General features: G+C 26.3%; 20 protein-coding genes across 21 annotated transcripts; 7 read left to right on the forward strand and 13 right to left on the reverse strand.

The window, feature by feature from the left end:
• The first annotated feature begins 4,375 nt into the window (after positions 1–4,375).
• LOC128952082 (ATP-dependent (S)-NAD(P)H-hydrate dehydratase-like) lies at positions 4,376–5,485 on the forward strand. Its single transcript, XM_054297416.1, has one exon. The coding sequence runs from the start codon at positions 4,505–4,507 to the stop codon at positions 5,483–5,485; it is 981 nt and encodes a 326-aa protein (XP_054153391.1). The 5' UTR covers positions 4,376–4,504.
• A 702-nt stretch (positions 5,486–6,187) lies between these two features.
• On the reverse strand, positions 6,188–8,819 carry LOC128952720 (uncharacterized). The gene is made up of 5 exons (XM_054298155.1): positions 8,780–8,819; positions 8,614–8,658; positions 7,213–7,421; positions 6,860–7,118; positions 6,188–6,790 (listed from the first exon to the last, which is right to left on the reverse strand). Exons 2-5 carry the CDS (start codon positions 8,641–8,643, stop codon positions 6,218–6,220), a joined length of 1,071 nt encoding a protein of 356 aa, XP_054154130.1. The 5' UTR covers positions 8,644–8,658; positions 8,780–8,819; the 3' UTR covers positions 6,188–6,217.
• Positions 8,820–11,853: 3,034 nt separating this feature from the next.
• LOC128966299 (sodium/potassium/calcium exchanger 4-like) lies at positions 11,854–20,181 on the forward strand. The gene is made up of 18 exons (XM_054313145.1): positions 11,854–12,651; positions 12,886–13,070; positions 14,678–14,751; positions 16,397–16,601; positions 16,700–16,928; positions 17,007–17,034; positions 17,104–17,259; positions 17,573–17,649; positions 17,740–17,950; positions 18,574–18,694; positions 18,754–18,797; positions 18,869–19,036; positions 19,095–19,336; positions 19,458–19,496; positions 19,582–19,687; positions 19,756–19,875; positions 19,955–20,023; positions 20,106–20,181. Exons 1-18 carry the CDS (start codon positions 11,854–11,856, stop codon positions 20,135–20,137), a joined length of 2,904 nt encoding a protein of 967 aa, XP_054169120.1. The 3' UTR covers positions 20,138–20,181.
• Positions 20,182–22,353: 2,172 nt separating this feature from the next.
• LOC128952981 (heat shock cognate 71 kDa protein-like) lies at positions 22,354–24,472 on the reverse strand. Its single transcript, XM_054298463.1, has one exon. The coding sequence runs from the start codon at positions 24,299–24,301 to the stop codon at positions 22,388–22,390; it is 1,914 nt and encodes a 637-aa protein (XP_054154438.1). The 5' UTR covers positions 24,302–24,472; the 3' UTR covers positions 22,354–22,387.
• A 141-nt stretch (positions 24,473–24,613) lies between these two features.
• LOC128966300 (exonuclease 1-like) lies at positions 24,614–27,303 on the reverse strand. Its single transcript, XM_054313146.1, has 5 exons — positions 26,155–27,303; positions 25,671–26,103; positions 25,438–25,607; positions 25,036–25,341; positions 24,614–24,639 (listed from the first exon to the last, which is right to left on the reverse strand). The coding sequence occupies exons 1-5, from the start codon at positions 26,813–26,815 to the stop codon at positions 24,614–24,616; spliced, it is 1,596 nt and encodes a 531-aa protein (XP_054169121.1). The 5' UTR covers positions 26,816–27,303.
• Positions 27,304–28,673: 1,370 nt separating this feature from the next.
• Positions 28,674–30,261, forward strand: LOC128952982 (probable imidazolonepropionase; the record flags this gene model as incomplete). The annotated part of the gene is made up of 6 exons (XM_054298464.1): positions 28,674–28,846; positions 28,910–29,019; positions 29,080–29,396; positions 29,458–29,561; positions 29,621–29,938; positions 30,020–30,261. Coding segments are annotated over exons 1-6 (1,263 nt in total), but the record flags the coding sequence as incomplete, so codon positions are not given.
• A 243-nt stretch (positions 30,262–30,504) lies between these two features.
• Positions 30,505–35,386, reverse strand: LOC128952980 (uncharacterized). 2 transcript variants are annotated; one of them, XM_054298462.1, is made up of 10 exons: positions 35,242–35,386; positions 34,763–34,879; positions 34,249–34,439; positions 33,387–34,075; positions 33,004–33,125; positions 32,820–32,937; positions 32,628–32,744; positions 30,957–32,555; positions 30,775–30,884; positions 30,505–30,686 (listed from the first exon to the last, which is right to left on the reverse strand). In XM_054298462.1, exons 2-10 carry the CDS (start codon positions 34,865–34,867, stop codon positions 30,528–30,530), a joined length of 3,210 nt encoding a protein of 1,069 aa, XP_054154437.1. In that variant the 5' UTR covers positions 34,868–34,879; positions 35,242–35,386; the 3' UTR covers positions 30,505–30,527. The 2 variants fall into 2 exon arrangements, with proteins under 2 accessions (XP_054154437.1, XP_054154436.1); XM_054298461.1 differs by lacking the exon at positions 35,242–35,386 and having other exon boundaries at positions 34,763–35,231.
• Positions 35,387–42,319: 6,933 nt separating this feature from the next.
• Positions 42,320–50,116, forward strand: LOC128952786 (protein sprint-like). Its single transcript, XM_054298230.1, has 5 exons — positions 42,320–42,466; positions 44,052–44,334; positions 44,967–45,215; positions 46,807–48,878; positions 48,952–50,116. The coding sequence occupies exons 2-5, from the start codon at positions 44,137–44,139 to the stop codon at positions 50,108–50,110; spliced, it is 3,678 nt and encodes a 1,225-aa protein (XP_054154205.1). The 5' UTR covers positions 42,320–42,466; positions 44,052–44,136; the 3' UTR covers positions 50,111–50,116.
• Positions 50,117–51,224: 1,108 nt separating this feature from the next.
• LOC128951980 (kinesin-related protein 4-like) lies at positions 51,225–53,739 on the reverse strand. Its single transcript, XM_054297294.1, has 3 exons — positions 53,464–53,739; positions 51,516–52,789; positions 51,225–51,454 (listed from the first exon to the last, which is right to left on the reverse strand). The coding sequence occupies exons 1-3, from the start codon at positions 53,653–53,655 to the stop codon at positions 51,283–51,285; spliced, it is 1,638 nt and encodes a 545-aa protein (XP_054153269.1). The 5' UTR covers positions 53,656–53,739; the 3' UTR covers positions 51,225–51,282.
• A 1,409-nt stretch (positions 53,740–55,148) lies between these two features.
• Positions 55,149–56,360, reverse strand: LOC128966301 (pre-mRNA-processing factor 39-like). Its single transcript, XM_054313147.1, has 4 exons — positions 56,139–56,360; positions 55,893–56,064; positions 55,367–55,820; positions 55,149–55,251 (listed from the first exon to the last, which is right to left on the reverse strand). The coding sequence occupies exons 1-4, from the start codon at positions 56,322–56,324 to the stop codon at positions 55,149–55,151; spliced, it is 915 nt and encodes a 304-aa protein (XP_054169122.1). The 5' UTR covers positions 56,325–56,360.
• A 174-nt stretch (positions 56,361–56,534) lies between these two features.
• Positions 56,535–57,328, reverse strand: LOC128966302 (pre-mRNA-processing factor 39-like). Its single transcript, XM_054313148.1, has 2 exons — positions 57,245–57,328; positions 56,535–57,131 (listed from the first exon to the last, which is right to left on the reverse strand). The coding sequence occupies exons 1-2, from the start codon at positions 57,326–57,328 to the stop codon at positions 56,535–56,537; spliced, it is 681 nt and encodes a 226-aa protein (XP_054169123.1).
• A 2,741-nt stretch (positions 57,329–60,069) lies between these two features.
• LOC128952685 (rap1 GTPase-activating protein 2-like) lies at positions 60,070–64,376 on the forward strand. Its single transcript, XM_054298116.1, has 9 exons — positions 60,070–60,283; positions 60,604–60,799; positions 60,867–61,877; positions 61,963–62,148; positions 62,226–62,386; positions 62,441–62,527; positions 62,603–63,475; positions 63,539–64,087; positions 64,217–64,376. The coding sequence occupies exons 1-9, from the start codon at positions 60,125–60,127 to the stop codon at positions 64,316–64,318; spliced, it is 3,324 nt and encodes a 1,107-aa protein (XP_054154091.1). The 5' UTR covers positions 60,070–60,124; the 3' UTR covers positions 64,319–64,376.
• Positions 64,325–66,336, reverse strand: LOC128952686 (nonsense-mediated mRNA decay factor SMG9-like). The gene is made up of 3 exons (XM_054298117.1): positions 65,481–66,336; positions 64,898–65,414; positions 64,325–64,374 (listed from the first exon to the last, which is right to left on the reverse strand). The coding sequence occupies exons 1-2, from the start codon at positions 66,186–66,188 to the stop codon at positions 64,908–64,910; spliced, it is 1,215 nt and encodes a 404-aa protein (XP_054154092.1). The 5' UTR covers positions 66,189–66,336; the 3' UTR covers positions 64,325–64,374; positions 64,898–64,907.
• A 97-nt stretch (positions 66,337–66,433) lies between these two features.
• LOC128952687 (protein YIPF5 homolog) lies at positions 66,434–67,456 on the forward strand. The gene has a single exon (XM_054298118.1). It carries the CDS (start codon positions 66,592–66,594, stop codon positions 67,369–67,371), a length of 780 nt encoding a protein of 259 aa, XP_054154093.1. The 5' UTR covers positions 66,434–66,591; the 3' UTR covers positions 67,372–67,456.
• A 282-nt stretch (positions 67,457–67,738) lies between these two features.
• LOC128952688 (uncharacterized) lies at positions 67,739–68,782 on the reverse strand. The gene is made up of 2 exons (XM_054298119.1): positions 68,708–68,782; positions 67,739–68,414 (listed from the first exon to the last, which is right to left on the reverse strand). Exons 1-2 carry the CDS (start codon positions 68,747–68,749, stop codon positions 67,788–67,790), a joined length of 669 nt encoding a protein of 222 aa, XP_054154094.1. The 5' UTR covers positions 68,750–68,782; the 3' UTR covers positions 67,739–67,787.
• A 223-nt stretch (positions 68,783–69,005) lies between these two features.
• Positions 69,006–73,981, reverse strand: LOC128966303 (probable serine/threonine-protein kinase DDB_G0276461). Its single transcript, XM_054313149.1, has 6 exons — positions 73,704–73,981; positions 71,533–71,738; positions 70,832–71,128; positions 70,426–70,789; positions 69,115–70,355; positions 69,006–69,025 (listed from the first exon to the last, which is right to left on the reverse strand). The coding sequence occupies exons 1-6, from the start codon at positions 73,979–73,981 to the stop codon at positions 69,006–69,008; spliced, it is 2,406 nt and encodes an 801-aa protein (XP_054169124.1).
• Positions 73,982–77,510: 3,529 nt separating this feature from the next.
• Positions 77,511–90,903, reverse strand: LOC128966304 (protein unc-79 homolog). Its single transcript, XM_054313150.1, has 21 exons — positions 90,867–90,903; positions 90,660–90,780; positions 90,434–90,594; positions 90,199–90,369; positions 88,752–89,852; positions 88,378–88,688; positions 86,175–88,316; positions 85,806–86,117; positions 85,585–85,723; positions 85,299–85,503; positions 83,445–85,001; positions 82,601–82,716; positions 82,349–82,434; positions 81,027–81,671; positions 80,580–80,752; positions 79,452–79,833; positions 79,158–79,172; positions 78,681–78,758; positions 78,189–78,228; positions 77,809–77,933; positions 77,511–77,570 (listed from the first exon to the last, which is right to left on the reverse strand). Exons 1-21 carry the CDS (start codon positions 90,886–90,888, stop codon positions 77,511–77,513), a joined length of 7,962 nt encoding a protein of 2,653 aa, XP_054169125.1. The 5' UTR covers positions 90,889–90,903.
• A 628-nt stretch (positions 90,904–91,531) lies between these two features.
• On the reverse strand, positions 91,532–92,739 carry LOC128952854 (transmembrane protein 179-like). Its single transcript, XM_054298308.1, has 4 exons — positions 92,273–92,739; positions 92,072–92,200; positions 91,902–91,989; positions 91,532–91,829 (listed from the first exon to the last, which is right to left on the reverse strand). Exons 1-4 carry the CDS (start codon positions 92,560–92,562, stop codon positions 91,674–91,676), a joined length of 663 nt encoding a protein of 220 aa, XP_054154283.1. The 5' UTR covers positions 92,563–92,739; the 3' UTR covers positions 91,532–91,673.
• Positions 92,740–92,795: 56 nt separating this feature from the next.
• LOC128952855 (protein dpy-30 homolog) lies at positions 92,796–93,628 on the forward strand. The gene has a single exon (XM_054298309.1). The coding sequence runs from the start codon at positions 92,986–92,988 to the stop codon at positions 93,544–93,546; it is 561 nt and encodes a 186-aa protein (XP_054154284.1). The 5' UTR covers positions 92,796–92,985; the 3' UTR covers positions 93,547–93,628.
• Positions 93,629–128,815: 35,187 nt separating this feature from the next.
• Positions 128,816–130,238, reverse strand: LOC128952021 (mitochondrial dimethyladenosine transferase 1-like). Its single transcript, XM_054297344.1, has 3 exons — positions 129,863–130,238; positions 129,677–129,807; positions 128,816–129,622 (listed from the first exon to the last, which is right to left on the reverse strand). The coding sequence occupies exons 1-3, from the start codon at positions 130,071–130,073 to the stop codon at positions 128,888–128,890; spliced, it is 1,077 nt and encodes a 358-aa protein (XP_054153319.1). The 5' UTR covers positions 130,074–130,238; the 3' UTR covers positions 128,816–128,887.
• Positions 130,239–134,992: the final 4,754 nt, after the last annotated feature.

Below are 134,992 nucleotides of genomic sequence, written 5' to 3' on the forward strand. Positions count from 1 at the left end.
TGTGTGTGTGTGTGTAGGTATGTGCCATTGAATGTGTTGGCTCACAGGTCTGCACAGGTGTGCAATTGATATATTGACTGGTTATATATGTTATGCTGTTATATACGTGTTAAACGTCTATTCAAATTAATGAATATAACGAGAGATTTGTATAGAAACCACACGAGAGACAAGTCTAATGAATAATGACTTTTCTCTTTTAAAATATTAATTTTTCTCATTCCTATAGCACTGATATATTAAAACCATTGCAATGTTACATATAATGTATATATATTTTCTCACCTAAAGTATAATCAATAATACGGTTGCACTTCAATTACACTAATATTTTCAGTTAAATAACTTTCGAGAAAATTTAATTTTTATTTTCTTATAGAGATTTCTCTGAGAAAAAAGTGAGATATCATCCTTTGGCGGTCCTTTAGCTGCCCTGTCATACAAAATATTGATGGAGACACCCAACTGAGTCCCAACACCATCAAGATTTAACGTATTAAGTATTTAAGTATTTTATATCTCAAAGTTGTGCCGCAATAAAAATTGTTACATCAATTGTTTCCCTTTATTATTCAATAAATAATAAAAATAATGATAAATAAATGAATCAATGAATTGAATGAATGGATGAATGAATCAATGAATGAGTGAATGAATGAATAACCGAACAAAACTATAATATAATATTAAACTAATTCCAAAAACTTTAGTTTAATGTCAATTGACATACAATATTAAAACCGTTTACAACAAACATTAATAAACAACTGATAACAAAATTTTTGTTTAAAAAGATTTTGTTTTACACATAGATTGATAAGGAAAACAACGTAATGTTTAAGTGATTGTATGTTTTAAACATATTTTTGTGCTTTGATTTGTTTTTTGACGAAATTCCTTTAGCAGTCAATCAAACAAATTATTTGGCATTTCGTAAAACACACGAAGAATTGTGTAATATTTATGGCAAACATGCAATACATTAGACAAACAACAATCTAATAATCAATTGCTTTGGGCTTTTGGCTGATAAATTGCTGCCAAAAGAAAGGGAAAGACAGACAGAGAGAGAGAGAGAGAGAGAGAGAGAGAGAGAGAGAGAGAGAGAGAGAGAGAGAGAGAGAGAGAGAGAGATTGTTTGTATATTTGTTCAGTTTTTCCCTAACATAAACTCTTTAATGATTGTAACTTTAAGTTAAAATTATTTAAACACATATATCGGAGAAAAACCATATAATATACTGTATATGACAACATAGTTTACAATATATGCACAATATATTATATGAGCTTTATATTTATGTCGAGCCCCTCAATAATCCTGTAATATTTCAAGTATTTTCTTATTTTTGTAATACATATGCAATTATATCTTTTATATTATATATATATAGTATAGTCTTAATCTTTTAAAATTACCTAAAGTTTTATTACATTAATTACTTTTTAATAAATAAAAAAGAAATAAATGTAAAATTTTGAAGGTTAGGGTATTTTAATAGAGTGAGAAAATAATAAAATATATATAAGTTTTAAAAGTTTTTATCACTAAAAATAGATATCCATATAAACAAAATATAAATATTGTTATATAATAAAACAAAGTCAAGTAATCAGTTAAATGCATTGAAAAAATATACAAATAAATAATTGTAAAATAATACGGTGTCAGGCGTTTAAATAAGTTAATCGATATTTTTTTTATTTAACTAAAAAAACATAAATTGTATGCACAAGAAAAACAAAAGTTTAAATCAAAGAATATATTATTTGAAAAATAGTAAAACCCATTGAATACGAAAAATAGTAATTCAGTATTTATTATAAGGGAAGGGCTGGTGTGTTGTTGTAGTTTGGGATGGGATGCTGTGATGCTTGCTTTCCTGCTGACTGTTTGACATTGTAAGACAATTATGTTGTGATAACACTTGATAGTTGGTGTGTTTGAATCATTAACCTCTACCGGAGCGGCAGAATACCAGTTCTCATTGCGTATACATTATTTTGAGTGCAATTTCTTGTGATATAATAGTCACACACAATATATTTATGTAATTTCTCTCTATCTTTCTCTGCACGACATGAGTCTCTTGAAGAATGTGATCTCCTCTTAGACATCAAATAAGCCGTTCAATGGTATCAAACAGTTTTTCAGTTGCGGCATATTTTTGCTAATATCTAATGCCATATTATTAATAATAATAATACAATTGAAAATTAGACAATTGAAATAATGAAAATAACATAACAATTATTGTATACATTTGTGTGTTGTTGAACACTATAAGTATTATCTATAAGATGGCAAAAATAGCTGACAAAATAGTTTGCTTTTAAAAGGTTTCAAAAAGCCTTGTTTTTAAAAAAAAGCCGTTTTGTCTCAAAACATACCGCAAAATATTACTAATATTATGAACGAAATCGCTATAACCGCTTAATATTGAATGTAAATATCTTTTTTTAAATCTACTTAAAGACTAAACAACTGTCACTATTATTACAGTTCACTTTCATTTTAATCAATATCAACACTTAATATACATAACAGGTATTTATTGACTGTTGCAATAATTTATGGTTTGTCTAAAAAGGGGTAATAAAGTCGATAATTTGACCACTGGTATAGCCTAAAGGCATCCGAGTGTATATGTGTTGTGTCGTTACAAATGCTTTTGTCAATTAACTAAATATTTCTGTCAAAAAATTGTTTTTTGTAAAATACAAGAAGTCTTTTCAATAAAATTAAATCTTACCGTTACTGACATGTGATCATCCAATTGAATCTCTCATAAGATAATAATACATACAAATAACAACATTTGTTATTTGGTGAACATCTCACTGGAAACCCCTCTTAAAACAACTTTGTGTCAAATGTCTGATCTGAGACTTGATCTCTTAACTGACAAATTTGCTCACATCTGACATATCAATGAAAGGTAAGCCCAGATGAACGTGAGGTCACAAGCGGTGCTTAGATCACAGCACAAGTATTTGTGTTTTTCAATTTTTTTTTAAATACCAGCACCACTTAACTCAATAAATCTGTTTTAATATAATATATCTATACCTGTATATTGCAAACTATTGCAAACTAAACCCAACATTTGGCTAATAGTTTTTTCTTAGAGAAAATAAATAAAGTATTATTTAAAGTATACAAAAATTATTTAAAAAAGAGATTTAAATTGAGAGAGAAATCTTAGGGATTCATTGCGTTAAAGTTTTAGTTATATACAGTATTTATATATATATTTTTTGCAAACAAATCTGCACTAAACTCGAGAAAACAGATAAATATTATTTAACAAATAACTTAATATTTTGAAATATGAGATCTCAACTATTAGTTTGATATCTCAACAATATATTATATTTAAAGCAATAAAAAATGCAAACCAATTATAGACTATTTAGGATATAATATATATGTGTTGTTAATCGTATATATATATAATTTTTAACAATTTGGTTTACAAAAAAAAATCATTTTGTTTAAAATAGCAAAACTTATGACTTATTTTTAGATAAAAAAAATTCGTTCATAATTTTGTGATTCATTGCTCTCATCGTTATATGAAAATATAAAATAACTTTTTTTTAAAGAAAAAAACTGATATATAAATTATTTTAAAAGAATTTTTGGCATAAAAATAATGTTTGGATTAAATATAAAAAAATAAATTGTGCACAAAATACATGTTTTTTAAATTAAAGAAAAAAATATTTTTGCAAATCTTTAAGCGTTATATGAATTCTGATCTTTGAATGAAAAATTACGGGCAATTTATCAATCAATTTAATTGAAAAATTCTGGTATTACTTTTTTTTAAAATTGATTCATTCAAATTAGTAATAATAATAATAATAATAATAATAATATAGGGTATTCATTAACTAATCTTTTAGTCTAATATATATAAATACAGTTTATTTTATTGATTGTATTATCAAATTAATCAAACACTATGTGATATCATTTGCAAAAAATGAACTAATTTTGTACTAACCTTAAAATAATCAATGAATTACAAGTTTATAACAAATGTTACAAAATTTTATTCACACAAAAATCAAATTTATACTAACTGTATATACAATATAAATTGTGATAAATAAGCAAGGTCAATTATACTAAACCATTGATTAATTAATTTAATTATTATTAAAGAGAAACGCATTAAAAGAAATTTCAATTAAATTCAGTTTTTCTTTGATATCAATTTATACAAAATTTTTTAAATGTTTTCAATTATTTTGTATTTAATTTAAACTGAATGTTAAAGTAAACAATTGAAAGACATTTATAGCCATCTGTTAAGTGAATAACAAAATACTTTGTAATATGTATTACAATATTATATTAGTTATCATATGATTGGAGACAATCATTAAATTATTATAAAGTTATTTAATTGATAGCAATCATAGTAATCACACATTGATGTGATCAACGAAGAGACCACCGATTGTCTCAATAATTGCAACATTTTTTTTTGACAAAATGTCGGATAAAGACGACTCTTTACCCGAGACACGGGTCACAAGTGCTGACCAGTCATTTAGTAGCGAACAACAGATCATATGTTCTATAATTCCCGGACTCAGTAATACCGCCCATAAGGGACAGTGCGGTCGCATCGGTGTTATCGGCGGATCCATTGAATACACAGGCGCTCCATATTTTGCGGCCATTTCTGCACTTAAAGTGGGTGCCGACCTGTCGTATGTGTTTTGTAGCCGAGAGTCTGCACCGGTAATAAAGTCCTACTCACCCGAACTTATAGTTTACCCAACGTTGGACTCGGACACCGCTGTCGATGAAATTGTTGTGCAACTGCCTAAACTACACGCAGTTGTAATAGGACCGGGACTCGGACGCAATGACCAGACACTGGCCAATGTCGGTGCTATTATTGATAAAGTGAAAGAATTGAATCTTCCGATGATATTAGACGCCGACGCTCTGTATTTTGTGTCCAAATGTCCAGAAATAGTGAGGGGATATACGAAAGCTATTTTGACGCCAAATGTGGCCGAATTTGACCGCTTGTATGCTTCGGTATATCGGTGTGAGTCAAACAAGAATGACAATCCAAATGAAGCACTTATACATTTGGCAAAGACTTTGGGTAACATTACAATTGTCCGAAAAGGATATGAAGATGTCATCAGTGATGGCAATTCACTCGTCACATGCAATGATATGGGAAGTCCTCGTCGATGTGGAGGACAGGGAGACTTATTGGCCGGTTCTATGGGTGTATTCGCTTATTGGAGTCACAAAGCATTTGAAAATAATAGCTCTTCCAGTGATTTAAATCGTCAACAATTGAGTCCAACAATAATAGCCGCTTTGGCCGCCTCTATGCTGACCCGACGGTGCGCTCGCTTAGCTTTCGCTAAATGGGGCAGAAGTACGACAACTACTGATCTAATCAAAGAAATTAAATCTTCTTTCACTTCATTATATCCGATCGACTAATAATTAATTTATTATAGAGTTATCGGCTTTTGTTTACTAATTATTGGTAACATTATTGATGTAAAAATTAATTTCTTATATTTTATTTTATAATTTTTTATCTAATCTATAAATAATTTTTATAATATTTTTCAAGTTATATCGAAATAAATAGCTATATTTTAATTAAAACTAATTTTATTTACAAATAATTACATTTTTATGAACTTAAAAATCACTCTTTATTAAGTCAACAAATGGTTAACTTGTAGTTAATAATTATAATCAAATATAATTTGTATGTTATATAAGATCATTCGTTAAATTAATTGATTAAATTCACTTAAAATCAATTCTTGCAAATCATGTATTCTTAAATTTTTAAGTTATTTTGACTCAATTACAGAAATGATGATTTGATTTCAAAATTATAATTAAATCATCAATACTTTGAATTGTATTTCATTTTTGGTGTCATCAAAATAATTAAATGAATTATATAAAAATTATTGCTCACTATTTAATGAATGGCAACTTATAATAAAATTTAAAAAATAAAATTAACATATATTACAAAAATATGTAAATTATAATTAATATTTCTAATGAGTATTTCATTTCTATCAATTGAAATAATTCTATGTACGATAATATTAAATAAAATATATTCAAAAACTTAACAAAAAATATATAAATAAATAAACGGAATGATTGAATGACTGTCTAAAAAATCTTATCATTAAAAATCTTTAATTATATAATAATAGTTTCGTTGCAATTCTTGAATACCGTTGTTGTTGTTGTGGTTGAAGAAGTGGTACTATAATTATTAATAGATTCCATACTTGAGGAAGACTCAGATCTTTGTCTATTAAAAATAGTATTCGAGTAATGATAGTCTTCATCCCTAAGAACACCATTGTTTGTTTGTGTTTCTTCGTCAATGTATTGAATAAACGCTCGTCGATTGCGACATTGATGGCACTTCTGTGTCTTTTTAAACCTCCTTTCTTTATCTCTTTCCTCTAATACTTTTGCCATTATAGCTGCCGACACATAATCGGGACAACCATTTGATTCGTTTTGATGATTGTTTAGTTTATTATTGCTTAATGGAAGCGATTCTTCATTTGTTTTATTAACTGAATAAAACATAGCCGTCGGAGGGAATGTCGGTATTGGCACTCGTATGACTCGCGCGCCGTTATTCGTCTCAGAATTGTTGGTCACTCCAGTCATATCAATTACCGTTGAATTGCATGGATTACTTCTTGATCGTCGGTGATTCAATTGAAGCTTTACTTTTTCTTGAATATCTGGCGGCAACTATACATAAAAAAGTGTAAAAATTAAGATATAGTTAAAAACCAAATAAAAATAAAATATAAGACATACGGCATTAAACTTATGAGACACAAAATTTGATGGTTTGCATTGTAATAATTGAATGGCAATATTGCAATCATTCTTGTATTGATCGCTCTCCTCTTCCATCTCAGCCATCGATACGCGAGCGTCGACGAGTCGATTGGTCAGTTCAGTGACATCTCTGGTCAGCACAACCTTATCGTTTTCAAACTTATCGGCGATTCTCAACAGTTTGTCTTCTAACCCTTGGTTTACTTTTTGCAATTTTCGGTGACCTTCTAATAATCTAAAAGTTATTATAATAGACATTATGTTAACTCATCCGAAACAACAAATATCAAAAAAAACATTAATGTATTGCATTTCCAGGACATACATACCGTTCATACTTTTCCTGCCAAAAGAGCAGACTTTCTTGCATAGCATTCATCTCTCCATTTGGGAACCGTCTGGCGTGAAGCATAATCTGACTTTCCATAGACATTATATGGAACTCCCTTTCGGTCAGTTGTTTTTTTAGATGTTCAATCTCCCGGTGCAAATGAATTGAGTTATTATTGACGCAACTCTCGCATCGACAGCCGCATTCCTATCCAACAAATATTTATTAAAAAATTAATTTAAATTTAATCAATTTTATTAATTAAAAAATCAAATAAAAGTTTAATAACAGAATATGTATGATAGGAAAGTACCGATTCTTGTGATCTGGGTTTTGGTGGACGAGAAAAAACTGTTATAAGACTTAAATTATTAGAGGCTGAGGCTCTGTCGGTAAATAACATTTTTGTTGTTTTGCAAAAATAAAACGACAATCAATAGGTTATGATAATAATAATAATAATAATAATAATAATAATAAAAGGTTACAATTGTTAAGTTTTTAACATTTATAATGTATCTGTGGTTTTGGTAATTGAAACAATAGGTCAAAACTAAATAAAGATCAGCAAAGGTTACTATATTTCAATTCATATTTTAAATAATAAAATCATTACATTATATCAATTGTATAACTAAATTATTTAAAATAATTCTAATGTTTAATATAAACGTAAAATGAATGCCGAAATCAATTATACGAGCAGAGAGAGAGAGAGAGAGAGAGAGAGAGAGAGAGAGAGAGAGAGGTAGGGCGCACTGGCATTGGTTTGCACTGGTAAGGCATATGTTCACGCAGTGGCCATACATTTCAGATAGGGCTTCAATGTATAAAATAATAGCCAAATTTGGAGCATCGGATCAATTTAATGGGATGTGACTTATGCTCACAATTGTGGGCAAACACTACTAGAGTGAGGACAGTCGTGTCTGCGCTGATCATTACTATCGCAATACAAATCTAACTATATATTAAATAACTTAACAATAGTATATAACATAGCTTTTATGACATTTAATGTTTTATTTTTATAACATAATTCAAGTACAATCAAAGGTTTATTAAAAATTTATTATCATTAAACAAATTGTTGAGAAAATGTGGTTAATTATAAATAATATAATCATTTATTTTTTTAAATCACTGAATTAATGTCAATAATATTATATTACATTTTATCAGTTATTGTTACAAAACAGTTGTCTATTTTATGTCTAATTTATTCATTATATGCTCTCATTTAGTAATATTGTCACACAAAACACTTGTTTCAAATCATTCAAAAAAATTAATAATATAACTATTACTGTATATACCGGTTATAAAATCATTAAATAAAAACAAAAATAGGATTTAAAAATACTGTATAACTTATATAATTAATATTAATAACAAATACCTGACAAACATTTGCTTCCGTTTCAGACATCACTTTAAGGATTCACTAAATTATTAAAGTATAATAAAAATTAATATAATTTATTTTATAAAACAAGTATTTATTATAATAAAATATAAAACAAAATATTGCTGATAAAAGCAAATATTTTTATTATATAACTTACGGTTTATAAAATTGGCAAACTGTGCTTTTTAAAAATAAATATAATTATTATTTATTTTTATAATCAATATTTTTTTAAAATTGTAGATTACTATTAAATATTTAAATTAATATCACAATACAGTATATTATGCTTTAGCATTGTTTAAAAAATATAATGTATAATACACTGTACTATACAGTACAGTATCAATATATAAATGAAAATATTAAGTTCAAACAATCATATGATGTGTTTTACAGTTAGTTAGCAATTATCATAAGTATTGAAAAATATAAATAATTACTGGTTTTCACTATTTTTCAAAAAAAATTAATTTCAAGTTTTTTGTTGTGTTTGTTAAACCAGATTATACTTTATTTTTAAGTATAAGTGAAATACAGTATACAGAGTCTACAGACACTTAATAATACATTATTTAGTGGTTCACTAAAAATTTGGGTCACTTTTTTCAAGTGTCATAATGTTTACAATATATTATACAGTTTGTTGACCACAATATCTAATATAACTTTCATATTATTTTAATAATATTAATAGCAATATTTGCTAAACTTTCAGTTTTAAACAAAAAACAATTGATTTTTAAAAAAAAATTGGCATCAATTTTGAGGTTTAATTTTGGCACTAATTTGAACCACAACTTGACATTTATATATACATACTATTACTTGTCTATCAAATCCAAAGCTGACAATCAAAACATTGATTTAATAGCAAATTAAATAACAAATTAATAACTGATTTTTGCCATCACTTCCAACTCATTCATTGCTATTAATAATTATTATTACAAAATAATGTTATGATTTAAAGCACTGTTTGAGTCATTCATTCATAAATCAGTGAAAATCGCAACACATTTGCTGTTTGTGTTGTGTTTTCGTCACTCAATGTGTGAATACATTTGCCATCTATTGGTAGCAAATAATATGTGTTTATACAGTATTTATAAATAATTTATTAATATTATTAAAATTAAATAAAATTTTTAGTAACAACTTATTGGTTAATAACTAAATAGTTAATTTCAAAATTTTTTTTGTTTATTTAATTTATAGATTTTGATATTTTGTTAATTTATAATAAATATTTAATTAAGGAATGTTTATAAAGTCTAGAAAGTTTGATAATTGCTAAAATGAGCAGTGTCAAATTATTATTTTTATTATATAATTATAACTAATAACTTTAGATATATGTGACTAAAATTCGGGTTTTATTCAATGAAATATTTATATGAAAACATTTTTCTTATTTAAACTTAAAAACGCATAAATAAAAAATATTTAGCTTTTAAAATGTTGCTATAAATTTAAATTAATTCAAATAATGTATTGTTTTTTAGTAGACACTAGAAAATAGTAGAAAATATATCATAAATTTTATGTTATTTGTCTACAAAAATTAACAAATAAAGTTGCATTCATATAAAATACTATTTTTTAAAAATTGAACAAATAATACATAAGAAAAATGTAATTCAACTATTATTTTACAGTTATATGCGAAATATGTGATAATAAATTTATTTGATAATATGTGACTACCTTTCAAAATATGTTGTTATATGTGTTTATGTGACTAAAACTTTTGCTATAATTATTAGTTTTCAATCAATTGTTTATATATCTAATTTTTTTGTTAATATCTTTAATCACTAAAAATATAAGTTATATGTGAAATAAATGCTCTAATAATAACATAGTAAACCAGTTAAATACTTAACAACTAATTCAGATGCAACTCATTTTAGGAATCTATAAAAAATGATACAATATTTGGTATTTAATTTGAAAATTACATATTTTAATATATTGTTATTTTATGAACAATTATTATAAATAATAATAAATTATTCTATATTTTATTTTATTGTATAAATATATAATAATTTAGTTTTAATATTAAATTAACTTTAAGCTCTACGATATTTATCATATTTCTCTATACTTGTTAATATGTTTCTACAATACATACAGTACTAATTTAGTATATATATAAGTATTTATTGAAAAATTATATATTTAAATATAAATTATATATAAATAAAGCTAATTAAAAAATATAATCATTAGAATTATTATAATACTGTATATATAAAACTCTTACAGTAAGAAACAAAAATATTTCTTTTAATGAACGGACTATTAAAATAATTTTTAATTAATATGACACATGTATTATAAAGTACAGTATAATAAAAATTAAAATTATATAAATTACTATTAATATCATATCATATAACTGGTTCAACAATTTTAATACAATTACTTAAAATTGGATTAAATTATTTTGTTGTAAACTTGAAATTTTAGTCATACCTAATGAATAACCATTTAGTATTGAATAATGTACAGTATTTGATAACATCAAATTTTATATATCATTGACTTTCATATATTATATATATATAAATTTTTAGTTTTTAAATTAATTAAATATTTAATTAATATAGTATTTGAAAATATTGTTTTATTATTAATGTTAGGTAACAGTTATTATTAGAGTTATGTTTCTTCGGGAATTCCCGAAAATTTAATATTCATTAAATCGTCGGGAATTTAATATTTATAGAAATATGGCAACATTTTAAATGAAATTAACGTCTATTGTTTTTCCCGATTTTCCCGATTTTTGTTGTTTTTTGAGAAAATCCCGAAAAACCCCGAAAAACAGTATTTAAGTGTGTTTTTTCCCGAAATTCGCTAAATATTGATTAACAAAAACTAAATATATAGTCAATACAACATTAGCAACAAATTCAAAACTATATTAACTTAAAAAGCAATGAAAGTGACGCAAGCGTACATAAAAATCACAAAAAATATTGTAATTATTATTTGATATAAAAAACTGTAATTTTGTAAAATATTATATTTAAGTATAATATGAAATATTTGTATTTTTAGTAAACAATGGGTAAAACAAAGAGTAGTTTAAAATCTAAATTAAATTTATTTTTAAAATCAAATAATGAATTAAAAGTTGAAAATGAATGTGTATTTTGTATGGTTTGTGTGAAACAAATAATTATTTCCGAAAGTAAATACAAATGCCGTATCAATGAACACATGTCGAGTGCATCACATCTTAAACACCGAGAGATTAAAGCAAAAGGTGATCAAAAAAGACAACAATTGCTATCAGAATCAATTAAAACGTTAAATCAGAAAAAAGATACTGAAGACTATTTTACAATGCGATTGACTGAAACACTCATTAAATCAAACATACCTTTTCATAAAGTAATGTCTCCGGCATTAAAAGGATTCATTGAAGAATTTGTTTTAAAAGTGGTACCAAATCAGACAACACTTAAACGATATGAAAAGCCATTATATCTAAAAGCTATTGATAATATCAGAAAAATTGTTGCCGAAAATTATGTATATTTTATAATAGATGAAACAAAAGATAGTTGCGATCGAAAAGTGTTTAATATAATGGTTGGTATATTAAATGGCGAGTATAGTAAACCAATGATAATTGATGTCGAGTTCATTGAAGACACTAAACATAACACAATTCAAACTGCATTTTTAAATGCTTGTCAAATACTTTGGCCTCAAGGTATACAATATAATAAAGTGTTACTTTTAGTCACAGACGCCGCATCATATATGAGGACAGTTGGTACCAATTTAAAGTTTTTTTTCCCGAAGATGTCTCATATAACATGTGTTGTTCACGCATTAGATAGAGTGTGTCGTAAAATACAAGAAGAATATTCTGAATTAAATATATTTGTTTCTTCAATGAAAAAATGTTTATTAACTTCGAAATCAAAAGAACTACTTTATAGAGAGACGACTGCTCTCCCGTTACCTCCTATTCCTGTCATTACCCGATGGAAAACTTGGTTAGAAACTGTTATGTTTTATCGCACAAATTTTGTTAAAATTGAAATGTTTGTCAATAGTTTGAAACAGGAAACTAACAATCAGTCAATAAAAAAACTTAAATTATTAATAAATGATATAAAATTTAAGAATCAATTATTTGATTCTGAAAATTACAAAATATTAATTGAATCCACAAAACAACTGATGTCTTCAAATATACCAATAAATGATCAAAAAAGTATTATTGATAATACTGTACAGCAATTGTCTGGTTTTGCTAAAGAAAAACTATTGATGTGTTTGGCAAAGAATAAAGATTTGGAAGACTTTTGTGATTCACAAGACTTTGAGACAAAATGTTTGACAAGATATGCACCGTTAAAATCAGTGGACATCGAGCGCTCTTTTTCTGAATATAAGAATATTCTCACTGATAGAAGACATAAGTTTACTAAAGATAATCTTAAATATCATTTTATTATTAAATATAACCAATTTTGTGACAACTAAACTATATATGCTAATTATAATGCAAAAAAAATAAAATTTATTTCCCGATTAATCTCCCGATTTTGTGATTTTTTACTCCCGATTTCCCGACCGATTTTGGCCATTTAAGCTCCCGAAAATGCATAAGTATAGTTATTATTAATTATCGTTTATTGCATACATAATTATTTTAACTAATAAACTAATTTTGCAAAATAACAGTATAGAGCATTTTATCTATTTTTTATATAAATTAACTGTCATAATTAGATAATTATATAATATAAAATTACTAATTTATATTTTTTGTTGTATGTACATTATGTATATTTAATTAAATTAAAAAGTAATTTGTTTTATTTTTTAAAAAACAAGTAATATATTCAAATGAATATTTCAACGATTTCAACTTCAATTATTGTTTTGAAATAAAAAATCAATAATATTTGAATTATTAATAGCTTTATAAACTTTATACTGTCGACATATAAATATAAATGTATATATTATATGTTATTTATTAGTTTTTATAGATAATCTAACTATAAAATATCTATATATGATCTATACTACTAATGTTTATACTTATTATACTTATAATATTTAAGCACAATTATCATAGGAATTGTTATGATCTTAAAATATAAAAATATATTATACAATATTCATCAAAAATACACTTATACTGTAGTTAATGTTAGAATAAACTACAGTTTCAAAAAATATTTATATCATTAATGAGAAAATAAAACAAAAGAGAAATAATATTAATCTAATTTATAAAGAATTAAAAATTATGTCAGTCTGTGATTAAAACGATAACTCATTAAATAACATTTATTGTTAGTATAAAAGCTATTAAATCTTATTATTATTTATTGTTATTATAATAAAAAATTTAATTTATTATATATCATTCAAAATAAACTTTTATTTTTCATTAAAAGCAGATTTTAAATAAAGGATATAATACAAACTTAAATTTATAGTATAATATCATATATTACTGTATAAAGTAAGCAAATATTTTAAAATGATTTTCTCTGACTTAATGTGTATTTTTATGGATTAATTTGGCGATCAATAAGATGCTTAAGAGTCTGCGTTTGAAGGTCTGGTTGATTACCGGAGAAATGGTAAGCAAATAAAGTCATATATAATATTGCAATATATTGTATATAACACATAGTTACGGATGCTATCATTTCGTATAATACACTCGTAGTTTTGGGTGGAGGACTGTTGTAGAGGACTGTTGTTTAGGACATCCACAGAATATTCTTGACTCTCTCTCTCTCTCTCTCTCTCTCTCTCTCTCCTCTTTCATTCACTGACTCACTAACTCATATGTGTAACATTCATAGTGTAACCGTTAATACAGTTTCCAGTTATGTTAGAAACTGTATTCCAAGTGTTTGTGTCAATGATATAATTCATGCGCTAAACAATCGGCTGATAAGGCATATGAGCACAAATGGATAGACAGTTTAGATAACAATTTTTTAATAATAAAACATGAAATATAAAAAGTGTGGTCAATATTATTAATAATTATGATTAATAGACCTTTTTTGATTCGCAAATGTCTTGTCTTAAGTGTTGCTTTTATAGTAACCTGTGTTACTCTACATTTCAAAGGTAAGTCATAATTTTTATATTATAATTTACAAAATATGAAAATAAATTAAGTATTATGTAAGATAAAGTAATTTATTTTAAATAAGTAATAAATTAATATTGAAATTATTTGAATAACAGTATATATTATATCTAAGTTTGTTATCTAATTTCATTTTACTTAATAAATATATGATTATTTAGATTTATAATATACTCTATTATATATTATATAAATAATTTTGACCAAACATTACAATAAGTTGTAATGAATTTAATAGTTTTTGTGCTAATTATTTGCTCATAAGATAATATGCCATAAAAATAAATATTACATGAGTTTAAATAGCTTATTAAGGTTTACATTGTTTTGGTATTTTGAGAGCTTAGCCATAAAAAAAATTGGATAAACTTATATATTGAAGAATATAACCAGAAAAATGTCAAATATTTATATTTTATTTCAATAAATTCTTTAGTAAAGATAAATAATATGAAATAGAAAATACTATATAAATAAATAAGATTGTAAAAAATGTCTAAATAAAACTATATAATATTTATTATATTTTATAGTATGTTTATTCAACAAACAGTCCACAGCGTAACCAAAGTAAATAAAATTGGGATTAATTTTTTTATAGTGATGTTATAAGTATTAATATATTACTGATGTATTAATATTTAGCAAAAAAGTATCTCCTAAAAATATATTAATCTATCGATCATAATATAGTGTAGTATATATTATATATATAGTATATATTATACAAATTGTATTATACAATGCAATGCTTTGAATTAGTAAATCAATTATTTAAATGTTAAAATATATGAACCCATATTTTATTTAATATTTATCTGAATAATGTGAAACATTAATAACTTATATTGCATTAATTTATAACCTTTTACTATACCCATTAGTGATTTTGATATACTTAAATAACATGATAGTATTATTGGTATATAATCTAAGAGCATATCTTTATACTAAATTTTGATCAAACATTACATAAAAATTTTATCACATTATATGATGAAAACTGATATTTTCACTATTATTTATTCAATTGTGTTAAATATGTTGTAATATAATTATAAACCTTTGGATCAACAACAATAGTCTTCAATATTTGTCACATTTTCATTGAAATTTTATACTACTGTATACTACACTACTGTATAATGTAATTTAATTTTTATTCTGACAAATGATAAACAACATGTAAATAATATTTATTTTATAAATAAACTTTTATAATTTAACATTTTTAATATGTAATCACATTTATAGTTTAAAAAAATGCCACTTAATAATAAAAGTAATTCATAAATACTAGAAAATATAATATAAACTAATATCTAAACAAATATAAAATAATAGAAAAAAATATTGTTAGTAACTATAAATAGAAATATTTTTTTCATATAAATGTCCAAAACATTGATCCATTCATTGATTTATACATTAGTGAATCAAAACACGAGTTCTCACTTTTCTCGTTATTAAATATACGGTTTAGTATTATAAACCTTAAAAGCTTTTATGGTTATTGCAGTTAAGAGTTAATATAATAATCGTAGTAAAAGATTATAAAATCAATGTCATTATTATGTAAATACTATAATAACAAAATTTTTATTTAAAAAAACGATTTTACAGGACAATCACGATTAGAGCAATCATTACCATCACATGTATACCAATCAACAAACGCTGATAATCACTATAAGAGTAGAAAATTAAGTGAAACTCAAAACAATGAAAACACTGGATTTAATTTGACGACAAATCAGACAAACAATAATAAAGACAATCATCAAAATGCATCACAAGTGCGCAAAATAAGGGAACCAAAGCATAACATGTAATTAAATTAAAATCAAACTCTCATTGAATTATTTAGTATTATATATAATGTATTAAACAGTATTCATCTTTTAATCTATTGTTATATGACAACAGTGTACACCCAACAGCAACAACGAAAAAACCACTAATTAATTTAGTTGGATCTAACCTAACCACTTGTACTAACCCAGCAATCAATGAATTTCCACCCGATTTGTTTAGTCAGAGATCCCGTTCCCGGGGAGCCATCATTATACACGTGGCTGTCGTCCTCTATATGTTCTATTGTTTGGCAATTGTTTGTGATCTTTATTTCTTGCCATCACTTGAAGAGTGCTGTCAAGTATAGAAATATTTTTTAAAACTATAATTATATTATTGTTAAATATTTTCATGAATTATTTTTTAAACACATATATAGCGACTTAACCTATCGGATGATGTGGCCGGTCTGTTATTTATTTATTAATTATTATAAATTTTCTAAATATATTAAATTAATTTAATCAACATAATAGGCGCTACATTCATGGCTGCCGGTTCCAGTGCTCCCGAATTGTTTACCGCAACTCTGGGAGTATTTATTGCTAAAGGTGATGTCGGCACCGGTACAATTGTGGGATCAGCCGTTTTCAATATATTATTTGTAATAGGATTGTGCTCTTTATACACAGGTATATATATATTGACACATTTCTTTATATAGTATTACAATGTTATGAGCTCTATATTTAAGTTTAAGTTAACTAATTATATATTTAGCAATATTTTACAATTATTTATTTTTTATAATAATCATAAATAAGAAATATGATATATAACTTTTTAAAGTATATTTTTTGATAAATTAATACTGGTTATTTTAATAAAATACAGTCTATATGTAATATAAAGTATTACATATATTTTGATATAGTTATCGTTCATTTTATGTTAGTTTACTTCAAAATGCGGAATAAGTTTATTTAAAATATAACATTAACATAGCATCAACTCAGTTGAATTGGTGGCCAGTGGCCAGAGATTCATCTTATTATACATTAACAGTACTCGTCCTAATTGTGGTTAGTTTTATAATTAAATATTTTTAATTTTAAATTAATTATTTAAATATTGATATTCAATATACAAATTTTGTGATAACATTTATTTAGTTCATATACGATGGAGAAGTTACAACAATTGAATCATTTATACTATTGATGTTATACGGTGTCTACATATTGATCATGAATTACAACACTGAGCTCCGGGATTATGTTCAGCAACAGTGGACACAATATGGTATTAAACATTTCGATGGCGACGAGTTTGAAAACTTGAAAACCAATTCCGCGGGTATCGTACAGTATCACTCCTTTAAAGGTAACTATTTCTCATATAATACAAAAATTATTAATATTTTATTATTCTTATATAATTTTTATAATAATATTTTTCAAAATTATTTAATATGCTTAAAATATACTAAATAATATAAACAACATTCTATAATTTAGTACTTACAAATATTTACAAAAATGATTATAGTATTAAATTTTATAAAATATTTTACTTATAAATTTACACATAAATATTTTATAATTTTTTATATAAAAAATTAAGAATATTTTACAGAATTAAAATAACAATCTTTAAGATAAGACTTATCTAAGTTTGAGTGCTTTGACAATAATTTTCATAAAAAAATAAGATTTTTATGTAAATTACTGTACTTTATATGAATAATATATAACAGACCGTATTTTATACATATATTAGATTTAGTTTTAGTTACTATTTTGTAGCTTTGAATTTAGGTTTTAGAGAAGAAATTAAAAAAATATTATTTATGATATAATTATATTATTAAAATTATATTCAGTTGATTTATCAAAGATTACAGATTTTATTATTCAAATAAATATTAATTAATTTTAATTATTGGATTGATTAATAAAATTGATTAATAAAATTGATTATTATTTATTTTAACAAAAAACCTAAAGTTGGTAATAATGAGTCAGCATTTGGGCACCGGATTGAACTGAATAGACCGCAAACGACTATCTTTGAAGCGGCAAATATAGTGATCATTAAACATAAACGACTTTTCCGACCCATTACTCGGTTTGCAATTGTGTTTACTATTATTTTTTTTATATTAAATAATTCCCTGTTTTTTAAAGATTTCGATCGGCAGCTCAACTAATTATAATTCAGCGACAAAAAGGTATTATTATTAATAATAATAATAATTAATACATTAATATTTACTAAAACGAATTAAAATCACTATTACAGCCAAATATCAAAATCAATTACAACAACAGCAACAACAACACCATAATCAACAACAACAGCAACAGTTTCAACATCAGTCTGAATTGAATTTTGCCAAATCATTTGATTCGGTCCGTAAATCATCACTAGTACCCGATCAGGACTTCTGGAGACGAGTTCCCGATCCAAGTGAGAGACAAAAAATTATAAAATTGATATCTATTTTAAATGCTATAATGAAATTTAGAAGTGGAAGGTTGGTATGAATGTATAAAATGGGGAACAATAGCTCCCTTACATTCCATACTTTTTTATACCATTCCCGACTGCAAAGTCAAACAACATCTATTTTTATTGACATTCTTCATGAGTATTACGTGGACCGCTATTTTCTCGTACGTCATGGTATGGATGGTTAGCTTAATTGGATTTACACTTCGTATACCCGATAGTATTATGGGAATCACATTTCTTGCGGCCGGAACTTCGGTATTGAAGAATATATTTATCTTTAAAAAAATTATTTTAAATTTTATAAAAATAATAAATATTTATATAATTAAACAAACAATGTATATAATATAATAAATTATTTTATTGATGACATTAGGTTCCGGATGCTTATGCTAGTATACATGTGGCCAGACAAGTAAATTTATCAATTAATTATTATTAATAATCAGTTATAAAGTAATATTTACTAATAGTAATATTGTAATTTGACATACATTTAGGGTCAGGCGGATATGGCTGTTAGTAATTCAATCGGAAGTAATGTATTTGATATACTAATTGGTTTAGCACTTCCATGGTTTGTCGAGACTGCAATTGTTAATCCAGGTTTGTACTCATTTGAAAATTTAAATAATATTTGTTTTAGTAATCTAATAATGATTATCAATTGATAGGTTCAATAGCAAATATCAACAGTCGGGGTCTCATCTATGCTATAATTTTGCTATTTTTGTCACTATTAGTCACTATTTATCTCTTTCATCGCAATCAATGGACATTAAATCCTCAATTAGGTTTGAAAACATTGAAATTATTTTGAAATATAGAGATCATAGAAATAATTAATTGATTATTGATATCAATTTGCATTAGGATATGCCTTATTGATAACATACGCCATATTTCTGGTTATAAGTGGATTACTTGAATTCAATTTACTCGGTATTAACAGACAAATATATATATATATATAATTAGATAAACATATTTAAAACAATTATATCTATATTTAAATGATTATTAGGTTATGTCAACCCTCCCATGTGTGGCGAGTGAGGGCATACTTTATACTAAAAGCGATTACATTTTGGTGTTTGACATGAGTGCAGATGTCTTCGTTAAACTGATATTTTGTTGATATTTCTCAGTTTGAGCTAAATGTTTGTGTAATACTAAGTGTAGATCTATTTATTGAATGATACCTAAACTATAAAATATGTCATTAATTATTATATTTACGAATATTATAATTAACAAAAATGAGACAATCAATGATCTCAACGAAAATATATAAGAATACAGTAATAATATGCTTTAATTTCTTGTAAGAATTATTTAAATTATTATTAAATAAACATTTCAGTGATATTTGACTAATTTTAATCTATAATTTTAATATATAAATTTTTGTAACAATTTATATATGGTATTGTTATAATTAGATATTAATAATAGATATTAATTTGAGCAATAATTATTGTCTAAATTTTACTATTATTTAATAAAATTGTATTGATTTGTTGATTTAATTTGTGTGAAAAAGCATATAGAAAGCAATAATATAAGGAGATTAAATATGTAACCGTAAATTTTGAAAGTCCTAACTTTAGACTTGTTTATTTCCATTATTTTCAAAATAAAAATTTTTTTGTCATGTAAATTTAATAATAAATTTATTTGTCTTTATTTATTAAATATTTATTTTATTGTCTTATTGAAGATAAAAATGGTAGAAAGCTTAAAGTCAAGTGACTTATAATTACTAAATTCTACTTTTTTAGATTAGTCACCTAGAAATAATAAAATAAAAATGACAACAAATATTTTTCAAGTTAATTCAAATTTTCATTATATTAGCTTTAAATATAAGTAGTTTTTAAATTTTTAATATTAAAAGTATTAAGATGATAATGAATCAAAGTCTGAAACTCCAATATAGGTTTAAAATGTTATTCTATAAATATTAATAGACAAAAATCCAATATTTTTTATAATTTAAATATTTAATTTATTAGAGGTCATTTAAGTAAAAAATATCAAAATATATTTTGTTTCAATAAAAAGATATTGTTAAAAAATAAAAATAATATGAATTTACACTCAAAATATAGCCAATATTTGACCAAATTTTTAGAAAATATGCTGTAAAAAAATTAATACATATGTTTGATTATTGATAGCATAAGCAACATATAGATTAGGTATCACTCAATCAAAATTGAGTTTGTTTAATTTTCTTCAATTTTTTCTTTATGGAAAAATGTATTACAAAAGTCAACTAGTCAAAAATAAATTTTAATTGTTTAAGGGCTTCGTTGTGGAAATTTACTTAATTAATTGAAAAATAACTTTAATATAGATGAAGACAATTTTATGTTTCTTCAAATTGTACCTTAATAAATTTTTTAAAATAAAAGCAACTATTAAATATAAAGGAAAATGTGTAGTCTCTCCGATATTACGGATACATATTTAATTTCCTTATAGTATATAAATATTAATAACTATTAATAATAATTGATACTTTATACATAATTTTTATTTATTTTATTGGGCTATACTCTAGTATATATTACCTAACATACATAAGTAATGTCGTTTCAAAAGTACAAAAACTAGTATTATTTTTAAACGGTAAATAGAATGACATTTATTTTAGTGTATTAAAATAACATAAAATTATCAATATTAGGTTGACTAAGTAGTTTTGGATTTTAAAAACTAAATATGTCTGAATTTTGTTTTAAGACCTTTGAATATAACTTGTATTCTAAGTAATAATTAGCACTTTTGAAAATTTTAATCAATTTTTAAAAATTTTACTATACAATAGCTTCATGATAAGCATCATTGCAATTTTTATCGGGTGATATCAATGATTTTATTGAATAAAAAAGTTTCATTTTCAAATATTGATCTGATATCTCGTAAACAATTGTTTATAATTTATTATTGATAAAGAAAAATAATAATTTAAAAGAACATAATTAAAATTTAACTATCTATTTTTAAACTTTTAAATGAAAATAATTTTTTTCAATGCTTTGTGCCATCCAAAAATAACGTTACTTTATGTATAATAATAACGACATTACTTATGTATGTTAGGTAATATATAGTGTTATCTTCAACATAATGATAAATAATTTATAAATTTGCAAATATTTAACTAACAACAAAAATTTATTTAATTAATAATTTTATTACATATGTTTAATAGTAAAAATAAATATTTAATAACTTATGATATTATAAAAAGAAAATAAATAAAATATTTAAGTAAGTAATAAATGACTTGAAATATATTTAATCCATTTCTTCAATTGTCGGTCCGTTTGGAGATCCCGAAGCCATTCCAGAAGCAGTACTATTACCACTTGTGCTATCATATAGTTTAGTGATAATTGGATTACAAAGAGATTCCAGTTCTTTCTGTTTGTGTTCGAACTCTTCTTTATCTGCCAATTGGTTTGTGTCCAACCATTTGATAGTTTCATTTACTTTGTCCAACACTTTACTTCTGTTTGATTCTCCAATTTTGTCTTTAAGTTTCTCGTCTTCAATCGTTTGCTTTATATTATAAGCATACGCTTCGAGACTATTCTTTGCCTGAATTTTGTCTTTTTGTTTGTTGTCTTCATCCTTATAGGTTTCGGCCTCTTTAACCATTTTTTCGATATCTTCTTTAGAAAGTCTTCCCTTGTCGTTAGTAATTGTTATCTTATTTTCCTTTCCGGTACTCTTGTCAACAGCCGAAACATTGAGAATACCATTGGCATCGATATCAAAAGTGACATCAATTTGTGGTACACCTCTTGGCGCGGGAGGAATGCCTGTCAATTCAAATTTACCCAAAAGATTGTTGTCTTTAGTCATCGCGCGTTCGCCTTCATGGACTTGAATAGAAACTCCCGGCTGATTGTCGGCGTAAGTCGTGAATGTCTGTGTCTGTCGCGTTGGGATTGTTGTGTTTCGTTTAATTAGTGTTGTCATAACACCACCGGCCGTTTCGATACCTAAAGACAGTGGCGTTACATCCAGTAATAGCAAGTCCTGAACGGCTTCACTCTTATCGCCACTAAGTATGGCCGCCTGAACAGCTGCTCCGTAGGCCACAGCTTCGTCGGGATTTATGCTTTTGTTTAATTCTTTACCATTAAAGTAATCCTGAAGTAGTTTCTGAATCTTTGGTATTCTTGTTGATCCACCGACTAAAACAATCTCATGAATCTGCGATTTATCCATTTTTGCGTCGCGAAGAGCTTTTTCCACGGGATCTAATGTTCCTCTAAACAGTTCTGCGTTTAACTCTTCAAATCGCGCTCTCGTTATCGTCGAGTAAAAGTCGATGCCTTCGAAAAGTGAATCGATTTCAATGGACGCCTGAGTTGAGGACGAAAGAGTTCTCTTCGCTCTTTCACAGGTTGTCCTCAATCTTCTTAGAGCTCTCTTATTAAGAGACAAATCCTTATTATGTTTTCTCTTGAATTCCTGTACGAAGTGATTAACCATTCGGTTATCAAAGTCTTCTCCTCCCAAATGAGTGTCACCAGCGGTGGACTTGACTTCGAAGATCCCGTCATCAATGGTAAGAATAGACACGTCAAAAGTGCCGCCACCCAAGTCAAAGATGAGGACATTCCTCTCTCCCTTTCCTTTTTTATCCAAACCGTAAGCAATAGCGGCAGCCGTCGGCTCATTGATAATTCGCAATACATTCAGACCAGATATAGTTCCCGCATCTTTAGTGGCCTGACGTTGACTATCATTGAAATACGCGGGAACTGTAATCACAGCGTTGGTGACTTGAGATCCCAGATATGCTTCAGCGATCTCTTTCATCTTCACCAATACCATCGATGAGATCTCTTCGGGAGAGAATGCCTTCATCTCTCCCTTGTATTCTACTTTAATCTTAGGTTTGCCACACTCTTGGATCACTTCAAAGGACCAATGCTTCATATCTGACTGAACTGTCGAGTCATCAAATCGGCGACCAATGAGTCGTTTGGCGTCAAACACGGTATTCGTGGGATTCATCGCCACCTGATTCTTGGCCGCGTCGCCGATCAATCTCTCGGTGTCCGTAAAGGCCACATATGACGGTGTCGTACGGTTTCCCTGATCGTTGGCTATGATCTCGACCTTTCCGTGTTGAAACACACCGACACACGAGTAGGTCGTTCCTAAGTCTATACCAATTGCTGGAACTTTTGGCATTTTATCACTTTTGTAATAAAACTTTTTTTTAACACAATATTTAGTGAAAAACAATTTCAAAGTTATAATTGTTTAGACTCTTTATAGCAGTCAATGTAATCACAAGTTATAACAGTTTTAAACTTGAAGTGCATTTCCAGTCACTCTCTGAGCCTTTTATATGCTTTGACTCTCTCTTCCAATACTTTCCACTAATTTCTACGCTATTCTCGATTTTTCAGTTATTGTTCCATAAATTACGTCAACAAAGGGGACATTAATTGCAATTGTAATAAATTAGTGAATCAGTTGAGGGAAACAAATGCATTGACATTATTGATAGAGAAATGAAGAAAATGCTGGAATATTCACAATTAATCGACTTATTTGTGGAAATCATATAAAACTTAAAGTAAATTAAATTATATTTATTTATAAATTATTCAAAATTTATTAATAATTTACTCAAAATAATATTTTAAATATAAATTTTAATACAAAAATAGTATCAAATGAATTAATGAAAATAAACATGCTTATTTTGAATTATAAAAAATAAATGAAGTTTAAAATAAACAATAAATTTAAATCAATTATTAATAAAAAATATTGCGTTAAAATAAGTATTATTATTATTACCGCAATTGTATACTAATATAATAATAATAATTAAAATGATTTATTAAAATAATTTCTAATATCTCTCTGTTTGGATGTCTTATTAAAAGAGGAATTATATAGAGATAAGTCTATACTTTTGTTTGCCGATTGACTGACAATTGATTTAGTATTAGTAAAACAGTCATCAAATATACCGATGTCTTCATCACTGGTTTCACTAATTTCTGATCTTTCGGTGTCACTCATAGTCAAAGTATCATCTAATGTATCAATAGTTGTGTTTCCGCTTGAATTTAGCGAATGTTGACTTACATTATTATAACAGTTATCTTCATCAGTGGTTAATCGCATTCTTTTGTTTGCAATCGATGTAAACATATTTTGTTTTTTCTCGCGTTTGAAATAYTTGCTCTGAAACTCTTCGGAACTTTCTTTGGAAACTTTAAAAATATTTCGCGAATAAATACTTTTAGTCGATATATAATTATTTTGTTGTACAGTTGTTGTCATTTTATTTGATTCTTGATTTTCATCACAAATTTCTACTGAGTATTCATCAACTAATTGACGACAACTGACAAAAGTATTTTCATCGATTTTCTGTCGTTTGAATGAATTCGGTGACAAATTATTTGATTGAACAGTGGTTTGTGGTATAACTGTTGATTGATGTGAAATGTGATGACTTTCATTAAGAGATGGCTGTCTATTGATTAAAATTTTGTTATTTGGATTTAATTTTTGTAAAATTAATTTATTTGTTGTAAACTTCGACTTATAATTTAACCAATCCTTTGACCAAATGCTATCTTCATTTGGTTCAAAATTATATGAGTCAATGATATCTAAAGTCTTTGTGTCAACGTTTCCAATGGCATATTGAAAAGCAAAGTCATTGCCGAGATCTTCATTGAAGTGAATGCCGGCATAACTGAGTTCATTAGCAGTGATGTTATTCTCATAGGGAGTCAATGGCACTAATTGTCGCAATTTTGGACAAAACACCAGTTGATATCGGAAAGTATTGTCAGCTCTAATGAAATCATTGACATATTGTTGACTGACTTTAACTTTTTTAGTCATTTTGAGATAATTGGGAATTTTAAACAAAACTGTCTTCAAGTCTGAATTTGTCGTTAATTTGAAAAACTTTTTGGCTCTTTGGAGACCAATTCCTGGAAGATTTGCCAAATAATCACAACCTAAACAACAAATAATTAAATTACCGGTAATTGTAAAGCAAATCATCAGACCTGACATTATAGACATATGTCTTAATTTGTTGACATCAAAACCGTCTCCCAAACACTCCTTAAGCAAAGACATGTCCATCAACTGTCCGTTTCCTTTAGCGTCCAATTTAAACAAACAGAGTCTACAGTTAAAAACTAATAAATCCGAGTCTTCAGTAATGACAAAATCTGCAAATCCATTGTTAACCAAATAAGCTATTTGTGGATCCGCTTCAAAGGGCGCCACAATAATGTCGACCTGTTTTTCTCGCAAAGCATTAATCAATTTTCTGGTCATTTGTGGTGTGATTTCAATACATTGTTTCATTAATTCGTTAGCCTTCGAGTCCTGTCCTTCGGCTAATAATAACTCAATCTTATTCCGTACGTTACGTTTGGTCGCTTGTCTTTGTCTGTGTGTCACCTCTTTAGCCGGTAATCTTTGTCCATCAAACACAACAATCGGTTTAATACCGACGCTAACCAAATGTTGGCACCGTTTAAGAAAATAGTTGACATATAAATCGGTTTGTAGTCCTTTATATAGGTCTTGAGCGCAACCATATGAGGCCCGATGTAACCATCCGTTACCGTCAATCACACAAACACTTCCCGATAAGTCCAACACATTCACAGGTTTGGTCGCTCTCTCCAGTAATGGTAATAATCCCTGGATTCCCATTATATCTATACCTTTTGTCGTCAAACCATTAATAGTAAGACAATTAACCAAAAGATCAATTAAGAAGAAATGAGATCAACTTTTTGGTGATAAAAACAAAACAATGCTTTCATTTAATTAACTAAAAAAGTTACACAACTTTTGATTTCCCGCTTTAATCACAACATTAATAACGACTTTTAAGTATTACTGGAAAAAAGTTGCAAATCTTAGTTAATATAAGCCAATAGTTACGACCTTTTTGTCGCACATTTGACTAAATGTATTAAATATTCATAATTTGTGATATGTTTTGAAAGTCAGACAACAATCATATATTGCATGCATTTTGTGACCACTATTTGACCACTACTTTACCGACCGTCACATTACGGGAGATTTAAATGGTGGCCACATATATCAAAGTTATATTCTTCGGATCGATTGCCAGTATCATTGGTGTTGGTATTGTTTCTAGTTTTGGTGGTAAAGAGGAAATAGATTATACCATTAAAGTTAGTATCAATGATATTATAGTCGATGTAATCACTGATTATGACAACTGTTTTGACAATAATTGTCTGATTTGTTGCAGAAATCAAACAAGACTTATGTTAATAGTTTACCGAAAGGCAAGTATATGCAGGCCATCAACGATGCGGTCAATTCAGACAAACCATGGATTACTGAAAAACGAAAATAACATTAGCTTTGGACTCAATTATAGTGACTTTTGCAGTTAATGGCAAATAATTAAAACATGATTTGAATTTATTGTTTGATAATATAATTCAATGTTATTTTTAATTAGAAATTGTAAATATAGTAAATAAAAATTATTATTACCTAATCATATGTTATTTTTAAAAAATTGTTTTTAAAATTGTTTGATAATTGAAATTTAAAAAAAATTATACTATATTTGAAATATGACACTCCGATAATGAAACGGTGAAAATATGATATTTTGGTACAAATCTATACCTAATATAACCGGATATATACTTTCATTTGATTTATAAGAAAACCAATGAATAAAAATGCAGAATAAAAACGCCAAACAAGAGTTATCACAAATTAGAAATCAACTGATAATCACTGAAGAAGAACTTGAATCCACAAAACAACAAATATGTGATAAATCTCAACAACTCTTTTCAGTGAAACAATAATTTTTATCAGTAACTGAACAATTGGTTTCAACAATACAAGAGCTAATGTCAACCAAAGAAGATCTTTCATCGACTGAATTAGAGATGAGTTTATTGGAAGAAATGATGAATGAATTTAAGGAAAATAATATATTATATTATTGTTTGACTCAATCTAAACAATATAATACTCTTCTTTTGAAAGAAGTTTCACAATAATTATATTAATGAATTGCAGTCAAAGAAAAGTGAATTGAATTGTTGGATCAAAAGTCGACTGAAAACAAACAATTGTCTGAAATGGTTGACGAACTCATTGCCAAAGTCGGTCATTAATTGTTGATTTTATTACAATTTATTTTTATAAACAAATTTTATTATGTATCAAATTTTTATTAATTCAAATGTTTTAATTATAAATATTTTATAACTATCGGTAATGTATTTTTTTTTTAAATATAAATAAATAATATAACATTTTTATAACATTTAAAATAGTTTGTCATAATTATTGATAAAAATCACAACTTTAGCTTAAATAAAGTTAAGCCAATCAAGTGTTGAAAATCAAGGATACACTGGATAACAATTTTTTTTATTAAACTTAAAAACTCAATAAAAAACAAGTTTTAAAAATATTTTCTAAATTTCTACTTTTAAATTCAATATATTAACAATTTCTTTATATTTGATGTAAAATTTTTAATAATATTAAAGTCAAAAAATAAAATGAGTGGTTCGGCAAAAATTATTATTAAAAATTGTGAACAAATAGTTCAGGTCTGCGATTGTCATGAATCATATAAAAGAGGTCCACAAATGGATAGTCTGGCTATTATTGTTAGACGGGATGATAGCATTGGATGCAGTCTTGTCATTGGATTTGATGGACTCATCAAAGGTTTGATTATATTGATAACAGAATTACTATTTAGTATTAAATATCATAATTATAATACAATAGATATTGGTTATGATGACCAAATTGGATCTAAATATAGTGATGTTAAAGAAATCATTGATGGAACCAATTGTTGTGTTATTCCCGGACTCATTGATAGTCACAGTCATCCGGTTTGTTATTAATTAATAATAGATAATAATATTAAAAATGTCTAAAATATTAATGATTAGGTGTTTGCCGGCGACCGTGTCTTCGAGTTTGACGCTAAAACAAGAGGGGCTTCATATTTGTCGATACATGAGAAGGGAGGAGGCATTTACCACACTGTCTCTCAAACACAGTCAGCAACTGAACAACAATTGCTGAAACTATTGCTTTCAAGAATTGATAACATGATGTCGTGTGGAACCACTGTATTGGAGTGTAAATCTGGTTATGGCTTAGATTTAGAAACCGAAACAAAAATGCTTAGTGTTATCAATAAAGCAAATGATTTGACATCAATGGATTTGGTGACCACTTTTTTGGGCGCACACGCCGTTCCCAAGTAATTATTGACTGTATTGTTATTAAAATTATTTTTTAAATATTTAAATATAATATAATAGAGGACTATCGCCACAACAAGGAGTCAAATCTGTGATTGAAATGATGACAGTTTTAAAAGATAATAAGTTTAATATTGAATTTATTGATGTGTTTTGCGAAAAAGGTATAACTTTTTCAATTGTTTGCTACAAATATATTATTATAATTTAATGTTATTTATAGGTGTATATGATGTCCAGCAAAGTGAAGAGATCTTAAATGCTGGCAAACAATTATTGAATGCTTTTCCTGGTTTTCACGGCGAAGAACTTAACTATTTAGGATCAGCCGAAATGGCCGCAAGAGTTAATGCCAGATCTGTTAGCCATTTGGAGTTTATTGGCGATGAGGGCATTAAAGCTCTGTCTGATAACAATATTGTTGGCATAGTATTGCCGACCACTTTATATCTGCTGAAACTACAGTCCCCTCCCGTACGCAAAATGATTGATAATAACGTTATCGTAGCCATTGGTTCAGATTTTAATCCTAACGCCATGTGTATGCTATTAATTTTAACATTTTTTTGTTTGTTATTTGACTAATCGCTAAATTTTTAATTGTTAAATAATTTTTTAAAAGGTTTTTCCCTTCCAATGGCTATGAACTTAGGTGTCGTTAAGTGTGGCTTTACTATCAACGAGTCGTTGGCCGCGACTACAATCAACGCGGCCTATGCTCTCAACCGAAGTCAAACACACGGCTCTCTTGAAATCGGGAAATACGGAGATTGTGTGGTCATTGATGCACCCGATTGGAGACATATTGTGTATGAATTTGGAAATTCAACTCATCTTATTAAACATGTTATTAAAAATGGTAATATTATTATATAAAAATAACATTACATTATTGTTTAATTATGATATTATTTGTATGGTTTAAACAATTTATCAATTTTATTTCAATATATTAAAACAATACAGTGTACCGTATATTCATCACAATACTATCATATATACTGTATAAATATATTAAATATTAATAGTAATATTTTTTTTAATAAATAAAATCCATAAGTTATATATAAATAATAAATACATTTATTTTAAAAAAAAAAAACGATTGAATGATATATTGATATATAAAATTAGGGTTCAATTCGTTTTTTCATTGGAGTCATATTATCACTGATGAGACACTCGTTTTCAATCCAAGTGCTTCTGTGTTTGTCATTGATTTGCCAGTTAAATGTCAATGGAGTCCATAATATTTTGTCAGTCCATTCAGTACATACCGGCGACCAAAACTAAATATTACACAAACATATTATTACAAGTTTTAATTTTAAAAAATATTATTTTAAAAGGTTTTAATTTAATGGTTTTAATGATTACCTGATACCATGAATTAAGACTAACATTCATAGGATTATAACCATTAGAGACAGTCAAACATAACTGATGCGATGGTTCAAAGTCAAGATTTGAATGATAATTAAAATCTCCTAAAAATGATTTTAGTTTTAAATTTAACATTTTTAAAAAAATAGTTTTAGTTTAATAGTTGAAATGTTAACCTCCGATATTCATTCCTCCCTTCATAACCAGCACTTTACTGATCACTTCTCCGGCAGCTTTAACCTGTGCTTCCGGTTTAAAGTTAATTGTTTTCAATTGATTAGCAGTTTTGGATTGACAGTTGAATTGTGGTAAATCAAAATCCATTTGAACGTTCAAACGTATACCTAAACTCATTTGAACGATCCATAAATTAAAGTCATAGACTGGTATAAAATTTGATGATATATATGGTTGCACTTTGGAAGCATTGCAATCACTAGTGGCCGCATCGACTAATGTATTGCCAAAAATGTTGACATAAGCTCTGGAAGAATCTTTTTTATGGTAAACATACATTTTACCAATATCTATATCTGATCCCAGAAAGTGAGTGCCGGCAACAAATTGTGCCATTAGTTTGTAATCAGGATTATTCAAAGATCCAGTCGCGTCATTGACAATATTGGCCTTAAAGACAGCCTGTGCTTGATTTGGTCCAAATCTTTTAGTGGCCGAACATTTTCGGCGCTTAATATAAGACACATTCTGTTCTGTGTCTTCAGATTCTCTCATTCGATCCGATATTATAACCGATTCGTCGGTATTAACTGTCGACTGTTTATTGTTGTCATCTTTAGGTGGAACCCATTCTTTACAAGAACTCTCTGTCCAAAAGCTGTCATAAACTTCACGTTTTGAACGAATTCTCTTAATTTTCTTTAAAAAATTCTTTGATATTTCTGAATGTTTTCGTTCAAAATATCTGATAATATTATTTTCAAGGCATTCATTGTGTTTCTCGTTAATTAAATTATCACTTAAAACATTATCAATTTCATTGAAACCAATTTTTGGCCACCGATTAGCCGATTTTACATCCATTTCTATTGCATTGATATCTTCAATGATCGCATTCACAACTTCTTGTTTTATAACACAACTATTTTTTGGTTCTTTCAATAGTCTGAGATACCATTTCTGGACTCCTGGATGTGTTAACAATCGCCGACATGAATGAATTGCAGCTATTCTTATAGACTCCGACTGATGACACGTTTCTCCAAACATTTCACTGTATAATACGGTTGTATTTGATCCCAGATTTCCAATTGCCTCCAACACATCCTCAAGCAATGGATTATTACTATCTTTATCGCAATTCATTTGATTTAATTTATATTTCAAAATATCAGAAATTTTGTTTTTCATTTCTAATGATTTTGAATGATATCCTAAATTACTGACCGCTAATAGTATTATACCCTCAAAATTGCTATTAGTTTGACCTTTCATTATGTCTAATAATTGATTAATTAATAAATTTTGTGGGTTTGGTGTTTGAACTATCAATTTTATATAATCAATTTTATCTTCAATGCTATTGTCTGATTTGATTTGTTTTAATAGTAATGATTGTGCAACACTTGATTGTGATTTAACTAAAATTAACAATAAATCAAAACATTGTTTATTTTTTAGTGACAATTTTGTGCCACAAATATCTAATATTGTTTTTTCTTTAATCATATTATTAACCAAACGAGTCATTGATGAAACTGTCTTATCTTCATTAAGAATTACTTCCAAATTAAGTGACTTTATTAAAGTATTATATACTAAAAAATAATTAATAAATTAATTTTTAAAAAATCATAATTATTATAATTAAATTACGTTAATATAATTACATGGATTCTGGTAATCACTTGAAATTCTAATAAATAATTCATTATTTTTTGTATTTTGATTGAGTTTTTCATTAATATAATTTCTGGATGAAATCAACTGATCCTTTAGTGAATTTTCTATATATTGTTTTGAAAATTAAATTATGATAATTATTATTAAAAAATAATTGTTATTTTTATTTCAAACAATACCTGCTGTTGACTCTGAAATGATTTGTTCGCCTTTAAGATTAAGTTTAGACTCCATTTGTTTTAATGTTTCTAAACTCTCTTTTTCATCGGTAGATCTTTTTGTTATCCTTTTAGTCATCTATTGATATTTTTTCAAAATATTTAAAAAAGTATTTTTATTGTATGAAAACATATACACAACTACCGAAAGTGAATATTTTGTGCGGACTTTGAGATAGTCTTCAATTTCTGGTTTTGTATTTGTGTCACGTCTTGTACGCGAAGAACTTTTCATTGGACTAACCAATGATAGTGACAAATGGCCGGCTATTGAAAAAATTACACAAAATTTAATTATATATAATACAATTAATTATAATTTTAATGTGTTAATGTGTAAGTTATGTTTAACATCATTAAATTACAGTGTATTATATGTTTTGGTAGTATATGAGGAAATTCAAGTTTGTAGTTAATTATAAGTATTTTGTATTGTTATTTGTTTTTTTTGTTTAACGAGAAATTCAATGCCATTTCTATATATTTAACGCCAGATTATAATTAAAAACAAATTTTAAAATCACGTACCGGTTGTTGTGAGACGACCTTCAGTTATCTTTTGAATTTGTTTAGCATTTACTCCAATTTGAGAGTTGTCTGGTATCATACCTTTACCATCGCCTATAGACATGACATCATCTGGTGATACATCTCTCATAACAGCCAATTGTTTAATTTCTTTAGTTTGAGATAATGCTAGAAAAGATGAACTAAGTTTCAGATTTGTTCCGTCCGATGATTGCTGAAGAGATTCTTCGATTTTTCCGCTGTCATCGTATGAATATTCGGAAAAATGAGATCCAATCGGACTTTTTTCTAATATCCTATTCTTTGATGCGTCTAATTGTGTTGCAAATGTGTCTGCTATATGTCTTTTAAAGTTTTTGATAGACGGATCGGTTTCTTTATCGCTGAACCTAATCTCTGGAACTGAACCATCCAATAGTTGTATAAAAACATACGGAATGGCAAACATTTTATCGTAATTAATATTATAATTAGGTGTCGATCTTCGAAACCGATTTCTATTTTTATTGTTTTTGCACTGATATTGCAAATTTGACGGTTGTTTTTCAAAGTCAAAGTCAGAATCAGATTCTTTGTCTGACTTTCGGTTTTTTCTTGTGAATAGATTAACGAAAAAATCTTTGACGTCAACCCACGCCTGTTTGAACCATCCGCCGACACTTCTCTTATTTCTTTTGATTTCATTTTGTCTGAATTTTTAAAATTTTATTAATTTTCAATTAAATTTAAATTTAAAGCTTATTTGATGTACTTTAAACAAATGTTTATTTATTTAATTAATTAAAAAAATATATACTTAGATTTAAAACTATTTAATATTACTGTATTAATAATAATAATAAAATATGTAATGTAGACTAACTTTATTTTAATTACTGATGGCTTCAAGTTTTCAATTTGGACCATATATTTCAGTCCATTTGTGCCGTATTTGCCATTTTCATCGCTTCCCAGACAGTGAACAATGACATCGGCTTTCACTAAGAAGTCCTCATTCAATGGACCCCATAATTGTGTAGTACTTTCGTAGTCAAACACTCGCTTTTCACCCGCCTTTCAATTTATATATGTTTTAATTTTATTAAACAAATTCTTAAAGATTTAAATTATAGTTAAATGCAAATAAATTATAATTTTTTTAACTTAAATGTCTTTTTTCTTATTTCTAATTATAAACATAAATCCTAATTAATAACTCTTTTTTTATAGCTTTCATTATTTTCTAAATATAAAACAATTTATTTAAATCTTATTTAGTGTCCGTATAAATAAATCATTTTTAAAATAATATTTACATAATTTAGTTGTCTTTAATCTCTAAAACATACTCTATATAAAAATATTAGTTTAAATTAAATAGAAAATACTATTATTACCTGACAGTTTAATTTTGTCAATAGATTAGTCTCCTCATCAGCGCTCAGGTATGTTAGCAATGAGCTGACAATTAATATAATAATTGATTGTGACGTTTGTGACATACTTTTAACAAACTGTGAATATTGTATATTAAAAAAAAGTTATTATAAATAGTTTTTTCTAATTCACTGACGAAACTAATGTATATTAATAATAGTCAATAAATATATTTTTAGGTCTCTATAGCCACTCATATAACAAACACACGCCCGCAGCACAACCTGTGCTTCAAATATAATCACGTTTAGGTACACAACAATAGTAAGCCAACAATAGACAAACCACAAGCCGTGAGTATATTAAAAATAAGTTATTTATTAGTTTTGTCGTCAATGAAAATACATTTAATAATAGAAATGATAGAAATTGTTTTTTTAAACATATGGTGTATATATAGTAAAAATTATAGTTATTATTATTGTAAAAGTGTCAATACTTATCAAGTTTTCACTGTATTTATATTTGATCAGTTTGATACACTTCTACTCAAAAAAAAGTTTCTTTTCTAGTCATTACATCAAATATTTGATCACAAAATTAAGTTATGATATTTTGTTTAATCAATTTATTATCAATAACTCTTTTATAACATTACTATATATGTATATTTAATATAATCGTAAAAAACTTTTACAAACTACTACCGGATGGAAAAATAATATCACTATTCATATGTTATATAAGTTTTTGTTTTGTCAACTTTGAAACAGTCAATCTCCCCGTCCTTTTCAATACAAGTCATTAAATGACATTTACTATAAAAAATAAGTTTTTTTACTGTCTATCTCCTGTTCACTGGAAATATAGCTAACATTTTGGTTGGCTAGCGGTTATGAAATCGCATGTTATTCGCATATATTTTACGGGGGACTGGTTTTTATCATTTAATGCAAAACACAAAATGCAATATTTAATTATTTTAAAAGCAATGGTACAGTATATCTATTATATACCGTATTTTCATATAATTTTTTTCCATGCATAATGGTAACCATTCAAACTAAATTCAAATAATGAATTTTTATTTTATTTTTTTTTATTTTATTGAATTCATTAAATGCATTTCCAAGAAATCATCAATTAAAGTGAAAAAAATAAAATAATAAATTTAATGTTTTAATAACATTAATAACATTGATTACAATAAAACAAATTAAATGAAAAAGAGTTTATGAAGAATGAAATCATTACTTCTTTATACTTAAACTACTGTACATTGAAAGGAAAGATAAGAGAAAAAACTTTTTTTATGTATTTGTTTTGCAAAAATAAACATTTATATAATTAATATGTTTAATAATGTGTAGAAAACGGGAAGGAATAATCATTATTATGTAATTTCTATATAATTTTCCAAATAATGATTTTCAATGATTGCATTAAATATTTATATAATAATAAAATCTCTAATAATATTCAATTGTTTGATAACAAAAATGAAGTCAATTAGACTAATACTGTTAGTAAAGTCAGAAATTTGATAAAAAAAATTATTTAAAGAATTTGTGTGAATTTACAAAATTACAAAATTGTTGTTATAATGGCATTGAACTTGATTTTTTGGGTTATAAGTTGTAACACACTTATAATTATGACAAATATAACTTTATTTGTTTTAAAAGCCATCAATCAATCATTTAAATAGAAACATGCTTTCAATGAATTAATATTATAATATTATAATATTCTATTAAAATAAATAATATTTTTCAAAAATAAAATACTTTTTCTTATTACTAAACAATAAGTATAAAAAGCCAATAATAAATGTTATAAAAGTTTATAAAATGCATAGAATAATCAATTATAAGTTAAAATCAATATACAATTAGATGATTATTCTATGGTATACTGAAATAAAAAAAAGTAAAGAACATTCAACTATAATATCAACCGGTTTTTTCAATGTATTTCAAAATGATATACCAAAAGAATATAAAATTATTTTTGGATACCATTTCTAACCCATTAAATACTTAAATTAAAAGAGAGTGAATGAGAGAGAGAGAGAGAGAGAGAGAGAGAGAGAGAGAGAGAGAGAGAGAGAGAGAGAGAGAGAGAGAGAGAGAGAGAGAGAGAGAGAGAGATAAATTGACTTGAATATGTATTATAATAAAAATAAATACATTACTAAATATAAGCTATTAATACTGTACACATGAATTTAGTTACTTTGAAAATATAAAAAAATAGAAATATTTGATAACATAGCAAAATATATTAAATAATTTAGTGTTGTTGTTATTTTGTAAATTTACGATCGTTTTCTTATTACGATTACACCCAAAAAAATATTTAAATTTCATATAAGAGACATTGAATGTAAACTTTATAGAAATTACAATATTAATGGATTTTTTTACAAAAACTAATACAAATACTAGATTATATATATTWAAAAAAATAAATATATTTACAACAAAATAATATTTAAACTTTATTATTTGTTTATTAGTAAAATATATTTTTAAAAAGCAAAAACTTTTAAAATTCAAAACCTGTTTTAATTTAAAAAACTATTCTAAAAAAAGTTATGATAATCTGATGTTATATTTGGTTGTCCAACAATTGTCATTTAATTTGGGAGTGTTTTGGCAACACATTTGGCAAAATAGTAATAAATAATATCCATATTATTATTATTATTATTACATATATTATTCACTTTTGACTACAAAACAGAGTTTTGTTAATTTTAAACGCTGTCATTGCAATTGCTTTTTGTGTGTTATTTATTTCATTTGACTTTTTAAATGACAGATCAGTTTAAAAGGAGAGCTAAAGATAAATGAAATGAGCATTAATTTTAAGGCCAATGATTTTCATATACTGTTTATAATATACTATTGTATATACAGTATATAGTATATACTGGGTCTAGTTCATAAGATCTAAACTCATTTGACCCAAACTTATTTGACCCAAATCATTAGAACCAAACTTACTTGACCCAACTCATTTGACCCAAACTCATATGACCCAAATCACTTGACCCAAACTCATTTGACCCAAATCACTTGACCCAAATCACTTGACCCAAATCATTTGATCTAAATCATTTGACCCAAATTACTTGACCCAAATCATTTGACCCAAACTTATTTGACCCAAATATTATTTTATTTTTTCAAACTATATAATATATATAAATGATACAAAACTTAATAGTTAGAAAATTTAGAACATTAATATTTATTCCATATTCATTTTTTAACCAATTGGTAATATCTCTGGCTTTTTATATAATATTTTTAAAAATTAATATGTAATACTATTTACAGTAAATAAATATTAATAAGTTCTAAATTTTATAACTATTTAGATTATTATTTTATTAATTTTTGTATCATTTATATATATTATATAGTTTGAAAAAATAAAATAATATTTGGGTCAAATAAGTTTGGGTCAAATGATTTGGGTCAAGTAATTTGGGTCAAATGATTTAGATCAAATGATTTGGGTCAAGTGATTTGGGTCAAGTGATTTGGGTCAAATGAGTTTGGGTCAAGTGATTTGGGTCATATGAGTTTGGGTCAAATGAGTTGGGTCAAGTAAGTTTGGTTCTAATGATTTGGGTCAAATAAGTTTGGGTCAAATGAGTTTAGATCTTATGAGTGCGACCGGTATATACTATATACCGAAGCGTTAAGACATTTAGCGAAATAGTCGATCAAAACCTGTGGTGTCTTACCATTTGTTTTTTGAAAAGACGTTTAACGCAATCATCACAAATAATATCACAAAAATGTTTATAAATTGCATACCATTTTGAGTGCATTTTCTGTTTTGTGTAAAATTCTCTAATTTTTTTCACTTTGATGTTGTTGTGAAAAATCCATTAAAATAGTTCACACACTTTTCAAGGTGTTTAACATAGTTATTATTATTATTATATGGTATTTTAAACGGCTTTTATATTAAAATATTGTCTGCAATATTTTTACAATAAATAATACAATACTAAGAATTTTTAGTGAAAAAAATAAATTTAATATAAAATAGGATTTGTTTAAAATAGATATTATTAATAAAAAATGTTTTTAAGGCTTAAATATTCTCAAACATCTTTAAATAGGTTTGTAGCATAAAAAAAGTTTTATTAAATTTCTAAAATAAAATATTTATATTTCTTAAAATATATTATTTTATAACATTCTTATGACTTTATACTACTAAAAGATTTTGAATAAAAAACATTAATTAATATTTAAATATTATTCAAAACTAGTTGTCTAAATGTTTAATCAAAATAACTCGTTTACTAAGTCAAGAGTTAAATTAGAAAGCAATCTATAAATAAAAAATATTAATATTAATATATAAATGCTGTCAATTAATCAAATGATGAATTTTTAGCAATTTTATGGTATAATAAATTATGTGACTTATATAAAAAATATAAGTTATATTAAGGTATATAATAAATGTATTTTATATTATATATTTACATTTAAAAACGAGACTACAATTAATGGTGTAATAAATAATAATTTATTTGATAAATTATTTTGCTATAAATCAGTGATACTATTAATTTTTGAATAAAAATATCAATCATTATTTAGTTAATACTGTATATTGTATTGACAGTAACTTTTAAATATAACGTTATCTACTTTATTGGATAAATATAATTAAGAAATGCTTTTAAAAAGTTTTTTTAAAGTAACTCATTCAACATAAATTAGCAAATAATAATTGTCACGTGATTTATGTTTTACTTAAAATTTTATTTCATAACCTAAATTTATATTAAATTTATATAATTTATAACATTGTATTGTATTGCATTGAATTTTAGGTTACATTTAATTTTTATATTAATTATATATTTTTAAAACAATAACAAACTCTCAAAAGAATATTTTGGAGAGAAGTTTAATACATTATAATCATATTTTGATGGGTTAGTAGAGAATCACGAGTTTTTCATTGTGTTTTATGTCGCTTAAGTTAATATTTATTTTAACCAAAAATTGCAATTTTTTAGATAAATAGTTTTATGAATAGTGTAAAAGTGATTGTATAATTACAAAATTAAACTATTTTAGTAACATTTTAATTAAGTTTATTGAAATTGCAATATAATTTTCAACAATATATATTATGCAAATATACCTATAAATACCTATTACTTATAATATAAGGTATGAGTCATATAACATACCTGTATATTATTATATTTTTGTAGATTGTGTACAATATATCAGCTTAGCTTTAGATAAGTATGATTAAATTTGGGCTAATACTAAATACAATATTGTTATTAAAACTTTACATAACTTTTAAAACTATGATAAACATGGAGACTAAAAAATAGTTAGTTATAAAAGTATGCTATCAATAAAAATATGATAAAAATAGTTTGAGTCAAAAAAAAACTTTTTGTAAACTACTGTTTGTTTTCTTTTAAACAGATGATAGGTTTTTGGGTGATATGATTGCTAACTAATATAGAAATAGACAAAAATGATGTATTTCATCGGCAAACCGATGATTCATTTAATCAGTAAAAACATGTTTTCAGTTAAGTTTAATTCTAAATAAATGCATACAACAAGTGGTGAATGTATTCAATATATTTTTATGATTGCAAAAGAAAAGCCATATATTTATAGAGTATATTACTGTATATACAGTGTAGTAGAGACTGAGGCCATAAATTGTATACATTTTGTTGGTGTTTATCATTTATCTAATATAAACCATTAAGTTTTCAGGGATAAGCTAAGGATTGGGAATAATGTTTGGAATAGTTATCAGTGATAGCATTGATAGCATTGATAGGGAAATGAATTTAATATTCAAAATGACCCAAACATTAATAAATATACTAATTTTCTAAGTAATGTAAATTTATATTACTTGATAACCAATCAAAACTTTTCATAATTTATCGCTGATTATCATTGTATTGGTTAATATTACTATTAGTGACTCATCTCTACTATAGATAATTCATTGAATGCTTTACTGGATTTTCAGATGTGTTTGTTATGCTCTGAATATTTATGACATACAGAGTTACCATCAATTTTAAACACAAAGTATAAACAAAAATATTTTATAATATCATATAAAACATGGAAATGCTTTTTATTTAAATATATGGTACTATAGTTATCTGGATCTCAACATTCACTGTTAGTCATATATTTTAATTAACAAAAACAGCGAGAGATTATAACTTATATAATTTTTACTGTATATATATATATATATATATATAATTAATACACAACTCATTTGATTGTATTTAATGATATGAAAAAAAGTTTCATTAAAATATCTGAATATTAATGTGATTGTGTGGGCAGTCAATTGTCATTAATTATTAGCATTTATTTTAATTTTATTTTTACGATCTATTTATGAGATAAAAATCTTTATCTTCTATAAAAAAAAAGTTTTGCGAAAAGGATTTTTCACTCATTATAATTAAAGCTTTTTTCTTTCTCTCTATCTCTTTGTCTAAGAAGTAAATCAATTGAAAATGATATCATGTATGGTATGGTATATAATATATATATATCTATTGACAAATATCTGCCGTATAATACTGTATAAGTCATATACATATTTTGTAAACTACATGAGCCAATGACCCCTCATATTGGTGTTAACGCCCAGCAGATGTATCACTACTGTGTCGATGTATTGACTAAAATATCTGACTGACTGTCTCTCTCTCTCTCTCTCTCTCTCTCTCTCTTTCAGTATATGTATAATATGTACTGACAGAGGGAGACCCTAATAATAGTCGATGTGATTATTAATAGATTTGTAATAAATAACGTGTTATTATTGGAGACATACAACAGATATGATTAGATTGCAATGTATTTATGAAAGTAATGCATTGATTGCATTATTTCATATGAATTGCTAAATACAGGGCTTTACTAGTGGTTAACGTTATTGTCTATACATTTGTTGATCGGTATTTGGCTTTTAATTATTGGCTTTTAAATAGACTTAACATTTATTGTGTAATCATTTGCTATTACACTACAGTATATTGTGTTTGTGTTTTGTCTAATGTATTGTTTGTATGGATTTGATTACAAATCATAAGACAATCGCTGTCTAATCAATTAATTATTTTTAGTGTCATCTCATTAGACATTACTTACATTATTAGTAAATATTATTTATAATTAATTTTTGTGATGAAATGTGTTTAAAAAAGATATATTGAAAATAAAAGTGTATTTTTAATTTTAATATTTTAAACGCAAAATTAATGATTTGTTTGTTGCAATCATACATATAATGCAAATTTATTTTATTTAACAAAATATTTTGATATCATATATTAATATTTGTTGTGTAATAATATAATAAAAATTGTTATAAATTATATTCAAATCAATTGATTAGATAATCATATCATTTATTCATATGTATAACGAAATGAGTCATCGATTAATTGATTGTCATATTATGTAATAAATATTATTATTGTTATTATTATAACAAAATAAAAATAAAGACAAATATTTATTATAAAATATTTGTTACGTTTAGATAGTATGAGTGCAACCAATGATAGCATCAAATGCTTGAATAATAAGACAACAAATAGTTTACAATTAATTGAATCCAAAGTAAGCGATGAATTAAAGAGCGACACAACCAATGACTGCAACTTCTGGGAGGTATTTATCAATTGATTATATCATATCATAGATATATTGATTATAAAAAATATACATTTTATTGGTGACAATGCCTTAAAGCCATTCAATTAGTTTATTAAGATAATAGTGTTAATAGTTTAAACACCGGTTCAACACAATAGTCGGTGTTTTAATATAACTTAATTTGTTTGTCCATTGAATGCATGTCTCGATTGGGTATTCAATAGTGTTGTTGTGATTGCAAAACAAGTTATCCTTCACTACATTCATAATACAAGTGCTAAATATAGTTAAGACTATTGATTATTACAGAGACTCAAGACTTAGTAGTTTTCAATAAGTCATTCATTTGGTTATTAACATCACATGTGTTGAGACCGCAGTCTATTGAGCCATAAATTGGTTCATCTTTTCTTAACATTAAGAGATGAGATTAATATCAATTGTTTTCAATTATGTTTTACAACTTCATTATTATAAATACATTCAATTGTTTTTATGCATAAGCTATGAGTGTTTTGTTTTAGTTGATGTTATCATTTGGTGAAAAATTTCCTTCAAAAAACAAATACATATTTTCGTATTTAGTTTAATATATAAATAATGATAAGTATATCAAATGTTTGACTTTCTTCAGCTCCTTCTAAGATGTTTTACCACTTGAGTTGTGCTGAACTCTGGCTTTCATTTATTGGTTTCATTGAGAGAGAAAATGTGTGTTTCATTTGGCGATCACTATATTATTAATGGTATTATTATAAACACAACTTCTGGTATTATAATTGAATGCCATTCACTACTATAATACTACCACTACTGTAGTAATAGTCAAATACTTGAACCACAAGTTCAGCCCTCAAAAGGCAATACAATTTTTTTTAATAAAAAATAGTTAAATATATATATTATTGTTATACAGTATATTAGTATTATTTTCTGTATATATAAATTATTTTTCAAAAATTTTGTAGTGATTTTGTTGATCTAAAAGTTTACGTATCGGTGATTATACTGGAAATCTAGAGGTACTCCAGCTCTCAAATATGATAATCACTTGAAATGTGTTGCGATTAAAGTTTCAATTAGTTTTGTTTAATATTGTTATATTGTGTCCGACAAATAATATTTAATTCATGGATATATTTCACAGAAACCCTTTTACTAATACAATATTTTTTAAASAATAGTTGATTTGTTTCTTGTAATTGACTTTTTGATGTAATTTACGTCAAGAAAATGCATTTTATTTTTCTCTATTGATATCAATCAATTTTTTGTGCCAATTATTTGGCAGAAAACAGTTTATTTACTGTTATTTTTTAAAATCAATTTTACTGAATGTTTTTGTTAAGACAACAAATACTTGTTTTGCTTTTACATCTCATTAAATAAAATGAATTGAATTATTGTATGACTAAACCTCACAAACAGTTATGTGATTATAAAACTTTGATTTTAAATAACTAAGTTTTGTTGTTATAATTGAGTGAATGTTTTTGTTTTATATTATAATATATTATAATATAATTAGCATTTGATTACAAATTATTTCAATATTATATCATTTGTTTTATCAACTCGTCTTTAAAAAATGTGTTATTAGTTGATCACAGATGTGGCCAAAGATTTAGATCTCGTCCTACAAGACTTGTCTCCTGACTTAGAGATATCAAAAAATTTGGTCAACAATGGAGATATCGATGAACGCCTCGTTAGTACCGTTGATGACTGCAACCCAACCTCTTCAGAGCCGAAGTCATCGGATTCCCTTTTATTCGAGTCGATTGGTGTCGGAATTGCAGGAAATGATTCACAACAACAACAAAATCAGAAAACTAGAGACAACTGCAACTTCATTGATAGCAAATCATCAGATAATAGAAATTGTATGTTAAATATTTATTTTTAATTTTTAAAAAAATATTTTACTATCACTTACTGCAAAATATTATCAATATTTTTTGTCTATTATTACTTTTTTAATAAGCAATATTAATGTTTTTAAAATCAATACTAACTTTATGGCTACTATTTTATCTCAAACTAATCACTAACTACTCAATGCTTCCGTAGCTATCGCTGAAGTATTTCAAGATAAGAGTTCATCTCAATTACAAACTAATTGTTGCGCTCTTTTACCAACTTTTACGGCTTACTCTTCGCCTATTACTTCACCCCAACCGCTGATAGACTCAGCGACTATAATGTCCTCTCAGATTCAAAATACCTCTTATAGCTCTCAATTACTATCAATGATGGATAACCTTACTATCACTTCAGAAACTACTAGTCCTCTATCTGTAAGTTATGTCTATGGGATAAGTGCTTTGACTTTAAAGTTTTTAATGGATTGTTTCTCTAATAAACATTAAGTTTATGTTTAACTAATAATTTTTATATATTTCATTATAAATGCTAACTATTTTAAAAATTTGTGTTTATTTTTGTTGAACTATTAAATGCATGCAAAAGCTTTTTAATAATTTATGCTATATTTTAAATATTGATATTTTTGCAGAACTCTAATATAAATGAAGTAGAAATTAATGAAAAAGAGCTAAAAGTGGACACTGTTTTGGCAGACAATACATCAAATAATGACAAGAATGAGAGCGACAACAACTCTGGGAACAGTTGTGACTCAATTCCTGCATCTATTGGTCTCTTAGAGCGTCTTATTCGTTGTCATCCGATATGGTTTTTGGCTGATATCGGACGGGCAGGCAGTGTACACCTCCTTCAGGGCAAAGAGCCCGGATGTTTCATTGTAAGTCATAGTTATTTTATATTAATTTTTAATCTAATATTGTCACCAACTGTCTTGAAATCTAAATTTATATCTTATAGTATATTTTTATTGATACTTTGAGACCCCAAAAGTTATTTTAGATGTTTTGTATTTATGTTGAAATATTATATCATTATTATATTTTTGGCATTAAATCAATCCTAAATATTGCAATTATACTATTATATCTACAAATACTGCCAAATTTAGATAATTATACAGTATTTTGTGAACTAAGCTTTTTAACCATTAGATTTATGTGAACCAATTTATAGTATTCAATGAGTTTGAATTTATACGAATGTAATTTTTAGCAAATAATTTATTTTTAAATAAAATTTTAGACTAAAATACATATAATTATAAAATATTTCTTTGTGAGGAAACTAAAAAAGCGAATAAACTTTTGAAAAATTCATAACTTATTAATTTAATTGAATTGATGTCCTATTTATACTATAGTTTGCTTTAAATACGCTTTTCATTACAATTATGAGCTAATTGTGCGGAAAAAATATTATTTCTTATAATAGAATATAAGACATTGTATTGATTAATAAAAATTGAATACAATTTTATTGTGTCTGAGAATCAATGTTACAATAATTGTATATAACTGACAAGTTTTACACAACTTATTAATTGAGTTTTAATTAAAAACTATTTTAGTTATTATAAATGCTGTCATTTTGACATTATTTCCAAAGCCATTATTAAATTAGTTTTAAACTCTTTATTATTCAAACATTTTATTATTCAAAATTGAATAGCAAAGTGTTTGGTAATTGATTATATCAATTGAAAATAATAATATTTTTAGTTATCGACAAAATAATAAACTAATTAAAAATAATGCTTAAATTATGAGTTAAAAATATCTTTTATAACTAGTATTTTTGCTGACATTTGATTTTTTGTCAGTTTTTTGGTAAACAATAAAAATGTATTGAGATTGCTTTGCTGTATATAAAATATAACATAAAATTATATTTTTGCTCTTTAACCTAGTTTTTGAAAAAAATTAATTTAATATCTTATTATTTGCATAATTTTCTATAAATTAAAATTATCATTTTATTTTTATAAAATAACGATTTAAAATGAATAAATGTAATTTTAAATACTTTTATCTGATTAGTCACTCATAAAAAGTAACTATTGAATTAGTTTTTAACGAAAAATAAAAAAAAATAATTTAAAGACTAGTTAAATATATTTTTAAATTATCACTTTATTATGATATATTCAATATATAGTTACTATTTTAGTATTTTTTGCAAATTTTACGATTGCAACTAATGCTAGTGAAAAAATAAAATTATTAATTTAAATATGATATTCATTTATCAAATAAGACTATTTCTCAATTATGAAGCTTTTTATTTTACATTTATTTATTATTTATGAAAAACTCAGCTAAAATAAATAGCATTTTAATAAAGCAATTACTTATGACATTGATATGCATTTATCGCTATTTCAAAACCTATTTTAATAGAGAGTTTCCTTTTGACGATAAGATTGATGTCTATGTCTAATGTTTGACCTTTTCGTTTGTATTAAACTAAAGGTTCGTCAGTCAAGCAAACCAAACACAATGGCTCTATCGGTTCGTTTGCCCGAAGGTCAGGACCGGCATATCGAGCACTACCTGATAGAAGACGCCGGTAATGGAAAACTTCATTTGGAAAACTCAGTCAATTATTTCAGTGCAATTCCGATGTTAGTCTGTCACTACACAACCTGTTGCGATGAACTACCCGTGCAATTGACACTTCCTAAAGTGCTTGTCCAGTCAAGTCGACAACAAATGACATCATTGGCTCTGTTAGGCCAAGACTTTTGGCAATCAAGTCTTTCAAAACTTAAGAATTCAAGTGACACGATAAGTGATGACAACACATCCAATGAGTCGAATTCAAGCAACAGAAAAGTCAATATCTGTTCCACTTTCAAAAGTGATTCTAACCCACAGCCACCTCCTATTCCTCCAAAACAAGATGTATCGAGTATTGATCCAATTATTGATACCAAAAAGTCATCAACAGTTCCAATAATGCCGTTAACAACACAACCGAAGTTACCTCCAAAACGACCAGATCCGCCACCAATTCCTCCACGAAGTAAATTTAATACATTGAATAAAATTGAGAAATCATTGAACTATTCAACTAATGTCTCAAAGCCAGTGGCTATTGAAATGAATGAAAGTGMGATTGAGTCGAAACCAATATCGGAGACGACAGCACTTAATACCGAAATAACATTAATTGAAGTAAAAGATGTCAAATGCCGGCGTAAATCGCCCAACAATTTGTCGATCAATTCTAGTCAGCAATCAGTCGATAATAAGCCAAAAGAGTTCCGCAGAAGTATACCAAATGCTCAAAAAAGAGTTTTATGTTATCGGAGTTCACTTCATGATAAAGAAAGCGATTACGAAGACATTTGGGGATCAAATACACTTTTCAAACGTACGTCCGATCCTAACAAAGCTACTCTCAATGGTATTAAAGAAATTAAAATGATTAATAAAAGTCATAGAAGTACTCAAACAGAAAGTACTGTTTTAAATCAGGAGTCAACAGCTATTCTCAATTCGTATCCATTTTATATCGATCCGATTGATCTCATTTCCAATAGAAATGACACGACCATCAAGTCTTCAGTTATGAGACGATCTGATACTGATATCTTCGAAACAAAACCATTGTATACAACATCACATTTAGGTCTTTCAATGGAAAGTTTAATTGATAGCATTAAAACTCATTCATCACAAGTGGATACTTGTCAACAATCGTTTAGCACATATAAACCCAATTTTCAAGATGTCTCACTTCAAGTCGGTTTGAGTACTTTTGCAAGATTTAAAACCARTCCTCGCGAACCGTTTTGGACATTAGATAAGTCATGGCAATGGCTCGACGATAACATTTCGATGGTTTGTAGGCGATCTTTACAAAGAGAATCCATGTCTGGTCCCAGAAGAAGTAGTTTTGTTGAGTCCATGAGAAGTGATAAAACAACTGTTGAAGATATGATTCAAGTTCAAGCACCGGAACTATGCGTTGATAAGATACCTAATCTGGATAAAAGAAATACTAACTGTAAACAAGTTGATGAAGATTTGAATAAAAGATATGATAATTTGGTTGTTTATAACAAGAAAGAGTTGGTCAGACAGGAAACATTCAACGATACAGACACTGAATTTAGTGAGCCGTGGGATAGCGATTGGTGGCAATCGATGCTTAAGAAAGTGTTTCCTAAAAACTCGTTGATTCAGTTTAGTCCTGAAAACGAGGAAAACAACGTCCTATTGAATAGAGAGTTATTAATTAATAGCTGTGAGAACAGGTCGTCAATAACAAGTTTATCGGATAGYCACCGAACCAGTACTTTCGATATAACAGAAATTAGTTCAATGGGTGATCTGCGATCTAATGCTTCAATTGGTGGTCATCGAGAATCCGCTGACAGCGAAAGGTTAACAGTTTTGGAGACAAATGACTGCGGAATTGGTTTAAATATTTGTAATTATGTATTCAAACTGTCGGCTGAAGGAAACAATACATTTGCTAAATCTGTCGATCATTTCATTGAATGCACTAAAGAGACTAATGATTTAAATCCTATTATGTATGTTAATGTGAAATGTTTTTTATTATAAATAAGTAAAAACTTATTTTTTCTTATTTTTGTTTAAATATAGAGTAATGCGAAATATTCGTCAGTTTATGAACGGCATGAAGAACTATCTGGTAAAGCACGGGGAGGGACAGCTCAAAGAGATGATTGAAGAAGAAAGAACTAAATTACAATCCAACGAATTTTTAAACATTGATGCAATCCTCGAGAGTGCCTTACATCGACTCGTTATCAAACCATTGAAGAATTTCTTATATCAACTATTTATTAGCGAATATAACAAAAACGGTTCCCTAAAAATTTTGTCGCATAATATAAAAGAAGCTCAAAATAAAACACCACAAGAGTTGGGCGTTCGGCCGGAACTGTTGCCAATCGACAACAAAATAATACTCGATATACAAAAACACTTGTGTCGACTGCAACAGTCATACTCTCCGCTCAAAAAATTGGAGTACTTGTTGTCCGCCATATCATCTATTTATAACAGTGTTCGGCACCAGAAAACTGAAACCACTGAATCAACTAATGGTCACTCAARACGTGAATACGCCTCCTTTGGTGCCGACGACTTCCTTCCCATATTCATCTATGTTCTCATTCAATGCGGTGTCATATCAGCTGAGATTGAGGCCGACTATATGTTTGGTTTACTACAYCCTTCTATACTTAGCGGTGAAGGCGGCTATTATTTAACTACTTTATCTTCCGCTGTCAATGTTATCAAAAATATGCATCAAATGATTGGTCCCGAATATAACACAATTCATAGCACAAGTGATTCAAATGACGACTCGAGTCTTACACATCAAAACATTCATCAAATGAACAGCTCTTCCAGTGATACGAGTGTCACATCAGGTTCTGTCGGTCAACACTCTCCTTACAATCAAATAAAGCTTCCGATTATTGTTAATATGAAAGCATATATGCGAGTCTTGATTCCCGATGAGTTCACTTCGAGTATTGTAGTCAAGACTCTACCGGTTCGACCAAATATGACCACAAAAGAGATTTGCAAAATGATTGCACACAAACTTAAAATAACAAACTCTGAAGACTTTGGTCTCTTTCATTTGGTTAACGGCAATGAGATTCTTCTCAATGACTCTGATTTGCCTCAAGTCATCAAATCKGAAGCTGCAGTCACTGACCGCGAAACTCATTTTGCTTACAAGAGATTCGATGCAAAGTTTATTTGGCCCTTAAATCACAATTTTTAGCTTTAATTACTGTATAATCTAATCTAAATATATCATATATTTGTATCACTTTTTAATCTTTTATATCATATATATTACTTTGCTATTATATTGTAATATAAGATGAATTACAGTATTTATTGATTTAAAATATAATTGATTGCAAATTGCAATTTTGATAAATTATATATTTTTAAGTTAAATTTATAAATTAAGCTTTTTTAAATCAATATATTAGGCAATTGTTTTTTAACTGCTCATCATTTTCTAGTATTAATAATTTGATTTTTTGTTTTACATTTGTAAAAAAAYTTTATTTGATATTAATTAAAAACTATATTAATTATAAGATATAAATATTTTATAATTCATTTGATACATAAGTATAAAATTTGTGTATAAAAATAAATAGTAATCAAATTAATGACCGACTTTTGCAATGAGTTCGTCAACCATTTCAGACAATTGTTTGTTTTCAGTTGACATTTGATCCAACAATTTATTCAATGAGTAGACATTCATTTCACTTTTTTTGACTGCATTTTCATAGTTATTATGAAGTTGTGAGACGAGTGCCAACAGACTAACGTTCTCTTGTTTAGATTGACTCAACTCTTGTTGCAATAAAATCTTCTTTTCCTCCAAAACTGACATTTTTTCTTTTGATAATTCATTATCTGTTAACTTATTTGTCTTCAATGCTAACAAATCGGTATATGTTTTCTCCAATTTTTGTTTTAATGAACTCATCTCTAGTTTAATGGATGAAATTTCTTCTTTGGTTCAGATGATGAACTCTTCTTCGAATATTTCAGTAATAGCTACAGAAGCACTTGGGCTCTGAAGAGGTTCGGTAGCCGTCATCAACGGTATAATTAATGCATTCATCGATATCTTCATATTTGWCATCTCTAAGTCATGAGACTATTCTGGTAAATCATATATTATTTTTAAGTTAAATTTATAAATCGATATATTGTCTACAATTTCAGATAATATTAAGCAATTGTTTTTTAAATGCTCATTATTTTCTAGTATTAAAAATAATTTGATTTTTGTTTTGCATTTGTAAAGATTTTATTTGATATTTTAAAAAATTACATTTATTTGAATTATAAGATATTTATAAGTAAAACATTTGATTCTTAAGTATAAAATTTGTTTATAAAAATAAATTGCAATAAAATCAACAATTAATGACCGACTTTGGAAATGAGTTCGTCAACCATTTCAGACAATTGTTTGTTTTCAGTCGACTTTTGATCCAACAATTTCTCAAATGAGTTGATCTTCATTTCACTTTTTTTTGACTGCATTTTCATTGACATCAACTCATTCTTCATTTTATTGAAATCTTCTAAAGAACTAAATATAAGATAAAAAATCAATTAAAATATAAGTTTTTGTTTAGTGAGACATTGCTTACCATTGCTGACTATCAAAAGTCTGACACTTGTTGTAGTAATGGCGACATTGAGTCTCTAAATCTGAAAGTTGTTTACTAATCAAATTATTTTGAGTTTTCAATGTTTGGACAGTTTCTTGAGATTCTATGAATTCRTTGTTTATTTTTTGGTGATCTTTAATCAGTTCAAATTGATTTTTCTTAAGTGCCATCATTTCATCCATTGTTGTCCTTAAAGTTTCTTTCAGTTTTTGCTTCTCTATCTCTAAAGTATCACATGTTTCGGCCGCTTCTTTGTATAGATTTTGATTGATATCATGTAATTGTGAGACGAGTGCCAACAGACGAACGTTCTCTTGTTTAGATTGACTCAACTCTTGTTGCAATAAAATCTTMTTTTCCTCCAAAACTGACATTTTTTCTTTTGATAATTCATTATCTGATAACTTATTTGTCTTCAATGCTAATAAATCGGTATCTGTTTTCTCCAATTTTTGTTTTAATGAACTCATCTCTAGTTTAGTGGATGAAAGTTCTTCTTTGGTTGCCATCAGCTCTTGTTTAGTCAAAACCAACTCTTGACCGACTGATATATATTCTTGTTTGGCTGTTGAGAGTTGTTGCGATTGATCACCCAATAGTTGTTTTGTGGATTCAAGTTCTTCTTCAGTGATTATCAGTTGATTTCTAATTTGTAGTAACTCTTGTTCGGCGTTAAGATTTTTATTYTCCATTTTCTTTAATTTATTTTCCAATTCTTTGATTTGATTTTTATATTCGTTTGTTTCGTGTAAATCAAATGAAAGTATATCAGGTTTTGGGCTATTAATAGGTGTTTTGGCGATTACTTTGGGACTGTCGGACAGTCTGATCCTTTGAAATATATTCGTTAAATCCGAACAATCATTTCTAATATCATTTATGATATCATTTCTATTATCACTTTTGATTTCACTTCTGATTTCACTTCTGAGTTCACTTCTGAGACCAAACGGACTATTTCTCAAATCTCTTGGACTTTCGCTAAATGACTTGTTGTTGATATCCATTAATGGATCAAATTTACGGACGAGTGAATCGCGACTTTTGAAGCTCGTCTTTGATTTAAGATTTGTATCTTTTTTGGCATTCAATGGATCCAAGAGATTGTCATACTTAGAGGCAATACTCTTATAATAATCAAATTGTGACGAATCATAACTATCATTGAATTTTGACGGCGAGTAATGCCAATCATAAAGACTTGAAGTGCTTGTCTTTGGCGAGTCTTTTGGTCGCTGTTTTGATGAATCCTTCTATTAATTTACAAACAATTTATTTAAAAATATATATTTAGTTAAATAATAATTTTTAAAATATTTTTTCAATACCTTTCGCGCTAAAAAATTATACATATTTTAAGCATTTATTTTAGACTATCAATAGTTAAATTATTATTATTAAATTATAATGATTGTAACAAAACAGAAATTAAATCTATAAAAATCACAAAAAATTAAAATTACATTTATTTAACTTAACAGAACATTGTGTAGAAATAAATATTAGGATTACTTTTAAAATGTAAATATTTTTTCAAACATTATATCAAATTTTGAGTTAATTTTATAAAAATTTATTGGCTTTTGGCTTATTTAGAGAAAATTAATGCCAAAAAACGAGTTTTTAAAACAATATATTATTTTCTTTATATTAAATAAACACATAATTACTATATGTGTGTTGAAATAAATTAGTTTTTTATATTTAATAACTTATTGAATGTTTAACAAAAAAAACAGTTACATCACATTGAAAGCAAAATTTTGAGGTCAACTGATTATTGCCCACAGAGTGATAGTCCCACTCAATACAGTTGTGACCAAATAAAGCATTTGTGGGAACAGACAGGAGTTACCATTGAAATAGTTTAGTATTCATCAAAACTATGATTATATGATATATGGCATTAAATTACACTTATATTTACCTCATTTTGGTCTTTACTTTGACACAGATTAGACTCATCATTGTTTGGCACCGAATGAATGATTGAAAAATCAGCAATTRATGGGTTGGCAGTCAGTGTCTGATCCATGACATCGTAATATTCAGGCGAACGCATTGACTGATCCATTGAATAATAAGAAGCGTCCAACTCTTCCGTGTCCTCCGACATCATTGACTGGCTATTGATATCAACTTTAATGATCAGTTCATTAACTAAAGAGCTGACAATTGACTTGATTTCCTTATCKYTTGACTTTTTGTTGAATTAAATTAAATAATTTTTAAAAATTCAGTTTAAATCAAATAATTTTTCAAAATATTTACCAAATTTGATGAATTGTCACAATATTGACTGTTCTGTATTGAAGACATATTTATGTTTAAAATATTAAAAATTTATAATAAAATATAGATCTAATATCTAATTAATATCTAATTTTTGACTTTTAGTAAATTATTTTTCATAAAAATCATTATAATCTGAATAACCACTAAATCAATGTTTTATTATCATTCATACAAATTGAGTCAAAAAATAAGTTTAGCTGAGATTACAAATAAAAATTGTCACTAAAATAACTCATAAAAATACTAAAATAGTATTAATGACTAAAATAAACTAATCCTCTAAAATAATCTAATATAATGAAAACATTGACTTTCAAATGTTTTGTGAATCAAATCTATAAATTAATGTTAAATGTTATGTTTTTTTGGAAATATATTAATACTTTATTATATTTTTATCGATGAGATTAATAGTTTAATATTCATATAAAATACAMAATCATTATAGTATTAAATTAATAATTTGGTTTTATTATTGACATTGAATAATTTTATTTTCATTTAAACCTTAAGTTATGCAAATATATCAATATATATATATAACGTTTCAAATAAAATCTGAAAATTGAATCATTGATATTAATATATTTAAGTAAATTAATATCAATACACAGGAAATAAATTTAATTAAATTATTTCAAACATTTCTATATTTTGATTCATTTTAAGCATTTTGAATGATATTATTTAACAACAACAAAAAAGTTTGCTTAAAATAATGATTTTTATAAAACACAAAATATTTATTAAAAAAATATTGTCAATTTAGTTGTGATTAATATATCTTTTTATTTGATAACAACAAAGTGAAAATATTGATTAAATTAAATTTATATTATTTTGATTTTATGATAAAAAAAATATATTTCATTCATGATTTTTTTWWAAAAGTCATTGAGTTATTTTTATTATGATAGTAGCAAAACAAATCTAGTTAATGCAAATAAACAATTAATAGTTTCAATGCAATCCATAGATTAAAATTAAATAAATTATATTAAATAAAAAATAAATATACTGTACATCTTATAAAAACTATTAATTATAAAATTACAAAATAATTATTTGAAAACATTATAAAAGAATTTAATTATAATTTGTAAAAAAATTATATCAAAAAAATTATAAATTAAGGAAATGTGTGATTATGAAATATCAGTATTTTTTAATATAAACAATTTTGCAAACATTTGAATAAAACAGAAACTACTATAACATATATAGTCTATAAGCCACTAATTTTGTTATAAATAAAATATCAAATTTAATGAGTTATTTCATTCATTAGTTTGTGAAACAGTAAACAAATCTAAGTTTTCATTGATTTTTAAATCGTTTAAAATTTGCTGATTTTATATCAACTAATGTCTCGTCAAAGCCATGCATCAGATTCTGTAAGCGATTGATTGTCGCCTGAATTCTGTGACACAAAAAAACAAAATAATTTATTTTAAAAACTATTGGTTTGTTTAGTTAACAATAAAATAATAGTATTTTTTGTTAAAAATAGTGACAATTCTGGGAAAACTTCATACTTAAGACAACTGAAGCCAAAGTCTTGCATGAATTCCAGTTTCCTTTGTGTCATCGATAACTTTATGTGTTGTGAATCAGTTTTGGTGATCATTAGTTCAAATAAGTCCTCAATTTTGCTTACATCCAGATCTGACTTTTGATATTCAATGTCAATCAATCGCAAGTATAGGTTATAATTGTTTGAATCAATTTTGAGTGCATTGTTCAACACATCGACCGCACGTTGAGTGTCGCCAACGATCTTAAAGAGGAAACGACTATATCTTATCGATAAATGGGAACAGAGTTTTGGGAAATCGCAAAACTTGTCAATTGCCGACTCAWACTGTAAGTGCACTTCATTTATATCACCCTTTCGGTGAAATAAATTAATTTTACTGACAATTGATTCAATAAATTGTGGATTTGCTGACTGATAGTTGTCTAAAATAGCGAGCGCTTCATTGATATTTCCTATTAATTAATTAATAACATTTAATATTATTTTTTTAATTTGATTAATCTGTTTTTATTATAACTGCTAACCTTCCCGTTCCTCAAAAAGTGCCCACAAATTGTGTAATTTAAAAGACTTTCTCAAATGTATTTCAGTAGACTTCCTAAACACATCTCTTATGGCATTTATATCAAAGTTTTCTGAAAACTCATTACCTGTTTTTATCATTTCATATCTCTTTTCTATTAAATAGTTTGTGTACTATTATTGATAATTAAAAAATTAATTTACTTATAAAATCATATAATATAAAATCTAGATCTACCCACACATACCCAGACCCACATGTGTTCATAGAGAGCACATGTAATAAGACATCTCTCAAACAATAGGATAACTTTGGATGTAATGTTGCGTTTGATTTGCCAATTCAAATATTTAGTCCAATTGTCTAATTGTTGTATATCTAAGGCATTGATGTGAAAGTATGGTCTCTTAATATTGTCTTCAAAGTACTTCATTTCTGTTATTTCTTTCAATGTTAGCTCAAACACACATTTTCTTTGATTAATAATCAATTGCCTAATGAATCGCATTTTAGTCTCATTTTCCTATAATTTGTTTAAAAATAATTTTATAAAATAAATCTATAAATAATTAGTTATTTTTTACAATCAAATCATCGAGTGATTAAAATTGTAGAAATGATAGTAATTTTGCTTTAATTATGTTTATATAATATATGAAAGTCTAACTTTTAAATGGTTTACATTAAATGACAATTCAGATGATCTCTTAAACTGTATAATATCTATACAATTTGTTTTACTATTGTTTATAAAATCATTGTATTCATTATCGTTCAAATGATATTCATTTTTGTTGATTATATCAATTGGATTGTTGTTCTCAACAAATGTCACAAAGTTTTCAAAATGTTGGCACAATTTTTTGATTGGTGTTTGAAGAAGTCGATCATAGATTAATGTGACTTCAGATGGATCTGATCTGAAAGTTTGAATCCAATGGAGATATAGTAACCACAAATCACTTGAATTATAATCACTTCCACATAAACGAAGGGCTCTTTCAAATAAAACAATAATATGATTGTCACTCTTATGGCAGCGAATGCACTCTTGAAGATAATGAATCCAAATATCAATACTATTGGGGAATACAGTGACGGCTTTTTCTAACATTTCAAAGGCTGTCCTTTCATTAGATAATTTGCGGCCAAATTCAGCAAACTTTATCCAATAGGCATAACAGTAGGGATAGTGAGACAGGAATTGATTGTATGCCCGACTAATTGTGTCCATATTATTCTGTATAAGTTATTATGTTATTTGTTATACAATAATATATCCAATAATTAATAAAATATTTTTAATGATTTAGTATTATAGTTATAAATGAATTTTTATATATAATTGGTTACCGTTTGTTCACAATATTGCAAAAGTAAAGTCCAACTCATAAAGTCTTGTGGATTTTGGTGAACCAATTGCCATAAATTGTCCATCAATTATGATACTAATATTAATAATATTTATATTCAATGATATAATAATAAAAGCAGTTTAATAATAATGATTATAAATTTTATAATAATAATAAAATTAATTTATATTTTGATGACACAATCAGCAAGTGGTTAGCAAACAGCTTAAGAGTTTAAATGTTTATAATAAAATCACTTTTGACTGAAATAACAATTATTTGAATATTAATTATAATTAAAAGTCACGAGTAATTACTTATTACCAAATTCAACACAAAACCATCATTTTATTAGATCTTATACTTTACTGTTATTAAACAAAATTGAATGTAAATTAAATTTGTGTTARGACTACAATCAATTTGTATAATTATAATACAAATTTAATTTATATCTAATTATCATTTATTACTTATAGATTAGATATTAAATAAAATTATTATCTAAATTACTGAATATTTTTGTAATTTTTGTGAGTAAATATTAAAAAATATTAATTATAAAGTTTAATTAGGTTTAAGGGCATTGATATCAAACTAATACAAATGTAAACTATGTTTACTTATTATTATTATTTTATGAAATACATGTTAGTGTACAATAATGCACCTGCATATACACACAAAATTCAATTAAACACTTTTATTAATTTATAATTGACTATTTCTATGAAGAACTTGTAATATTAATAATTATATTATAATTTCATAAAAGATATTATAAGAAATACACAAAAATGTTTATACATTAATTAAGAATCATAAGTTATGATTATATTTTAAATGCTTGAGATTTTGTTTATTTGTTAGCATAAAAAATCTTAATTAAAACCTTATTATGAGTTTTTTTCATTTTATAATAATGATTTTCAAATCAAAAATACTCACTTATTATCATTATTATATATATATATAATTTGATGATTTTTTAGACATTTTTTATTTATAGCTACTTAGTAGGACAGGTTTTAAAATTAAATAAAACATTATTTTATCAATATGACATATTTTTTTACCTTTATATCTAATTATTAATTAGTAATACGTAACAATTATTGTAAACTATTGATATACTTTTTAAACATATGCTTAACATTACAAACTCTGCCATTTATCTGTTGAATTGATTACTAATTAATTATATCATTAATTTCTTATAAAATTAATATAAAAATTATTTATATTTATATTTCTTAAAATTTATTAATACATTTTATACAATAAAATATTTTTTAATTAATAATTTTTTATAATCTTAATATAGCATAACTTACATCTCGCAATTTTATTATTTAAATATAATTTAATTATATAAAACTTAATTTAATAATAATTTTTAGTAATGTATTTTATTTATATTAATGACTATAAATGTTATAAAAAAAACCAGTAATAGTTTATTATAAAATTTATATATTTATTTTTTTATTGTATAATTATCAATATAATCTAATTGAATTTAACTAATTTTATGAATTATAAAGATTTATTTTATTAATATTTTGGCAATTTACCATGAAATATTATTACAAAATTTATTTAACTTGTTTATATATATAAAATATTTATATTATTTTTAGTAAATATACAATATATTAACAAAATATACATTGTATATTGATAATAAATTTTATATAAATTTATATACTGTATTACTTATATAAAAATTTATTTCTATTATTGACAGAAATATATTTATATTTAYTAAATTAAATATATTATTATATAATATAATAATATATTTAATTTAGTAAATATAAATATATTTCTGTCAATAATAGAAATAAATTTTAAGAGCAAATACTTAACAATAAATCAATTAATCAATTGTGATTTATATTTACTCATTTAATATTATTATTTAATAAATGTTTTGTTCAAATCCAAAAAAATAATAAATTTTTAAATAAGTATTTTTAGATTTGACTTTATGTTATACTTATATAATTATAGTTTGGTTTTCAATACAAACATTATTTTATTTTACAGTAGTTTTGTGACCATTCGGTAAATTTGTTGTCAAAAAATTGTTGAAAACAACTATTTGCTCATAAAATTAGTAAACAATTAATTGATGATTGGAAATGATTTTAATATGAAACAACATTAAACCAGAAACAGTTTTTATAAGTAATCTATAATTTTTTTATAAGTTATAGTTGTTATAAAATTGATAGACTTTTTTGAAAATCAAATTAATCGACAAAACGATTGCCGATTGAATGCTAAGAATTGTTCGTAAATAACAAATTCATAACAAAAATAGTGCCAAAATTGAGACCACTTTCTGCGCAAACTGTAGTCATAGAGACTGTTATTATGAAAGAGTATTGAGAGTTGAGAATGAAATGAGAGGAGAGGTTGGGATAGGGATCAGGAATTGTATGAATGTTTATGTGATGCGGGAGAGGGAAGGATAGAGAAGTCCACTATTATTGGGGAGAGAGAGAGATCACACACACATACTATAGTCACTACACACTGACTCTTGTGTTACGTAAGACACAAAATAGAGTACAACATCTCTCTCTTTCTTCCTCTCTCTCTCTCTCTCTCTCTCTCTCTCTCTCTCTCTCTCTCTCTCTCTCTCTCTCTCTCTGAGAATACGTGAGAAAGAAGATCGATATCTAGTATACTGTAGAGTTGTATAACATATATAGAGTTATATAGAAAATACGCTTTCATTGTAAGAGTGAATGGATTGTCAGCAAAAATAATAAAATGTCGTTATGTTTAGTATATATATTACTAAATTGTTTTCATTGACTATTCATTTAGTCAACATTTTTATAGGAATTAACAAATTAATTGATAAACAATGTCATCCATATGTTTTATATGTGAATTACCAATTTTATCGCATCAATCGTGGGATACCTGGACTCAGCACCAGGCGTTGGGATGTCAGCAGGAATTAGGAAACATTTACCACGAAGACTGTCTTAATTGTTGCGTTTGTGTGGCCAGAGTTAAACAGGTATTGAATCTCACTTTTCAATTATAACAATAATATTTTTTATTTTTAATAATAATAATCAAATATTTATCTTAAATATATTCCGTATTCCAACATATATTATTCAATTAATAATTATTATTTATTATATATTTCGATTTAATAAAATGTATTTATAATATAAATATATACAATTTTTTCAAGCATAAAATTCAATTTATAAATATAAGTATAAATATAAATGTATTTATTTATTTAAACCGGACTATACAAGCATCAGTAAAGTTGCTATTTATAAAATTATTAATAATTAATATCTTATCAAATGTATTATACCATAGGGTAATGGATCGGCCAAAAGACACGGAAATAAGATATACTGTGCCCTACATTACGGCGACATATGTGGTACCGCCGGTGGAGAGGACTTTATGGGCAAACTTAGAGATTTTAAGCGTCAAAGTCTAGGCTGTGCTGAGGCCCGAAGGAAAAGCAGCACAACCTTATCATTTCCAGTGCCCGTCCAGTCCTGTCCAGGTATTCACACTTGTTTTCAATGTATTTCATATACTAAATAACTATTTATTTTTCATTTAATTATTAGGTTCTCCATATTGTGCGGGATTTCCACACGCTGTCAAACCTACTGCCGGTTATTGGATTGAGTGTAAAGGCGGGGGTCAATCGGGTAATGATAATAAAGAAAATGAAAACGAAATGGAATTAGATTTGAAAACGAGGAAAGAAAGCATAACTTTAATGACCGGAGATATCAATCATTCATATAAACCACAGCCGCCGACACCCACTGTTGAGGTTGTACTCACTCGACCACGACTTGAACGACAAGACACAAGTAAATCAACAAATGATGACTACTTTAGTCAGGATTCATACAATTTCTTACAAATTGAAAGTCAAAGACCAAAAACTAAAGACGATATAGAATTATATAGAAAGCCATACACACCACACGTCACACCAAACATTACCATCACTATAGTACAGCCGACATCACCGCCTGCCAGTCCTCCAGTGCCATCACCACCACCACCATCCTCTCAGTCTAACACAAATACACAACAAACCAAAGAGAGTGATGATCCTTACGAACTAATCTCTTTTGAAGAAGAAATCTTTGAGAAACACTATTACGGACGCGAACACTGGAACTACTTTACTAATGACGAGGCATTAGGACCCGTCATCCTTAGCCTTAAACAAGAAAGTTCCAACAGTCGCGACCAGTTTAGGATATTGTTGAGAACCATATCATATTCACTCCATGGTTTAGTGCCCACATCGGCCATATGTGCCGATCGATATGACCGCGAGGCAGTGGTCAGAGCTTTAGGTAATGAGTCGGGTCTTAAACCGCCTCTAGCTTTGGGTCAGTTGCCATCAACGGCCGATGAGTTACTTAAGTTGGATCAGGTATTCATTAAATCAGAATTAAAAGTTGGAGTTATTTACATAAAAGCCAATCAAGTGAATAGTGAAGAGAGTATACTCAGCAACAAAACTGAATCACCGCTTTTCGCTGAGTTCTTGTCGATACTCGGAGATAGGATTAGATTAAAAGGATTCGACAAATATAAGGGAGGACTCGATACCGGTATGTCTGACAAACTCATATACAGTACTTCTCTATATTTTTCTCATTTAATAATTTCTATAAATTGATTGTCTTTTATATATAGTTCACGACCTGACGGGAACAGAATCGGTTTACACAGCATTCAAAAACATTGAGATCATGTTTCACGTGTCAACTATGTTACCACACGAAGAATCAGATCCGCAAAAACTTCAAAAGAAAAGACATATCGGCAATGATATTGTTTGTGTAGCGTTTCTCGAGGCAGACAGTGAGCCATTTTGGCCGGGTAGGCATTATTTAAATTTATATTATATTATATAATTTATGATTCATTTATTATAATTTTTTTTTAATTTTCAAAAGGTTGTGTAAAATCACATTTTTTACACACATTTATAGTGGTTCGGACCAGTCCTAAGCCCTTACAAACGGGAGAAATAAGAAAATACTCGGTATCTGTAGTCTGTAGGGATGAAGTGTCGGCTTTTAAGCCATACTTATGGCATGAATCTGAATTTGAAAAGGTTTGATTTGAAATTAATTTGAAATTATATTTCTATTAATTATTATGAAAACAGGGCTCACATTTCCGTGAGTGGTTGTTAACAAAGATTATTAACGGTGAGAGAGCCAGCTATTCGGCCCCGAAATTTGCACGAATGCAGGTTTGCTTACATTTATTTCAATTATTTTTTTGTTGTTATAAAACAAATAATAATAATAAATTTCACTATCAATAGGACCGAACTCGGAGTCAAATGCTTGAAGATATTGTAAATAATTTAGCCAATCATTTAGCAACGGGTCAGATACCGAAGCCATATAGACGGGGCAGTTGGCGACCAATAGGTCATATGAGACCATCGAGTCCTCTGTTAGATAGTGTTCGCGATCTGTTTGAAGGTTACGACCAAATAGCAAAAGATTTTAATAATGCCTTCTATGGTAACGCAAAGCTGTTATGTGATGTTGTATTCAATGTGATGGGATCTCCGGTCAACGGCGGACATGAAAACCAAGTCCGACGTATTTATGCCGTCAGAGCTATTTTGGCCATAAGAAGCCGAGTCTTCCTTGAAATGCTCTACGGTTTCGCACCGCCGCGCGGACAGACCAATCCTGAAGGACAAGCAATTACGCACATGGGATCAATTGCAACAAACAATAGTTCACAACAGACTACAAATAACTCAGAGAACAAAAAGCTTAAGAAAAGAGACAGTATTACAGAACAGGCCAAACATGCCATCAACCAAGTGTTGGTTCCGCCAAAGATTATTGCACCAAATGATAGGGACAAAGACAAGAAAAAAGATAAAGAAAATAGAAAAGCGTCTTCAGCATCAACTATGTCGACATCACCCGCACAACTAAAGACACCCACATATCTGACAGTTCCCGGTGCAAGTGGTGGAGGTGTCTTCAAAACATTCAAAACATTTATGTCTGGTTCATGGAGTGGTTGGGGTAGTAAAGGAAGGAACGAGAGTATGAAACGATGGCAAAGTGAGTCGTTTTATGCAAAGCTTGAAAGTACTGGAGTCGAAGTACCGGGTCTTTCGGTATGCGCTGATGTGGCAAAAATCGATAGGACTAAGTTAGCACAAAATGAGGTATTCAATAGTCATATCATTCAATTATACATTTATTACTTTAATTGTCGTTTTTGATAACAGTTCACAATAATTGAGTTCGACGGCGACACCTTTCAATTGCTCATTGAATACCTACACTCGGGGTCGTGTCCTATAACATGTGACACCGTTCCCGGTCTCATTTGTGCAGCTGAACACTTTGATCTACCCGACCTATTACAAGCGTGCTTTCATCACACTAAGACACACCTCAAGCTGAATGTCGTTCCTCGAATGTTAAACCAATTGGAAAACTATTATTGGAGATATACCAGTGCCAGCCAATTGGTCAACACAATACTCAATTATGTTGACCCGCGAGCTAACGCACTGTTCGCCCGTCAGGAGTACTTGCAATTAAGTGAATCAATGTTACAGACAATACTTACGCGACAAAACCTCAACTTAAGTGAGACAAAGAAGTTTCAGGTGATGTTTCAGTGGTCGCTACACAAAGTCAAGACAGATAGACCAGACATCCAACGCAATGATAAATTGCAAAATATGAAGATTAATGAATTGCAAGCTATTATGAACCGATTGACACGGGATCTCAAACTGCATAAAATACCGCCACAGGATCTCATTAAGGTATCACATGTTTATATATTTATTGTGTTATAATAATGATATAATTACATAAATCACAACATTTGTTATCTAAAAAACGAGTTCACAATCTATATACCTGTTTGTTGTTGTTGTTGTTGATCCATACAGATAGTACTGCCATCGAAGACAATCAGTCACGAGAGGATATTAGCGACACTTCTATATCAGGCGGACTCTGGTATATATCGCAACTCCGAATTCGGCAATTGATGTCTTTGTTGTCCATAAATATAAGTCTGTTTGTTATATATTGAACCGATAGAAAACTTTTTTTAAACAAAACCAATGAGAAAAAAAATAAAAAAATAGTTATGAGTCGCAAAACAAATTATATACATATTATAAATATTATATTAATTGTTATAAGACATCTATATTTTGCTTTAAAAAATTGAATGTTTAAATATTTTGTTAATTATTTGTATTAATATATATATATATATATATACAGTATATATAATTATTGATAAATATTGAGCCCATTTGTAGTCAATGACAATAAACCTTGTTATAAATCAGTCATTGATTGTTCTCAATGGCACCGTTTGCTTTGGGAAAGTCGTATCAATGGCTTGAATCACTTCTTACAAACCATTTTCTATAAACTTTCCAATAAAAAGTCATCCAAAACAATGTATGATACAAAAGCCTCATATCATATCACATCACAAATCAAATGAATCATTAAAATAAAATTTTTCAATGAAATTATAATTTGTTGTTTTTTAAAGAAATTACTGAATTTCTTAATAAATTAAAATATGTCTAATCTTAAGAAATAATTCTTACCTAAAAAAAATTATGGCAGAAATCTACCGTAATCTGAGAATAGACTGGATTTCCTGACGGATGTCTCCCAATAGCGTTGTGACGACAATAGCCACGCTTTCTCTGAAGAATGAGACGAATTAGGTTTTGTCGGTGCTTTCATCACTGTATTCAACAATTGATTTTCGTCGCCATTAATAATTGTCACGTAAACACTTCTTCCCAATAATGATTTAATCATTTGAATCGTATCTTTAGTTATATCTGACTGATTATCAGTAAAATAAATAATGATATCTGATTTCTGAGCGTTATCTCCGACCATCATTATAGCGGTGGCCATCAATTTGATTAAATGAATGTCTAAAAACCAATTCATTACTATTATAATGTAATCACACGTCGCAAATAAAAAGGAGAGAAGTTGTAATGATATCATATAAGAGTAGTTCTCAGGTTCTGAAATGTCGACACCAGTTGATGACAGTGGCGGACATTTCTGAAGATATTCATCTAAAACTGATGCACTAAGAAGTGGCTGACAGAAACGAGAAAAGAAACAATTAAAACAATACTTTTTTAAATTTAAGAGATAATTAATTACTTGTGAATCAAGAAGTAGAAGTCTTTCTTTAGTGATATGAAGTTTCACACCTTTAGTACGATGTCTGAGAGGTTTTTCGCTGTATTTGAAATTATGAACTCTGAAGACATCTTTACCGGCAATCAAATTCAATGTCGACGACTTGCCGACGCCATCCAAACCAACAGCCGATATAACTGAAAAACCTGACGCCGACTGTGTGTCGCTATAAAGCCAGTCGGCGGCCAAACTGTCGACAAACATAAGATTCTCGCTGTCTATTAGTGGTATCACTTGAGGAGATATTGTTAACAAAGACTTATTGATAGTATCGTCTGTCGACGAGTGACTGTTAAAAACGGTAACAGATTTTAGCGACGATTGATTAACCGGTGTATTATTAGTGCTTGTGTTGGCCGATGTGCTGGCGATGGTCACTGTCTGTTGTTGTTGTGATGAATGTAAAGAAGGAAAAATTTGAATGCTTTGTATCGGTGTTGTTGTGACCGACGATTGTGACGTTGAGTTCAGTTGGGATGTTATTGACGGTGTGATCGCCGACTTGTTGTTTGGGTTTTTGGCCAAAATGACAACCCGTGACTGTTGTGGCGGTGATTGCGATGTGTTGGCCGACCGTCGGATGTCATCATTCGTGTGATTTCGATCGACGTCCCGATGGCGGCGCCTGTGTGGCCGTCGCGACGGCTCAATCGTCAACTTGTGGTCCATTGACTAAACGTTAATCACTATATCCACGTGCAGTACGTGTGCCTCACGTGTGAAATGATTATACAATTAATATAATAATCGATTGATTTATTCAAAGTCTTCACACAAACTATACATTCATAACAACAATGACTCAAATGTTTCACAGATTTATGTTTAACACGTGAATATATATTATAACATTTGGTACTTTATTATACAATCATTTTCAATAGATTACAAATATAATATTGAAATATGAAAAGGACTTAATGTTATTCATTTGTTTAGTTGACGTTTCATTAAATTTGTTGTCATTTCAATTGATTTCAGTTTTTCGGTAATTATTTCAAATTAATGCAAAAAATACTGTGAATACCGAGTCATACATAACAAAAGTGGTCAGAACTTGATAGAYAAAATCATGTCGTACGGGATTAACGATTTTGACCAGAGCCACACACCCGGCGGTGGTACCACTGATCCATTTTACTCGACATCGACAGCCAGTGTTGGCTACGAGTTCGGCCAATTCGACTACACTGACCAAGAATACAATACGAGTCAATCAGGTGGCCAACAACCCAATATAATGACACCCCAAATGTTTACACCCCCTCAAGTGGGCTCATACGACACGGACCCGTTCTCGGGAATGCCTGGCCAACGATCGACTGATCCATACGCTGATGAGCCGCCACTGCTTGAAGAGTTGGGCATAAATTTTGACCAAATTGTGCAGAAGACATACGCTGTAATGAATCCCTTCCGCAAACCCGACCCCACAATACTTCAGGATTCAGATCTGGCCGGACCTCTAGTTCTCTGTCTGGCATTCGGTTCATTTTTGTTAGTTTCGGGAAAAGTACACTTCGGCTACATCTATGGCTTCGGTGTATTGGGATGTCTGGCTATATATATGTTATTGAATTTGATGTCATCAGACCTATCACTGTCTATTGCGTGTACGGTATCAGTATTGGGCTATTGTTTGCTACCAATGGTAGTGCTGTCGGGACTATCTATTATAATCAGTTTGAAGGCATTGATCGGTACGATATCTGTGGTGTTGGCCATCTCTTGGTGCTCATGGAGTGCATCCAAGCTGTTTGTGATAGCCCTAAACCTGCACAACCAACAGGCCCTCATTGCCTATCCCTGTGCTCTACTTTACGGTGTTTTTGCACTTTTGACTGTTTTTTAAGTAAAATGCGGATAACATAACATCTGACACAAAGATAAAAAAAATATATTTTCATTGTTTTCTAATATATACCAGTAGTCAGTCATCAATATAAACATTAATTGATTGATAGACATAATCTTAATTATAAAATTAAGTTTTAATAAACTAAATAACAAATTAATAGTTATCATATGATTTATTTATTTTTATTTTAATAACGTTGTATCAAAACACTTACGTTAAAGTATAGAAACAGTTGTAATAAATTATTTAGTATTATATTAATAATTGCTTATTTGCATCTATTTTAAAATTTGATCATTTTTAATTATAATTAAATTTATTAGTAGTAATTTTATTTTATTTTTGTACAATGAAATTGTTATATATATAACTTAATTAGTTGTGATTGGTCTGCCATTCCTCCCGAAAGATCATGACTTAAGCTGTTTTTCTGTCAATTGGATCTTATCTCTGACTTGTCGTAAGTCGATAATTAACTTTGATTTCAATTTAGTAAACTCTAAGAACTCATTAAAATTATCGCAATCTTTAAAATATTTTCTAATAATCTTCTCCTCAATGGTTTGACTTCTGTGATCAATACTAACTCTTAGTTGAAGAGCTTCTTCTAACTGAACTAATAGTTTCTGTTGTTTGGACACCAATGCTGACAACTGATCGCATAAATTACTATTAGATAATAAGGCGTTTTGTTTATCGCCTCCAATTAGTTGTAAATCATTTGGTTTTTGTGTTTTCAATGATGTCATCTCAAAATGTTTATCATTTGATTGGCATTCAATTGGTGAACCTCTTTGTTGGTGACTTTTTTCGTTAATTTGTGTATTGATTAGCTGAAGGCGGGCACTGATAGACAGTAAAAGTAGTGTCACTTTCTCTATCTCATCGAAATGCAAATTGATTTTCTCTGATTCTTGAGCTGTCAGACCCAATGACGACAATTTGTTTTTCACAATTTCGCCTAATTTGTCGTTAGATTTGACGTTATCCACTAATACCCTTTCCTCATACCGAAGAGCTTCTAATTGATATGAAAACTAATTCAATGAAAAAAAAAACAATAATTATAGTCATAAAAAAACATTAAATTAGTTGTTCACAGATTGTATTGTTACTGTCATTGAGTTGACATTAAAGGATCACTATTACTGTCAACTAATCTATTAGGACCTGTAGATCACATATAGGAGTTGTATATCACAACACTGTGTAATTCAATACTTAAGTCATTGGAGCGCAAACTTTGCTATTAAGCATTCATTTGCACCAAATATTTGCTTTAATTCATAATTTAATATTAAATTATATTTAAAAAATAATGCAAACATACCTGACTGTTATCAGATGGTAAAGTAGGTGAACATGTAGTCATCGATATATCAGTATTATCGTTATTATTAATATTTTCATCATTATTTTCATCATTATTTTCATTATTGTTATTAGTTTTATTATTATTATTATTATTATTATTATTATTATTATTAGTAGTAGTAGTAGTAGTATTAGTAGTAGTATTAGTAGTAGTATTAGTAGTAGTATTAGTAGTAGTAGTAGTAGTAGTAGTATTAGTGATATTGGTATTATTAACAGATGTATTAGTTTTATTATTTGCATTATTAGTATTTTCATGTTTTTCTTTTTGTTTCTGTTTTAAATAAAACTGATAAACGGCTCGCTTTTGTATAGCTTTGATCTCTGGATCAGAAGTGCGAGATTTAGCTGTTTCGATGGTACGGGAAGAGGAAACCATTTTAGGTGTGGCCAGAGTTAATGAACGAACAACACTACTGGTACTTGTATTAACACTATTACCGCTGCAGCCATTAGTTATGTCTTTATCATTATTATGAAATTCACTTAAATTGTGTAGTTTTGGTGGCGGTGGAGGCGGAACATCACTCTTTTCAAAGTTATAATCATTATTTGACGACAAACTAGATTTGTCATATAAAATACTGGCCGACTCTCTCTTTGGTTGAACAACTTTAGAGCTCTTAGCTATTTGTGATGAACTGCCAGTCGATGCAATACTATTGCGACTATTATTATAAGAAGCTGCCGTCGTGTTGGTGGCGGTTGTGCTCAATGATGATAGTGATGGTGAGTGTGTTATCACCGATGAAGATGCAGTAAAATAGTCTGATGTGGTTACCAGCGATGTAACTCCAGAAGTAACCGATTGATCACAAGACCAAGACTCGTGCATTTGAGATGATTTGTCATTAAACTCAGTTTCAGGAAGCAATGGATAGGTTTGACTGAATTGTTTTAAATCGGATCCGTCATCATATTTTGACCTGAGATTAATGAGACTCTTAGAGCACTGGCCGATATGACTGACCCGTTTCTCTGGAAAACTTCTTTTATAATACTTATTATTCTTGTAATAATGTCCGTCATCGCTGGTGTTCTTGTTTAACGAGTCATTCATTAACTTGCTTTGAGTTTCACTTTCTTTTAATTCATTACTAAATTTGCGGTTTGAGGCCAAACTAGAGTCGCGAACGGGAGGAGTAGGAGGAGGTGACTCATCTTCCGGTGCGTATAAACCAATTAGGTTTCGGTCGCGAGGTTTCCTACACTCAGAAATTGTTTCGGTGTTCTTCGAATAGATTCGTTCGCTATATTTTGAGACAATCGAGTGTTCGATAAAACTCGGACCACAAGATTTGCGATTAGACTTAACAACCGGTGAAAAATCAAAACCAGATTTTGAAGCTAATAGACTATAAACTGAAGATGGCGTCGGATTGTTTCTGTTATGAGATCTTTTTTTCACTATATTTTCATCGGAATCTCTGTCGAGATTACCTGGAACTGACTTTGCTGGTAACACAGGCATACCAGTGCCAACAGGATTATCAGGATAGGGATGTCCAGCACCAGACAAACTAGAGCGCCGATTAGCACTGACATGGATTTGAAGATTAGATGTGGATTTGGCAGTTGACCACTGATCACAATATTGATATGCACTACAATAACAATAGAAATTTATTTTAATCAAAAAATTATCAATTATTTAAACAACAAACTGCACCAAACCTTTTGCTAGAAAGGGCAGCTGTTCTGGGACTTAAATTTCCGCCGTTTGTTGAGACCGAAGATGCATTTGAATCGTTTCGTGAATGAAAATAATTAGCGGCACCGACGGCACCCCAATTGGACATCGAGGCGGCCGAAGCCGACTCATAGCCGCTATCTTTTGTGAGCTTTCTATTATTGTCATTCAAGACATTATTAGTGTATAAATTTGAATTTCGGTGATGTCTTGGTTGGACACTAGTGCGCGATAAAATCGGATCTCTGATATTTTCATAAATCCTATCAATATCAATTTCATCTGTTTCAATGGGTCCCACCCATGACAAGTGTTGTACTGATGAATGTCTTCGTGTCAAATCAGTGTCTGTTTGATAATATTTATGTTTATAATAATATTGTCTCTGACTTTGCATCTGTTGGTTATAAAATGAAAATTCTTTGTCCGCTTTAAGCCATTCGGGTGAGTCTTGTTGTGAGACGCCTTTATGATCGGTAGTGACGGCATTGGTGTTAGTACTGGCAGTAATGGTATGACTTTCATCCCTATCCCGTTGCTCTTCATTCCTAAGTCGACCCAATTTATTATTTTCTGACTCATATGTTGTGCTAACAGTGTTGGGACTGTAAGTGTTGCCTGAATTGCATGTATTGGAAGTCAAACTTGATTTCAGTTGCCTTCGCGTACAGCTATTACCGCTTGAATCTAAAACATTAATAACTTATAATTAATAACAAAAAAAATTAATACAAATATCTATAAAGTCATAAAATAATAATAGAGATAACACTTGCAGTCAATTCAATTTGAAAATCAACTGAACCGTAAAAATGGTTTTTAAAAAAATAATACCAGTAAAGAAAAAAATCAATTAATTTTGTTTTGTTTAACCTAAACATTTGTAATTTATTAGATGATAATGTCATTGCAGTGACAAATAGCACTCATTTTTAACACATCAACAACAATAAAAAAGATTGTTTTAGTCGTTTAACATAATTTTATCTTTAATTTAGTTTAAAAATGTAATATTTAAAAAAATAAATAAAATAAATTATTTTCGCAATTAAAAAAAATATATAAAATAAAAACAAAAAGATTATACAAACCAAAGTTAGCGCTCGTAAAGCCGTAAATCTCGTCGTCATCACAGTTGGTACTGACAACAGAAGTACCACCACTTGTGATCACTGATGGAGTAGTGATCGTAGAAATCGGTGGCAAATCCTTGTAGTCTTTGTTAGTCGTCTTGCTTTTAGCTATATTTGACTGATCGACAGCTGCGCTACTTATTAGTCCCTTTCCAGACGTAGGCCTGTAATTAGAGTCAATATATTATTAATAGAAATAATCCAAACTATTAGTTGAATATATTAAAACAGTTTTGGGAAAAGGGAGGAAAAATTGAAATATAATTGAAATTAAGCCTTCAATAGCCCAGTCAGGTTGTGGTGTGTGTGTGTGTGTGTTAAGTACAGTATTACAATATGCAGTATTAAATTGATAATTTTATCATTTTCAATGGTTACTCTGAACTACTTTCTCAATGTCCTAAATATGACAGTATTATACATATTGTGGGGAAAACATTAAATATTGTATCTATTGTTGCAATGAGAGCTCTCACATCAAACATTAACAACACTATTAAAACATAATATTTGAAACAAAAATGAATAAAATTATCACCAGATTTATATATACAATACTTTTTATACATAAGTTAAAAACAAAAAATATAAAGTTTAGACCAAATGATAAAATAATATGTAATGCTATCATCATTTACGATGAGATAATACTGTATAGAAAAGCATGAAAATAGGCATCTCATCTCATAAGTGGAGTAATTTGTAAAATAATAGCTAATATTAAGCCTTTTACTAATATATCTATTTAATTGTATGCCATTATATATACAATAACATAATCATAACATTATATTGTTTACTATATACTTAATAATGTAATTCATAATCATTTACTTACATAATGGTATTAAAATCGACATTTGTTTAACATTTAAATGATAACATAAAACACATAAAATACAAACGCTATGAGAAATATATGTATAACTCGAGTAAAACAACTATTTTCAAGTGAAATATTATTGAATGTTTTCGAGTGGTTTCAGATTATAATATCTGTTTCAATCAAAAAACTATTTTTTTGCTGATATAATGTATACAACTATAGTATAATACAAGTCATCTTTATCTATATAAATATAATATATCAAACTGTTTTTTGCAATTATTAATATCCGAGTTAATACTGTATATTAATAAATACCTACAACTTTAACATCAATTATTTATGTCAGCCCTTTTCAAATATTTTCTAAATTATTAAATTTATTATATATATTATATAAAAATAATCAGTAGTTTATATGAGCACCCGATGGTTTGGTGACTCAGACTGCAGGCCGACTAACATATTCGTTATTTTATGGGTTTGTTATGTAAAAAGCTGTCTATGAAAGAGTAGTGAATATGTTGTTGATATGTATAATGAAAATTGCTTTATAATGACAAACACATAATTTTTTTTCATTGGAATGCAATCATAAACTTCAATATGAAAATACATATAAATATACTTAATATTGCTATTTGTGTACCAAATGTGTACATTACTTGCAATTTATTTATATGATATGTAACTTATAAGGGAGGTTAACATTGAAAGTATATGTTTATGGCTTTAGTGTAAATTTATATATAAATATTTGAATATATTTATAAATATGACTAATGAATGCCTTATCTATTGAGACGTTGCCCACAAAATCATAGCAACCCATTGACTCTTGAAATGATATTGAATTGCATTAAACTAACATTAAATAGCACTTTATAGATAACATTAGATAACATTTTCCATATCAATGATATCATAGTATAACATGTATTTTTGACAACACATACAATCATTTAGTTATGATTACAGTGAGAGTAATAGCTGTGCTCTTTGGACACAACCATTTGAATGCCATTCAGAGGTATATTTGATATTAACATTAAGTTAAATGAGAAAAGTTTGAACAATACATACAAAACACAAGGAAAGTGTGTTATAAAACAAATCATAAATTTATATATATTTTTCGTTTTTAAGACATTTTTGTTGTCTAAGAAAATCTATGAATTAATAATCGCTTATTTGGTAAAAGGTATTAATGTTAGCAAAACAAAGACGAAGAGCACATATGATATCATATTATATGACATGACATGACATGATTGGGTCGGATGACAGTCCATTAAAGCCTTACCTAATCTTATGCTTTTTGTTCTGAGCCTTTCCGAGTGACCGCCGAAAACTGGTCACTCTATCCAATAAAGTCTTGTCGGTATTGGACGACCCGTTTGTCGTTTGACTGCTGGCACTGTCCAACTGAAGCTCTTTACCAGTACTGTCATTGTCGTCATCAGGTTTGACAGTATTGTTGGTGCCGTTGACAGCATTGTTATTGTTTGACTGAACACCCGATGACTTACTAGTAAATTGAAACCACGATCTGATACTTCGGGACTCATTGGTTACACTCATGGCATGTGTTAACAATGACAACAACTTCAACAACAATAATGATAACAATATTCACACCATTATCTGATTGTCGACGACATCGGATGTGACAACCATTTAGTTATTTATTTGAGACAAAAACAGACGTTTATCGAGATATCCGATGATTTGATGAGATGTTTGTATTAAATATCATATCATATAATAATAACATAAAACACAACAATATATGGCACTAATGTTAACGTATTATTCAATACAATATCGCTTGTTATGTGAGATAACTATTATTAATGTTATTATTATATAATAAAAGCAATGCTTTTAAAACATTCAAATCACATACAATTACATTACACTGACATTCAATCCTATATTATAATCACTTTTTGTATTATTATTATTAGTGTTTGAATTGTAGACAAATATTGTTATAATAAATAAAAGCTTTTCATACAAAATACTCAATTACTTTGTCTTATTTGTGGTGATTATAATGACAACAAATTGATAGCACAACTAATTATATAATGATTATTATGAAAACATAACACAAAAACACCAGAAAAGTAGTCAATTAGTTGTTTGTTGTTTTAAGAGTCGATAATAATGTAGTCGTGTTTAGCAATAATAATAATAATAATATACAGTATATATATATATATATATATCATATATACATATAAAGTATGGTAAAAGTGAATCACATATTAGGTTAGCTTTAGTGTCACATAAGTTGAACAGACAATGTGTTTGAAGAAAATCATAGGTATTGTCACACACAAAAAGTTTTCAATAATAATAATAATAATACATTAATGTTTGGACCCAACAGAGCCAGTGATATGACATTCCTTAGTCAGTGCTTTAGCCACCAAAATGCCAACAGCTTTCATAGTCTCTCTCTTTATCCAACAAATGCCTGAATCTTTGAACGAGTATTTCTTCTCTCTCTTAACATACGAAAGGCAAACAAGAATTTCAAGTTTTTGGTGCAAACTTTTTAATTGTATATAAAGGAAACCCAAACGCAACCCAACAGTGCCTGTGCTTCTCCCCCGTCCCCACACATGTACTCTACACACACACACATACGGCTCAAACCAATGCCCGTCCTTTACCTAACTGTATGTTAAGGAACGCTAACTTAAAAGTATATTTCAATGCATTTGATTACAAGTTCTCTCATCGCTTCCAACAAGAGTTATGCATTTGCTATACCTTATGGAGACTTCCATTACTTCTAACTTTATATCAGATCACAAGTATTTATATCATATCTAATGTACATTTGTTGAGTATTTTTTATACATTTAATTTATTCCGTATTATTATATACTATATATTTATTAAAATAAATTTATATTCAACTTTTTTTTATTCAACTATATAATATCATATATATATATATATAGTTATTTTACAATTTTAATATATCGCAGCACTTAATAAAAAATATAATGCAAAGTATAACTTATTAAAAAATGTTATTTATTGAATTTGATGATTAAATTGAAATTAATATACAATTAAATTTACTATTTAAAATTAAATTGTTAGATGTTTTTATTATTGGTTATTTTATAATAATAAAATTTTCTATTCTCATCTATAAAATTAATTTTTAAAATTTTGTTTCTCCAAACTTGATAAAATCATATAAGAAAAAATTTGAAGTTTTTTAATACTCAAAAGTTGTTTGAATAAAAAATATTTTTATTTAACAATTTTGAAGGATTAAAGAAATATTTTTAAAAACAAAATTAGACAAAAGTTTGAGATAAAATTTAAAAATTATGTGATATGAATCAAAGTGTAACAATTATTAATTAATTGTATGGTATAGTTATGGTATAGTTAGTATAGTTTAACACTTTGGCTGTATTCCACTTAATAATTTTGTTATACATAAAAATAATGGACACAATAGATATCTTGTAAACCAATTTAGCACCAAACAGACCACTGCCCCAAAAACTTGCATTTTTTATAAAATGCAAAATATCTGATGTATTAATAAAAATATTTTTAACAAAAATAGATTTTTTTATTAAAACATACATTGATTTAAAAGATTGTAAAATATAATTATTAGTCGACAAAAATTAGGGCATAATTAATATAAAATTTTATAATATCTAAAAAAGTTTGAATTATTTTCTATGTTGAATAACATAACTGCAAATAATTGTAGACAATGTTATAATATAATCCGGAACTGAAATCATTTACAGAAACCAAACCGTTTTGTAATTAAAAACCAAACCAAAAATCTTATATATATTTTATATATCAGGGAAGGTAAAGGGGGTTAAGCCATCTTACCCCCTGAGATTGAGATTTTTTCCATAATTCTAATTTATAATTAATTAATAATTATTTCTGACAATTTTTTAATTTTTATTAGTCATTTAACTATTTGTATTTTATAAAACGTTATAATAAATACAATACAATATCATTAATATTTTTTATTAATAACACTTATAGTATATTTATCACTTTATCACTTATATACTCACTAAAAATTCATTAATATTAATAATAGTATCACAGTAATCAATTAATATTTATCATAAATATTTTTTTTATTAATTGTTATAATTAAAAAGTTGTATATATATATTTAAATATAGTTTATATATATTTTTATGCAAATCTGTATTTTTTAAGCTTTAGACTAAATAATTCTGTGGGAATTTACTCAAATTTTGTAAAAATTGTCGTTTAAAAATGCAATAAAAAATGTTTACCCCCTATACCCCAAGCTTTTTTCGAAATTTTTGCCATTTTACCGCACCCTATACCCCCTGAGATAGAAAACCTTTAGCAACTCTGGTATATATATATATATATATATATATATATATAGTATAATACTTTTACTTTCAAAATCAAATATTTATTTAACATTTTCTTAAAAATTACATTATAATTACAATTTTAACAACTGTTTAAATAATTATTAATGTATTAATATATGTCAAAATTTTTCATTATATTTGTTATAAATTCATAACTGGAAAACTATTTTTTATTTAATTTATATGGATTAATGTATAAATTGTTACATTAGCTATATTAAATTTAATGGGCTAATGTTTTTATTGGAAATATTACAAAATCATATTGTAATTAAACATTATATAAAATAATTAATTAATTAATATATTAAAATAAAATAAAAATTAACATGCTATATATTCTAATTTACATTATTTAAATGTAACTGTAATTTATATTATAGATTACAAAATCAATTTTTATTAGTTATTCGTCCATTTCTATGATAACATAATTTTTTAATCAACATAATATCAAGTAATAAAACTGTTTATTCAATTAATTTTGACAAACAATTTTAATGTGAATAATCTTATGAAGTTTCATCAATAATAATTTGGTCACAAAATTGGTAAAATTAACAACAAAAAAACCATGATATTATTAACTTATTTTATTTGCAATTTTATTGTTGTTGTTTTGTTGTACTTATTAATGATAATGCATTATATATATAATTTTTATGTATTTTTATATTATTTATAAATTATATACAATAAAAGTGAATGGCGGCCGAAGATTGCATCTCAATTTGACTCATTTTTGTCTAATAAAAAACAAAATTAATATTAATTAAAGTTATTATTTAATGAAGTGTTATAAATAGATTTATTAATAACATTATAATTAAAATCTATAGAGAAATTAATAATAACAAATCTAAATATGTAAAAATAGGTAATTATAAGTGGATAAAATTATGCTATTTTTTAATAATAAGCTACAATAATTTGAAATTGATTTTATTTTTGTTTAGTTATATAAACCAATGATTATATCCATACCTGCATCCTCTGCAGCCATCGGATTAATGTACTACAAGTCATGGCCGCGTCATCCCTGGTCTGTGGCGGACACTGCCAATTGATTACAGATTGAAGTCGCACCTGAGTATTGCCCGATAATTGGCCTTTTGGTGAAAATAATTTAACAGTTAATCTCGCAGTTGATTATAGTTTTAGAAAAAGTTAATAATATGTAAGTATTTTATTAGTTCATTGACTAAAATTGTTTATTACATTTTTTGTTGTTTTTATGTGTTTTCTTTTCATTATATACTAAATAACTTATTATTTAATATTAATAGATATAAAACATAAATATATATATATATATATATGTTTGTTTTATAATTTATTAAAATTAGTTGTGTTTTAATGCCAACCTTTATAGCTATTGAAAACAGGCGTCCAAAGTGGAAGTAACTGTAAAAAAATTTATTGAATTTTTATTATATATTTTTTTAATGTTAAATATTATATATGATTATTCAAGTTTTCTAACTTTAACAGCGAATAACAATATTTTCTCATATCTATCATATAAATCAATAGATTATTTGCTACAAAAAAATCATTTGATAAAAACTAAATAATTTTATGGTGTTTTGTGTCAAACAAGATAACAATAAAAAAATATTTATAAAAATAACTAATATTGTAATAATTGCTAAAATAATAGTTCAAACAACAAATAAAAAAATTGATTTCTATCAAAATCATGAAATAAAAATATTTTAATAAATAGATTTGAAAACTATTCTTAAATAAAGTAAAAGAGAATTTTTTTGGTGTTTATGTTTAAACCTATTTTTATGGCTTATGTTTAAGTAATATAATTGTTATTTAAAAATATAAGTAGTGGTCAGTTATCTTACTCTTGATAACATCGTTGAGTTGCACTCCATCAGTGTTTCCATTAAATTCAAAAAATGCAAACTGACTGTCTCTGCCAACTATGTATACAACCATACAGTGCAGCACAGGTAGGTATCGTATTAGTTATTCAATAATGAGATATGTTATTGTGGAAAATTGAAAAAAGAGAGATATAACAATTTATCATTAGTAAGATTTAAGTAAAAAAATATTATTTTATATTATTATTATATAGTAATATGATTGACAGTATATGTTAAATGGTTTGTTAATGAATGCACCGGTTTTTATGGTATGGCATACAATGATAGTCAAATATATTAGCTATTTATAGGTATACACAAAAATACATATGTTTAAAGGGTGAGGGTTTAAAAGCAATACATAACAAATAATAATAATAACAATAATTATGATATAGTTGTCTAAGCTATGGCTAAAACTAAGTGACACACACTGTGAGGAAAGCCGCTGACCTGATAGAGTCCCTCCTTTAGGATAACAACACATTAGAGTTTGTATTTTTGAGACGATAGGAGCGTTAGTAGAGAAGAAATGTAAGCACAAAATAGAGGCAAATAAAACATATATTAATATTATGTTAAAGCAAAGGATGAAAATTGTTTTTTTGTTGATAAATGGATAAAAAATAAATTATTATATTTTATCATTAAATTGTTTTTAAACAATGCATAAATTATTCAATGCTTCTATAATATATTTTTATTGATTTTTTTTAGAAAAACAATGAATGTAATAATAAGTATTACCACTTTTGAATGACAGATGAGTTGTAAAATGCCCGGGGTGATTTTGGCCCAGAAATCAGACAGTGTGAGTGTGCACTGATGGTACTGATCGCTTCCGGGAGGGTTCTGACCAGAGATGTTCTCGCAATACATTGTCCACAATTGGCATAATATGAACGCGTGAAACAAGGATGACATATGTAATACTGATGTCTTGGATTGTTCAGCAAAACCGGCTAAAATCACCTGAATATGCTCTGCAATGTGCGTGTTTGCCTCCAATGGTATGGGTTGGCACAGGAATGTGGCGTTATTATGGAGTAGTGCCGAGTGCTGTAATGATCCTAACAATAGCCATGAAAGTGACCGAATATGTGCCACACAATCGATAAACTCTTTGGGACTGTTGGTTTCCATTCAATAGCGTATAAATAAAAAAAACATAACAATACATAACAATAGTGTTATTTAAAGCAATACTTTTTTTGCACATCTCATTAGTTACACATTCACTGTGTGTTAACTATTTTTAGGACAAACAAAACGGAAATTTGTGTCCAACTAACTAAATGTTTGCTCAGAAAAAAAGTGATGATAATGTTTAAAGAAAACAATGAAAATAAAAAATCATTCAACATTATTATCAAAGTCACGCTTTTCACTAAATAATATTTTTATATATAAAAATTAATTTTTGTTTCCAAAAATACTGCTATATTTCATAACTTTTTATGAATTGTATTGTGTTTTTATGGCCACTGTTTCTTTCATATCCTTAAACATTCGTGTAATTAATATTTTGAATTGAAAATAAATGAAAATCTTCCCAGTATAAATATTAAAATACTGTAAATAATAAAAAACTTTATTTTTCTATTCAAAAAAATATTGTTAAAACTAACTGTTATTTTATGAATATGTGAGATATAGCTGATAATAGAAAAACAAAAAAACAACTATAAAATTGCTAAAAATAATATCTAAAAATAAAAGTTAATATCCATAAAAAAAACTGGAAAACAATATTATGGCTAAAATTGGCTCACAATATGTATTACTGTATATGTATAGAGAAAATTAATGATTAAGACAATGGTATGATGTGATGACAGGTAATGACTAAACAACAAACAACAACAAAATACAGACCCCTGTTGTAGTGATGGCAGACTGTATAGCCAGGGAAGGTATTTGGTTATTGCCCGGTGATCACTGCCATTATTTTTTGTCATTTCAAGCGCTAAATACTGTGAAATTCCTGCTTTCAAATGTCCTCCCAGTGTCTCTTCATTGAGGTGTATAGAAGTTCCCAAAATGTTACTCTTGAAAAGTAAATGATTGCAAAAAAAGTGTTTTTAGATTAAATATTCTCATAGGAAAAGAAAAGCATAGAAAAGCTATTAAACATAAATACAGAGTACGGTCTCTATCAATGTGTACATAATATTAGGCTACTGTTTAACATTATATGGACACTCATTGCAACACTGATGGTGGCCCTCAATCAGTGCCATACAGTGTATGTATGAGCCCTTGTATGTTTGTGTGAGGTAGTGGCGATTATATGACCTTATCTATGCCCCTTAAATAACATACCTTAACTCTGGATATTGTATGTACATCAGTGACAAACTCTAGTAGATCCATAACATTGGGTCGCATGCATTCAAAGGCATTTGTATTGAAGCTCTCGATTTCTGGTGTGCTATTCATCCGTAGATTCTCCACAATGACAGATGGTGTTAGAGTGCCCGACCCATCCTGTAGTAGGAACTGAACTAATATCATAAGATTCTCGTCGGGAATCATTGAGCGAAACTTGACCGCCTGGACCAACTCGCACACCACTGTCCTGGTCAGCAAAAAGCGATCCCTTTCACGGGGAAAGTTACGACAACAGAGACTACTTAATTCAAGTAATTGTTCGTAAAGAAGAGGTGATTGTTGTATGATATGAGACAGCACTTTGGAAAATGGATCTAAAATTGTTTTGTAGGCATTAATTATCGGCAACTTTATAGTTGATAACATAATTCTCATAATCGGTGTTAAATTAAGAACTCCCGATTCCGGCAATAAAAACAATAATTTTCTCAAAAACATCTCTAATTGTGGCAGAAATAAAGCCCAGGGCTGTTGGGATGGCGTTTCCAATGACATACACTCAAGATATGTGGCGACATTACCCAACATATGCATCATCTCTGATATTTGCGGCAAATGTTTTCTTTCATTCAGATTCTTCAGATGATTATATCATTGTATATGTAATGAAAATAATAATAATAAAGTGAATATAAATTTTCAGGTTTTTTATAAATATATTTCATATTATATATATATATATATATAKACTGGCCTAAACTAAAGAGTGCCTTGTATTAAATTGAATTTTTGTCATAATAAAGTTAATAAAAAACTATTTACAAATGGACCATAAAATTTCATAAAATTTGAGTTTCATTATATAAAATGGGTTTAACATTTATATAATTTATAGGAAAAATTCAAATTTAACTAAATTTATGCGACAAAAATAATTTTAAATCAAATTAAATATACAAATAAACTAAAAAAAAAACGTTAGCTTGAAATACAGGAGTTGCAATACTTGATTAAAAATTTTAGTAAATTTAATCAATATATGTATAGCTTTTAAATCATTTTTATATAAAAAATAGATATTCATTTACATTGAGGGGTTTCTCATCTCATTTTTCCACTCCTTTCAAAAAAATTTTATTAAAATACTTTTTGAAATAAAGTTACTTATACTTTGTATATACAGTAATTGTATATAAGATAAGAAGTTTCTCAATAAGCTAACTATATTAAGTTAAATAATATAAAAATACAGTACAGCAGTCAAAACTATAATCAAATGTAATAATACTTATATAAATGTATACAAGGCTTACCTGAAAGAGCTCAACGAGAGGRGAGACCTGATTGAGATCAACGAAGTCGGAGAGCGCTAATGCAATGCTCTTAAAAAATGCTGGATCTGGTCATTGAGTTTTGATTGATTGGCAAACGTGTGAAAGTTTATAAAAAAAATAAAATACAAGAAAAAAGATAAATAAAAAGCAATACATTATAAAATTTTTCTATATTATAGATTTGTATTTATTGGCAATGATTAAAAAATGAACACTTAAATTAACACTTACTGGCAAACTGTGCGTAAAACAATTGTTTAAATATACCATTGGGTGCCAACTGATGTAATGTGCAGCGTATGAACTGTCGGGCTATGGATGCAGTACTTCCGGGCAAATGGATGTTACTATTGTTTCATATATATAAATATATATTGTGCAAAATATAAAAGCATTAGATATACAATAATTATTAATTTCATATGATATATAATCTATTAAGCGATTGTCTAAAATCCCTAATCTAACAAAAATATAATTCAAACCTAAAAAGCATGCATTCAAAAAGCGATTCACATATAAATTATAAATAATGCAAACTATTTCATGAATGTGAGGAATTTTTCACTCGTTTTTCATTTATGTTATCTTTTTTATAACTCATCACAAAAATCTCTGTATGTATTATAATACTGAGTATATGTAGTAAAGTATAACTTATATACCTGTATATAACTTATATACCTGTATATATATATATACTATACATTATACTGTATACACTATCTGTAAAAGTAATGTAAAGTAATATTATAGGATATTTTTYTGCTGTTGTGTTAGCAATCTTTGTGTTTTTTCTAATAAAAATAAAAAAGATATTTTTAAACTTATATATAAATAATAATATAGCCTATCTATTATATTTTAAAACATTTTTTTGTTGTCGAAATTTTTATGTGCACTTTTTTTAGTTTGAAGTAATATATTTTTATTGTGTATTTAATGTAATAAAAAATATATTAATTTAAAAAATACTAAAATAACAAAAATATGTCCATTGACTTAGTATTTTAAAAGATAGTTATTTTTAAACCAAATTATTATTAAAGTTATTATCAAATAGTATTTAAAAAACCTTTCATTTTGCCAATGATAAGATGTAAGGCCAGCATATTTTGAGACTAATTTTAATACTTCCGGAAGTATAGGCGCCGCCAAACTGGGCTCTCGATGAACATAAGTACCCAAAATAATAATACATAAACCAATCTCTTCTTCATTGAATTGTTCCAACACATGTCCACAACGAGTACATCGTTCGTAAACGATGTCTTCAGGCGAGAAAGTGGTGTTTGTATTGGATGGCAAAGTTGTGGTGCGCTTTGTATTAGAGCGAGCAGTCCTTCGGGAGACCTTATCGGCTACACTACCTCCACGGCTCTCAATAGATCGCTGGACATCACTAGCTATTGATCCCACTTTTCTGGCCTTTCTTTGTCTGTATTGTCTAAGAGGTTTTTGTTCTTCAGATGTTTGACTCAATAGCTGTGATTGAGTTATTTTTTGTGGCAAACTTTCTTCCTGTTTATTAGATCCGGTATTGTTATTGATTGTAACGGAAGAATTTATTTCTCCGACAACAATGTCAAGAGTTGTCTCCTTTGATTCAATTAAGTCCGCTTCAGTGTCACGTTTACTAAAATTATTACTCATATCACTGTTTGATTTGGAGACGGAATCACTCTTAGGCGACACATTGGAAGTCACTTCCGCAGCTTCTCCTACTTTGATTACTTTGGCCAAACCCACCATAATTGGAGAGTTTAGAGACTTTACTTTGACTTCTGTATTATCAACGGTTTCACTTACGGATGAAATACACTGTTGTTTTGTGTCTAAACTTATTTGAGATGCAATTAATGTGGTATTCATTGCATATGTCGTTGCACTGGAAATATTTGAAGCACTTGTAGGGGTATTGCTTAACTGACTATTAGTTACCAACGGTTCCACTTTTATCGGAGGACTAAATGTTTGGTTTGGTTGAGATATTGCAGATCGTTTGGGTTGACTTACAGGCAATGGGCTCGAAGTATCCTTTCGGATAAAAGGAGGCGTCGGTCCGATTGGCAACAATCTCTCACAAACTGGATAATGCATATCCCCTTCATTGACAATTAATTGTTTAAATGTTTGAACACCTTTGGTATCAAAATCACCAAAAAATGATTTCTCATAATGCGGTTCTTTGGATGTCCGCATATCTTTACTCGTGAGTCCAATAGGAAGTAGTCTTTCTTGGGGAGGTTTAACCGGTTGTAGTTTGACGGGAGAGTGTATCTCAATAGTCCACGTGGCCTTTGATACCTTTGAATCGACACTATTACTGCTATTAATGTTTCGCAATACTTTATGACCACTTTGTGTGGCCAGTCTATCGTCGGCGCTTAATATACGAGTTACGTAATTATGGGACTGAATATCAATTTCTTTTGGCTTTATCTGTATTTCTTGTGTCACTTCGTTTGTTTTAAAATTCTTCTTCAACTTTAATGATCCATCGATTGCTTCCATTCTTTGCATTTTAGGTCTATTTAATTTTGATGACTCTTTGCTTAATTGTCCACTTAATCGTTGCACTGGTGGGTGATATGCTGATGACTTTTCCAAGTTATTTATCATTTCATTATCACTTTTTTGGTAATCATTATTAATATCTTTGTTAATATTATTAATATTAATAATATTATTGGTGCTATTATTAATTGTTTCACTTTTAATACTTTTATTATTATTTTCATTATTATTAATATTATTATTATTATTTTCATTATTATTGGACAAATTATTGGACAAAAAATTTAATTTATTGGACAACACATCACTTGGCATTAAATTTTCTTTGACTAAATTTACAAATTTTAAATCACTCATCAAATTATTATTATTTTGACTTTCATCAGTAATATCTACAAGTTTCTCACTAAACCTGTCTTTAAGACTATTATTATCATTATTATCATTACCAGTGACCGCTTCCACTTCTTTATCTACTTCTTCATCGGCATCACTTGAAAATGCACTCATAGTTTCATTGAGTTTTGGCGAAACAGTGTCATTGTCTTCAGTCTGAGAATCAATACTTTGTTCCTGTTCTTGAATTAGTTCCAAATCTACAGAAGCTGTACTTAAGTCTATTAAAATAGAGAAAAATAAAGAATATATTTATAATCTATCGATATATATATATATATATAATAAATTTTATTTTAAACCTCTAGATCTCGAAGGAATAGGACTTTGCATGTGTTCATTAAGTGGACGACATCTATGAAATTGAGCCTCTAATGTATTCATCACAATTTGGATCAACATTTGAATCTGTTTTAAAGTTGACTGTGAATTGTATGAATGCTGTATAAATGAAAGACAAATTAAATAATTAGTTTTACGTTTTTTTAAAAAATTATAATAATTATAGAAAATTAAATATTACTTTGTATAGTATAATGTTAAGTGATGTTAACCACGATTGGCGCACATGTGGCTTAAGAAGCCATAAGGAATAGACTGGCAAATGATTTCCGTCGTGAATGTATCGCTGAGGAGATGGACAGTAAACTAACAGAGGAAGACAAATGCTGAGCAAAATGTTTCCCATTTTTAAGTTAAAGTCCAACACTTTGGGCATTGAAGTGATGAATGCGTTAAATACGGGAAGTCCTCTTAAATTGTTAGGAGAGACAAGAAATGTTTTTTCCGCTGGACTATAGCCCATCAGTATGTTTAGRTGACGTAAAACTATGAGCTGAAAACAAGTATTTATGAAACAAAATAATTTTAAAATTTAATGTTTATAACTTACATGACTTCGTGTCATAGACTTCTCATCGATAGGATGTGAGGGGTCGGGTCGGGACAGGAATTGCATTAATAAGAATATCAACAAATGAATGGTGTCTTTATCGTTGTCATCGATTTCAAACATCTTATGAATTACATTCAATATATGGCTTTCCTCTTGAGCTACTTCTTTAAGTTGGTTATCGTGAAAAAAACTATTAGGAAAATGAGTAATTGTAGAACCGGTAAGTGCAGCCAATTTTGAACTTTTTCGGTTTATAGCCGGTGTCGATGTCTGGCGTCCGAAAAGTTTATCCTTTTCAAATTTTTGGACATAACTGGGTGCTGGCGTCGATAGTGTCCTCTTATATGATTGTTTACGACCAATGTTATTAGAAAGGGAACGGCAGACATGGGTTTGTGCCAAAGCCTCTTGAGCTCGGATTAACTTCTTTTGATAAGTTTCTGAGTTTTGGTTAGTATTCCTGAGATCTCTGGTTTGAGTGATTTCTCCGCTTCGCTCTAAACTGATTTGTGACTCCAAGAAGAGTGCATCGAATCGATTGAGAAAGAAATCCCACGAAAGAAAGCGGCGATCATTTAAATGGTTGTAGAGTTGAAAAATTGTGGTCAATATCATTGGTCGGTCAACAATAACCAAATCAAATTGTACTTCAAGACACCAAAGCAATAGCTTGAGTGATGATGTCTTAATCATTTCAAGATTAAGTAAAGCTCTTTGTGCAACACTGGCCTCAATATCATCTAAACAATGAACTAAATAACAGAAAGCGGTGGCCAATGATCCCTGAAGTAATGGACTATTCTTAACAGTGGCCGGTTCGACAAAATGTGCAATAGTGGTGACCCGTTCAACGGCGGCAAAACGGGCCCTCCAGTCGTTGTGATTTTGGAAGTCTTGTTCGACTACTTTGTAAAACATAGTACTTCCCGCCGGAAGTGTTATACAATGGAGTATAAGTGGAACACAGAGTTGTGATATCTGCGAGAACTCGGACTGCAAAAGATTCCAGAGATTAGGTATTAATAGGTTTTCCTGACACCAGATGAGAAAACCCCTATGATTTTTGGCCGCTCTATTGAGCACTTCCGAGTGCAGACACATTAGTTTTATACAATATAAYAAGTGATATAAGACGTCGGCATCGTTGTAAACACTGACTTCTTTGAGAAAATTATATACTAACTGTTCTTGTAGTGGTAGCTCTTCTATTGTAAACTTAAACTTTCCATAAGATGTTTCCCAGAAGTATTTACTCAAATCATCAAATTTTTTATCAAATACTGAGTCGTTGTCTTCATCTAAGATTTGTGGTGTTGATGTAATAATACATTTGGCTGATCCCACATCCTCTTCAGTAACTATCACCGAACGGGCTATTCCTGTCTCTACAGGTACTAATGGCACAATTGTTCCAGGGTCTTCTTCGATGTCTATAATAGTGGCAGCTTTTAATGTCGATTGATTGATATCGCTAGAAGTAGAATTAAATTCTTGTTGCGTTGCAATCAAATTATTGGTGATTTTTGTTTCAATTGTTGCCGAACTTGTTTTCGACGTCTCTTTTGTTGAGCTGACGGAGTCTGTCTTCGAGACCTTTTCATGCGATGGAATGTTCTGTTTCAAGGAATTATCGCCGGGAATGTCTGCCATCGTTACCTCCATTACAGGACAAATGTATTCAACCATATAAAGTGTCAGCTGATACCAAATGGCACACATTTCGCAGTATAGACACTGTTGTATGTCTTCATCTCCATTGATGTCCACTGGGGTCTCTCGACAGGTATGTGTGCCAATCCATGGCGCGTGAAGAATGTCTAAAATAAGTTTCAATACTTGAATCGCTTCTTTAGTTTCTAAGCCCTTGTGAGTGTTGACTTCTTGTAACTCAAACTGTTTGACCAAAATGTCAAGCATTAAGATATATGCCGTGAGATTCATCTCTTGTTCGTTGACGGGAATGTCGTTAACTTGAAGACGAGTGGCTGACTTTGTCATAACAGTAGAATTGGGATCCGAACTGATTTTGTTGACCGTACAGATAGTATCTATATTTGGATCCGACATTGACTTAACTCCAGTTGAAAACATTGTATTTAACAAATTCAAAGGCACTGGTACTTCAAGCATTGTTAAAATCTATAAATAAAATTATAGTAATTATATACCGGTATATAATTTATTTATCAATTATAAATACCTGAAGCCAACTGAGCGCCTGTTCCTGTATTGAAGCCGTTGTATTTTCAAATCTTATACTTATAAAATGATACATTTGTTTTGGTTGCAAACCAAGAGGTGATAAATCGGGATCTAATACTTTGCTTAACAAAATCTTCAATTCAGACAATTCCTCTTCAGGGACATCGTGTCGGAAACATTCCATCCAAAAGGGCATTATATGTCCCCAAACGTCGGCTGTTATGATATCGTAAGGCACGAGACAAAGCAGTCGTTTGAAGCCTTCTTTGATTTGGTTGGTCTGTGACGGCCAATACTCCCAATGACCTCCTAATCAAGTTTTGTTAAAATATTAGTAATAATTACATTAATTTAATGACAAACATGTCTTACCAAGTCTTGCGTAATCCATAGGATGAGGTAAAAGACAAGAAGTGAAACTATTGAAATGAGTTTTAATAATCTTCATGAGCCACCCGTGAATACATTCGCCTTTTAGTCTCTCGAGAGCACTACTCGCCTGATCATCGGGTAAACAGGCGGTGTAATGAAACCATTGACACAACATACTTAACATACGACCCAATGTGGGTTCTGGTGTTTTTTCATTTGATGTGCACAAACCCACCAAAAGCCATACACCATATCTACTTAAGAGCTGTCGTTCCTCAATAGTAGTCTCCTGATTATCGTCGGACACTTGAAATCCAATTCTTGAATGGCGTTCGCTATCTTTAGATGGTTTGTCCGGTTGGGCCTCTTTTAATAAGCTGACAATAGCTTCAACTAAATAAGTTTGGGTTTCACTGTCCAGATCCCATGGGGACGGTATACTGGTGTGAACGATATGATTGGAGTCTTCAAGGATGGAATGCTTCTCATCATTGCATTGCTTACAATATCTGATGGGTTTATTGCAGTTATAATTAGTACATTCAATGGCAAAACATGTGGCAACGGCTGTCTTCTGAGAGTGCGGTGATTTACATGTCTTGTTCTCACAATTATATGATATCTCTTCCATTGGCAACAATATGTTAAGCAAAATATCTCTACTTTTCCCTCTATATATCTGATCCGTACATTCAATGCATATGAGTAGCGGAACCGGTCTCTCGACTGAACCGATGACTACAGTGTGGTCGACACACAACTTGACCGCTTCATTACTCAAATTGTTTTGACATTTCTCATATTGACAGGTGAGTGGTGTCCAACTGACGTGCTTTTCAGACAGAGCTTTCCTATCCAACGCACTTGGATTCAAGTGCGGCCAATACAAGAACAACAGTTCCACTGCAGCGCATCGGGCTTTGGCTGTACCATAGGCTATAACACAGAGCAGATCTTTGGACACATCGTACTTCAATCGCATCAAACACTCCAAGAGCTGAGTATGAAATGATGGGTTGTCGGCATAATTCAATACAATCATCACTATTGATGGTATCGACATATTTCCATAATTCAAATTATCCAGGTCACATTTCTCATCTATAATCAAATTAACAATTATATATAGAATTTAGTGACAAATAAAGAAATTTACGTAATTTTCAAATCAATTGCAAATAATAAATAGAATATTATTTAAGTAATTATTTTTGAGGAATAAAAATATAATTATTTAATTGTATTAAAAAAATTAAAAATTTCAATAATAAATAGAATAATTGCAAATAAACGATATACAGTATAGTAATTTAAAAAGATTGATTATAATCCTATATATATTTAAAAATCTACACTATTTTTATATTTTAAATTTAAATAACAATTAAAATTGGTTCATGGTAAATTTATCATTTGTCGAAAAATTATTATTTAACGAAATGCCTACCGATTGTAAAGGGAAGTAAATTATAGCAAAGCATATCCAGAAGCTCTTTATGTAAAATAGGCGGAAGTACTGCCATAGCAGAGGCCACTATATATGGAAGCGAATCCATGTACTCGTGTTCAAGAAATGGCACTAAACAGCCCATTGTATGCAAAATTGTTTGGCCGACCACTAGTAATAGATAAACAATGAATTAAAGACTAAATATATAAACAAAAATAATTAAAACAATTACTTTGCATTCCTGTCTGTATTTGTGGCAAAATCTCAAGAAACTGTACGATAACGTAATACAGGTTCTTATAGTCAAGACTAGGAAACATTGAGGTCCGCACGTGATCCTTGTCATGATTTCGGATCAGCTCTATAGGAATGGGAGGCACATCACGAAGTACACTAAAAAAAGCATAAAAATTATTAAAAACTTAAATTCAAAAATTAATATTATTAATAGATCTCACCCAAGAAGTAGTTGAGAGAAATACTTAAGAGTATTGCAAATATCAGTTCCCGAAGGAATTGGAAATACATTGTTAACAATTCTGGTGTGAAATTCTTGAAGATTACGAATTTTGGCCGTAACTGTCATTTAAAGTAGAAAATTAAATATAAATAAAATTATAAACCAAAATGATTAGTGGTTTTTATAAAAAAATAATATGTCTTACAGGCCGCGGCTCGTGTGCCCATTGCTATCGGTTTTAATTATTTACATTTGTGATCATTATATATAAAAATTTTATGATTAAAATTAATAACAAAATTTACAAAATATAACTAATGGTAATCGACAGCATTCAGCAAACAATATACACTTATAATACATTGTTTTATGTATAGTAAGAATATATTATATATCACGACATCTTTGATAACGTGTAAAACAATTTCCAATCCTCTCCTCAATGGTATATATCAATAGCAATGCAAATATTTGAGTCGACATTAATGTGGGCTCTCAAGAGTTTCAGATAACTCGCACTCTGGCAGCTGATATCAATACATTAATATCGATCGCATCCCTGTGCGCATCCTATACTCTATATGCTATGAAATGTATACATTATATGATTAATGTTTGAAAAAACAAAATATTTGTCTACAATGTTATGATTCATTGACTAATGAAATCGTTCATTAGATGATAATAACAAATAGTGGTTTCAAATTTTAATTTTTTTCATTACATTTACAACTTTTACAGTAATTGTCACTCTCTTTCTCTCTCCCACTCACTTTCCATCACTTTTACTTACTTTCACTCTTTTAGAAAAAAATTGTTTATTTTATTTACTCTTTTSTCAGTTATTTATAGAAACAAAAGTTAAAATAAATATTTACATATTAWTAATAATAATAATCCAATAAATTTAATATACACTAAAATCAACAAAAAAACTTAAATCAGTGTATTCTTAACGAAGACAATGATTGACGAGATGTCAGAAAGCAGTGAAATGTATGACATGAAGACATCAGCTCCGGACTGGCATATAATCTGAACCGATGTGTCGCTGGCGTTCACGAGTCATACTGACAATCATATTCTCCTTTTCGTGATATATCATAACTTTACGGGTGGCCAACACAACCGCAAGCACCCAACACACTAATAAAGTCCATATACCAAACTGTTCAGTAATGAGAAGCACAGTTAGATTATAAATTAGACTAAAATTAGATACCATTAATGATTACCATACCTGAACTGATCCCAATTGCACGAAAAATCCCTTCGGTTCAATACCTGTATCCTTGCCGATCACCATAACACCTGAGGCCGTCTCACATCTATGTAAATGTAAATTAATATCATTGAAAATTAAGTGTAATTTTTAATTAAAACCAAATAAAATAGAGAAAAAATACTTACGAATCAAACCTTTGAATCAGTGATTGACACCAAACTGAAAATCCTTTTGTGACGATCACAGCGTCGGCCAACACAATGACAGTCATTGTGAGGGCACTAATGGTCTCCACAAACGCTGACAGAAAAGTGCTGTCAAATAAAACAATACATCCCTTCAATAAAATTATACAAATTTAATGACCGCATAAATGTTGGCCAAACCTGTCGACGCCTTTGTAAAGCTTCATAAACTTGCGTATCATCTGAAAGAAAGCCATCATAAAGGCGATGAGTCCGACGGCCAAAGTGAAGCCGCAGTACGCCGTCGACGCCCAGTTAGCCTCAAATCTGCCGTCCTCTTCAATGAACTGGCCGTCGGTAAACAACGAACAATGTCCGCAAAAATTGTAGACATGAAGACTCATCGGAATCCACACACATAGAGATACAGTTGCGGTCACCGTATATACAGCCGATTGTGACAATAGTAAGACATTAGAAGTGATGGCCATCGCGACCGTCAATCGATGTAATTGAGGCCAAAGTCTGTAAAATGTTTGTGTTTTGTCTATCTTTTTGATGATTACTTAAGAAATGGTATGAGTTTTGGTGTCATTTGTGTTGTTGTCGACAATCAATGTATACTTCAATTCAATCAATCAATCAATCGATTGAATGTCAAAACATTTGACGCAAAACACAGTCCATGAATAACGTGACAAACGGTTAGGTCTGTCGTCACGTAATATATGTTTGATTCGAGTGTTTGATTGAGTGTTGCATTCGATTAGCGCTTGAATTACAAGTGTTTTGTTTAACCAATAAATTGACCGCCAATTTGACCAAACATTTGACCACCGATTTCATCAAACATTGTTTGTCCTATTGATCACTACAAACACTGACACAAAGTCAGACAACTGTCCACACAAACAATGGAAGACCCAGTTGTTAACGAACCGCAAGTGGAGTCCACGGCTGGCGATTCGGGTGTCGTTACTGACGATCACTCGAAGTCCGATGCGATTGCCGATCATTCAACCGATGCGGACAATATTACCGATGCAATCGACACTACGACTAACAATGATTCGGTTGCGGATAATGAGACGGCCAGTGCCGACATCGAAATGAGTGAGACGAATGAGGCGCCAAAAACTGCGGCAGAAGACGCCGAACCAACAGTGGCCGCACCGGTCGATGAAAGCGGTGGCGAAGAGCCRATTGCAGAGCCCGTACCTGATGTGAAGTCACCGGCAGAGATAGAAAAGTCTGCATCGCCCGCACCGGCTATACAATCGTCAACACCGCCGCGTAATCAGACAAAGAAACCTAAGGTTGACTTGGCTTCAGTACCGGTGCGCCAGTATTTGGACACAACTGTTGTCCCGATTCTGCTTCAGGGACTGTCGAGTCTGGCCAGAGAGCGACCGCAAAAACCCATCGCATATTTGGCGCAATTTTTAATGGATAAGGCGTCTGAATATGACGAGTGATGTCAAACAATTGACATTCACTGCTATTATCACATAAATTGTCTTTTATTTCAATTAATTTCAAAAAAGTCATGTTTTAATTATATATATAAATATATATCTATTTGTTTTTAATTATAATTATTAATAACGTGTTTAATACTAAATATGAGTTTCATATTTCATTTTATTACACATTTCATTAGTTAAATTTGTGATTTTAATATTTAATATTTTGTTTGCTTTCACTTTATATTATTTTGATTTATAAAACAAAACAAAAAAAAATGGAAATTTGTATTACAATGAAATTGAATTTTTWAAAAATAAAGTTTTATTATTTTAGAATTACTGTAATATTTGCAATCAATAGATTTAGTGGTTAATAATAATAATAATAATAATAATATCAATACATAAATGTATATTTGATGTCCAATAGATGGTGACAATAGTGAGTACAGAATATAATGTATTTGTAATGTTTTGTAACAAATTCATGACATTCTTCAATGTATAAAGAGATGTAAATTTTTACATATATTGATGATATAATTAGCTATTGTTTGAAAGCATATATATTGTAGTTTTGTCACTAATATATCATTGAACAATACATGTATATTATGTTACATTTTCAATAATAATAATAATATACTGTATTTTAGTATTTTCAACAATAAAATACAATTTGTGATATAATTTAATAAATTATATGCAAAAATTCTTTAAATAATGCATTTATTTCAGCCCAAATAAGTTTCAATACAATTATATATGTGTTTGTATGGCATTTGAGGCACAAAATTATTAGCAAAATAAAGTCGAGAAATGCATTAAATGTGAAGTTTTGCGTGAATTATAGACACATTATATACACAGTCACAGACATATATACATATATTTTTGATATGTGAAAAGTAATACATTACTAAATGCTATATAGTATATACAGTATATAAAATGAACTTAAGAAACAAAAAATCTATTATAAAAAATATAATACCATATATATAGTATAACTTTAGTATGTAATTTACAGTATATAGCGTAGCTTATATTAATATAATTTATATTATTATATTATATATAAAATATATTTATATACAGTATATATATTTATGTGTGAGTCTCTAATAGTAATGGTAATATAGACAGAAAAAATCTACTACTGTGTATATAATAATAATAATAACAATTATTATTATTATTATTATTATTATTCAAACTATTGTGTTTGTTTAAACTATTAAATAAAAATCATTTAAATACATTATTTTGTTATAATTAATTATGTATTTTACTAATTGACTAATTTTATTGCTAATTTTCACATTAACTAATATAATTAAATTATTTTTTACTAATCAATTAAATCTAATTCTTTGTAATTATTATTTTTTAAATTTATAATTAAAATCAATTTTAAATTTTAAGTCTACGTTTTATCGATTCATTTATATATACTGTATTATACAATACATTTTTTATATTTTGTTTAATAGTAATAATAAACTTAACACAAGTATATTAAGCAAATAGTTGACTGACATAACATTGAATAATATGCTTACAATATATTTTATGATATAAGAAAAGACAATAAAATAGTAAAGCAAATGGAGATAAAAGCGGTTTTTTGTAAAGGGTTTGACTTTAATTGATATATAGAGAGAAAGGAAACCATAATTTAATAATGATGTGAAAAGTGATAAATTAGATGAACAAAGATATAGACCAATGAAACACAAAATATAGTTAAACAACTAAATGTTGGAAATGCTTCCTATGATATAAGTGACAAAAAAACTATAACTTCAAACTATGTCTTTCTTTAAGTCAATTGTATGTCGACTTTGCTCTCACAATGAACTCAATAATCAACACAAATGGTAGGTCTGGGATAGTAAGTGACAGACAGAAAAAAGTAAGTGAATGAGTGGGTAAATGAAGAGAGAGAGAGAGAGAGAGAGAGAGAGAGAGAGAGAGAGAGAGCAAACATGAAAGTTATGACTTCCAATATTATCTCTTAATGTTTGATATATTTTTTTATGTCGTTAAAGTTTTACAAAACTTTTTTTTGAAACATTTTGTAGTGTTTTTCATTGTAAGCCATTTTAAGTTTTTTTTTTATCATTCAGTCTTTTACAGTGTTATTATTATCCGAAAAATGAGTTTTTAGTAAAATTTCAAATAAACTTTTAAGTTAAATTATCTCTCTTTGTGTTAATATATTTTATGAGTTTTTATGTTGGTTAATGCTATCTTGTGAACAATGAAAAGATATGTAAACAAAATCATATAAAATGATGATTAAATGAGAGATAAAAACGTTAAATAAATAAAATAACAAACATAATACACAATACATAATATCATAACAGTATTTAATGTTATGATATGCATAATAATTTATTGAGTAATTTATGAAAATTAATTGCAACAAATTTTATATGCATATAATGAATTAGTAAATCTATATAATATACTACCATATATTTTATACATTATATTAAATATTTTATATAATGTTTATTAGCTATATTAGCTAATTAAATAAATTTATTAATGGCATGCAATAATTTTTTTTATAAATATTGATATAAAAAATGTTAATTTTATTTATGATTTTTTAAATGGCAACTTATTACAAATTATAATTTACAATTTATAACTTAATTATATAAAGAGCTCATAAATAAATGTGTAATATTCAAAATAAATATAAATAATTTATACATTATTATTATAATAATATTTGAATTGTTTTTTAACTTAAATAATTAAATAAAAATTAAAATAATTACTAATTTGTCTATTGATGTGGTGAAATAAAATTAAGTATGTGTTATTTAATTTATTTATATTATTTAATAAATTTTGTAACATTTAGTATACAATAATTTGTTATTTGTTGAAAAATAAGACATATAATTAATTGAAAACTAGAATATAAATACCAGTATATTAATTAATTAAATATTTTTGACAACTATTGAAGCGTTAATTTTCTTTTAAGGTATTGTTTAAACTAATAAAACAGTCTATTATTAAAACAGAGATCTCAACTCATCTAATGTGGTCTATATTTATGTCAAAAAATGAATTATATACTAAACTACGACACCATTAATATTAGCACATTATTATTAAATATTATTATTATTATTATTATACTCTAATATTAAACGTATATTATATAACAGGAAATTACATATTGAAAGTAATCGGAATCGTTGTGATCTACCAGTGCTTCAAATACTGTTTTTATGATTTTCTTATATGTATTTCCCTTGAAAATTAATATTTAATAAGATTTTACTATAAGATTATTTGCTATATATATATATTTTAATGAATAAATAAATATATTTTTTCTGCCAGTTTTCAATTAATTACTTTATAAATAAAGTACTTAATTATATAACTTATGCAATATAAATTATTTATATTTACTAAATTTCAGTATATTTATATACTACAGAATATACTGTATATAATATATATGATAATAACAATTTTAATTTAACTTAAATTATTTTCAATAAAAAGTTAAATGTAAATTTGAACTGATACTTATTGCAGATACATAATAAATAATACATTATTTGACATTATATTGACATGACATTGGTAAATATTAGATTTTACACATTTGTGCCAAAAAATATTTTTGCAAATTAATATAGACATCAAAACAATGTTCATTCAATGATTAGTTAAAGCATTCATAAAAATTAGCAACGATTGCAAATTGTCTAATAATTTGGTCAACTCTTTTGTAATTGTAATTGAGATAAAAGGCAGTGAAATATTAAAAACTAAATGAATGAACAGTCAGTCATTGTCTCTGTTGAGACAATTAATGTTTATTTACTCATTAATGTCACGTATAATGTCTTTAATAAATAATATAATATCACGTCTAGTAATTAGTTTTAATCACATTGTCTATGGTTTAAAAGTTATATATAACTTATATTACTTTTTAGCAATACTAAAGATAGAGTTTTAGTCATTGAAAAAGTACTGTAGTTGTGTTGTTAGGGACGGCATAATATGAAATTGATTGGACGTAAAGATGCGACTATTTTCAAGACACTATGATTAAATAAATATGAATTGGTCTCTAATAAAGAGATAAAGTGCTAAAAAATTAGGAACTGTTGTATTTGGAAAGTAATGTTTTGGATCCTTATATCTATAGATTGTAAAACATTGACAATTATATAATAAAGTGAAAAGTGATTTTAAGACAAGCTGTTGGTCAACAAACAAACAATGTTTGACTTAGAAAAGTGATATTACAATAACAGTGTCATTGAGATAGTGGACGTCTGAATGTATGTGTACTGGAAATGCTTAAAAGTTTGTCTCAATATATGTATGAATGTATGTATGTATTGGTACTACAGTTGAGAACAGCATAAGTGATGCCAAACCAGAATGTGTTAGCTGTCAGTCATTTTTATTCCGATCAATGGTTGTCATAGAGACGGAAATGCATTTGAGGAGAGAGTTTAGGGAATCGGTAGGGAATCGGTTGGGTTTTGTCCCTAACTTTCCTTTTAAGCACACAATCGTCAAATCGCTACCAAATTCCTATATATCTGACACAACAGAGGAGAGGCAGAAAGTAATACAACGATATATTGAGAGCCCATAGTTTAACAGTAATACCAGGAGTGGGAACAACACAATAGTGAAGAATCAGCGAAGGATTCCTCAGCGATGAGAACAGCCATTGAAAGCGCCGTCAGTTCACAGCATTAAAGCCGGCAAACGCTAGCATACTATCCATAGCATCCAAGTGCTCAGTTGTATGACTTAGAATAGAGGGAACGGGCGTATAAAGAGAGGTCTGATTATTTGAGAATCCAAACACACTTTGTCTCCACTGTAGAGCACAGGAAGGCATTCATTCACCACAACCGCCCAATCGATATATGCATTCATCGCTATTGAAAGGGTAAGTCAAACATTTCCCAACATTTCAAACGTGCCGTCACTCTAATGCTTATACTTATACTGTAAATACCGATACATATATGATATGATAAATGTATGAATGAAATGTATATTTTCAATTACAATATTATATTTGTTTAAATAAAATTATTTTCAAATATCTTTAATAAGATATTAAAAAGAAATAATAATATTTGTTAAGCGCTTATAAAAGTTGTGTCACTTTTCATAACTTTAATAATAAATCATAAGCTTTTGCTAAATGAGATTTTCCTAAACAAAAATCACATTAGATTAGCTCTAATTTGAATTCACGCAAATTTGTTTTATTTTTATATACAATAGTATTTACAATACTATACAATATATGTTATATATATATATATATATATATATATATATATATATATATATTGTCGTTAATACCAACGCTTGTTATTACAGTTATAGCAAACACTCGAGAAATTAAAATCATTTGCAAAAATAATTTGATTTATCAAACAATTCTCTGCTATTATGTATAACATTGCAAATACATAGAGAATCGAGATTTAATGGCAAACATACCCTATTTATGAGGTTATAGTCTGTATGTTTGTGTGATGTTTGACAATATAATGCAAATATATGTTTGTGTTATTCATGTTTGCGCTGTTTTGTAGCAGTCATATTACATTAAATCGTATATTTATATTTATTACACTTTTTATTATATTGAAGGTATCACAATTGACATTAATATTGTTAGCACACTTAAATATATGATAGTTATGGTAATGATTGTTTAAAATTTAAATATTGACGACACTAACACATGCAAACTTTTTCCGGCGAAATAATATATAAATAATAAAGTATGTATATATTGCTTACTGAGCAAATAATCGGGTGCCAAACAATATACATTTAAACAAAAAATGCATTGAATTAAACGCGTGTATAAAATCTTATTTCAAAAAATAGCTTATTTTGTTGAATATGTTTGCTATAAATGTCTAAATTTTGAAACATATTGTTTGATAATTTCCATCCATTGCTAAACATTTGAAACTTTACTGAAAATAGTTTTGCTTTTTATATAATAATAATATTATTATTACAAAATATATTATTATATAAAAAGTAATTTTCTTATTTTTATTGGAAAAATCAATATTAAATGTATTGTTTAATAACAAAATCTTTATATAAGATTTTGTTTTTTTCTTAAAAATTACAAGATTATATGCAATGTTTTATGCTATGAGATTAATATTTATTTACATAGTATTGCTATTGTAATCAATGTATTGTAATGTTTGCATAGCAGGAGATAAAACTAAATCCCGATCACAGGTTTTTTCTAGTGATGTCCAAAACTCAACCCATCAAACCATTGCTTTCCTTCCTCCCGGTGCTTATCAATTGTTAATCCAACAGATTTTCTCCTTTTTATTGCATTTTTAAATATAATGTACACATACTTATTATTATTATTATTTTAGTTTTGAAACAAAATTGAAATTTTAATTTCTAAAACATTGCATTAAAAATATTTTAGTTTTTGAAAACAGAGACAGAAACATAAAATGTATTATTTTAATTATTTTAAAATTTCATACAACAAAACATAAAGCTTACAAGGCTTACGACTGTTAGTTTTTTAATGCAAAGATAAATAGATTGAAAAATAGATTGATATTAAATGTGAATCAGTGAGTAGTGAAAGAAAGAAAGAGAGAGAGAGAGAGAGCAGTTCAGGTTGTTTTGTTTAGTCCTTTAGATTTAACTTTAATTGATTTTTGTGAATGAATTTAATTTAAATAATGAAAATTACATTCTTCTGTATTATTATTACTGATTTTTATATAAACAGTGAATTTGTGATATTTTGTTAGATTTCACTTATTGTTAATTTACTTTAAAGCATAGAATTCTTTATTTGTTAAAGTATTCATAATAATTAAACTTTGATTTCACCATTTGTTGATAAAATACAATAATACAAACCACAACTAATTACATGAATYTTATATTACTGTAAATTATTTTCTTAGTACACACACACACACACACACACACACACACACACACACACACTGAATGTTAAAATAAGTTTGGGTTCAATTGATTAATCCTATGTTTAGTACCACAAAAACTAGGAATTGATTTATTTACATCAATAACTTTATTTACAAGTATTGTTTGCGTTATCTTTTAAAATAATGACATAAAATTTGTTTGTCTATCAATACCTTAACTAAAGCCACAATAAGACTAAACCATATTTACGATTAGTTTTAATCAAAATCAAGTCTAACATCCAGTTCTCACTTATTTTTATTTAACTCTTATTTACAATAATCTACTGTATATACTGTGTGTATGTAATACAGTATTTTATTTACAAACAAAACATTATATTATAACTTAACACATCATTCAACGGCAACACAATTTTCATCGCTTTCTTCATTGATTTAAACAAACATTTGTTAAAAATTGTTAACAAAATGCCAACGAAAATAACACAAAATATTTAGTTTTATATATAAATAGTATTTTTTAAAACTATTATAAAAAAGATACAAATATACCATCAGTTTTTACAAACAATAAACATTATATATATTGACTTTAAAAATACTAAAATATTATTAGATGTTATACTGAATGATCTATATATATGAATATCAAAATTATATATTTTAGACTTATTTCTAACTAGAATTAAATAAACACTATTATTTTAAAATTATTTTCTATAAATTTTTTTGTTTAGCTTTTTTACTTATTATATTTACAATTGACTCTTTATTTAAAGCATTAATAAAATTGTTTAAGTGAGTGAAGTAGTGAAATATTATTGTGTAAATTAATACTATTTAACTCTCATGAGGTGATCCTTTAGAGAGATATGAAATAATATGAAATCCAAAGTCAATTATTGTGAATTCAAGTATATATTCCTATAGATTGCATATAACATTATATAAATATCGGTCCACTAAACATATATTATCTCTTAAGGGTATATTATTGTGATTATTTGAGATTTTCAGTTATTAGCTTAGATGGAGATCCCAATATATAAATGAATACTTGTGTTTGTGAATACTTATATACAATATATATATATAATATAAAGTTATATACTGTACTCAATTTATACATAACTGAATGTAATTTTTGTTTGTTAATGTTATTTATACTACTGACTAAGCTAAATATTAATACAAGTAATGCTATTTTAGCATTAATAAATATAAGTACATATTTTATTAATCGTGATAGACAATTAATAATAAGTATGTACAGTACATGTAAATGTTATTTGATTGTAGCTAATGATGCCATAATATATTTGACCATGCTTATTATGTGATAGATTGCAATGTTTGTATAAATAACATTACCTAAAATTGTCATGTAATCTATCATTGGATTAATTTAATATATAGATATATATTATATATTTTTTCCTATCGTAAATAATAAATATTTCTATATAGTTTTTAAAAATTCAATACTATTTATTTAACTACTTATAATCTTTTTATTTAATAAAATAAAAGTAATTACTTTAATGACTTATGTATAATGATATACTGTATATACAGTATAATAAAGTTGTTAGTAAAATATTATATGATTGCAAAGTAATGAAGTGATCAAAGATACTGTATGTTACATAATATGTGTAATAATAATAATATAATGCTATCAAACAATTATAGTGTTGTCAATAATGTTATAAAATTTTTTTCTGTTATAATGTTTGTAATTAAAGTTTCAATTTAAAGACAGTTAGAGTAGATTCGATACAAAATGACACACAATTTATAGAAAAATTGTCAAAACAGGTATTTTAGGTTTTGCTGTAACAGGAATTGAGAGAAAACTCAAAATTTAGTTGAAATGAATATAACATTAAAGTGTTTGGGATTTTTAGATATATATTTTTATAATAATAATATATAGAAAGTATAGTAATGTTTTATCTGATTCTTGTTTCGTAACTCAACTCACTTTAGTTTCAAATGATTTCCCATAAGACATGGATTTTGATATAACATTAATATAGCAAAAATATATTTTAAACTAAAAGACAAAATCGATTTTATATCTACTAATACTTTGAGTCAATAATATTATATCTTAAAATCTTTAAAAGTATATTCAAAAATTCGCATAATTTAATATATATCGATTTACAATATGTAATTTAATGTAAATCATTCAAATATAAATATATACATATAAGTTTATTTATATATATACTATATTTTTGTGTTTTAATGCACATATTTAATCTATAATTAATATAATAATTATTATTTTATTTTTGATTATATTTTGTGATTATATATATATATATATATATATATATATAATATAACGTTATTACAGTATATGTATATAACGGTATATATACTGTATGTGTACTATACTATGGATGTTTGTTTAATACCAGTTATGATCAATCAGTAATAGCATAAAGTAAATGTAAGTCTGAAGTCGAGATAAATAATTGATTTAAAACATAAATAATTCATTAATATTTTAGTTGATGTAATGTATTATACAGTATTACATACAAAACTTATAAAAAATAAAATAAAAGACAATAGTGTTATGTCTATTACTTTACAATTCAATTGTTATTTATTTAGTATTAAAAGTACATTAAAACATTTGTTTAACAATATTAAGTTACCTTATAAAGTAATAATATTGCGATAAATTAGATTATATTTTGTTATCAATATAAACATACCATAATTTACTTAATCTAAATTAATTTTTCGAAAAAAACTTATTAAAGTTTGTATTATTTTTAAAATTTTTTTCACTATTAAATAACTAATTGATTATAAATATAAAGAAAATATTTGATTAAATATTTAACGTATTTAGATAATTTAATAAAATATTATTACATAAAACTGTGAAAATAAATTATACAGTACTCTATAGTTTTTGCTTATAGTTATAGATTTAACTAACAGTAAAATATAAAAATTAGTAAAATTATTATTTAAAACTCTGAAACAGATTAGTTGTGTCAAACATTTAAATTAATTTTAATTCAGATAAAATTAAAATAAATCACAATTTAATTAATTATATTTTTTTACAAAAAATTACTATTTTTGAAAAATAAATAAATATTTTGGTAGTTTTTAGTAAATATTTCATTGAATATTTTAGATTTTTAAATAAATATTTTTTGATGCACTAATTATACGATAGTTTTTTTCTTTAATATATAGTTAGTATAATTTTAAATAATAATCAAATTGTGAAATATTGTAAAATACAAAATTAACAAAAAAATTGCAATTTATTTTTTATAATTGAAATAATGAGTTTTTTGTAACAGTTATATAATTTTTTTCTTAAAATAAGAAATTTAGTAGTAATGAAATATTGGCAGAAAATTTGCTTTGAATACATGATATATTCAATATTTTGTTTATTTTAAATTGCATTTTGCTTATGAATATATTGATTTAAAGAATAATTTTATCTTTTACTTACTTTAATCTAGTTTTGTTTAGTTCAGTTCAGTTTAGTTTTAAAAACTTTTTAAATTTTATGCTGAAATTTATTATTCCCATGAGTTTACATTTAAGATGAATGCAATTTTATTTGAAGTTTCAATAAACAGACGAGAAAGAGAAAGAAAGAAAGAAAGAAAGAGARAGAGAGAGAGAGAGAGAGAGAGAGAGAGAGAGAGAGAGAGAGATTCAAGTCTTTCTTAAAACACTACAACTTGTCAAAAGTGTTGTGTGTTTTTAAACATTACTTTTTAAACAAAAAAAATATTATGACTTCAATTGAAAACACCATAACATATACTTTAATTTATGCATATTGTTTAAACTTACTAAATATTAATATAAAATATATTTACAATTTACAATGTAGATTAACAATATTAAAGATAAATATGATTTTGAGTTTTTAAAAATGTATTTCAATTAATGTTATTAAATAAACAACTATTATAATATTGCGTTTTTAAAATATCAGTAAAATTGCCCTATTTTGTTATAATCTCTCTCTCTCTCTCTCTCTCTCTCTCTCTCTCTCTCTCTCTCTCTCTCTCTCTCTCTCTCTCTCTTACACACACACACACACACACACACACACACACACAGAGAGAGAGAGAGAGAGAGAGAGAGAGAGAGAGAGAGAGAGAGAGAGAGAGAGATAGTGTACATACATTTCACTCACAGGCTTTGAATCAATTAGCATATAATTCAATTAAACTTCATTTCTCTTATGTAATCATATTAAACATCAATCTCATTATTCAAATGTTTTATTTATTTAACATTTATTTAATTTGCTTTTCTAACTATCACTCAGTATTTCATTTGATTTCTATAATATTAAATAATAACACTAAATGTTTAGTTTTATACTGTAAATAAAGATATCATGAAAAATATTTATTTATTAAAAAAATATTTTACGATATAAAGTATAATAATTATCATAATATTGTGGTTATTATATTATTGGCTTAAAGTTTAGTTAACTTTAGTTAATAACACATATCAGTTGGTTTATTGTATTAAATTATATGTTTAAGTAATGTAAAATTATGTAAAAATGTTTGAGCAGTAAAATCCAGAAAATGGTTTTATATTTATTGATATAAATTTTATTATAATATAAACAAATTGAACCGTTTGATCAATTATTTTCTAGATTTCACTTTTTATGCATTTTATTGTTTTAACACATAACACTTATTTCAATCTAATGTGAAATATAGTTATTACATGATTATTGAATTCATTATGAAAACGTGGGACAACAAAAAAATATAAAATATTTTATAATATATATACTGTATATAATTTTATATACACTATTATATAGCATATAGCATATTATATAGTATACAGTATAATATCTTTAATAATATCTAAAAAAATTTAACTAATAAATTTAAGTAAATAAAATAAAATGTAACTCTTTTCTTAATTTACAAAATTGTTAGTTGATTAAATTTAAAATTATTAAAACTTTTAGTATACAATTTAATATTTTATTAATAGCAAAATATTTAATAATAGAGTAATCTAAACCGAAATTATGTTTATATTAAACATTTTTTAAATCATGAAATTTAATACAATTTTTAGACAGAAATTTAGTATAAAATAAAATCTTAATATAGATTAAAACTATTTTTATTTATAAAATAGAATTTATAAAATGATTTTAGTTATTTTAATTTTTAAATAACTTATTTTATAATTTAAATTCATGTTTTGAGTAGAATTTTTAAGTAAATACAGTACTATACAGGTAATTTTTTCTATACATAATGTATATATATCAAGGTTAAGCAAGTGAGGGTGTAAGGCCAAAATACCCCTAAGATCGAGATTTTGGGATTTTACCCATTCATACTTTTTATATAAATTAAAAAAATTATCGCTAAAAACGAGGAAAAATGATTTATTAAGAGTTATTACGTTTTTATAACTTTTATGAATGCAATTATTGAATAAAAATAGTCAAAATCAAGTTAAAATTAATCTAAATATATCAATATTTTAATTAAAATATTAAAACTAAAAAATTAACTATTTGTTAAAAAGTCAGTAATAATATTAGAAATAAAATAGGATTTTAAAATAAATGATTTTAATATACTGTTTATGATAATTTTTTAAAATTTTAATTATAAATAAAAAATATTTTACTTTTATAATTAGTTATTAAAACTTTAACTGAAATTAAGTTAAATAATTATTAAGTCAATATTTATATAAAACGACATTTTTAAAATAAAAATATCTACATAAAAACTTAAACATTAAATATTATTTTAAAAATAATGATGTTATAAATAGAATATTATTTAAAAATAATTGAAATAATAAAAATAACCCATTAATGTTTATATTAATTATTTAAAAATTTTAAATACAGAATTATTTTATTTTTAAAAAATCTTAGTTAAATTTAAGTTATTAATTAAAAAATTTGACGTTTAAAAATGCAATAAAACTTCGCTTATACTCTCCATACATTTGACCCACTATACCCCCAGAAAACCAAAACCTTGCTTAACCCTGATATATATATATATATTATATATATTTAAAAAAAGGATTTTATTTGTAATCCCTATGAATGAGAGCTTAAAAGGAATTCACGACATTTTTCTCAACTAAATCTTTCTAATGATTGAATAGTTTTTTTGTGGAAAATGAATGACAGCTTATGTGTCGGTATTATGAATACCTCAATCATTAAATACATAAGTATTTTTAAGGACAATACTATATATCTATATATATATATTTATATATAAAGACATTTCTTAAAATTTTAACATAAAAATAAAATACACAAATAATATAATAATTCAGCTAATAATACATAATTATATAATAAATTTGCTAATTTATGTTCAATAAGTAAGAGTAGAAGCAAACTTTAATGCAATCAAAATATACACATAATACAATTTTTAAATAAATTTACTAATAATATTACAATAAAAATTTCTCAGTCAAAATAATTTTTAAATAATAAAATAAATAAAAAATAATTTAATATAAATTTATAATAATAAATAAATAAATGAATATATATATATAATTTTTTATTACAAGATTAATTATAATTTTTTATTGATATTTTAAAAATAATTTTATCACTATAAAATTCAACATTTTCAAAAATGTTAATAATTTAAATTAATGATATATAATCTTTAAATTATAATATAAACTATAATTTTACTTTTTATAGAAAAATGTTAAAAAAGTTTGTTTCATTAAAGAAGTGCTCAAAATTGTGTTCAAAACTATAGTATTTCTTAAAATTAAATGAATTCATTGCTTCGGATATATTAAAGAGATCTTTAGTCTAAAAGAAAGAAAAGTGAAGACAAGCGCAGAAAATCCAATTTATAGAAAAGGGAGGAATAAGAGGATAGAGAGGAAAGAGAGGAATGAGAGGAATGAGAGGATAGAGAGGAAAGAAAGAGAGGAAAGAGAGGAATGAGAGGATAGAGAGGATAGAGAGGAAAGAGAGGAAAGAGAGGAAAGAGAGGAAAGAGAGGAATGAGAGGAATGAGAGGATAGAGAGGAAAAAGAGGAAAGGGATCTGTAGTCGTGATAGAGAAGAGCAAAATAAAGAGAAAATTCTTTCAAATAATTTATTACAATATATAGTACTGTATATACTTATGAATTGTGAGTACACTTTATTTTCTTCTTATATTATATATAAAGTTTACATAATATGTAGCTATGATATTGTTATTTCAAATTGTTATATTTTTGTATACTGTATTATTATATAAAATTAAATAATATTATCTATACTGTATATAACTAAAATATAGATAGTGTGTATGTGCTTTAGTTAAGTACACTTTAATATAATATATTTGCATTGAAATATATATCGAAATATATAAATTTATAACGAAACGATGAATTTTATTTATTGGTAAATATTTATTTAATGATTATTTAATAATAAATTAGTATTATATTTAAATAAACATTTAAAATTATTATTTGAAAGACAATTTTTATGTATCATTTTAATATTTGTTTTGTAAATATAAAATATTAATAGTTTCCATCAATTTGTGAAAAAATCTAAATGTTATTTGATAAACATAATTTTATTATTTAATATACTGTAAGTTAAAGTAACTAATTACTATAGCACTAAAAAGTACTATTTTTTACGTAATTATATTAAATTTAAATTTAATTATTAATATTATATATATATAAATACTAAACCTATTTTTAAAAGAATATAATTTTACAAGAAAATGATAATTCAAAAAAGTTTATAAAATTATTTAATAGCTTTTGTATTTAGATAATCATTTACAAAATAAAAGTTATTTAGAATATTAATACAATTTATGCTGTTTTCTGATATAAATGATTCAAAAGTAGCTAATAAATTGTTTAAAAGTTTAAACATTGAGCTAAAAGATTTATTTTAGAGGCTTATATATATATTAATATACTATATATATATATATATATATATATATATAGTATATTATATACACTACTATAATAACAAAAGCTTATATATTGTACTATATATTGAATCTATGTTTACAGGATTTTCTTCAAAACATTAATGTTTTCAATTAAAGACATCAAATAAAATCAACAAAAAAGACAAATAACAACAAATTGAATTTTCTCTTTCATTTATCGACTTTTTTATTTACTCAAAATTGATTTGAAACAAAAAATAAAGTAAAAACACTGAATCTATTAACAAATGTTAAATATAAAAAATTTTCAATTTCAACAGTTTTAATGACTCATTTATTTAGTCGATATTAACTTTAACTAATATGGATTCAATGTTACAATCATTTAATTAAATTAAAAAATATATTTTATAATTGATCATATTTTTGCAGTTTGAAAATTTATATTTCTAATTTTCAGTTTAAAATTATTAATATTTTAAATAATATAATAGATTAATGCAGTAATATTTAATATAATATATATAAAATAAACTTTTTCAGAATAACTGTATTTGACAAAAATATGTAAATACTGTATACATTATACTTTACAGTATTATAATATATTATGATCAATGATATGTTAGTCAATTTGATAAAATGCATTGAAGTATACCGAAAGTAGTCATGAAATAAATAAATTTAAGAATTGAATATTTTCGCAATAAATAGGAAATAAAAAGAAAGTATAAAAACATTGGAAATATTTATATATCAATACTTTTATATTTACATTATTCAGTCTCATATACTGTAAATAGTGTATTGTGTTGAAAATGTTAAAATAATATTTGAATCTCACTATCAAAATGTAAATTACATTTTAATACCGCATTTTTCACAGTTTATGGTATACCGTATATTATATATATTAGTATTGAACACCGGGTGCATAGGACATATATATATATATATATATATATATATATATATATATATATATATATATATATATATACGGTATATATATATGTATACAATAATATATATTTATAAGAAAGATGTATTTTTATTGACTAAAACTAGAACCGGGAGATAGGATGTCATTATAGATGCATTAATATTCACAACAATCTATCAATCAATATAAGGAAAACCTCATAAAATTATAGCAAAACTTTTTTTGTGGATAAGAATCGATTTTAAATCAATAGTAATCTGTTTGTAAAAACACTATTTTTGTTGTTTTGATTGTAGTTAATATCGAGAATAAATTGTATTTTTAAGAATAATATTTAATATTTATATAACATAAAAATGAATCTCATTTTTTGCACACATTTATATACAAACCATATTTTTATTTATTATATGATAACAGTATATTATGTTTATATACCTGAAGATAACTAAATTGCTTGGATATTAAAGAAAAACTTTTATGTTATTTGGGAGACAACTTGTGACCTAACGTTTCATATCAAAAGCCTTATCAAAATAATAATAAATAGCAAAATGTTTACTTAAAGAAAAGTTAGGTTGAGATTAACTACAGGGCTATCGTTGAGTTTAATATTATGAACACTTATTTATAGTTATTTCTGAGACCAACTTATAATTTGGATATTTTTCATTATTATTAATATTATTATTTTTGTTTGTATATTGTGATTGTTTATATAAAAAGTCATGTTATAATATAGTTAATAATATTATTATTTAGTTTTTATGATTTACGAAATTTTAATAAATAAATTTAAGTACAACAGTCATTCACAATACAAAGTCATTAATTATAAATATTGCATATAAATCACTGCAATGTTAATGTAAGTACAATAATAAGTAAAAATAAAACAAATTGTTTAGTTTTATACGTTATATTATATAAGTTATATACAATATACACTTCTATATATTAGGGTTAAGCAAGGTTTTGGATCTTAGAGGGTATAGAATGGGGTAAAATAGAAAAAATCTTGAGGAGTATAGAATTGGTTATATCTTCATTTTATTCATTTTTAAACAGCATTTTTGTCTAAATTTCATAATCAAAGGGCAGATCAGTGAAAATTCATTAAAATGACGAATATTCTCATGTAAACGAAAAGAAAAATATTATAAATTTCCTTATGTTTTGAAATATTTTCTTAAATTACTAAACTATTAAACTTTGACCATTAAAAATAAAAAAATTCTGCATTTAAAATGCAAAATTTAAAAATAATTAATAAATATGTTTACAATATTATTTATTATATTTATTTAAATTAAAAAAAAAATCCGTACTCTCGGCGCCTAAATTTTAGTGGAGGCGTCTATTTCTCTTCGTTTTTAAGCTACAACTTTTTCATTGGTCAAAAAAGTCTGGGAGGGGGTAAAATTTAAAATCTCGATCTTGGGTGGGGGTAAATAGACATACCTTACTCCTTGCTTAACCCTGATATATATATTGATAAATCTCATTTACATTACTCTCATTTCAAGTGATGTATATTTTAATGCACTTTACATTAAGCATAAAATTTTATTAACATTCTTTGCAATATAATATTATAAAACCCTTTATATCTATACTAAATATCGCAAAAAGTGAAAAATAATATTTAATGTGACATAAAAATTAATCCAAAATGTTGTCAAATGTCGACATTTTTAAAATGATAACTATAATATATACCGGTATATATATATATATATATATATATATATATATATATATATATATATATATATATATATATATATATATATATATATATATATATTTATACTATATATATATATAATTACAACGATAACCAAATGTAATTGAAAGTAATGTTTATTGTTTTATACACTGTTATTGTGACGAGTTTTGCATAACATTTGTGTTAATCTTTGCATTTTGATTGTCCCACACATTCACATACACATCAACACCAATGTTGAACAATGTTTTGTATTTACATTTCATTAAACAAAATATTAGCAATATTTCGCTCCTGGATTTGTTTGCATTTATTTTTAATCTTATATTTAATTAAGCGTTAATCCAAACAATTTAAACGTGTATTTTATATAAATTTATTATATACTATATTTTATTGTATTATATGAGTTGTAAGTTTAGCTAATATTATAGATTTAAATTCACGAAATAATATATTGATATAACATTTGCAATATTCTATAATTTCATTATTATTATTGTCATTATATAAATACACGCATTTTGTTGGATGCAATCTACTGTATCGCACAATAGTTAGGTAATGAAAATGCAATTGAATTTCAATTATATTGAGAGATGTCTTTTATAAACAGATTAAGTGAACAAAACTTATAATAAAAGCAAAATAAAAACTCATTGCAATACTATTAGTGATAAACTTCGACAGCAATCAGCCGTTCATAAGAAAATGCATGCAATGTATGCCACACTCGAGCCATCCCTGGTCTCCACATATACTTCTCATACCATAGCAATCCCATTGGCATCCATTAACATTATGGTTAAAGTGGTTGATAACGTCGTAACTGTGACACAGCATAGCTATACATTCATAGCCATGTGTGCATCACTTTATGTTGTTGGCTCTGTTAGTCTATATATATATATATATATATATATATATATATATATCTACTGTATATATACAGTATATGATATGCACTCATAATATAAAGTCATTGTTTTAAAAGAGAAAAAACAGAAAACGGAATCTTTTAGTTCATTATTTAGAGTTTTGTTTTGCTATCATCTAAACTCTTGTAGTATTTAGTCTCATCTCTTGTATGCACTTTTGCTCATTGGTTCATCATTTTCACAAAGTTATGTCTTTTTCATCTCTTAAAATGTTAACCTTTCTCTCTCTCTCTCTCTCTCTCTTTCTTTCTCTCTCTCTCTCTCTCTCTCTCTCTTTCTTTCTCTCTCTCTCTCTCTCTCTCTCTCTCTCTCTCTCTCTTTCTAGCACTACATTTATCTCATATTTTATTCTTCAAGAACTCATGAGAATAGTTTTAGCAGTAAGTCTCTTAAGAAGTTTTTGCTACACAACAACAACAATATCGACAAAAATATCAAAATTCTCTATTTCTACAATATATATATATATATACGATATATATTGTGAAAATACTAAAATATTGTATTTTTCACTTTTGGATATTAACTGCGAGACTAAGAGATTCAAAACGTTGTCTACTTTAAGACATTAAAATCTTAAGTCTATGAGCACTGGGATCTTAACATTAGATTGTAGACAAGCATTACTGGCATTAATGCATTTCTGATCGCAAACTATTCATCAATAACTATATTGTATGATAAGTTCAACAAAAAATACACTAAATTAGAGTGTTTTATCATATCATAGACACTAATTTTCACTACTATAATAAACGCTTAGATTTATTTATTATTATTATTATTTATAATATAAATAAAAATAATTACTATAATACAGCATTTCTAATCATACCAATGATAAATTATGGTGTCTGTTATATACAAAAAATATTATAAGGCAATAAATGTAATAATGATAATTTTTTATTATTAAATTCTTGAGCACTACTTAACTCATTGAATGAAAATTGCATTACAATTGCTATGATTTTTCTTGCAATATATTTATTATTATCATTATTTTGTTCGCACATAAAAATATATCTTATATATAGTATTGTACTGTAAGTTATATATTGCAATACACTGTATATACTGTATATATCGGTAGTTTGTTGTGCTGTCATTGCATTCATAATACTCGCGATCACACAATAATAATATAACCGATAATATGGTCACCTATTATATGCAATGATATCGCGTGAATTTCCGCAGCAATAAATCGACCGAAATATCGCTTTAATAATAACTACTTTTTGTATTACATGTAACAGTACGACAATCTTTAGATGCCTTTCTATTATATGGGGAAAAATGAATCGTTTTAATAATAACAACAAAAACTTTTTGGCATTTATTATGTATTTTTGTTAACTCTTTTTTGTTGTTGTTATTATTATCTATGTCTCTATATTAATATTGCTATTATTTAAAAAATTATTTTTCAACAAAATAAGTTTTACAAATTTTAAGCAAATTATATTTTATAATTATTTTTATTATACTATATAATGCATTATCAAAATTTATTATTTAGTAGATTGTTTAGGGAAAAAACTAATTATTTAAGAACCTTTTTACTTGAATAATATCTATCATTAAAATTTTGATGCAAAACATTATTGATATACTTTTGTTTTTTATAAATATAAAACTTAGTGATAGGAGACTATAGATTATTTATTAAAAAATATATCCATTTGTTTATAATGCAGTGTATGCACTGGTGTGTGTGTGCGTATGTGTGTGTGTGTGTGTGTGTGTGTGTGTGTGTTTGTGTGCATGTATGTACATATAGTTTATATAGTTATATATAGAATAATCTTATATAAAATTTTTATAAGTTTTTATTGATTATCGTTCAAAACATATTTTGGTGTTTTGGGATAATAGAGAAAATCTCATCAAAATTCACTATCGATTAGTTATTATACAAAACAGAGGAGAAAGAGAGTGATACTTGAGTTACAATTTGTTGTGTTGTTTTAGGATTTAATGTATCACAACATACAAACTTATGTTTAATAAAGTGTTAATCATCAATAGTATAGTAAATATTTAAATGAATCACTCAATTAAGCAATTTTATGCGAAAAATTAGAAAACGCCTCTAAATATACAATGTATTATTCAATTAGTCTGACAATCTTTATGCAAACATACAATTAAATTGTCTAATATATAAAAAAATTGTTAATAAAAAATCAAAATTAATTTATTAAAAAATTTCCATAAATGATGTATAGTGCTAAATTGTAAAGAAATTTAATTGCATAATATAAATATATTAATAAAATAATTATAATTTTTGTATACAAGATTAATTTATATATACAGTATTTTTTTTTGTTGAATATGCAGTTATTTGAATATTATTTTATACTATTATAAAATTGAAACAATACTAACTGCACAAAACAATTGTAATATTAATAAAAAAAAGTTTATGCATATGATTATTATATTTTTTGATAGTATGCATGACTTGATATATAAAATGTCATTCATTTAAAAGGAAAGACAGCTATCGATCAAAAAAATATTAAGCGATTCAATCAATATATAGAAAACGTATTGAAGCCTATGATGCGGTTCCCTAACAAATAAAACAGTGTCTCAAAAGTTGACCACAAAGTGATTTAAGTATCCATAATCTCGTTTTTCTCGAGAAAACTACTTGTGCTCTCATTTTTAATATCAAATTTGAAGTACATTTTTGAACGGCCAAACAACAACATCTACAAAATTATTCATCGATTTTAGGATATTCATCACTATTGCATTGCCTATGGCTTGCACTACATGTAGTATATGGAGTATAGGAAGCACTGGTATGTACACAATGTCTATACTATACGTGCTATTTGTTTGCGATGTTTGTTCTCTTCTTACAGTTATAGCACACAACAAATGTTGCAAACATTTTATGTTTGCCTTTCAAATACAATGTGCTATCGATTTATAATTTATAGTCTATTCATATCGTATCGTTCACTCACTCACTCATTCACTCACATATCTGTTATATTAATCTGAAATTAAACATTAATAACTTAGTATATAAAAAAAATTTAACTCCAAAATTTTTCAACTGTAGATTTACAAACTAAAAATTTAATATACAGTATATATAAAACTGTATACTGTAATAAAGCAAACTTTCGACAAATATTTATATATATTAAACACATAGTGTGTACACATTATGAATGTAATAAATCCAGATATAGACTATATATTTTAGATAAATATATTGTTAATAATATTTTTTATTTGAAAAGAGGATAAGTTTGAAAATAATTGAACTGCTTTTCAATGATTGCATTAATAAATTTATAAATAATAACAATTTTTTAATCTAAAATTTTCAGCCATTGTACAGTAGATAACTACTAGTATTAATATTTATTTAAAAATTTTTGTAGCTTTCAGCTATCGAAATAAATTTTAAAATTTATTGTTTAATTAACTAATATTATGCTATATATGTTCTATTGTTTTACAAAATTTCCTTTTCGTTGCTTTTATGTCAATCACCTGTACAATAGTGATAGTAGTGTCAACACTATCATTATTTTTACTTGTTATCCCTTATATTAAAACTACTGTAAAATTAGTGGCCGGAAATAAAATAGTTGGCAGTGATAGTGATGTTAATGTTAAAACACACACATATATGTACAATACATGCATATGTGTATGTGTGTGTGTGTCTGCAAAGTTTAACTAAAAATAATGCATAATTTTATTTGACACACACCTAACAAAACAGTTATCCTACTTTGGAAATCAACAAATAAGAAATTGAGAATATATGTGATTACTCTTTAAATAGATTTACAACTGTTTATCGCTTATACATAAATTTATTGCAATTATATCGATCACTGAATTTCATGTATATATAATTTATATATATATATATATAATACAGTATATAATGTATGGTGTGTTCAGTAAAAGTCTTTTCATTTATTTGCAAACAATGTTAAGTCAAATATCTTTCAAATCAAATTAGTTGACACTCAAATTCAATTACTTTATTGTTTTGAACTTTTCAAATGTTTTATTTGTTTATTCAATTTCACATCATCTCTCTCTCTCTCTCTCTCTCTCTCTCTCTCTCTCTCTCTTCTCTCAAACACCGACTCAATCACTCAATCTTTCCGATCCTTTTCTCTTATCATTTCTTCCTTGATTTAACAATCCTTTTAACACTAGTTTCTAATAATTTAGTTATTCATTTGTTTTCTGTGATTACCAATCTCTGACATACACATACACATACACATACACATACACATACACATACACATACACATACACATACACATACACATACACATACACATACACATACACATACACATACACATACACATACACATACACATACACATACACATACACATACACATACACATACACATACACATACACATACACATACACATACACATACACATACACACAACTATTAATAATGCAGATAAAACAACAATAATATATTTTTGTGTTTACCGTAAATCTTATTAAAATCTATCAAATCATAAGAAAGAGTTTTTTAGCTCAAATAAGAAGCTTTTGGATGTTTTTGGCTTTAGTTTGACGGCTGTAATGCATATGAAAGGCATGTGATGAACGGCATCTACGATATGATGTATTGAGATGTATATAAATATATTGTATATATAAAGACAATATAAATTGTGGCCAAAGATGTGCTGATTGTTGCTCTTATATGTCATATTGTTTTGTCACGTGAACTCCACCCCATTTATACAATTTATATATTACTATATTATTATATTCTTGGAAAGGGAGGAAAGGGAGGAAGTGGTGCCCAACGAGATCGTGGTTTGCAGTAATGGCTTTAGATTAGCACAGAGTTGCTGAAGACTCCAATAGTTGGATATAACGCACAGTTATGTCAGGGACAGTCATATTCCATAACTACTGGTAATTGCAGAGAATCATTGCTGGCATTATTGTAAGCATTTTGTTTATAATACTATAAGTTATATGTGTTGTGAATGTGCCGACAAAATCGTGTTAAAACATTTTCTTTGTATTAATAGTTGCATTTGATATACGTTATAGATTTATACATAAATTTGAATTTTTGTTATGAATTGTATCGTAAGGTCAAAACAGAGATGCCTTTTGAAGGCATTCCATAACTGGAGCTTCAAATCAATTCCTTTTCCGTTGAATATATAAATATTATATACAGTATTGCATTGTATTGTATATTATATAATATACTTTATTTCATCACAGCTTAAGGCTCTTTTGTTTCTCAACGTCTAAAAAGTTAAAAGTAAAAATAATGTATAGAAATAAATAATATATTTATTAGACGTCATATTATGCTTTAAAATATATACTGTATGTATAAATATAATATATTGTATATAAATATGAATTATTCAGAGAATAGTTTGCATAAAAACCATTTTAGTAAAGAGCAATATAAATATGGTTTCAATTATTTCTGCCGCTATTTTTGAATACATTATGTTTTATATTTCAATAATACATTTGGAAATTCATTATATTATATGTTTATATATTACATTTATGTGTTGTTATGTTTAATATATATTTAATAATATATTGTGTCCTCCACTACATGAGCCATCAAGTGTTTGGCTAAGCATAGTATCTGTCAATTTGTGGCAACTCTTATGTGTAGACAAGTCTCTCATCTAAATGATTGGTTTCAATGATAATACAATGAGTTCACATATTACTGTTTTACTGTTTTTATTATTATTATTATTTTGGACAATAATATAACGTTGGATTCATTGTTTGCAAAACATAATGAGCTTATATTATAAACGATATTAATAAATGTATGTAATGTGTTTTTTGTATTAATGTGTGTTATGTATGTCTATCAACAAAATATAAATTACAAAATTTATGTTATCATATGAACTACAATATGATACAAAATATGATGAAAACTATGATACGATGTCTATGTGTTTGTGTTGTTAAATGTTAGAAATGACAAAAATATTGTTTTGTACAGTAATTGTATAACATATACAACATTTGATTGCAGGCCATCATCGGAATCATGGAAGTGAAAGATAGGCAATAAAAGAAATAAGAAAAAATAAATAGTAAATTGAATTCATTTTTTCTATATATATATTATATATATACAATATATAACACACTATATATACTTGGCTTGAATTATATATACTATTCCTAGTTTTTTATTGTATATATCAGTGATGCCAATGCCTTCAAGTAAATTACCACTTGAAGAGCTCATACTTTTTATATACTTTTATGTATGTTATATATAAAACTAACGGTGCAAATTTTATTCAGTGCCTTATTGTGTGTGCAAATGAATTAATTGAAACATACTTATACAGTATAATGGATAGTCATTATATGTTCAATAATAGTACTTAATATACGTTAATAATGATATTCATTGGAGTGCAACATAAATATTAAAGAGAAAAAATTGTTTACATATTATATATGTTATGTTAGGACATGTTTTTTGCTGTAAAAGCATTGTTTTGTTTGTTGTATTGTTGAACATTTATACCAATAGTTAGTTATGGTATTCATTGATAATTGTGACATTACTTTGTTGTACTTTTATGCTGCAGTGATGTGCTTATGATATATTGATATATTTTACTTTAGCTTACAGTGCGTGCCAATGCATAATAATAGACTAACACAGCATACCATAACTGGTGTTACTGGTGTTGGTTATGTGCACTAACATCACAGCACTGGCAATAAGTTTTGTGCTTCAATTTGTTGGACTACAGAATCTCCCAAATTGTCATTTTTGTAGTCATTGTATATTCCAGAGCTTACCTCTCTTTTTCCCCGCTTTACTATTAATAATACTATTACTGTTTAAAGCCACCAGTTTTCCACTGATCGCAACATATATATATATATATATATATCAATACTTATATCTATAATGTATTTACAAATTATTTACACACAATATGATAGTCATGTGTGATATTTTGTGTGTGTGTGTGTGTGTGTGTGTGTGTGTGTGTGTGTGTGAGAGAGAGAGAGAGAGAGAGAGAGAGGGAGGGAGGGAGGGAGGGAGAGAATGAGTGAGTGAAAAGACTCATTGAAATTATTAAATCATATATTTATTAATCAATCATTTATTTTTAGACCTCATTTAATTCATAGATAAGAAACAGTATATTTTATAGTCGACAATAGTGGTGAATATACAGTATAATAATTGTAACTTTTGTTAATAAATTATATTCAGCTAAATGTTGTGATTTTCTGTAATATTAATATTTGTTTTTACTTTGTTATACGTCTGGTCTGATGAGTAATAAAATTAAATAAAAACATTTTTATGATTACATTTAGTGTAACAACGAGTTGTATTCAATTATATTCATTTGGTATCAATTCATTCACTATAATCACACTCTCTTTGCTTAACCGCCTCTTCTTTGCATTTTTTACACATCATATCATATATACATCACATGTACTGTATGTTTGGCAGCGCTTCCAATGTCTCATTAAAATCATTGTCTTTTTTCTATAGTATTGGTTCTGCTTCTCTATATTATACAATAATTGCGATCCACTTAATGCTAATTTCAATCATTTCTGCTTTTTATTTTACAATCATTGCTTTGCGCTAATTATAAACTTAAATTATATATATTTATATAATTACGTATATACACTATATCTATATAGAGTTTTTATATTTTGTATATTACTGCACATTCGTAAAATTTGCTATTTTAATTTCAAATTATTTTATTTAACAAAAATGATAAATATTTTTTAACTATAATAATTTTTTCAAAAATAGTTAATTAATTTTACTACACTATTTAATACATATTTATATCAAGTAAATAGTAAATAAATAAAAATTTAGCTCACGGTTTGTAATATCCTTTATACAGTATATGTTATATTATAATTTAGACTATTCTAACACATAGATAATTGAGACAACAATAAAGAAAATTAATTAAAATAAGAACATTCATTGTATTATACTATTGATTGTAATTTTACTAATAAAATCTATTGCTTTATCAGTGACTTCACTGATTTACACCTGATATACTCTATACATATAATGATATACAGTATAATTATACAGTATATTGTATTAATAGGGGAACAGCATGTGTTTCGATGGTGTCGTTGTTTTATGCCAGTGCGCCAATACCATGACAACATACAGGTAGTACTGGATGTATAACACACACACACACACATATATATATATATATATATATAAGGTACATACAAATACATATAGATGATTGTGTATATACTATATTTGCAACTATTAACACCCGCTCCCATTTCCACTGGCAATAAAAGCAATAAATCACTAAATATTGATTTGTTGCGCACCTCCAACATTACACGCGCTCAGGGCTTACTATATGTGATATGATGTATGTGCCATAGCATAGACACAGTGGCATTATTACCGATTCTTTAAACAGTATAATATACAGTTAAGACTAGTACTCATTTTTCTTATATATATTGGGTGTAAATCCCGTTATCTTTTTTGTACAAAAAAGATTAGATTGTTATAATAAGAGATTTAACAGCACCAGTAGTTTTGTGTAATGTTAACTGTTATCTATTGTCTGTGTATTGGAAGAAATGCATCACAGAATCGTTGAATCAATGGATATAACGCTTAAGTGATGAGAGAGAGAAAAAAAGAGAGAACCGGGAGATTGACTAAAGTTAGAAAGATATGTACTCTTTTATCTCTCATTTCAAGTGAGAAGTCGTGTATTTAGTTTATAAGTGATGTACACATTATATGTATGTGTGTGTTGTTGTAATGTAAAAGATAAAGAAAAATACGGAAAGTCACTGAAATTGTTGGCAAATGAATGAATCAATACATTAACGTATTATCACATCTAAAGAAATGAAGAGAAATTATAGTGAAAACTACTAATAAAAGGATTTACAGTATAAGTAATGACAACATTTGGATACAATGCAGACTCGCACCGGGCGTTTGGGATAAGCATGTGTTGCAATGATTTGTACCGATTCATTGATAGGTTAGAAACATTTACTACTTTGAGTCGGTACGAATCATCCCATTCATGCAAACAACTATATCTAACCGTTTACCAATGTATTCATCATTTTTTTACTTAATTTGTACAACAAATTACTAATAATAAATTTAGTTTTATATATTTTTATCTACATTTTTATATGCATCTGTTGTTTTACAATACACAACACAATTTTTCATAAATTTATTAAAAATAAACTATAAATTATTGAATAATTTTGCAAATTTTTTTTGTTTAACATAAATCTTATAAATGCTGTTTTGAAGATCTTTATTACATAATATAAATTTACCATTTATGTTTTTTTTAATTATTTTTTATTCAATATATAATATATATAATATTTAATTAATAATTTTGCATTATAGTTAAGTATACTAAAATACAAAATGTATAACATAAATATAAAAATACCAAACTATTGTACAATTTATACAGTATTTAAATAGTTGTTATTTATAAGTTGTGTTATTCAATATCAACAAATCAATTCAAATATATAAAGTCTACAATTTCTGTAAAATTAATACAACGCGACAACAATTATCTTATCAAACAATTTGTTTTAGTTTATATTGTATTGCTATTTAATACCACGTCTTTTATTTAGTGAAATATTTTTATTATTAGACCTAAAAGGCAGTGATTGAACAACTCATATGGTCTCTACCCCAGCATTGCAACCCAATTATCTTTAAAAGTAAATTTGATACAAAGTTACCGTACATTACAATAGCTATGGGGGTCATCTTTACACCAAACTTTCTAATTAGAAGATAATTGGGTGGAATATACAGTAGATATTATATAAATTTATATTAATATATATAAGACAAACATTAGATACTACTAACATACTGTACAATCAAATAAATTATATAAGTTATAATTTTATAAGAAATACTTATTAAAGATTTCCATACATTTTACATAATAAATTAACATTAATTAATAACATTACACAATAAATATGTTTATTATATTTTTTGCACTTTTATACGCTTAACAATTAAGTTAAAACAACATTAATTTTAATGTATTTTGAAATTATTAATATTTAAACTTTGTCACATAAAAACAATTTTGCTTTTTAGGTTTTATATATATATATATATTTATTTATATGAATTATATAACATAGTTATAGTTATATATATGTATATATACTGTATATCATATACAATATACTCTATATCTTGTATTTCTCTAAGATTTTTAATATAAATAACACCGGAATCTGCGTTCACTTGAAAGCCATATGCATTGGATTAGTACTCAAATGGCTCACAACAAGCCCTGAGCTATAAAAAGAAGAGATATATTCATAACATAGAAGAAGTTGTATAGAGTTGCAGATGAAAGCAAAAGAAGACAAAATTCATGGCATTCTCTTGAGTTGATATTTAATTGAATGCTACGTGTGCTCAAACTACCAGTGCTCAAACTACCAGAGCTTTATGATATACCAATTCAAACAAAAAAAAACACTATAAATGAATATAACTTTTATATCAATCGATTAAATAATTTTGGCTTTAAAATAATATGTATTTTAGTTTTTTATTTCCACATTTCATACTGTATTTAAACGTTTTGTTAAATAAACTTATTTTATTAGTAACTTAACAAATGTCTATTATTTAGTTTATATATTTTTTATTATATTATATTTTATCTATAAATTTAAGTATAATAGCAATTCAAATTATATACTAATAGATTATTGATATAACTTTTCTATTGTTAAGATTCTTATATCAAATTGCTTTATTTAAAAAACAATTAAAATCTTTTATCTATTTTATTGATTTAATCTAATATTAACAAAATTAAAATGTCAAAGAAATATGAGAAATTTACTTAAAATATATTTCCAATTTATAAAAACACTATATAACTCTCTCTCTCTCTTTCTTTCTTTCTTTCTTTTTTAGTCTACATTACTATTTCAGTGGTTTTCATTAAAAATAAAGCATTTTATTGTTTTCTTAAACTACTGTATTTAGTTCTAAAAACATTTATTTTATACGGAAAATACATTGGGATATGTTTTTGAACAAAATTGAATTGAATTGTAAACTAATATAAACAGAGCATTATTTGAAACTACAACTTATTTGAAATAAAATACACAATATATTAAATTAACAATAATTGTTGCAATAATGAGATGAAAAATTGAAAATTGTTGTCAAATGCAAACACAATCTATAAATCAAAATAAATATAAGAAATGTAATCCCAAAACTAATTTGAACTCATAATTAAAATTATATATTATTACTGTAAATATCTTATATATATATATATATATTACAATATAATGTTTGATTGTAATTCTATGTAAATTTATTCACAAATTTAAAATTTAAAATATTTTATTTATGATTCAAAGTATTACATCTCTTTAATAATAGAAATCCTATAATGACTTATATAATAGAATATTAACAATAAGGCAAAAATAAATTATTATATTATATTTATATTAATAAAAACATAATTTAATAGATAAACATAAAAATTAGATATTTTTCTGATTGTGATCAAGTATTGTGTAAATATCAAAAAAATTACAATTTTTAAAAATAAATATTTTACTATTTCAAAATAATTTTTTTCATATTATGTTATGTTTTTATTTTAGGTTTATGTAATAAAATTATTTGTTGAACACATTTCCAACAAATTTTAGCTCAAACACACACCTGTTTTATTTATATTAAAAAATTTTAGTGAAAAAGAAAAAATAAAGATTGAATGAAAGAGATTATGTTTATGTAAATATGTTAGTCATTTAATTTAATCTTCAAAAATAAGTATAATGTAATGTTGATACAAAATAACATAGTTTAGCCATTTTGAAAATGTAAATTACTTTTACATTATATCAACTATAAGCTCGACAAACCTATAAGTGGCTAATGTATCCCAAATGAACTCATATTTTTGTCCAAAATGTTAATCATATACAAAATGATTGAAAAGTATGTTTATTTAAAACTTTAGATTATAAGAGCAAAGAAAATATAAGATAGAAAAGTTTGCATTTTATAAATTACTAAAATTACCATGCACATTTCAAACTTAATGGCTTATGTAATACCCATTATTATTATTATTATTTTAAATCTCAAATCCCTAATAGTTTTATTGTATTTTTATTACACATATTGTTTATATATCAATGATCAGGTCATTTGAGTTTATTGGTATTTATGAGATGCTATTATAATACAAAACATTAAAATGCTTTAAAACATATAAAGCGGATAAAAATATACGGTATAGTTATTTCATATTAGACTAACAAATCAATTATATTTTATACTTTATATAACTGAGTTGTTTACTGTATACTACAAAGTACTACACCGTATATAATATTTGCTTTGTATACTATACTGTAATTATTTTATTCTTTAGTTTGAATTACATTAAAACATATTTTAATTAATTAATTTTTACTCTAGTTTTAATTAATATATTAAAATTAAAATCAATACTAATACTAATGATATTTGAATAATTAAATAAAAATACAATTAACATAAATTTAATTCTCTCTCTCTCTCACTCACTCACTCACTCACTCACTCACTCACTCACTCACTCACTCACTCACTCACTCACTCACTCACTCACTTCTCTCTCTCTCTCTCTCTCTCTCTCTCTCTCTCTCTCTCTCTCTCTCTCTCTCTCTCTCTCTCTCTCTCTCTCTCTTGATATATTTTATAACAAGATTTTGGTTTTTAGGGGCTCGAAATATCTTGGGGGGGATTCACCGGTATAAGGTGAAGTGTATAGTTTTATTGAATTTTAAATGTAAATTTTTTCAAAATTAAATAAAAATCAATGGGGTCAAGAAAAAATTGTCTCATGGTCATTTTTTCAGGTAGGGGTCAAATAAGGGAATAAAGTCACAAAATCTTGATCTTAAGGGTATTTTGTCATTACTTTCTTACTTCCTTCTTAACCCTGATATACAGTATATATATATACAATATATTTCTCTATTTTTGTTTCTTTGTTAAGAAAACACATTTTATTTAAGAGAACAACTTTCAAAGATTCATATTTATTGAGTGAAAATAAATACACAAAACTTAATATTATAAATATGATGTTATAAACAAATTTGGTTGGTTTCAGATTTTTAAATGGATTCAAATAGAAGTATAGCTTAAAATACATGTCATTAGAGACTATTTAATTCAAAATCATTAAAATGTATTTCGAAATATTCGATTTTAATTCGAAAATTAAAATTTAATTTTGGTATAATTTAGTTTATAATAAATTATTTATGTAAATTTAGCGATAATTATATAATTCTGATATTAAAATAAAAATTTTATTTTAAAATAAAGATATAATCAAATTCTTGCATTTTATTTTTTAAATATAATTTCAAGTAATTTTTATATAATTTTTAATTTTAAATATAATTCTGAAATCAAAATTTATATTCAAAACATATAATATCTTAAAGATAAACCTTATAATTATTTTTAGTTTAAGTGAAATTAAAAAAAAAATAAAATATTCAAAAGCTTTAGATTCAATTATCGTATTTAAATCTAAAATATTTATTTAAACTGTATATTAATACGTGTTGAATAGTTGGAATATATTTTTATGTGATTATTAGTGTTGGCAAAAAAGAGAAATTTCTAGAAAGTTTCTAAAAGAAATTTCTATCTATGGGATCCCTATGTAAATTTTGTTATCTCGATATTTGCTATTATATAACAATACATTAAATATTATTATTAGTATTAGTATTTTAATTATTAGTTAAAGTAAAAAATTAATTAATTAAACTATTATATATTATAATATATATATAATAAAATGAATAAAATTTTACAAAACTAATTATTATTAAATAATTATAATTATTTTATATATAGGTATCCCATTTGTATAGTACTGTACTATACTGTATGATATTATATGTATAGTATTATATCTTATTGAAATACTGTTATTACAATAACTATAGATACGGGGATCCCATAGTATAACATTAAAGTTAAATTTCTAGAAATTTATTCATGAGAAATTTTCTATTTGCCCATTTCTAATGATTATATATATATAATAGTATAATGTTTATAAAAACTAAATTATTAGAGATATGTCCCCTACACTGTATATATTATTTCTTTGTAATTAATTTGTATAACTTAGTGTATAATATAGTACATATAATTTACAGTAGTTACAAATAAATAATATATACAGGGTAAAAGGAGTTATAAATAGTTTAAGATGGCAAAAATTAATTAATTAATCAAAATTAGAATTATTTTTTATTAAAATTATTGTTTTTAAATGTAGTTATGTTTCATTAAAATATCAATTGTTGTTTATTCATAATTTATAAAAATTTAGAAAATTTAACTCTAAAAAAACTAAATTCAAGATATGTCCCCACTATATATCAACAAGTGATAAAAATATAAAATACTATATAAGTATTAATACACAATATATTACACATACTGTAAGTCTATATTTACTGACACATAAATATTCCTATATTTTTGAACATTTTTTATTATTAATATACAGTGTATATGAAAAATGCAGTATTTGTAACAAAAAAATAGATTTCTACTAATTTATATTAATGAATGAATGAGAGAAATGATGTAAAAATTGTTTATATCAGTCATATCTTAAATTAAGTCATTAATCATTAGCTGATCCGCTAATAAATGAAACGAATCAACACTTCTTGTGTTATCCTTATTTAACTCCAATTTCTCCATCACTACTAATAGTAGTACTAATGTTATGCATTTATTTTAGGCATACAATTATGTAACACAAACCTCAAAATATATCAACCGATTTAATGTCTATAAAACTTAAATAAATTTACTAATAAAAATAATTAATACATTTTTGTTGGATATTTTCATCAGCTTTGTATTGATTGTATTGTCGTAAATGACAAATACTTTTATTGACAATATATATCAATTTAATTAATATTTTTTCCTTAATAGTAAATGTGTAGTAATTTTTCATTTTGCAGACACTTATATTCTCAATGGATTACAATAATATAACCGTTAAATACAATTGCAATTAAATTTCAAGAATAAGGCATGTATTGGATAGTAGTGAACGAACCATATATTCATTAATTTTGATGATCAATGAGTCGATCGCTAATAAAACAGCACTCAAACTATTGTAAAGATAAGGCCACAAAAAATTGCGATATTATTTGAAAGCTATTAATATATGTCTATTTAATGAAAAAATTGATGATTTTTTAAATAAATTGATTGAAAAGATTTCAATTGCTTTTCTATATATTCTTTATTTTATAGAAAGTCCGGAAAATTGTTTTTTTGTGTGAAAAATAAATCAGTTTTCTTGTGAAACATTTAAGCTTTTAAATCCATTGATTTATAATATGAAGTTTCTTATTTAATGTAATATCTACACATGTATAAATAGTTTGTTATCATATTATTTCATAAAAATAATGACAAAAAAAGTATAACTCAATTAAATAAAAATTATGGACAAATAATATAAAATTAATTTTACTATTGTTTTATACAAAAATTATTGTTTCTAAATGTAAGTTTATATGCAATGATAACTTATGATTTCCCCAATGTATTCATGCAAACGTATTATTATCTTCAAGTCATCACTAATTATGAAATATCGCTAATGTTATAAAACAATATATGAAAACCTATGATAACAAATATATATAGTACTGTACAAAGCATTACTGGTATTGTAAGTTATACGGTATAACTTATACCTCATATAGATATTACAGTACCGTATATGTCAAGTATATAAAATATTATTATTATTATAATTGTAGTTCAATGCATTTATATATTATTAATTAAGTACATATATAAAACTATACATCCGTTATAATACCGTATATCCCTTAACATCAAAATGTTATTGTATTGTATTTTTTGGTTCATTTACTAAAAGAAAAATATAAGAGAAATATTCAATCAACGGAACGCAAGAATAGACACAAATAGAGTGGGAATACATAATGAGTGGCAAATAATTACCAAAATTGACAGACATTTCAATGATGACAATAACTATACAATAGTTATATTTTTCCAAAAATCATTCAATTCTCACGGGATTCCCGTTAATCTAATAGCAATATATTTCACTATTTGCACAATATTTCTATTGTAAAGATTATATAAAGTTAATTTTTTTATCTAAGTATCAAGATAAAACTATTAATATTTCGAAAACTATTTGACCAATTTTAATTTTAAAATAATTTTTATGATTTATCAATCGGGGGAGTATATCTATAAATTAAATTAAACAGTATTAAAATTGGTCAAATAATTTTCGAGATATTAATAGTTTTATCTTGATAATTAGATACAAGTCACTGTATATATTAAAATTACTTTTAATTGAATAAATACTATTTTCTAAATAATATTATTTCATTTTCATTATCAATCACTTTTATAAATGATTCAAGAAATTTACACAAATTATTTGTGTGTTGTTAAAAAAATTACAATTAATATCATACTATTAAACTGTTTATTATTGAGCAAAATATGCTTTTAAAACAAATATATAAAACTATTATGTAATAAATAATATTTTATTAATAATACAACGTATTAAACATATCTATAATTATGAAGATTATTGTCTATAAAGTGGTCAATCATTAAACATAGCGGACACCACTTTCGGTGTTTTAGTGCGGGCTCTGTAGTCGTACTCAAACAAACCCATATTGTCGTCACACATCTTCTGATACAATGTACATAAGCGGCCGATCTCTTCAACTGAAAGCATAGTACATCTGAGTTCGGGATCAATGTCGGCCTTTTCGAATATTTCGGGCAAAAGTTCTTCTTTAAGATCAGGAGGAAAAAGTGTGGCCACACAGTTACGGATGTATTTGTTTCGGTAATGAAATAATTGGCGACAAAATTTCTCGACATAAGCGATGGGAACTTTGATTCGCGGCTCAATAAGTGGCGTAAATTTGACGTAAGAGACGTCCACTTTAGGCGGTGGTGTAAATGCCGTACCATTTATTGTAAACCTTTGCTCTACTTTACATAAATGCTGACACATTACAGAAAGTCTGCATCTCATCATTGATAGCGTCGGTGCTATAATTCTTTGGCCGACTTCATATTGAAAGGTAAGCGCTAGTGTGACCCTTCCGTATGAAAATATACCGGTTCTGTTGGACAACTGCCGTAACCACCTAATGATCAAAGGTGTCGACACATTGAACGGTAAGTTACCCACAATTTGAATGGGAGGCGACTCGTCTGTCCATTCGCGACGAGTCTCTTCGGGAAAAAGTTTTTCAAAACTATAGTCCATAACATCTCCGATAATGATCCGCATCTGTCCCGGATATGCCGCGTCCGATAACATCTAGTAATCCATTAAATCAGATATAATGGTATCAATAATTGTCTCAAAACTTACTTCAAGCATCGGAAGAAAGCGACGATCCTTTTCAATGACATACAGCTGTTTCGGTCCCTTTTCCAGTATCTGTCGGGTGATATTTCCCGGTCCCGGACCCACTTCTAGGACATGACTGCCCTCTTTGACACCTTTGAACAAACAAAGTATCCTTAATATCAATCAATGGTATTATCAATGAAATACCTGCTGAGACAACAATACGTTCGTTAATATTCTTCTGAAGCAAAAAATTTTGCGACAATTGTTTTCTGGCCTTAACTTTGTAAATACGAATCAAGTCTTTCGGTGTCGGCAACGGTGGCAGTCGTTTCGGAACTAATTCAATGGCCGACGGCTTTATTGTCGACTTGACTATTGTTTTGCCGCCGCATATTAGGGTCCGATTCAAACACATTTTCAGTCACTGTTGTAATGACCCGACGGTCATAATAAGCGGTCACACAAATGACAGAAATCGGCAAACGTTTAGTGATTTTCAAATCAAAACAATTTTGTATACAATTTGTAGAAAACATGTGTTTTGAATGCATTGTGTGTGACATCTATTGACTGATTATTACAATTTAGTGTCAATTCTATCACATTATTCTCTATTCATTGCATTCATTAATTTCACAATATATTCAATATTGATATCAATTTTAAATAAATAATTAATTTTTATTTTGAATTAACTCATTACTACAATATGTATTGCAATTAAAACATTGGTAAACATTTTGTTTGCAATATTTTTTCTGTTGTATGTCAAGTGAATACTGAAGGAAAAAAATTAATTAAAATCTAAATAATTGACAACTCATTAACGCAAACAATATAATAGTTTACTATAATATTGATAGAGTTGTAGTATTAATATTAAAATTAAATATTAATCAACACAAGTCATCATAGATTTTCAATTTGTTGTATAACTTGGTTTGTGTGTGTGTGTGTGTGTGTGTGTGTGTGTGTGTGTGTGTGTGTGTGTGTGTGTGTGTGTCAGTGCTATAATGACCATTAGTTTAGATGTAATTTACAGTTGAGTTGATTATATTTAATATTTAAATTTTAACAAACTGTGTACATGTGTTTTGCATATATTACATTTTATTTTGTCTAATCTTAAATTGTTAAAACATTATCAGTTAAATATTTTAAGATATGCTTATTAATTTGATTTTTACTGTATAGTATATATATAGATGCTATAAATACTAATTAAGGTTTAAAATTTAAAAGTTTAGTTAATTTTTAAATATAATTTTAAGTTTAAAAATAAATATTTTATTACTTCTTGTTTAATTGATTTTTTGTTTTTATGATAATACTTAATATTAATTTTATTAAATGTAAATTAACAAAAACAAATACAATATTAGATTATGAAATATACAAATAAATAATTTAATAAAAGTTCTTAATTTTTTATTTTAAGAATAAATAAATTTAATTTATTAAAGACTAATATTACAAAAATGAAGACGTAATCAAATATACAAATTTTATGTATAAATAAAATGAATTTTTGAAATTAACTCAAAATAAAGTACTAAATACTAAAGTAAAATCGCTTTTAAATCTGTAAAAAGCAATTTTTTAGTTTATATTCAGTAACTTAAAAATTTATTATAATATATTAATTTTTTGATTTAGTCTAATAAACTATTTATTGGAATCATTATTATTTCATATAATGTTCAATAAAAATATAGAATATTAATAAATAAAATAATTTTTTCTAAATTTTAAACTATTTAACTATTATTTTTAAAATTATTCCAAGTTTGTTTTATTCAATTTATATTTAATAAATTATATATTATTACTAATTTAAAGATACTAAAATTTATGTATATTAAATAGTAGAGTTATATATTATTATAAATTATAAATTATATATAAATTATATATATACTGTATATATTTCTATAATAAATAAATTAATTATTGTCATATTATCAAAATTATTCACAATTTATATCTTACAAATTATTTTGAATTTAAAATTTAATAACTAAAACTAAAAAATGCAATAGATATAAAACAAAGTTTAATATTAATTATTAATAAATAAAAAATTGCAACAATTAAAATATAACAATGAACATTAAATTAATTTAAGTGTGAGTGATTTGCTCTAGATACTATTTAATAATTTTATAATAAAAATAAGATAATAAAATTGATACAATTTTAATGGTAATGATTGTGTTACAAGGTTTCCATAAAACAACATATTATTTGCAATCCGTGTTAAACAAGTCATAATCAGTTACTTTAATTATATGATTATTTTTATTTATATTATTATACTATTACTACAATTATAGAAAAACAGGTTAATTTATATTTAACCCATTTTTTCTCTAAAAATATCAGTGTTTTCAGTTTGAAGTCTATAATATTTATCGACTAAAGTTGTACTTAAAGTATTGTACTAAATTATGCTGTAAATTATATAAATTTTATCTAAATTATATAAATAATTTAAATTTTGATTACAGTTAAAGTTAGAAAAATAAAAATGTTATTTTTAGTATTAAATTATAATCATAAAGAACTATGGGATCCCCATATCTATAGATATTATAATACTATATTAATGAGACATAATACTATACATATATTATACTATATAGTACACAATTATACAAAATGTGATACCTATATATAAAATAATTATTTAATAATAATCAGTTTTGTAAAAATTTTATTCATCATTCAAATATACAGTATATATATATATCATAGTTTAATATAATTAAATAAATAAATTTTTTACTTTTAATAAATAATTAAAATACTTATATTTAATTATTACTAGTAAAAACAATGTAAAAGCAAGTTAAAAAATATCGATAAAACAAAATTAACACGGGGATGCCATAGATAGAAATTTCTTTAAGAAACTTTATAGAAATTTCCCTATTATTTTATAAATTTCTCTTTTTGCCAACACTATAAACAGTAGATTAGTCTACATAAAAAATATATTTATAATTAAACAAAAATCAAATAATTAATTTACACTAATTTTATTTTAGTTTATTCTTTAATAAAACATGTTTTAATTTTTGTAGTTAATCTTAGCTTTTATTTTTTGGTAAAATATGTAAAATAAAAAACTGATTTTTTAATCATTTTGATTTATTGTTTTATATTTGCCATTTTAATAAACAGTACAAGTTTTTATTATGCCATTTTATTTACAATTTAAAAGTCACTAAAAATAGATAGCAATATTATATATATAAACTACTAACTTTTTACAGTATTAACTTTATTATTACAGTATATATAATATAAATTAATAATAAAAATCTTATAGAAAATTGTTAGTAAAATACCCTTGCAAAAAATATTATTTTAATATTAATTTTATTTAAATAAAATTATTAAATTATTTTTACATTTAATAATCATATTAATTCTTTATTATATTAAATTGTTAGTTTGCAATCTAATCTATAGACTCTTTAATAAATATTACTATTATAATATATTAATTAATTATATTAAATAGAACTTATTATTATTATTACTGTATTATATCAAAAAACCTATATTTTTATTATAAAATATTTGACATTTATAATGACAAAAAAAGATTTATATAAGATAAAGACATTAATTGAATAATAAATAAATGCCAATAAATTTTATAAGTAACACATTTTATCTTTGTTTTTTTTGCTATTATATATTCAATCATAACATAGATTTATTTGATTTATTTAATTAGTATAACAGTTTTGGCCATCAGATCAACAACTTATTTGAACTGTTGTTTAACAATTATCAGACTATTTTATATTAGTTGTACTGAAAATATTAAAAATAATAATAATTTTGTAAAATATAACTTAAAAGTTTGTTAATAATTTCAATATAAATTTAATTTAGTATTTGTAATTGAAAATAACAATCCAATTAATTATTAGTTTATTTATAGTTCCAATAAAGTTGTGATCAATTGATGTATTTATTTGAATTTAACGATAAAAACATGTTTATGTCATTGATGTTATAGACTCTGTTATAGAAAATCTAATGAAATTAATGATGATTTATTAATTAAGTCCATTATATTCAATTTATTTATATCCAAACAATTATTATATTACAAATTAGTATTTTAAAAAATATTTATATATTTTATCAAGTATTAAAATACTTTATATTTGATGATAACTTATATATAGAAATATTTCACTTAAAATAAGTAATAATTTAATTAAGAAATAAACTTAAAAACGGGAAGATTGTTAACCTGCCCGGGAAGCACCCGACACACTATATGGCAATTATGTAATAATATAAAATTATGTTAAAACAATTTAAACATTAAATAAATATAATTATATATAATTCAAACATTTGTTTTATCAAACCTCTGTCTAATATCCGGAACAACATTTGAGTCAATGATTCAATTATGAGACAAATAAAGCTTTTAATAATAACAAAGATATGTTTATATATACTGTGTATTCATAAATAAAGATAATTCTGTTATTTTTTGTATTTATATTTTATAGTTCAACAATAATAATGTGAATAAACTTTATGTTTGTATAAATAAAGAGATATAAAGAATAGATTGACAGTCAGTTTGACAATAATTGCTGATATTCTTTAATATTGTGTTTTATGTGTCAGTTATTATGTCATTCACCTCAAACCAAAAGCAAGCTTAAGGAGCGGTTATATCCAAAATATTATTGATTTTTTTAGTTTAGTAGTAAATAAATTTTATAAAGAGTTTAGAAACTATATAAACCAGAGTTTATAAAGGTTTTAGATTTTGGGTAAAATTCCAACAATTAAAATATCTTTGGGGGTATTGGGTGGGGTCAACAATTTTTACCAAATTTTAGTAAATTCCATATAAATTCACTGAAAAAAATATTGCCAACTTAATTCCTTCATAATAGTAAAAAAAATTTCAATTTTTACAAAGTTTAGAAAATAATGAAAAGTTTTGCATAAAAATATATAAAAGGTATAAAAAAGTTACAATAATTATTTGATTTTGACTTTTAAAGTATAATAATTAAATATATAATAAACATCTAGTACTCAAAAATTATATTTTTTGTAATCTAAAAATTAACTAAATTGTATTAATTATTGTTTCTTAAAAAATAATAATAGTAAAATATAAAATAATAGACTAATAACAATTCATCAAAATAATTATTAATATAAATAAATAAATTGGAAATATATCTTTATGTAGTATTTCATATTGAACCCTAATTAACACATTTTATTCAGTATTTAATTAGTTTTATTTTGTTTATTTTTTATACATAGGCTATTGTCTATATT

The sequence above is a fragment of the Oppia nitens genome, unplaced genomic scaffold (genome assembly GCF_028296485.1).
Source record: "Oppia nitens isolate AA-2021 unplaced genomic scaffold, nextdenovo-longstitch-racon4-pilon3 scaffold1_pilon_pilon_pilon, whole genome shotgun sequence".
Classification (NCBI taxonomy): domain Eukaryota; kingdom Metazoa; phylum Arthropoda; class Arachnida; order Sarcoptiformes; family Oppiidae; genus Oppia; species Oppia nitens.

Excerpts from the sequence above, each read along its gene's own strand:
- LOC128966303 (XM_054313149.1), bottom strand. The coding sequence starts at position 73,981 with ATGAGTGTAACCAATGAGTCCCGAAGTATCAGATCGTGGTTTCAATTT. Across the intron at positions 71,739-73,703 it reads AACAAAAAGCATAAGATTAG|GCCTACGTCTGGAAAGGGAC; the intron begins GTAAGGCTTTAA and ends CTCTAATTACAG. Across the intron at positions 70,790-70,831 it reads TTATAACCAACAGATGCAAA|ACACTGATTTGACACGAAGA; the intron begins GTCAGAGACAAT and ends ATTATCAAACAG.
- LOC128952981 (XM_054298463.1), bottom strand. The coding sequence starts at position 24,301 with ATGCCAAAAGTTCCAGCAATTGGTATAGACTTAGGAACGACCTACTCG.
- LOC128952686 (XM_054298117.1), bottom strand. The coding sequence starts at position 66,188 with ATGGACCACAAGTTGACGATTGAGCCGTCGCGACGGCCACACAGGCGC. Across the intron at positions 65,415-65,480 it reads TTCTACTTCTTGATTCACAA|CCACTTCTTAGTGCATCAGT; the intron begins GTAATTAATTAT and ends CGTTTCTGTCAG.
- LOC128952082 (XM_054297416.1), top strand. The coding sequence starts at position 4,505 with ATGTCGGATAAAGACGACTCTTTACCCGAGACACGGGTCACAAGTGCT.
- LOC128952720 (XM_054298155.1), bottom strand. The coding sequence starts at position 8,643 with ATGTCTGAAACGGAAGCAAATGTTTGTCAG. Across the intron at positions 7,422-8,613 it reads CGGAAGCAAATGTTTGTCAG|GAATGCGGCTGTCGATGCGA; the intron begins GTATTTGTTATT and ends TTTGTTGGATAG. Across the intron at positions 7,119-7,212 it reads TGGCAGGAAAAGTATGAACG|ATTATTAGAAGGTCACCGAA; the intron begins GTATGTATGTCC and ends AATAACTTTTAG.
- LOC128952685 (XM_054298116.1), top strand. The coding sequence starts at position 60,125 with ATGTCATCCATATGTTTTATATGTGAATTACCAATTTTATCGCATCAA. Across the intron at positions 60,284-60,603 it reads GTGTGGCCAGAGTTAAACAG|GGTAATGGATCGGCCAAAAG; the intron begins GTATTGAATCTC and ends ATTATACCATAG. Across the intron at positions 62,387-62,440 it reads ATGAATCTGAATTTGAAAAG|GGCTCACATTTCCGTGAGTG; the intron begins GTTTGATTTGAA and ends TTATGAAAACAG.
- LOC128966302 (XM_054313148.1), bottom strand. The coding sequence starts at position 57,328 with ATGGACAATTTATGGCAATTGGTTCACCAAAATCCACAAGACTTTATG. Across the intron at positions 57,132-57,244 it reads TGCAATATTGTGAACAAACG|AATAATATGGACACAATTAG; the intron begins GTAACCAATTAT and ends TAACTTATACAG.
- LOC128952021 (XM_054297344.1), bottom strand. The coding sequence starts at position 130,073 with ATGTGTTTGAATCGGACCCTAATATGCGGCGGCAAAACAATAGTCAAG. Across the intron at positions 129,808-129,862 it reads ACGTATTGTTGTCTCAGCAG|GTGTCAAAGAGGGCAGTCAT; the intron begins GTATTTCATTGA and ends GTTTGTTCAAAG. Across the intron at positions 129,623-129,676 it reads GCTTTCTTCCGATGCTTGAA|ATGTTATCGGACGCGGCATA; the intron begins GTAAGTTTTGAG and ends ATGGATTACTAG.
- LOC128952854 (XM_054298308.1), bottom strand. The coding sequence starts at position 92,562 with ATGGCCATCACTTCTAATGTCTTACTATTGTCACAATCGGCTGTATAT. Across the intron at positions 91,990-92,071 it reads CTGATTCAAAGGTTTGATTC|ATGTGAGACGGCCTCAGGTG; the intron begins GTAAGTATTTTT and ends ACATTTACATAG. Across the intron at positions 91,830-91,901 it reads TGCAATTGGGATCAGTTCAG|TTTGGTATATGGACTTTATT; the intron begins GTATGGTAATCA and ends ATTACTGAACAG.
- LOC128952980 (XM_054298462.1), bottom strand. The coding sequence starts at position 34,867 with ATGTCACAAACGTCACAATCAATTATTATATTAATTGTCAGCTCATTG. Across the intron at positions 32,745-32,819 it reads CATTTCAGAGTCAACAGCAG|AAAATTCACTAAAGGATCAG; the intron begins GTATTGTTTGAA and ends AACAATATATAG. Across the intron at positions 30,885-30,956 it reads GGGAGGAATGAATATCGGAG|GAGATTTTAATTATCATTCA; the intron begins GTTAACATTTCA and ends AATCATTTTTAG.
- LOC128966299 (XM_054313145.1), top strand. The coding sequence starts at position 11,854 with ATGTCGAGTGCATCACATCTTAAACACCGAGAGATTAAAGCAAAAGGT. Across the intron at positions 16,602-16,699 it reads AGGGAACCAAAGCATAACAT|TGTACACCCAACAGCAACAA; the intron begins GTAATTAAATTA and ends ATATGACAACAG. Across the intron at positions 18,695-18,753 it reads CTTTTCCGACCCATTACTCG|ATTTCGATCGGCAGCTCAAC; the intron begins GTTTGCAATTGT and ends TGTTTTTTAAAG.
- LOC128952688 (XM_054298119.1), bottom strand. The coding sequence starts at position 68,749 with ATGACTACATGTTCACCTACTTTACCATCTGATAACAGTCAG. Across the intron at positions 68,415-68,707 it reads TACCATCTGATAACAGTCAG|TTTTCATATCAATTAGAAGC; the intron begins GTATGTTTGCAT and ends TCATTGAATTAG.
- LOC128952687 (XM_054298118.1), top strand. The coding sequence starts at position 66,592 with ATGTCGTACGGGATTAACGATTTTGACCAGAGCCACACACCCGGCGGT.